Source organism: Salvelinus namaycush, chromosome 11 (assembly GCF_016432855.1).
Source record: "Salvelinus namaycush isolate Seneca chromosome 11, SaNama_1.0, whole genome shotgun sequence".
NCBI classification, from domain to species: domain Eukaryota; kingdom Metazoa; phylum Chordata; class Actinopteri; order Salmoniformes; family Salmonidae; genus Salvelinus; species Salvelinus namaycush.
Genome location: NC_052317.1, coordinates 29,414,281 through 29,558,459, shown reverse-complemented (window position 1 = coordinate 29,558,459; position 144,179 = coordinate 29,414,281). Strand labels below are relative to the sequence as shown.

The window sequence follows — 144,179 nt, the reverse complement described above, 5'->3', positions numbered from 1 at the left end:
TGAATCCACTTGAAGCTGGGATGTCCCCCCTACCATTTCATTTTCTCTTCTGACTGTCTGAACTCCTGGCTGAACCCTAGTCACAGCCACGGACAAGCACGTGCCTGCAATCATTACATCGTTGCGCAACAGGAGAGAGTGGTTTCATCACGGTAGCACATTCAGAGATCGATTTATAGCCATTCATCTAAAATAATTCATAGATTTTAAACAAAAACACTGTCATAGATGGACAACGTTACAGTTTTTCCTAATTGTTAACACACGTTTGCTGAAACTGGTACTCTGGTGCGCAAAACTCTAAGCACAAAACAGTTAGCCGATTTCCCCAAACCCTACAGACATCTTTCCAAATGAAACACAGCAATCAAAATCATGTACTCCCTGCTCAAAATGAAATTGCATACAGACACCCATCAAATGGGGCGGCAGGTTAGCCTAGTGGTTAGAGCATTGGACTAGTAACCGAAAGGTTGAAAGTTCAAATCCCTGAGCTGAAAAGGTACAAATCTGTTGTTCTACCCCTGAACAGTCACCCACTGTTCCTAGGCCGTCAGTGAAAATAAGAATTTGTTCTTATCTGACTTGCCTAGTTAAATAAAGGTTTTACATTTTTTTTTCTTTTTTTTCGTTTAACTTAGTGACAACTGACCTATTCAAAACACGACTATAAGAACCTATTTCAGTGTAAAGACTAAGATTTTGTTGTTATACTGTATAGCAAGATAGCGCCGGAGAAGAAGGCTGACGTTTTACGTGTTCCTAACCAATTGTGTTTTTTTGTTTGTTTCTTTGCGTTGTTTGTAACTTATTTTTTTACTTATTTTGTACATAATGTTGCTGCTACCGTCTCTTAAGACCGAAAATAACTTCTGGACATCAGAACTTCGATTACTCACCACGAACTGGCCGAATCCTTTTTTCCTTTAACGAGTCTGACGAGCCCGTCGTGAATGAGATACTGCTTTCCCGGGAACAGGCCCAGATCCCCGTCATTTGAAGAGAAGGCAGAGAAAAAGGGTCCAGAGGGTGGGCTGCCTTCTGAGAATTCATAGGTGATCGAATAAACCCCAACTGCCTTCCTTTCTGCTAGCAAACGTGCAATCTTTGGAAAATACAACCGATGACCTACGTGGAAGGTGAAACTACCAACGGGACATTCAAAACTGTAATATCGCATGCTTCACGGAGTCGTGGCTGAACGGCGACATTATCAACATACAGCTGGCTGGTTATACGCTGTATCGGCAGGATAGAACAGTGACGTCTGGTAAGACAAGGGGCGGCGGACTATGTATTTTGTAAATAACAGCTTGCGCACGATATCTAAGTTAGTCAAGGTTTTGCTCGCCTGAGGTAGAGTATCTCACTATAAGCTGTAGACCACACTATCCACCTAGAGAGTTTTCATCTGTATTTTTCGTAGCTGTCTACATACCACCACAGACTGATGCTGGCACTAAGACCGCACTCAATGAGCTGTATTCCGCCATAAGCAAACAGGAAAACGCTCACCCAGAGACGGCGCTCCTAGTGGCCGGGGACTTTAATGCAAGGAAACTTAAATCCGTCTTACCATATTTCGATCAACATGTTAAATGTGGAATTCTGGACCACCTTTACTCCACACACAGAGACGCATACAAAGCTATCCCTCGCCCTCCATTTGCAAATCTGACCATAATTCTATCCTCCTGATTCCTGCTTACAAGCAAAAATGTAAGCAGGAAGCACCAGTGTGGTCAAGTGTGGTCAAATGAAGCTGATGCTAAGCTACAGGACTGTTTTGCTAGCACAGACTGAAATATGTTCCAGGATTCCTCCGATGGCATTGAGGAGTACACCACATCAGTCATTGGCTTCATCAATAAGTGCATCGATTACATTTTCCCCAAAGTAACCGTACATACATACCCCAACCAGAACCGTACACACCCCAACCGTACATACATACCCCAACCGTCGATACCACCCATCTGATGTCTTGAGATGTTGCTTCAATATATCCACATAATTTTCCTTGCTCATGATGCCATCTATTTTGTGAAGTGCACCAGTCCCTCCTGCAGCAAAGCACCCCCACAACATGATGCTGCCAGCCCCATGCTTCACGGTTGGGATGGTGTTCTTCGGCTTGCAAGCCTCCCCCTTTTTCCTCCAAACATAATGATGGTCATTATGGCAAAACAGTTCTATTTTTGTTTCAACAGACCAGAGGATAGTTCTCCAAAAAGTACGATATTTGTCCCCATGTGCAGTTGCAAACCGTAGCCTGGCTTTTTATGGCGGTTTTGGAGCTGTGGCTTCTTCCTTGCTGAGCGGCCTTTCAGGTTATGTCGATATAGGACTCATTTTTCTGTGGATATAGATACTTTTGTACCTGTTTCCTCCAGCATCGTCACAATGTCCTTTGCTGTTGTTCTGGAATTGATTTGCACTTTTCGCACCAAAGTACGTTCATCTCTAGGAGACAGAACGCGTCTCCTTCCTGAGCGCTATGACAGCTGCGTGGTCCCATGGTGTTTATACTTGCGTACTATTGTTTGTACAGATGAACGTGGTACCTTCATGCATTTGGAAATTGCTCCCAAGGATGAACCAGACTTGTGAAGGTCTACCATTATTTTTCTGAGGACTTGGGGGATTTCTTTTGATTTTCCCATGATGTCAAGCAGAGGCACTGAGTTTGAAGGTAGGCCTTGAAATACATCCACAGGTACACCTCCAATTCACTCAAATTATGTCAATTAGCCCATCAGAAGCTTCTAAAGCCATGACATCCTTTTCTCGAATTTTCCTAGCTGTTTAAAGGCACAGTCAACTTAGTGTATGTAAACTTTTGACCCACTGGAATTGTGATACAGTGAATTATAAGTGAAATAATCTGTCTGTAAACAATTGTTGGAAGAATTACTTGTGTCATGCACAAAGTAGATGTCCTAACCGACATGCCAAAACTACAGTTTGTTATAACAAAAAATGTGTGTAGTGGTTGAAAAACGAGTTTTAATGACTCCAACCTAAGTATATGTTTACTTCCGACTTTAAATGTACACCTGTTGTATTCTGCGCATGCGACTAATACAATTTCATTTGATTTGATTTAATGTTTGTGTGTACTCAAACAAGAAAGGAACACAAATTCAACATGACACAAATTTCAACAAGACTCAATACATGTCAAACAACATATTGTAAGCACACATACAGTACATATTTTCCATATGCAAAGGAAGAAACATTGGCCTATTTGTACTACTGTACTGTATGTTAAATAAATAGTATGGAACAGATAAGGAAACTCTCAAAAAACAGTAAAATCTAAATCATAAGTCAAGAAACAAATACTCCATTGTGAAAACAGAATCAGTCATGTCTGTTGTAGCGGTCCGGCCACAGATTTTCATCAACACCACAGGCGATATTCTCCTTGGCCAGACAGCGGGGGAAATATCTTCTGGCATGACGCATCCACCCCTGACAGGACTCTGCTAGAATGTCACCACATGCCTCCTCTATTGCCTGGAGAATGGCCATACGTTCATGGGGTTTGCGATCATACACCTTCCACCGCCATGCTGAAAACAACTCCTCAGTGGGGTTGAGAAATGGGAAATATGGTGGGTGATAGAGAATTGTAAACCTGGGATTGTCATGGAACCAGTTGCAGACCTGAGCGGCCCGATGGAAACTCACATTGTCCCAAATTTGAACATATATTTGCTGCACAGGATCACCTGGCCTTCTCTGCTCTGGCTGATAAAGATTGTCATGTAAGGTGTTCAGGAAATTAAGGAGATGGGCAGTGTTGGATGGTCCAACGGTAGCATGGTAGTGGAGGACCCCATTGTGGCTCATAGCTGCGCATATGGTGACATTTCACCCGCGCTGGCCAGGTACCTCAATGATGGCACGTTTACCAATGTTCCTTCCTCTCCTTGTTTTTGCTAAATTGAATCCAGCCTAATCTATGAATATGAGTTGCTGGGGGATGGGACTTGCATCCAACTCCATGACTCTCTGAAATGACAGTAAATACTGTAATTGCTGTATAGTAAAGTTCACTGGCAACATCAATGAGTCTCTAATGTTTCAAGAGTGTAATACTAGTACATTACTTACTTGCACATATTCATATTTATCCTCCACTCTTTGGGAATTCCTTTCAAATGGGACTCTGTAGATTTGCTTCATCCGGAGATGGTGTTTCTTAAGGATGCTGTCTATGGTTGATAAGCTCACTCTGATGTTATGGAAGATGGCAGGGTTTCAAAAAATCTGTTGTTGGATTTCCCACAATCTTATGCCATTATTTTCAACATCCATTTGCACAATGGCAGCCTCGTATTTGTCTATAAATAGCCACGTTCTACCACCACGTGGTGGTAGTCTTTCAGTTCTACAAAAACAAAATAGCTTACAGTTCATTTAACACTACAGTAGTACAGTATACAAGATAAACATGTTACAATGTAGTATAGCTCCCAATTCCATACATAACAGTAATACATGAAACAGTTTCCCCGTACAGTATGTATTGGAATCTACAGTCTTTACTGTGCTTTATGTTGAACTACTGTCAAGTAGTAAAAGTAGTAGATAGGTACAGTATGTACTGCAGACATCGGACCTATTCTCATTTTGGAACGTCCGGATGATGGATGCTACGGTGAAGCGGCTCAGATTGGGCTGCACTCTCTGCTCAGACTCTCTCAAGGTCAAACCATGGTTGACCACAAGGTCCACCACCGTCGCCCAAATTTCATCAGAAATTACTCTCCCTGTTCTTCCACCACCTCCACCTCTACCTCTCTCTCTGCCAACTTTGCTTCCATTGTTCTCCAAACACAGGAGTACTCACCTGTGGCATTTTTATTGCAAAGTGAACATTTGCGCAATTAGTGTTTGCACATGTGAAGAGTGAAAGTGATCAGTTGGTAATTGAGTTTAGCTTGTTGAACAGGGTTGCTTTTCATTTGCACATAAGATATTTTAGTTGTGAAAGTTGTGCCAGAGGTAGAGAATTGTGTATTGTGTTTTGCCAAATGTTTGTTAAAGAATTGCAATCTGAGTGTAAAGCAAAACGTGGGAGTAGTATTGCAGATTTGGTGTATGGTTCTGCTAAATGAGTTACAGGTCTGGGTCATTGTGCCTCATGGGCCAGTTTTAGTTTGTAAACAGTTGGGAAAAACTGTAATATGAGATGAAAGGCGAGTTCCTAACGAGTTCAGAAAGCCAAGCTAGAGCTCTGTGATTTGTCCACAACGATGTGGGCAGACGTTTTGATCAAGAGAAACCTTAAGAAGATATGCACATTTTCTCTTAACGCTCAACATATTTTACAGTTATAAGAAAGGTGAAATCTTATAGTTCGTCATTTTATAATTTGATTATGCTATATTTAGAACACATATAGCCTACACCATAAAATATTTCATATTTTCATATTTGTACTTGTGCTTGTGTCCTCAAAAGTGACTACATCTCAACGACTTCTAACTATTTTTACCAGAAAGGTGAGATTTAGGCTTTTCTTGGAGTATGCAGCCTTACTAGTTATTGATAAATAATAACTTTTGGTGATTACGTAGATTACATTTAACTGGTTATGCTGTATATATTAGCGGGTCTGGCGTCATTGTACAGTAGGGTTCACATGCCTTTACTTCCTGGCACAGTCTGGAATAGTAGATGTTTCTTAATGCCCACAGTGCTTTTATCTTTCCTGTATGCATGTATGTGTCATGACTGTCCTGATCAGGTCAGGTTACAGGAGACCACAACCCTACAGATTATCTCTCAACCCCAACAGATGAGGAGAGATCTAGGGGTCTGAAGATGTGGGGGGTTTATGACCCCTCACACCCATGGTAATTCTGAGGCCACAGAAAACATTCCCTCTCACTATGGAGAACCAGCCTCAGAACTTTAAACATGCAATAAAGGGACTTTGGAACAATGGTTTCCGTCAACTACAATGGTGGTCATGACGATAGATGGAATATGAAAATGTATGTCATTTTTGTTTTATGATTAAAGGTTAATAGATGACGTTATTATGAAAACATTGTAACGTTAAGAGTTTTCCTCGTATATGCTTGATGTTTATACATTGTACGTTGTGTGGAAAATGTCCAAATCAAAGAGAATGTTTCGGTAGAGATGAAATGTGAAGTTAGTTGTCTAAAATTGGATTTGAGTAAAATCTATACCTTGCCCCTTAAACCTGGTACGCCCAGAGAATTACCCTGAAGGCGGTTACGCCCACTTCTGACCCGAGGGTATAAAACCTGTGAGTGCAGAATTAACAAATATGACTAAGTGACCCGAGCTGCAGCCAAAGGTCTAAAAGGTCAACGAATCCAAAACGCAACAAGTTGAAGACAAAGAAATCTTTTTCTACCCAAGCTACGGATGAGTAGCGTGTCTATGCGGGTGTATTCAAGCCGAACCACCTAGCCTCCACTCCCCATCGAATCGTGGTATCTACACTCTTTCATCTTTACGCTGTGAGCTCTGAGCTACAGAGCTATCTGTCCTCCGAAGACCCCTTCCAGAGCGAGGACAAAGGAACAGGCCAGTAAAGCCAAAGGACACGGACATCGTGTCGTGAACACACCTAGAGAGGTGCGCAGGAGAAGTGCGTCATTGAGCAGCTTGAACGGTCCACGCGGGAAAATCCACGGAGAACCTCCACAAGTAATTACATCATTATATTCTGACTCATAACAGCAGCAGTTTGGGGGCAAGGCTAGGGTTAGAATGAGCATAGCTGACAATTTCACCCAAATGTATATTCCTCTTGTGTACTTTCTCTCTTTCTCTCTCTTTTAAATCCCCATTTTGGGTAACACGCGCCCTAGTGTGTTGGCCCGTTATACTAAGTTCTAATCAATAGCCTAGAATGTGTTTTTGTGTATGTGTATCTTTTATCATCATTTTAGCTTTTTAGTAAATAAACATTCAACTAAGACTGGTGTGGTGCGAATTCCTTAGTGAGACCCGGGTCCGTGCAGAATCCCGGGCTATACAATGTTCAGAACGAGACTGTTAGAGGCAACTGGTTAATTAGCGGCTGTGGTAAAATCGATATTCTGATATTCTTTGAGTTAATTTGGGAAATAGAAACTCAATAAAAACTAGTTTTCCCATGGTGCCCCAGGTTAATGAGTTAATAATTGCTTGATTCAGTTAATCACGTAATTAGAAACTTGTAATCATTCGATGAGCAACAGTCGCCACATTAACTAATACAACGTCACGACATATGTAAACAGGCTTTCCTTACTTCTTTATTCTCATATAAATGTGTAAATATTCTTAAATAATTCCACTCCATAATATGTTTATTGTACCGTATCCTATGATATTTTACTATCATAGGTTTTACTCTACTAAATGAGAGCATTGTGTCACGTTCCTGACCTGTTTTCTGTTGTTTTTGTATGTGTTTAGTTGGTCAGGGCGTGAGTTGGGGTGGGCATTCTATGTTTTGTGTTTGTATGTTTAGGTCAGGTGTAATTAGCCTTATATGGTTCTCAATCAGGGACAGGTGTTTGACGTTTCCTCTGATTGAGAACCATATAAAGGTAGGCTGTTCACACTGTTTGTTTGTGGGTGATTGTCTTCTGTGTCTGTGTATGTTGCACCACACGGGACTGTTTCGGTTTGTTCGTTCGTTTGTTGTAGTCTGTACCTGTTCGTGCGTTCTTCGTCATTTTGTAAGTTCTCATAGTTCAGGTCTGTCTACGTTCGTTTGTTATTTTGTAGTTTGTTTAAGTATTTTCGTGTTTTCGTCTTTACTTTAATAAACATCATTATGTCAAACTATCACGCTGCGCTTTGGTCCAATCCCTACTCCTCCTCTTCTTCCGAAGAGGAGGAGGACAGCCGTTACACATTGCTCGAGCACTGCTAGTCAAGACCCGCTGCTAGGCAGGCACAGTGAATGTGACTGTCTGTACTGTTTTCCATTGATGCATATGTAATTCCTGCCTTGTTAATGCATGCCTCAGATATTAGCACAACAAGGTTAGGGATGAGTCAGTGTTATTAAATATTCTGTCTCATTTACAAAGATTTTGAGGTGCCTTAATATTAGGATTTAGCATTCTGACTAGCCAGTATATGAGGTTGATTTCCATACCACTTTCTCAGGGCCAGAAACTGCTCATTGTACTGTATGTATAGCAATAGTAAAAGCATGAGCACATTAGTAGGTAGTATAGTGGTTAGAAAGGTTGCTGGGGGGTAGGGCTAGCCAGTAGCCTATTTGAGGTTGATATCCATACCACTTGTAAAGCTGTAGTAAAGCATGACAGCATTTTGCTCATGGTAGTATGTATGTTAGAAAGGCTGCAGGCAAGGGGTTTGGGTTTCACCCCTAATGTCTAACTGATTGGGTCAGTGGCAAGGTGACTTGTGGCTGTTGCTTTAGTGGGCTAGTGTTGTGGATCAGGGAGTGCTTTCACTTGATCAGTGCCAGCCTCTGAGGGAGTGCTTTCACTTGTTCAGCCCCGTCCATATCTGATCTCTGACAAATCTATGGCCTGAGGAGGAGCAGCCTGACAGATATGGTGGTGGAAAGGGACTACAAAGACAGTATAGAACGGCAGGGTGTGTATCTTCTCAGTACGCTGTTTGAGGGAACTTTTGTGGTAGATATGGTGCTGTAATTTAATGACAACATTTCTAGCCTTTGAAATAAATAACTCATTCTACTCCACTACTCTGTTTAGAATGCACTGATCCATTTGCAAATTATATGCAATTATCTATCCGAATAAAAGTGCTATATTTCTCCAGAATTTGACAGCTACCCCTTTAAGAATCTCATTCATCATGTCATCACATTGAGTCTGGGTCAGAGGATGAAGTAGTCAATTCAATTTGGTCACCAAATGCTCTCATTCTGGGGACTTTTCCAAAGAGACAAATGCTGTTTGTGTGTTGCTCAGTGACCTTAGATAAAAAAAGGCCTATCATATTATATTGTGGCCTGAAAGATACTCTCTTAGTCTGTCTATGAGCCTGGGGTGTTGTAGTGGAATGGTTAGCCAGAATTGTTTGTTTTTTTGGAGTGATTTTCTTTACATACAGTATGCTGAAATCAGTGTCTACTCTATTTCAGTAGGTCTACTGTAATGAATCTACAAGAACATATAATGTTGAGAAAAAATACGACATGGAAAAAAAACTTTCATATCCAGCCTAGGTCTAATTTTGTCCTTTGGCTGTTCCTTTTTTAGAACTCACGAGTCAATGTCAGAGATACTACTGCATTAGAGCAGGTTTCACAACCTCGGTCCTGGGGCCTCCCCTGGGTGTACGTTTTGGTTTTTGCCCTATGTTACGCACGCCTCTAAAAAGAGGGAACGCAACTCCCTGCTGCAACTCAACGTGAAGCGAAAGAGGTATGGACCGTAGGTGCGAGAAAGGACGACAAAGGCAGAATTTACCGTTACTAGGATTTATTTCCTACACGGTAATATGGGGAAAAGGGGCTGGACGGAACCAAAGGAAAGAAAGTAAATATCAAAGCTCCCCCTCTCCTATCTAACCTGCCTACCCACTTAACTTACCTAACTTAGCACCACCTGGTGCCCTAACCAAAATACAGGGGGTGGTCCGCCCAGGTCTTACCTAGTGTGCCTAGACATTGAATATACTACGGGTATATGTATGCCCTCGGGCCTCTTGCCTAAGCACTCCCTAAGTGCCTTCCCCTTCCCCCCTGGGAACAAATGAAACAGAATAATTATTAACAATTTCACAAACACTTTACAACAAAACTGAGTAAACTAACTCAGGCCACTAAAGAAACTTTGACAAAGCAACAAACACAGAACATATCAAAGCTGCTACCAACAACAACTAACACATTACATACCACACTTTCTGTTAAACAACCAACACTATATCACAATCTAATTCTCCAGCAAAAAAAATCTCTCTCTCTCTCTCTCTCTAATCTTTCTCATGATCTCCCTTCTGAACAGAACACTGGCTTTTATATCTTCTGGTGGCAATGGTGATTAGAGTCAGCTGCTTGTTGACGAGGGGGCGGGGTCAGCTCCAATCATCAATTAGCCTGGGGTCGACCAATCAGCTGCTTGGGGAGTTTTCAGGAATCTATCTCCTGAAACACACACACTTAAATACAACACATAAACTGGGGAACGTAACACCCTAGCACTACACAGCTGATTCAAATAATCAAAGCGTGATGATGAGTTGATTATTTGAATCAGCTGTTTAGTGCTAGGGCAAAAAACGAAATGTGTACCCAGGGGGAGGGGGGCTGCAGTGTAATGCTTTGTGATCTGAATCAGATATTTGCCATACAGGGTCAGATTTCTCAGGGATAAGATTTAAAGTGGCCTGCCAGACAGGGATTGAAGACAACACACTATCAAGCTGTTATTTTACATACCATTTTAAAATCATATAAATTGCATTCAGCCGAGCTGTCTAAACACCCTTCGACGTAATTTCCTCTTTTCGTTGTCGAGTATTCAATATATTCAAGTGTACAGTATCTATCTGGAAACACTTTAATAATGGACAAAATGTATGATATTAGTAAACATTCCCTCTCGAAAATAATCAATTTACCCATTAGAGCAGGGGTATTCAGCTCTTACTCTACAAGGTCCAGAGTCTGCTGGTTTTCTGATCTACCTGATAATAAATTGCACCCACCTGTAGTCCCAGGTCTAAATCAGACCCTAATTAGAGGGGAACAATGAAAAAACACAGTGGAACTGACTTTGAGGTCCAGAGTTGATTTTGAGGGATTTAGAGCAGCAAAATAAATATGATTAAATATTTTTTGTAGACATGAAAATCAAAACCTTTTTTTCATTTTTCCCCTGGTAAGTGAATTAAAAAGCCTTTCCCTTGATGTTGTGTTTTTTTGTTTTACATTTAAGAATTTCATCCGAGCCATGTTAAAATGGATAGGCTGTCACTCTAAGGCTCGAAAAGGAACATCAAAGAAGCCATTGACATATTTAATTTGTGTCATTGTGTTTTGAAGCACTGCTGTTTTTCTTTTATCTGAGAATACTGTTTGACCCTCTTGACTTCTTGCCTTTTTAAATTCAGGCAAACTACGCCCTAGCCTTACTCCGTATCTGATGTCTGTGTAGAAAACACCATCACAGTGACAGATATGCCTCGATTTGTTCTGTCTTAAAAAGACATGCCTAACTCTCTTAAGCTGGGAGGTATATCTACTGTACTTTGACATGCCTCAGGTCTTTCAATTTAATTTGAAATGTCTGGAAAGCGTGACTGGCGTAACTGGCTCAGGTGGGTGACATGCATGGAATATAGAGTCAGTAATACATCCCTTTATAGGAGTTGTTTCATATGTAGAACCCTGGAAACCCATCTAAATCTAGGAGAACATACAGTATATTAATATATCAAAAACATAGGAATTATACCTTTTGATTAGATTTGATTGTGTTTTTGATTCGTTTTTTTCACCAGCATTAAAAAGTTGGTATGGAATTCTACAACCTGCTCAACCTGTACAACCAGCTGGATTCTCTTCAACCGTTGGGAAACCTCCTTCAATACTATAAACAACATACTGTACACTGAGTGTACAAAACATTAGGAACACCTTCCTAATATTGAGTTTCACCCCTTTTGCCCTCAGAATAGCCTCAATTCATCAGGGCATGGACTACAAGGTGTCAAAAGCATTCCACAGGGATGCTGGTCCATGTTGACTCCAATGCTTTCCACAGTTGTGTCACGTTGGCTGGATGTCCTTTAGGTGGTGGACCATTCTTGATACACACGGGAAACTGTTGAGGGTGAAAAACCCGGCAGCATTGCAGTTCTTTACACACTCAAACCATTGTACTTGGCACCATACCCTGTTCAAAGGCACTTAAATCTTTTGTCTTGCCCATTCACCCTCTGAATGGCACACATACACAATCCATGTCTCAATTGCCTCAAGGCTTAATTTTTATTTGTTTTACCTGTCTCCTCCCCTTCATCTACACTAATTTAAGTGGATTTAACAGATTACATCAATAAGGAATCTTAGCTTTCACCTGGATTCACCTGGTCAGTATATGCCATGGAAAGATGTTTTGTACACTCAGTGTATACTGTACACAGAAACCTCAGTTTCTCCTTATCCAAGTCCAAAGTAAGAGTTGAAACTGACTCTAGAGTGCCATAGTTATGGAAAGAGAAACAAATATATGAATAAAGTGGCTTCATCATGCGTTATGTACAGATGGTTAGTCAGAAACCTGTACTCCTCTCAACCTGCTCCCCAGACCTAAATTCTTGACTGAAAGAGTGTTCTTCACAAAGAAAGGATGATATTAACACAGAGAAAATTAAGTATCTGGGAAAATCCTCTTCGTCTTAGAAGTGTAGAACTGGGGGTGTTTGAGCTACCGTATAAGACTTTGCCTGCAGACAGGCACTATTGGTGTGAAAGTATCTGAGTATTCTCGGAATACCACCAATTTCTTTGGATTTACTTTGTCAACTCTGGAGTGTCTGAGTACAGAGGAGGATGAATCTTTAGGGAGTCAGAGGTACAATCCAGTTCTCTAAATACCCTAAAAATACACTCAAAATGTATTTAGTACATCTCTCATCTGTGAAACAAGGCATTTGTTGTCCAGTTCAGCACTGCCTCTGCCATTGGATCAATGCACATGTCCAGTTAGTTTTGTTGAACAGGGTCAAATGAACAGACTCAATGTATTTGGTTGGGTAATGTCATTGATTGTTTTGCCTTGTCTCATGGGACTCATGCTGCCTGTTTGTTCCAAGTGATTTAACTGAAGGTGTACGCTGCATCCAATTCAACTGTATAGATTCTTCATGGTTAAATATCCATCCAGTGCAAATTAAAAACATTGATTATGAGCAGAGGTCTTACTGTTGATTAGGAAATACCATTGAACTCAGAACAATGAGATTTGACTCACGCTTAACTGATAGCGTGATACCTCATTATGCACACATGTTAGCTTTATTCATAATCAGGTGTTGTCCTTTGTCTTGTGTCTCAGTAAATCCTCATGTGTTGAAAGGTAATAAACCAGATTGCATGGCCAGATCTGATCGTCTTTATTCATCCCCACTGCCACCCCGTCCACTAACTCAGCACACCCTGCTCCTCCAATCAATCATCAAGCCAATATTTAGCTAAAAAAGGTCAGTGAATATGCCGCAATGTTAATTGTATACACCATGATTTTGTATATCTCATTATACAAAAGAGAGACAATCATACAGGATCAAAATGTTGAAAAGAAAATAGTGTGAGGCATTGGAAAGGACTGATTCATTTGAAATTATCTGATTCTCTTTCATGAAATGGACATAACATAATACACAACATGAAGAGGATTAAAAATAAGTTTGAAGTGGTCTTCAAGAAGGAGATTAAAAAAGTATACTGAAATGTAGAAAATGGGGATATTAAAATTTTTAAAAATCTGTTCAAAGTTGAATACAATAAGAGGTTTTAAAAGATATGCAAATATATTAACTGGAGGACAGAGGCTTTGCAAATCCCCTTTCATAAATTACATTTTTATTTCTAAAGTGTCTAGAGTGGCAGAAAAAAGATTAAACCGGTAAACTTTGAACCGAGGGGCAAAGTAACACTCTTGTCTCGACTCACAGGAGAGAGCTAAGTGAAAGACTGTTGTGTCACTACTATGGACTTAATAACTGCTACTGTAAGTTAAAGATTGAAAGTGTTACTGATTGTTGTGTAACTATTATTGACTTAATCCTTCACATGAATGATTCTGTAACTATTATCGATTTATTATCTACTAGGCCTACTACAAGTGAATGATTGAAAGTGTTATTAATATTTCTGTTACTATTATCGACTTAATCTTACACATGAAGGATTGTGTAACTATTATTGACTTGCTACTATACGTTGCTATGTAATGATTATCAACAAAATAAATTAAGGATTATTTAAGCAATAAGGCCCTTGAACCCAGGGATTATTGTGTGATAACTCCCAACTAAGGACTTAGGCCCGAGGTGAAGCCGATTCTAATCATTCTACTCATTTGACTATGCTATGCTAAACAAATCATTGGCATGTAGCTATCTAGCAGAGATTCAATGATGATGAGAGATAAGAAATTAATAATTATTTAATCAATATCCAATTTTTGCATTCTGAAGTTGCTATGCAAGCGGGCTGGACCTTAGTTATTTTTTCATGTTTTGACCCAGTCGTTAATGGTAATCATTCTATTCATTCAACGTTGCTACGCTAAACAAATCATTGGCATGTAGCTAGCTAGCAGAGATTCAATGATGAGGAGAGACAATAACTTCAACAAATAATGATTTAATAAATATCCAACAGGCCTACATACAGAGAGCTCGCATTTGTAAAATGATATGTTGTTGCACAGGTTGTAGAGGCAGACAGGTATGTTTATACAACCCCCAACTATTTCAAACCAAATAGTAGCATGGTGTAACGTGTGAGCTGAGCTTTCGTTCAGTCATTAAATGTATTCACTCCCTGAAGCAAGTTCAGGGAGTGAATACATTTAATGACTGAACGAAACATAATACAATACAATACAACACAACACAAGACAACATAACACAACACAATACAACACAATACAATACAATACAAGAAACACGAACAACGCACAGACATGAAACAGAAACAATAACGCCTGGGGAAGGAACCAAAGGGAGTGACATATAGGGCAGGTAATCTAGGAGGTAATGGAGTCCAGGCGAGTGTCATTATGCGCTGATGCGCGTAACGGGGGTGACAGGTGTGCGCCATAACGAGCAGCCTGGTGACCTAGAGGCCGGAGAGGGAGCACACGTGACAGGACCCCCTCCCCGATGCGCGGCTCCAGCCGCATGACACAGACCAAAATGACGATCCTGGGGATCAAGAGCGGACCGGTCACCTCTGCTGAGGCACAGGAACCTGTCGATCCGGCTGAGGCGTGGGAGCATGGCGACCTAGAGCGCCGGAGAGAGAGCATACCTGACACATGGAAAAATAATGTGTAAATGCTTTTTCCCCGAAGGAGATGAAGTTTATGAATTTCCTGCCTGGGCTGTGGGGCAGTGGAATTATGACATTAATACGTCATGGTATTTTGTAGGAGTTGTTGTCCCACAACTCCTGCATATCAACCAATCATCATCCAGGATCCAAACAACCTGTTTTATAATGTTGTTTAACTATCATTGACTTAATTCTACACATGAATGACTGTGTAACTATTATTGAGTTGACTACACTGAACAAATTTATAAACGCAACATTCAAGAATTTCAAAGATTTTACTGAGTGAGTTACAGTTCATCCAAGGAAATCAGTCAGTTCAATTAAATTCATTAGGCTCTATGGATTTCACATGGCTCGGAATACAGATATGCATCTGTTGGTCACGTATAATGTTTTCTGATGTCAACATTGTGAACAGAGTGCCCCATGGTGGAGGTGGGTTATGGTATGGGCAGGCATAAGCTACGGACGACGAACACAATTGCATTTTATCGATGGCAATTTGAATGCACAGAGATACCATGACGAGATCCTGAGGCATATTGTCGTGTTATTCAACCGCCTCCATCACCTCATGTTTCAGCATGATAATGCACGGCCCCATGTCGCAAGGGTCTGTACATAGTTCCTGAAAGCTGAAAATGGCTCAGTTCTTCCATGGCCTGCATACTCACCAGACATGTCACCCATTGAGGATGTTTGTGATGCTCTGGATCGACATGTATGACAGCAATATCCAGAAACTTTGCACAGCCATTGAATAGGAGTGGGACAACATTCCACAGGCCACAATCAACAGCTTGATCAACTGTATGAGAACGAGATGTGTGAGGCATGCAGTGCGACAAATATTTTTTGAACCTTTTTTTTAAAAGGTATCTGTGGCCTAATCGATTTTTTTTTGTTTAGTTTATTAATTTGATCATATAAAAAAACAAGCACACATAAAACTTGAAAAATCCATACATGCACATGAATACAATAATTGAGGATAACACACAGTAAAGTTTGGGACTTATTTCCATTATGGTCCTCTTAATTTATTTCAATTGACTGATTTCTTTATATGAACTGTAACTCAGTAAAGTCTTTGAAATTGTTACATGTTGCGTTTATATATTTGTTCAGTATATTATCGACTTACTTCATAACTGTTACTACAAATGAATGATTGTTGTTTTACTATTATCTACTTATCTTAAGTACAGCACATTAATATGTATTGTGTAATATTGAACTCAACACAGATGGCAAGAATAAATTCATACATTTGATATTTGGCCAATAGGAGCAACCAGCTATGAGTACACATCTTAATTTGAACACTCTTTTGTTACTGAGAATTTTCCTGCACCACAGGAAATGCAGATGAGCTTTGCGATTTACATAAATTCACTGAAAATCCACACTAACACACAGTTATATTAACAGTATTGCACTTTTCATGTAGACTACTTTTAGCCAGCTGATAGCCTAACCACTGATCAAGCAATATTATGGAGTAAACGTTCAAATTCTGTGGCTGAAGGATTATTTTTCTGTGACAGTATAGTTCAAATTAAGATCCTACATCTGTATATTTCTGTTCATTCTATTGAATGTACCTGTACTTGAATTATAGCCCATAAGTAATGTGACCATACTTTTACAATCCTCTCACTCCTCTTTTCGCAGGGAGTGCTTACAGAGAATGCATGGATAATGGAACGTGGGCTCTGAAGAGCAACTACTCCAGTTGTGAACCCATTTTGGAGGAGAAGGTTGGTATAACTATTGGTTACATAGATCAAACCCTGTGCCTTCTCCTTTATTATGCTTATTGCAAGTAACCTGTTAGAGACAACGTTAACAACCAGAACCACACACACTACATAACCAAAAGTATGTGAACACCTGCTCATCGAACATCTCATTAATGCGTTAATATAGAGTTGGTCACGCCTTTGCTGCTATGACAGCCTCCACTCTTCTGAGAAGGCTTTCCACTAGATGTTGGAACATTGCTGCGGGGACTTGCTTCCATTCAGCCACAAGAGCATTGTGAGGTCGAGCACTGATGTTGGGCACTTAGGCCTGGCTCGCCGTCAGCTATCCAATTCATCCCAAAGGTGTTCCATGGGGTTGAAGTCAGGGCTCTGTGCTGGCCAGTCAAGTTCTTCCACACCGATCTCAACAAATCATTTCTGTAAAGACCTCGCTTTGTGCACGGGGGCATTGTCATACTGAAACAGGAAAGGACCTTCCCAAACTTTTACCACAAAGTTGGAAGCACAGAATTGTCTAGAATGTCATTGTATGCTGTGGTGTTAATATTTCTCTTCACTGGAACTAAGGGGCCTAGCCCGAACCGTGGAAAAACAGCCCCAGACCATTATTCTTCCTCCACCAAACTTTAAAGTTGGTACTATGCATTAGGGCAGGTAGTGTTCTCCTGGCATCCGCCAAACCCAGATTCATCCGTCAGACTGCCAGATGGTGATGCGTGATTCATCACTCCAGAGAACGTGTTTTCACTGCTCCGGAGTCCAATGTTGGCGAGCTTTACGCCACTCCAGCTGATGCTTGGCATTGAGCATGGTGATCTCAGGCTTGTGTGTGGCTGTTTAGCCATGGAAACCCATTTCATGAAGCTCCTGACTAACAGTTCTTGTGCTGACGTTTCTTACAGAAGCAGCTCTAGCAGGGCAGAAATTTGATGAACTGACTTGTTGGAAAGGTGCCATCCTATGACGGTGCCACATTTAAAGTCACTGAGCTCTCCAGTAAAGCCATTCTACTGCCAATGTTTGTATATGGACAATGCATGGCTGTGTGCTCGATTTTACATACCTGTCAACAACGGGTGTGGCTGAAATAACCAAATCCACTCATTTGAAGGGGTGTCCACATACTTTTGTGTATATAGTGTAATCAGATCAACCTGTTAGACACGATGATGTACAATATGTCCTAGATAACAACAATTCAAATTATATCTTTGGAATGATTGTGTAACATGATTAGCGGATTATTTTCATTTATACTGTAGGACATTCAAAATTATGATATTTATGTTTGCTGCTTTACTGATGTCACAAATACGGAAAGATTTTCACATATAGTGCAGAATTAGTTGTGGCATAATTACCTTACTTGTCTGATTAGGGCATATTTATGGCACATTTACGATATAATAACAGTTTATTTATTCTTACTAATCCAGTCAGCTAAAGTATGTAATTTATCATCAGAATGTTTCACATTTCCATTTGTATGTATTATCGATATCTTTTGAAGGTGAATTGTGCATTGCAAATGTATGTCTCTGTCAATGTGTATATAACCCCTTTATTTTTTATTTAACATTTTGTGTCTATCGAGATTTTGAAGTAGATCTTGTGATATTCTCCCCACAGAGGAAATATCCAATGCACTATAAGATTGCTCTGATCATCAACTACCTAGGCCACTGTATTTCTGTGGGAGCTCTTGTCATAGCCTTCATTCTCTTCTTATGCTTAAGGCAAGTACAGAAATAGTACCCTTCTAAATGTATCTGCAGTACATGTGACCTCTTACAAAATAATGAGTGAAATTTATGTGAACTGCAGGACTGCCCTCCTATTAGGCTAACTCGCTTAATGTCTTTTAAGTGTCTATGTAAAGTATACACTGTGTTATGATGCTTGTTAATATAACACTTTAAAAAATATATATATATATCTTTGATCAAGTAAATTGCATCCAAGAATAAAATGTGGTCAAATGTATACTTGTGGCCTACTATAGGAATATGTTTTTGACTGGAATATTTTAACTTTAGGTATGTAGACTAAAACATGGTTTTCTTTATTTCCGTCTCTAGGAGCATAAGATGCCTTCGAAACATAATCCACTGGAACTTGATAACAACCTTCATTTTGAGGAATGTTATGTGGTTCCTACTTCAGTTGATTGATCACAATATACATGAGAGCAATGAGGTAACTGTTGTTACATATGATCATTTACAATTCACATGACTGTTAGGCTTTTTATTGCACTAATAACTAACTATGTTTGTTTTCCTATCTTTCTACAGTCTTGGTGTCGTCTTATAACGACTATATATAACTATTTTGTGGTGACCAATTTTTTCTGGATGTTTGTTGAAGGATGCTACCTTCACACAGCCATTGTGATGACTTATTCAACGGACAAGCTAAAGAAATGGGTCTTCTTGTTCATTGGCTGGTGTAAGTGCATTCTAATTAATAATGTTCAGCATCAGCAAGTGTTTGAGTACCAATTTACTACGTCAGACTATGACAAGTGTTTGAGTACCAATTTACTACGTCAGACTATGACAAGTGACTGGCTTCTATCATAAAACTGCATAAGGCACAATTGACGCCGCCTAAATATGAAACATGAAATGGCAGTTATGATGTTTACCCTCTTTTCAAAAATCATATTGTCACCTCCATGAGCCATTGTGACAGTCTGGTTAAAAACAACTGTTTCTAGAAATAGGAATATAATTTTACTGTAGCTGTAAGAGGTAAATCCCCACATATTACATAGAACAGACCAGTGATTTTATGAATGCTACAGAATGCCTGAGTATACCTATGTAGACAATGTAGCTAAATATCGCTGATTAGCAAAACAAAACTCCATTCCATTTCCCTCAAAGCACCTTGAGAGATGAAACTAAAAGCATGTATTTTCAAGAAAAGACCATATGCTATCGGATTGTGGGGGAATCAGCGGTGGTTGTGCATCATTTCAGGCCTGTGATTGAGCGAGTACTTGACGGGACGGGCAGCAGATGCATCCAGTCATCACCACATAAATGACCCAGGCTCACCTAGAGCTGAAGTGTTAGTGAAAGCACATTGCAGTCAGGAGAGACTAGCACTTATGTTAGAAGCTGACTCACACCATGGAGAGGCACCTGAAATGACACGAGTAGGCTTGAGTCATTCGGCTGAGCTCAGCTCACTGCTGAGCCATCTTGTCGTTTTCTTTATGTAACATGTACAGTAGTGTAGGACTTTATGTGCACTGGGAAAAAAAACATTGATCTGAATGGATATGTATATAGCTCACATTTAAGTGAATCATCCCAAATAGCTCTTTGTACGTATTGTAGGCTAGGGTAAAGGCCTGGGTATAGTAAATACATCCAGTATAGTTATTAGAAATCTCATCTTGGCCCCAAAATGTAATTAACTAAAGTTTGTTCACTCAATTCAGTTACGTGTAGTGGAGGTGTTGTGGAGTTGTTTCATTCCATTGGTTTCAGCAGTGGGATGTGTTGGTGTCAGGAGTGGGATGATGGTCAGAATTAATTTTATACATTTACATTTAACAAAATGTTTAAATTGATCTAGCAGTCTGTCTGAACAGTTCGGTCTTTGCTATGCACATTTATTCTGTAAGAAGTGAAAAACTTGCACAGTAGTGGATCATTTGTCTATATATGTTATAAGTTAAGATTGTAATCAGGTTTTATGTTGGTTTTATTGGGATGTCTTTGAGCAAACCCTTCAGTAATTTACTCAGTCTGCCACAGTTCCACTGATGATCAAGTGGTTTTGCGCAGGCCTCAGCGTTGAAGTGGAATCTTACAGTATTTGCAACATTGAATTATGATCTCTCATTTCAGGCATTACCGTGACAACACTTGGTTCTTACTCTTGTGAATCATAATTTCTAATCAGTATGTCTGGCATGTGGGTTAATTTAACATAGACTTTCTTCTCATTTTCTAGATTAGAACAACTATGCGTTGTCTAGGTATTATAAGGGCACAGGGCGAGACCCAGATGCAGACACGGGAGGCAGATGGTTCAAGATATTCAAGATATTTATTATAATCCAAGGGGCAGGCAAGAGAATGGCCGTGGACAGGCAAAAGATCATAAACAAGGTCAGAGTCCAGGAGGTACAGAGTGGCAGGCAGGCTTGAGGTCAGGGCAGGCAGTATGGTCAGGCAGGCGGTTTCAGAGTCAAGGCAGGCAAGGGTCAAAATCGGGAGGACTAGCAAAAGAGAGATAAGAAAAAGCAGGAGCACAGAAAAACACACTGGTTGACTTGACAAGACAAGACAAACTGGCAACAGACAAACAGGGAACACTGGAATAAATACCCAGGGACTAATGGGGAAAACGGGTGACACGTGGAGGTGGGTGGAGACAATCACAAAGACAGGTGAAACAGATCAGGGCATGACAGGTATTTGTATTTATTGTGGATCCCCATTAGCTACTCTTCCTGGGGTCCAGACACATTAAGGCACATGACAAAATAAATCGCGATTAATTAGGGGGTGGGAGGCCCAGAGGTGGCAGAACGGAGTACTCTGGTTGGGGTGTAGGGTTTGAGCATAGTCTGAAGGTAGAAAGGGGCAGTTCCTCTTGCTGCTTCGTAGGCAAGTACCATGGTCTTGTAGTGGAAGCGAGATTTGACTAGAAGCCAGTGGAGTATGTGGAGGAATGGGTGAAATGGGAGAATTTATTACGGATAGACTTCTCCCCATCTTAGCTACCATTGCGTCAATATGTTTTGACTATGACAGTTTACAATCATGGGTTATAAAACTCGTCAACTTGCTCAATTTCCACATTATTCATTACAAGATTTTGTTGAGGTAAAGGGCTTAGTGAATGGTTTATTACAAATGCAATGCTTTTAGTAAAAAAAATGGCACTAGCTTATTACTTGCCACACATTCTAAAACTGACTGCAGCACTTTGCTATCACTTACTGTGATAGCTGATGTGTATACGTAGACACACTGGCTTTATTCAGTGCCAGTGACAGGTCATTAGTAAAGATTGAAAAAGCAAGGGGCCTAGACAACTGCCCTGGGGAATACCTGACTCTACCTGGATTCTGTTGGAGGCTTCCTTAAAGAACACCTGCTGTGTTCTGTTAGACAGGTAACTCCCAATCCACAATATAACAGGGGATGTAAAGTCATAACACATACGTTTTTCCAGCAGCAGATTATTATTGATCATGTCAAAAGCTGCACTGAAGTCAAACAAAACAGCTCCCACAAGCTTCTTATTGTCATTTCTTTCAACCAATCATGAGTCATTTGTGGAAGTGATGTACATGTTTAGTGCCCCTCCTTATAAGCAAGCTGAAAGTCGGTTGTTAATTTATTTACTGTGAAATAGTATTGTATCTGGTCAAACACAATGTTCTCCACAAGTTTACAAAGGGTTGGTAGCAGGCTGATTGGTTGGCTGTCTGAGCCAGTAAAGGTTGCTTTGCTATTCTTGGGTAGCGGAATTACTTTTGCTTCCCTCCAAGCCTGAGGGCACACACTTTACTGTAGGCTAGATTGAAGAGATGGCAAATAAGAGTGGCAATATAGTCCGCTATCATCCTCAGAACGGAGTACTCTGGTTGGGGTGTAGGGTTTGAGCATAGTCTGATTTTTGTGTGAATAATAATTAAGAATTATTTATATATACATATTTATATTAAAGTAATAAGCATTAATAATAAGAACAACAATCAGGATGTTGTGTCCAATGGGGTAAATGCAGATTGACAAACCCCATGCTTCAGCCTATGTATATTTTATAGCCCCTATGCTGCAGCAGTTGGGCTATAAGACATAATGCTTATTGCTAATAACACATCTGATAATATAGACCATGCATAGGCTACAAATAATTTTTACATACATTTTACCATATGTTATTGGGCCCATTTCTGGAGGTGGAAATTCTATTTTAGATGGTGTCAGCATACTTTTTAAAAATCATGAGTTTAGAGTAGAATGTCCTTTTAAAAAGTCACCAGAACTGAGCTTCTCAGTCCTACATATAAATTATCCCAGGGAAGACCCCGGACCCCCTAAGCAACGGGTCTGGAACGGGTCTGGAACTCACAGTTTAATACATAAACAAAATAATCCTCAATCCCTAAAAGCATGATGGCCATGACTTTCTTACATGAAAGGGGAGGTTAACTTGGCCCCAGACAATCAATCTGAGATCAACTTAAGTTTCATTTCTGGGATCTTTTTTTATTTTTCTTTAACCCCTGAATGTAAAAAGTGGAATAGCTTTAACTTTATCTGTCCAACACTAGAGACCAAGAAGATAAGAAGTTCTTAAGCCAGATCAAAGTAGAACTGGACGGATCCAACTGGCCTCAATGGATTCCCTTAATTTAATCTATGTAATAGCTGCTAAACACAGCAGCCTGATTCTAATTTAGAGCATGTCCCTACTCCCTAATGATATTAACACTATCACTCAGATGTTGTAGTCTTCAATACTTTTAGATGTGATGTTTATTGGCAATACGTTTTTTTTTTTTTTTTTTATCTTTCTTTCAGGCATTCCATGTCCTATAATTGTTGCATGGGCCATTGGGAAGCTTTACAATGAAAATGAACAGTAAGTGCACATTTCTAATTAACAACAACAGTGGAATCTCAAGCATTTTATAGTAAGTAGTTTGTGTTGTAGACATTTTGCTGTATTTGATGACCTTTGATGGAGTGCATAGAAACCTATACGTATCACGTTTCAGGTAAGACACAAATGCAGACTGTGTTGAAGTAACAATGTTTATTACAGCAACAGGGGCAGGCAAACAACAGGTCAAGGCAGGCAGGGGTCGATAATCCAGAGTGGTGGAGCAAAGGTACAGGACGGCAGGCAGGCTCAGGGTCAGGTCAGGCAGAGGTCGGTAATCCAGAGTAGAGGCAAAGGTGCAGGACGGCAGACAGGCTCAGGGTCAGCGGCAGGCAGAGTGGTCAGGCAGGCAGGCTCAGAGTAAGGACAGGCAAGGGTCAAAACCAGGAGGGCGAGAAAAAGAGAGAATGGGGAAAAGCAGGAGCTGAGACAAAACGCTGGTTGAATTGACAAACAAGACGAACTGGCAACAGACAAACAGAGAACAGACGTATAAGTACCCAGGGGATAATGGGGAAGATGCAGGAAGACGCCCATCTTCCCCATTATCCCATTACGCCCATCTTCCCCATATATACGTGTGTTCTCTGCTTGTCTGTTGCCAGTTCGTCTTGTTTGTCAATTCAACCAGCGTTTTGTCTCAGCTCCTGCTTTCCCCATTCTCTCTTTTTCTCGCCCTCCTGGTTTGGTGGAGACAAGCACAAGGACAGGTGAAACAGATCAGGGCGTGACAATACGTGTATGTCCTGGTAAATGTGTTAGTCACAGATAAACCTTGAATGATGTCTTATATCCTTTGTGGTACAGTGTAGTAATTACGCCTTTCTGGCGCAGGCGTTCCGCTAGCGACCCACCTCGACAACATCCGGTGAAATTGCAGAGCGCCAAATTCAAAATACAATAAATGCAATATTAAATATTCATGATAATACAAGTGTCATACATGATTATTTAGCTTAGAATCTTGTCAATCTAACCGCATTGTCGGATTTCAAAAAGGCTTTACGGCGAAAGCACATCATTCGATTATCTGAGGTCAGCACCCCACAACAGCATATTATCCTAACAATCACAGGCGTCACAAAATCCCAAGTAGCGACAAAATAAGTCACTTACCTTTGAAGATCTTCCTCTGATCGCAATCACAAGAGTCCCCGGAACACAATGAATGGTCGGTTTGTTCAATAAATTCCTTCTTTATATCCCAAATAGTCCGTTTAGTAGGCGTCATTGAGTTCAGTAATCCACCCGTTCAGAATGCAGACATAGGAGTTCCAAAAGTTACCGGTAAAGTTTCTCCAAACAAATCAAATGACATCTCTAATTCATTATTAGGTGCTCTAATATCTAAATAAACGCTAATATTTCATACGGAGCTAACTATTTTCAATCGGAAAGGAAAAGAACGCAGCTCGTTCCCTCGGTCACGCGTGCAATGAGACTAGTTTTGCCTTAGGACTTCCTGAGGATAAACAACTATTCCTTGTTGATTTTTCAGAATACAAGCCTGAAACCATGTATAAAGACTGTTGGCATCTAGTGGAAGCCATAGGAACTGCAATTTGGGAGGCGGAAGTCTTTGTTTTCAATAGCTTAACCTTTGAATTGGCTGACAGGTCAACAGAAAAAAAATGTGTCCTCTGGTTTTTGCCTGCCAAATCAGTTCTGTTATACTCACAGACATAATTTTAACAGTTTTAGAAACTTTAGAGTGTTTTCTATCCAATACTACCATGCATATGCATATTCTAGCTTCTGGGCCTGAGTAGCAGGTAGTTTACTTTGGGCACCTCAGTCATCCAAACTTCCGAATACTGCCTGCTATCCCTAACAAGATTTATTTAAATCCTTTTAGTATTGTGGAGAAACTACCAATACTGATTCAAGATGATTCAGCAATTTACTGTATTGTAGGTGTCACAGAGGCATTCGCTGTAGCATTTACAAGAGTATAATTCATGTTATCTAAAGGTATTTGATAGATAAGGGTATTTGAAATTGTTATTTCTGTCCTTTTTAATACAAGAAAGTCAGACGTCAGTTCATTAGTTAGAGGTTGTGTTTTATAGTTTTGACTTTGAGGTCTATGCTGCTATTATAAAGGTACTTCTCGGAAAATTAAGAGTCAACATTCACCCTCCAATACATTCAGATCTAATTTCATTTCATTCATAGTAGCATTTTCTGACTTGGGTTCTCTGGAACAGAGGTGTCATGGCCATAGGGGGCACAGGGGCACGTCATTTTTATCCAAGCCAAACTTGGTGCAAAACCATGCCCACGAGTAACCTAGCAACATTCAAAGCCGCGCTGATTGGTCAGAGTTCAGATGTTCCATGTGACAAAGTAAATGTGCGTGAGAGAGAGGAAGAATGCTTTTATATATAAATATATAAAATAATGTTTCTGTAATACTACAAGCCACCTAGCAATTTTATGAAGTTGGCTTTAGCTAGCCTAGATAGGTTTCCAATCTCCCAACCTCATAACTAGCTACCAAGAAGCCATTTGAGGTTATCAATCAAGTTAGATAGCTAGCTTGTCTAACTATCGTAGCCTGCTGGCAAGGTTAGTAGACTTTAGAAAAGCAAGCAATTACTATATGTACTGAATAAGACTCACATTCCTTTCAATCTTTTACCCAGATTTTAGCACCAGTCAGGATGATACAGACAGCTCAAGAGTTATGCTTAGATATGCAGAATTGAGCATAATGATTATGGCTCTAGATTGTGTAGATGAAGGGGAGGAGACAGGTTAAATAAGGATATTTAAGCCTTGAGACAATTGAGACATGGATTGTGTATGTGTGCCATTCAGAGGGTGAATGGACAAGACAAAATATGTAAGTGTCTTTGAACAGGGTATTGTAGTAGGTGTCAGGCACACCGGTTTGAGTGTCTCAAGAACTTCAACGCTGCTGGGTTTTTCACTGTCAACAGTTTCCAGTGTGTATCAAGAATGGTCCACCACCCAAAAGGCATCCAGCCAATTTGGCACAACTGTGGGAGGCATTGGAGTCAACATGGGCCAGCAGCTTTGTGGAACGCTTTTGACACCTTGTCGAGTCAATGCCTCAACGAATTGGGGGCAAAGGGTGGTGCAACTCAATATTAGGAAGGTGTTCCTAATGTTTTGTACACTCAGGGTAGATTGATACAAATGGTTAATATGCTACATTTTGAAAGCAAAGCCATTCGTTTAATGTTTGTCAACAGATGCTGGTTTGGGAAAGAACCTGGAAAGTATATTGACTACATTTATCAAGGGCCGGTCATCCTTGTTCTTTTGGTAAGTAACAAGATGGTCATTTATCACTGTTTACTCCTGAGTGACACAGCGGTCTAAGTCACTGCATCTCAGTGCAAGAGGTGTCACTGCAGTCCCTGGTTCAAATCCAGGCTGCATCACATCTGGCTGTGATTGGGAGTCCCATAGGGCGGCGCACAATTGGCCCAGGTTTGAACGGTATAGGCCGTCATTGTAAATATGAATTTGTTCTTAACTGACTTGCCTAGTTAAATAAAGGTTAAATTAAAGAACATTTTAAAATAAGCTGCTCTAATGCAACAACACATGTCAGTTCCTCAGTTGTTGTTTTTTCATTACTAAAACATTATGTTCTACATAATGAACTCATAATTAAAGTTTTCCATCTGTATTCTCTGCTAGATAAACTTCGTTTTCCTCTTCAACATAGTAAGAATTCTCATGACCAAGCTGAGAGCTTCTACCACATCAGAAACCATACAGTACAGGTGAGTCGCTTCTCCTGTGGGGTTGTTATTTGGAATATTGCATGCCATATTATGCCACCTTTACTTGACCCCCATTTCATATCTTTGATAAACATTTTAGATGAGATTCTGCATACTTAAATAAAAGTAAAGATACCTTAATGGAAAAGTAAAAGTGAAAGTCACCCAGTAAAATACTACTTGAGTAAAAGTCTAAAAGTATTTGGTGTTAAATATACTTAAGTATCAAAAGTAAATGTAATTGCAAAAACATACTTAAGTATCAAAAGCAAAAGTATAAATTATTTCAAATTGCTTATATTTAGCAAACCAGACTGCACAATTTTCTTTTATTTTTTATTTTTTACAGATAGCCAGGGCTACACAACAACGCACAAACATAGTTTACAAGCGTTTATGTTTAGTGAGTCCGCCAGTTCAGAGGGAGTAGGGATGTCAATGGGACGAACTGAAAGCACGTATATTCTACCAACGGGACATTAAAACTGTAATATCTTATGTTTCACCGAGTCGTGGCTCAACAGCGATATTAAGAACATACAGCTGGTGGGTTATACACTCTATCGGCAGGATAGAACAGCAGCCTCTGGTAAGACACGGGGCGGGGGCCTATGCATATATGTAAACAACAGCTGGTTCACAATATCTAACTCTTGAGGTTTTGCTCGATGAGCTTATCATGAGTATCTCATGATAAGCTGTAGACCACACTATCTACCTAGAGAGTTTTCATCTGTAATTTTCGTAGCTGTCTACAGACTACCACAGACCGATGCTGGCACTAAAACCGTACTCAATGAGCTGTATACCGGCATAAGCAAACAGGAAAACGCTCATCCACAGGCGCCGCTCCTAGTGGCCGGGGACTTTAATGCAGGTAAACTTAAATCAGTTTTCCTAATTTCTATCAGCATGTGAAATGTGCAACCAGAGGGGGAAAAATCTACACCACCTTTACTCCACACACAGAGACTCATACAAAGCTCTCCCTCGCCCTCCATTTCGCAAATCTGAACATAATTCTATATTCCTGAGTCCTGCTTACAAGCAAAAATTAAAGCAGGAAGCGCCAGTGACTCGGTCTATAAAAAAGTGGTCAGATGAAGCAGATGCTAAACTACAGGACTGTTTTGCTAGCACAGACTGGAATATGTTCCGGGATTCTTCCGATGGCATTGAGGAGTACACCACATAAGTCACTGGATTTATCAATAAGGGCATTGAGGATGTCGTCTCCACAGTGACTGTACATACATACCCCAACCAGAAGCCATGGATTACAGGCAACATTAGCACTGAGCTAAAGGGTAGAGCTGCCGCTTTCAAGGAGCGAGACTCTAACCCGGAAGCTTATAAGAAATCCCGCTATGCTCTCCGACGAACCATCAAAAAGGCAAAGCGTCACTATAGGACTAAGATCGAATCATACTACACCGGCTCCGACGCTTGTCGGACGCAGCTCTTTAATTATTTGTTATTCTTATCTCTTACTTATTTTCTAAAAACTGCATTGTTGATTAAGGGCTTGTAAGTAAGCATTTCACTGTAAGGTAACCTGTTTTATTCGGTGCATTTGACAAATCAAATTTGATTTGCTTTGATTTGATGATCAGGGATGTTCTCTTGATAAGTGCGTGAATTGGACCATTTTCCTGTCCTGCTAAGCATTCAAAATGTAACTAGTACTTTTGGGTGTCAGGGAAAATGTATGGAGTAAACAGTACATTTCTTTTGGAATGTAGTGAAGTGAAAGTAAAAGCTGGCAAAAAAATATAAATAGTTAAGTAATGTACAGATACCCCAAACACTTACTTAAGTAGTACTTAAGTAATTTACACCACTGCAAATTTCAAGCCATCCAGAAGTGAAATTTTGCTAAAAGGAACAGTAATTTCCTATAATTTTGACAGACATGATATGTGACTGAATGGTAGAGAGTGGACTGGTCTTTCCAAGAATGTTATCACCACAGAACCTACTTGTCTAGGTTCCATTTTGTCTGGGGGGGATAAAAATACAACTTAATCCAATCACTTACAGGAAGTACACTACATGACCAAAAGTCTGCTCGTCAAACATCTCATTCCAAAATCATGGGCATTAATATGGAGTTGGTCCCCCCTTTGCTGCTACAACAGCCTCGACTCTTCTGGGAAGGCTTTCCACTATATGTTGGAACGTTGCTGTAGGGACTTGCTTCCATTCAGCCACAAGAGCATTAGTGAGGTCAGGCACTGATGTTGGGCGTTTAGGCCTGGCTTGCAGTCGACATTCCAATTCATCCCAAAGGTGTTCGATGGGGCTGAGGTCAGGGCTCGGTGCAGGCCAGTCAAGTTCTTCCACACCGATTTCGACAAACCATTTCTGTATGGATCTCGCTTTGTGCACAGGGGGATTGCCATTCTGAAATAGGAAAGGGCCTTCCCTAAACTGTTGCCACAAAGTTGGAACCACAGAATCGTCTAGAATGTCATTGTATGCTGTAGCGTTAAGATTTCCCTTCACTGGAAATAAGGGTCCTAGCCCGAACCATGAAAAACAGCCCTAGACCATTATTCTTCCTCCACCAAACTTGGCACTATGCATTGGGGCAGGTAGCATTCTTCTGGCATCCGCCAAACCCAGATCCGTCTGCCAGCTGCCAGTTGGTGAAGCGTGATTCGTCTCTCCAGAGAATGAATTTCCACTGCTCCAGAGTCCAATGGTGATGAGCTTTACACCACTCCAGCCGATGCTTGGCATTGTGCATTGGTAATCTTAGGCTTGTGTGCAGCTGCTCGGTCATGGAAACCCGTTTCATGAACCTTCCGACGAACAGTTCTTGTGCTGACATTGCTTCTAGAGGCAGTTTGGAACTCAGTTTTCACTGTAAAGTCTACACCTGTTGTATTCGGCGCACATAACAAATAAACTGATTTGATTTGATTTAGTGAGTGTTGCAACCGAGGACAGACAACTTTTACGCACTACACTCGGCGGTCTCGTTCTGTGAGCTTGTGTGGCCTACCACTTCGTGGCTCCTAGATGTTTCCACTTCACAATAACAGCACTTACAGTTGACTGGGCCAGGTCTAGCAGGGCAGAAATGTGACGAACTGACTTGTTGGAAAGGTGGCATCCTATGACAGTGCCACATTGAAAGTTACTGAGCTCTTCAGTAAGTCCATTCTACTGCCAATGTTTGTCTATGGAGATTGCATGGCTGTGTGCTCGATTTTACACACCTGTCAGCAACGGACACAAATTTGAAGTGGTGTCCACATAATTTTGTAAATATATTGTACCAATGGCTACTCTAATTCATAGTTAACATTGGAATGTCCACTCACTGTTTGTTTGCTCTATAGGTGGTCTGTAAAAAAAGCTTTTAATAAAGGTGATACAATAACATTTCGACCGACATGTTCTTTATCCTAATGTGGTCTTCCTCCTTACTCGTAATACATTGTATATATTGTGATGCGAGACTGCCAACCCAATTTATTGCAGTCATTACAACCTCCACTCAACATTCACATTTTATGGAGAAATTGATGGAGCATTTAAATCTGTTTAACAACTCCCTTCTAACTCAACAAAGTGATGAAACGGTCATCTGCTTTATTATGGATGAATCCCTTCAATATGTACTTAACTTGCACGCACCATTACATAACATTCCTATGAATATATGGCCACACACACACACTTACACACACTTACACACACACACACACACACACACACACACACAGACAACATTTTCCATTATGATCATTTCTGTTTGAAACAATTTCCCCTCTTTTTCATTAGAAATGAAGTGTTGATGTTGCACAGTGTCTAATAACCTTGTATATCATATTCATAGAACAACTTGCATCGTCCTCAAATTCACATTTAAGCTCTTTTTCATGGTGGATTATTTGAGAGCACAAAGGGGGAAATCTCAAATCCCAGCAACGTCTGCAGACCTCTGTCCTATAGAAAATATCTTATTTTACTCCTATGCTGACATTGCTGTCATTGGGTTCCCAGTGGATTTATATCCTTAGATACGATATGTAATGTGCTATTTGAGGTGTAACCTGGGCCATCAACTGCTTCACAGTTTAGGTAGATTAGCTGAAATCCCATCATATTTGGATAAAATTAAGAATGCCATTTGCAACCAGATACTCAAATGGGCCGCTTATAATGTTCGACTTTTGTTCTGGCATCAAGTTGTTGATACCACGGCTTTTCACTTTTAAATGTATTTCTTCTCAATGCGGTTCTTTTATCTAGAATGGTAGAACAATCCTTGCATAATTTAATTCAGCTTTATTTTGATAAGTGCTTTTTGTTATGTAATATCTACCGCAAAACCCGAAGGAATAAGCTCCATTCCCTCCTCAACCTGCTGGAGGCAAGCCTTGGGCAACATTGTCAACAATAACAAAAACTCCCTCTTATTTGAGTCAGTAGTCTTGTGGGATGGGGTTCTAATCATACTTACTCAGAATGTGTATCTCTGACATTCATTATTTGGGGTCTTTTGTAAACAGATTGTGGTAATGATTAAAAGCAAGCAATCTACAAAAATAGAAAGAAAGGAAACCTTTTGGGTCTTTCAATGCTTTTTTGTATTGACGTACATTGAAACAAGCAACCACTTTCCCCAGTTACTTTTGTAACTACTGTACTGTAAATGGGAGTACTGATGTTTTTCTGTTATTTCCTTCACAGAAAAGCGGTCAAAGCGACGTTAGTGTTACTGCCTCTGCTGGGGATCACCTACATGCTATTTTTTGTTAATCCCGGAGAGGACGACATCTCGCAAATAGTTTTTATTTATTTCAATTCATTTCTACAATCATTTCAGGTAAGATCATGGAGTCTGTTCTTTACCAAGTTGTGCCCCTCTTTTCCCAAGAACACAAAATCCCTGAACCTTTATAAATCTGTGTCATTATCTTTGTAGCTTTAATATACTGTTAATGGAAGGTGTTATAGGTTTTATAGCCTGTGGAAGAAGGACTATTTGTAGGCTACTATTGTAAGGCTTTGTGAACCTGGCCCTGGCTGCTTTATTGTCAAGTGTTCTGAGCTGTCAGGAGAATGTTTGTAGAGACATGTATGTGGGCGTGAGTTATGCACAGTGGGTATTCTCAGTGTAAATCTTCCCTCCACAATGCAAGGCTGAGGGGGTGGGGAGAAGGTGCTGTGTTAGTGATGCTGAGTGAAGGGATGTGTAGAGGATAGGATACGGGTCCATTTTATAACAGTTTTAGACTATTCTTATACAAATGTTATGAGAGGTTGTTCCATCCTGATTTAATACTCCTATTATTGCTCTGTATACTGTATAATTGAAATGGGAAATGTATTTATGAATCATTCAATTGCTTTGTAGTTATTTCTATGCACTTTGTAACATTAACTCAATTGGGAAGAAAATGTAATCTTCCACTTCTTAGAAAGCGGCATTTTGTTTACATTAATCACATTTTAATTCTGAAACAAATGCCTATTGCTAGCATACCTTGAGTGGAAGTCAGATTATCTGGACTCGGTCAGAAATATCTGACCAATAGCTGATATTGTCCAATACTGTGCATCCCTATTTTAGTTAATTGATGAAGATAGCTCAATGAAAACAGATTGTACATACATTCTGTACTATACATTCTAACAGTGTCCTGTCTTGCTTTCCAGGGGTTCTTTGTTTCAGTATTCTACTGCTTTCTAAATGGCGAAGTGAGTCAACAATGATCTTTTCATGTGTGGGCATTGCTGTGTGTCAGATCGCTATGTAAAGGTCTGAGAGGCAGTAGACTTCTAGTCCTGAGACCCTTATTTCACCTCTATCATGGAACGCCATCCTTACCCTGCAGGCTATTTTTGAACATACATTACTGTAGATGCTCTTTATTTTTCTAGACCTATTTCCCCCTTACTTTAGTGAAGCATCATTGTTGAAAGTCATTAAGTGCCATAAAAAGGGTCATGAGTCATTCTGTAATTGGGAAAAATGTGACTCCCTCCTGCTGCTGCTGTTACTGTTGTTCTCCACTTCCTTTAAGAAGCTGTTATTGGTATACACACAAAACAAATACAAATTGTTAGAAGTCTACAGTGGCTACCTTGGAAACTATTTGATGTGAATCCTCATGTATCTGAAATGTATTGTTCTGTACTGTTTTGTAAAGATTTTTTCTTGGCAGTTATTCAAATGTCAATTTAAGTTAAAGTGATTTCCTGTGTCCTACATATTGTGTGTCCTAGATGCTTTGTGTGGGGATAGATGTAGTATACTGTAGGAGGTACAAAGAAACATTGGCTGCCCACCACTAATACAGTATTTCATTGTAATCTTCCAGGTGCGCTCAGCCGCCAGGAAAAGATGGCATCGTTGGCAGGACAACCATGCCCTGAGAGTGCGTGTGGCACGTGCCATGTCCATCCCCACCTCACCCACCAGGATCAGCTTCCACAGTATAAAACAGACCACAGCTGTTTGACCTGGATCCCCAATTTCAAAGGTCACCTTTGGAAACGTCCCTTTTCTAGGGAAGACACTTGTCTTAAGGCATCTCTCCATAAATGTTGTCCATTTGCTTTATTTATTTTCCCCTCTGCATAAAGACAGAGACAGAGCACTTTGAGAAAGAGACCATTAGGATTTACCGTAACATGACGTCCTAGGACGTCACACAGAAGTCAGGACCATTCAAAACAGATGGGCAAGGTTGCCTCTCCAAATGAACATTGTGAAGTAATTGCAGAGTCTAAGTTGTACTGCCATTGCATCAAGAGCTGTTATCATACTATTGTACACCAGATTATATTTTAATAGGTCAGGAAGGTTGACCTTTCAAGGCCCCGTGCTGAATGCTGATGAGGCAAAACAAAAGCAGTGTTAGTGTCAAAAGAGACTCTAATCACTCCCAGTACTGTACTGTACTAGTGGTATTTATATCCATAACCCTTCGTTATTTCATATCTATGAGAGGGCAGAGATAATTTAATCAGGGTTGTGCTTTAACAGTGCAGGCATGGGATGCAATTGCATTCTGTGTCTTGCACACCAAGTTTGAGATGAGATTAGAGAGATGTAATTATACTGTTAAATAAGGAAGTGATACTGTTTGGTTTGTCATCAGCACCACTTTTATGAGCTGTCAAAATGTCACCCTAAGAGCTTTTCATTTGTATAAATGTTTTAAGGCTAATTTATTTTCAGATTGTTCCCTGCCAATCACTCTCAAACACTTTTGAACAGCATAACGTCAATGATGTGTTTTTCTCACTTCTGTATAAAAAACCCTAAGGCTACTCTAAATAAATCAAAGCTATCTTGCACTGGGTTCGAGTTCAGATTATATCCATTATCTAATGCAAATAATGGAGATGGGACTGTGATTCAGAAACATTTATACTATTTTAGTGTCACAGACCCTTATTTCAGTCCGCATAATGCCACAGCTGTCCCAAGTCAATATACATTTTAAGGTACAGTACATTAAATCCTTTTAATGTATTAAAATTATTTAATTATTTTCTCGCTTTCAAATCCCAATGTGCTGCACTTAATCATTGTCAATGCTAAGCTGTTGTGTCCAGGAGCCAGAGAGAGATAGAGCCTGATGAGTTAGAGTTCCATTTGACTTCCTTAATGCTTTGCCCTGCTCAGGTCAACATGCCAAGTCCTGCCCCGGTAGTGACTGACCTACCATCTGACCTGCATGGGTGTTATCCTCCTCTCCCCCCAGGCCCATTGCAGTGTCATACAAGTTCCAGGCACTTAGACAAGCCTGGTTATTCAGGCTTCAGTAAGCAGTTCTGGGAAATAGAACAGTAGAACCCATGCACCCATGGAATTAACTTGGGATTTGGAATTGTAGAAATTGTGTAAATAGATGGCATGTTGGGGACAAACTCACTAATCTGGTGTGGAGGTATTTCTCTGATTTGGATTCAAAAGCAAACTTCTTTGGTATCAATGATACATGCTTGTTACCTGACTAGTTGCCATGAAGATAATGATTATGGCAACAATCTTTCTCATTATTTTTGTTACTTTTGGAGTAGTAAGGAAGACTGCTCCAATAAAACAATTTCACATCTGTTGAGGTTTGCTGTTGTGAAAGGGGCTTAGATATGGCTCAGTGACTACATCAGAAGTAATTATTGCTTTACACATTCTCCTGCAATTGAAATTGTACTCTAAACACATTTATGTTGTACAAAAGTTAATTAAAATTACTTGACAAATGGTCTAAAATTGCTTGTAGGGAAAGGTATGGTTTGATAATTGCTGTGAACATGATTGCCCTGTCATGACCATTAGAGTTTACATCCCTTGATTGCTCTAGGTCAAATTTTCTGGAACAGCTGTCTATGTAGCAGTTCTCTGTGATATTTTCATACAAAATGTATATTTTCATAATTGTGACTGAATCCATATGCACAATAAATCTCTTGAATCAAAGTATTCAAGCAAACAGTCCCAAGATCTATATAAATCATGAATGTACTACGTAAATAACGGTCAATATTTAGCTATTTTCTGGTCCTAAATCACTAAACACTGTTGGTTGAACATCATTTTGTTATTTATGTTTGGGAGGTGCCTCCAAGTTGAGTGTTTATTTTGGAGAAGTTTTACTCAGATTTAGGGGTTCTAGTTTGAGAAGGTCTAAAAAGAAGAATATATCTTCAGAGTGCGATAAAACATGTATAACCAAAATGTTTCGTTGTAATGTACATAAACTCTTTTAAAGTTTGTTGTATATTGTAATTAGTATTTGTATAAATGTTATGACGTAAATATGTTTTTTTCTATTATACTGTTGGAGTGAAAGTGATTCATTAAGAACATGCAGAGCATTCAGGTTACATGAATACCTAGGACCATCCAAAGCAATCATAGAAAGGTATGAATATTTTAATAACATTTTACTTCATCATCTCACAATCTCTTCTTGTGCAGCTTAAATTGTACTTTCCATTATGTTTTTAGTCTATTGAATTCATTACAATTCTGCACATACAGTACTTACTACAGTACTCCTATGAAAGTTAAAACTCACCAAGCGAAATCCCCCCCAACATTTTTCTTTGATTGAAACATGAAAATTGAGATTTAGTTGTTGCAATTTTTATATTATTTTATGAATATATAATGAATAGTTCATTCAAAATGACAAATTCACCAAAGATAACAGACACGTTTACCTGAATATGTTTACTTGTTGTCAGTGCACTTTCTCTGACCAAATCATTTATTTTTCATATTTTGTACAGCTTCACCATTCTCTGATTTATTCTCAGTTTAATAACTTATTAATGTACAGGAAGGCATTTTGGCTGTATGTTGAAACACCAACGTTGCCTTTTAGAATAACAGAAAAGTGTGTTTTTGTGGAAAGAAGAAAAACTGTGTTTCTACAGTAAATGTTGTACTGTGTATGATCGATATACATTTATAAAAGTACATGTGGTAAAATCAACCTTCAGATTTGAAATAAATATTCTATTCAACTCTCTCTGGTTTGTAATATCTGCTACCTGCAATCTTGTCCAGAATCTCCAGACATATCCATACTTATTCAATAAACAGTATTCACTGAGGAGACAATGAGGAGAAGGGATTGCATGTTGTGCATTGTATTCATTCTATTTCATTATACCAATACTTGATTTGGATTAGGATATTTTGGATCCAATAAACGTTTGATAAAGGCTTGCCATCTAACCGCAGACTGCCATTAAAATGACTGAATAGAATAAATATTTGAATGATGAAGGATGCTGGCTTCACCGCCAGTGTGGCATGCTAGCCTTACATGCAGATGTTAGACCCATTGGTATTATCTTAAAATGGCCTAAGGAAGTGGAAGGTTATATAATATGATTGTGGATTGGATTTTATATTATATTATTCTGACTGTGGTTGGACTGAGTGAAGTGGAGCAGAATAGGCTGTCTATGCCCAGACCCCTCAAAACTCTACTTTGTGAGTTATACATCCCTAACAATTAGCTGTATCTCTTATTCAAGCCAATAAAGACTTGTTTTGAAAATGACTGCTCCTGTTGCTTGACAGGCGTATCAAAGGTGGATTGTGGATCTGATGTGCCCCCCAGGCTATAGCTCCAGATGCTACTGGGTCCTCCTCCATCAACTTGTAATGATTCCCTCAAGAGCACTGTGACTATTTTCAGTTGCATTTCACCAGTCATAAATGTAGCTAATGGTACATGTCATAACTGCATGTAGAGTAGCTAGGAGCAAAGGGGCCTCAACTACGTGTCTCCATCAAAAACTAACATGATAATTCCGGCTACAATGTATAAATGTATAAATATATATACAGTACCAGTCAAAAGTTTGGACACACCTACTCATTCAAGGGTTTTTCTTTATTTTTACTATTTTCTACATTGTAGAATGATAGTGAAGACATCAAAATGATGAAATAACACATACGGAATCATGTAGTACTCAAAAAAGTGTTAAACAAATAAAAATATAATTTACATTTGAGATTCTTCAAAGTAGCCACCCTTTGTCTTGATGACAGCTTTGCACACTCTTGGCATTCCTCAACCAGATTCATGAGGAATGCTTTTCCATCAGTCTTGAAGGACTTCCCACATATGCTGAGCACTTGTTGGCTGCTTTTCCTTCACTCTGCGTTCCAACTCATCCCAAACCATCTCAATTGGGTTGAGGTTGGGTGTTAGTGGAGGCCAGGTCATCTGATGCAGCACTCCATCACTATCCTTGGTCAAATAGCCCTTACACAGCCTGAAGGTGTGTTTTGGGTCATTGACCTGTTGAAAAACAAATTATAGTCCCACTGAGCGCAAACCAGATGGGATGGCTACCGCATGGCAAGCGGTACCGGAGCGCCAAGTCTAGGTCCAAGAGGCTTCTAAACAGCTTCTACCCCCAAGCCATAAGACTCCTGAACACCTAATCAAATGGCTACCCAGACTATTTGTTTTGCCCCCCCCCCCCCCCCCCCTCTCTTTTACACCGCTGCTACTCTCTGTTGTTATAATCTATGCATAGTCACTTTAATAACTCTACCCACATGTACATATGACCTCAACTAACCGCTGGTCCCGCACATTGACTCTGTACCGGTACCCCCCTGTATATAGTCTCGCTATTGTTATTTTACTGCTGCTATTTAATTACTTGTTACTTTTATTTCTTATACGGATTTTTATTTTTTTTAACTGCATTGTTGGTTAGGGGCTCATAAGTAAGCATTTTACTGTAAGGTCTACATCTGTTGTATTCGCCGCATGTGACTAATAAACATTTATTTGATGGCATACTCATCAGACCAAAGTGTAACGCTCGTCTTCCTCCTCTTCTGAGGAGGAGTAGTAGGAAGAATCGGAGGACCAATGCACAGCGTGGTAAGTGTCCATATTTTAACAAAGAAATAGAACACTGAACAAAACAACAAAGTGAAACGAACGAAAACGAAACAGTCCCGTATGGTTAGACACAGACACAGGAACAATCACCCACAACCCACAATGACAAACAGGCTACCTAAATATGGCTCCCAATCAGAGACAACGACTGACACCTGCCTCTGATTGAGAACCATATCAGGCCAAACACATAGAAACAGACAAACTAGACATACAACATAGAATGCCCACACATCACACCCTGACCAAACAAAACATAGAAACATACATAGCAAACTATGGTCAGGGCGTGACACAAGGGACAGATTTCCACCAGTCTAATGTCCATTGTTCGGGTTACTAGGCACAAGCAAGTCTCTTCTTCTTATTGGTGTCCTTTAGTAATGGTTTATTTGCAGCAATTCGACCATGAAGGCCTGATTCACACAGTCTCTGAACAGTTGATGTTGAGATGTGTCTGTTACTTGAACTCTGTGAACCATTTACTTGGGCTGCAATTTCTGATGTGCAGTTAACTCTAATGAGCTTGTCCTCTGCAGCAGAGGTAACTCTGGGTCTTCCTTTCCTGTGGCGGTCCTCATGAGAGCCAGTTTCATCATAGTGCTTGATTCTTTTTGTGACTGCACTTGAAGAAACTTTAATTTCTGGATTTACTGACCTTCATATCTTAATGAAGGTCATTTGTCTTTACTTATTTGAGCTGTTCTTGCTATAATATGGCCTTGGTCTTTTACCAAATAGGGCTATCTTCTGTATACAACCCCTACCTTGTCACAACACAACTTTTAATTGAAATGCATTCCATGTAGAAAATTCTAAAAAATAAAGAAAAACCCTTGAAAGAGTAGGTGTGTCCAAACTTTTGACTGGTACTGTACATATCAAACAACTAATTACCAATGAAAATTAAGTTAACCTCCCTGCGATTTCATAGATTCATTTAAAGAGATTGGCATGTCATGATTGCACATGGATTTTCTGCTCCAAATAACATCCACATAAATGTGACCATTCAGACCATCCAAACGCTGTAGACACGCACAGCCACATGCATGCATTAACATACACACACATGCCTTCAAACTATAGTAGTTTATGATCATTGTTCTGTGGTAGTGGAAGGAGAGTTGATAGTGGCAATTGTAAAAGTAGAAGAGGTTGTGATGATGATAGTATTTTAGCAGTACTATTGTAGTTATAGCTGTAAAAGTACAGTAGTACACTATACTTGCTATAGCGGTATTTGTCATAGCACATTTCTTACAGAGGATGCATTCCAAAGTGCTTAAATAAAATTAAGAGACAAAATTAAGAGACAAATTAAGATAGTAAAACAACAGTAAAATAACAATGCACATGAGAGACATGCTATATTGCAGTATTTGTCTCAGTGTGCCTCCAGAGAACGACTGACGGGAGCAGGTTTGTTTATCAAGTCATTCAGGCTTATTGACCCTCAGTGTCAGTTAGTACAGCAAGCAGCATGTAGGGTTCTCCCTGGGGTTGAGCCACAGGGTCTAGGGCTAAAACAACATGATTTGCTTACTGCTACAGCACCACTGTTCACTCGATTCTTCATAGAAGTCAGATATTCAACTTGGCAAACAATTTGATATACATGAAAGGTAAATAAGTTGCAGTCATGATGAAGCCGATATACTGAAATGGAAATATTTAAAAAGAAAAAAGGACAACATATGGACACTGGTGACTGATGTATACCTACTGATCTGTAAATATCGAATCATCTTAAATCAGATTTGTAATACCATGTGATTATTGGGTATTATCCTGCTGAAAACAATGAATCAAACAAACCAAACAGCCACTAAATGGTCTCTGGTTTTCCGACCGCTGGCTCCATCTATTGGTTGGAGGTGAGAGGCCAATGAACCTACTGCATACTGTAGGCCTATACATTACCCACTACAGTAATGTATGGGATCTTTAAAAACAAAACAAAATTCTTCTTATAAAATGGCATGATTTTTTTGTTTAAAAATAATAATAAATTCCGCTTTTGTATTCAATGATTGATTAGGTCTGCAACATGTTTTTCGGACAGTTATTTATCATTACCTGATGCAGGTCTGCCCTCTTGTGTCTGCAATCAGCCAAACAAGTGGCATCATTCAGGTGCCACAATAGGTCGTGTGGTTTGATAAACCACAGAAGAGAAAAATGAAGACATAAAAAGGGGACCTTGTTCTACAGTATGTGTACACTGACAATAATTACCTCAGACATTTGCGATAACTTTAAGCAGAGTTATTCCTTTCAAGTGAAATTGTCTTATTACAGTTTTTTCCAACTGCTTACACACGTTTTCAAAACTGTCTCCTTTTTTCAAAACTCTACACACAATTCCCAAAACTGCACACACAAAATGCAAAATGCCTCACATCTCCTTCAAAATGTAACACTGCATTCAAAATGCCATAAACACATGTCAGAATGAAGCATTTGCATCAAATGGCAAACACTGCTTTCATAATAGTACATTTTTGGATATACCATGTAAACACTGTTGTTCTAAATCTAAAGCTCTTTGGTCTTTCATAGGCTTATATCTACATTTCAATACAATGTTCTACAGTGAACGTAATCTGCTGAGAGGGGTAACAAGTACACTGTAAACACCAATGCAATGTAGAAACAGAAAATATTTATTAGGCCAAACATTACTGTTGTATACAGTAGCATACAACAAAACCATAAACATATGTAAACCAAAAGTATATTCTTTAGAATACAGTAAAGAACACAATTGTGTGTGTGGGGGGCAGTCCAGGAATTGGTAGGGGGGGGGGGGGGGGGGGGGGGGGGCAGTCACCAGTGCTAAGCTACGCTTCATCTCTTCTCCGGCCTGGGTCTGGCCACAATACTTCGTCCACATCACAAGATACGTTTTCTCTTGCCAAACATCGAGGGAAGTATCTCCTAGCATGGCGTATCCAACCTTGGACAGAGGCAACCTCTATGTCCCCACATGTCCTCCATTGCCTGGAGAAGCGGCATGCGGGCATAGGGTTGGCGATCATACACTTTCCAGTGCCAGGCTGAGAAGAATTCCTCTATGGGATTTAGAAAAGGTGAATATGGGGGTAGGTACAAAACTACAAATTGTGGATGGGTGGCAAACCAGTTTTGGACCAGAACAGCCCGGTGAAAACTAACATTGTCCCATAAAACCACAAATCTAGCAGGCTCCTGATCTGGATCAGGGACAAGCATTGTGTAAATTGCATCCAGAAAAGTGAGCATATGGCCGGTGTTGTACGGACCCAGTGTGGCATTGTGATGGAGGACCCCGTTTTGAGTGATGGCAGCACACATAGTTATATTACCCCCACGCTGTCCAGGGACATTGGTAATTGCCCTCTGTCCTGTTACATTTCTTCCGCGGCGCCTGGATTTGGTGAGGTTGAGGCCAACCTCATCCACATAAATAAATTCATGGCGAATTACATGGGCATCCAGCTCCAATACTCTCTGTAACAGACAAAATGATATACAGATGAGTAAATATGGTATGTCTGAAGTACTGGAAGTAGTGTTGCATACATACCTCTACAAAGTCATGTTGCATATTCTTGACTCTGTCAGAGTTTCTCTCAAATGGCACCTTGTAAAGTTGTTTCATCGTCACTCGGTGCCGTTGGAGGATGCGTTGTATGGTCGACAGGCTTACAGTATTGATGTTGTTAAATATGGTGTCATTATTCAAGATATGCTCTCTTATCTCTCGAATCCTAATTGCATTGTTGGCCAAAACCATATTTATAATTGCAGTACATCTGTAAACAAGCGTCCTCGTCCTCCATGATGTCTTTGCCTTTCCACTCTGTACAGAATTCAAACACAGTATGTGTTCAGCATAAACAATGTACAAAAGAATGTAGTACAGCATGATAACCAACCTCATTCATTCAATGCAGTGCAGTAAATGGATGGCTTAGAGTTACAAATGTTTATGCAATACTATGCAGTCATACGTATTTTACAGTACATTACTGTAATGCTAAAATAGTCATTAGATAGTTGCATACCCATTCTCATTTCTGAAGGTTCGAATTATGGACGTCACGGTAAATCGACTCAAGTTGGGCTGGACTCTCAGTCCAGCCCCTCTCACGGTCAAACCGTGGTTGATCACATGATCAACAAGTGTTGCCCTAATCTCATCAGAGATGGCTCTCCTTCCTTCTCTTCTTTGCCCTCGTCCTCTTCTTCCTCTTCCTCCTACTCCTCTTGCTCTCTGTCCATTGTTGGCATCCATTGTTCAAAACATGTAATCTGACCTTTGACCTATTTATAGGCCTATACTACAGTAAAGCAGTGATTGGTTAGTGATCAGTTAAGCTATTAGTGTTTGCACATGTGAGGAGTGTGTGTGTGACCTGGTGAATAAGTGTAGCATTTTGATTGGTTGTGTTTGGAAAAGGAAAGCAAGTCACTTCCTGTTAGATTTTTGTGTTTTAGGTAGAGAATTGTGTAGTGTTTTGAAAAAAGTGTTTTATGCAATTGACAACTGAGTCAAAGGCTGAGAAATAGCTTATGGTTTTGGATATTTGGTGTGTAGTGTTGCACTTTGAGTGAGAGGTTTCAAAAATCGTGTGACATGAAAAGATTTTGTGTGTAAGCAGTTGGAAAAAACTGTAAGTAAAGCAAAGACAGACGAGACAGTGGAAGAACAGATACTTTGTGACCACATCCTTCATTACACATAGTGTGTGCCTAGACTGAGAATGTATGTGATAGAAATACTACATATAGTACCTTACAGAAGACACATGTCAAAAAAGGAGTCCATCTCCTTTCTCCGTAAAAACATAATTTGTATATGTCTTCATCTCATGCTAAAGATTGTTCATAAACTTACCTTGATGCAGTGAGGAGAATTGTCATTTTTGATATATAAAGATGAAGGACCTCAGTATGGAGTTTGCCTGTTCCATTTAAGTTGTATTTTTGGCAGTTTCTTTGAATTTATCACTGTGAAGTGCTTGTTTGGTAAAGTATGTTAGTTAGACCAATAGCACCCTCTTTTGGTTGTAGGCTACATGAGGAAGCATTGACCATAGACCCCAATACAGGACATGTCACATGGCAAGAGAAATATGACAGTTGAAAATCAGTTACAATAGGTCAAATGAAAATTAGGAAGTAAAGTTGCATAATACCATAATAATGAATCATTCTGTTTAATTACACGTTTTGATCCACAAACCAACAGTGGGGATGTACAATAACATTTGTTATTTGAGTCAACATGAAGGGGAACGATAAAAAACAATGAACAGTTTATTGAACGGTCCTGTCACGTGATGGAATAGCAATCCAACTGGGCACATAGGGATGAACACATGAGATGAGAGGCATGGTGTGGACTTTACATAAACATATGAACAATCATCTGTCTTCAACTATCAGGTGTCTCAGCGGTGGCAGCCTTTTTAAGATGCCATGACGTGTTTTACAAAAGCTGTGAAGAAAAATAGCCAAGGGAATTAGGTACGGAAATATTGATTGATTTTAAAGGTATGTTTTGGAATGTTTGGTCAAAGAGAGCAAGAAGAGGGTATAATTTCTTACCTTCGTAGTTTACACAGCCATTGGCATCCTCCTGGTTTGTCATGAGCTGCTCAACCTCATCCTCCTTCATCTTTTCACCTATAACCAATAAAACATAATGTTCAATTCCCTATTTAGTTAAATACCATTTAAATTGAGTCTGCCCTAAAATCTTTATAGTCTACATTAGCTGTGTCCCATCCTGTATGTCATATAGCCAACTATTCTACCGTTGTCAATGGTCTGACAATAAAGAGTTGGCTACTTCCCATATAGGATGGGACCAGGCAAGGTCAAACTATTTTAGACTGTATTATTGTATGCTATGTTAAAGATGTCTAAGGCCTTGGACTCACCCAGTGATGCCAGGACGTGCCTGAGCTCAGCGCCCATGACTGTGCCATCGCCCAGTTTGTCGAACACCCTCAGACCCTCAACAAAGTCCTCATATGTGCCGCGGTCCTTGGCTTTGCAAATGTGTTGGTGGATTGGCAGGAAGCTGTCGAAGTCCAGCATCTTTGTCGTCATTTCTGTGTATGAAACAACAAAATCAAATGTCATTGAAACCATCCACACTACCACCAATACAGGAGCTAGAAATGTAGAACATTCACTTAGATTGTATTAAAATAATACATATTCCATATATGATTAACCAAATTAGATTTAAAATATAAAAAGTTAATAATAGGTACATTTTAAAAGATTATTGATAAAACATCAAAGAAAGCCAACTGATCAACATATTGTTTTTTTATTGGTTTTAGAAACTCCCCAAAATAAACCGATCATGGAATGTTGCATGGACTTACCCTCAGGCTTGGGCTTTCCAAGAACGTACATGATTTCTGCGTTGGTGGGGTTCTGCCCCAGTGCCCTGATCACATCACCACACTGTCCGTACGTGATCTTCATCTCATTGAGTGGTGTCCTGTCGAACAGCTGGAAAGCATCCTTGAAATCTGTGGAGAGAGCAACACAAAAGTGGCGTTGTGTTTCTAGATTATTTTCCGCTTGTCTGTCAGGACCCTAAAAGCAGGCTGGTCTCACAGCATGCAAATCTCAATTTGAGTAGAGGATGGACATTTTCAAAAGACAATGATTTACTGTTTCTTTCTCTCAACACATCTCTTTCACTTTCATGTACTTCTGTCACATTCAGTGGTGGAAAAAGTACCCAACTGTCATACTTCAATAAAAGTAAAGATACCTTAATAGAAAACGACTCAAGTAAAAGTAAAAGTCACCCAGTAAAATTCTACTTGAGTAAAAGTTTTAAAGTATTTGGTTTAAAATATACTTAAGTATCAAAAGTAAAAGTATAAATAATTTCAAATTCCTTATATTAAGCAAAACAGATGGCACCATGTGTTTAGTGAGTCCGCCAGATCAGAGGCAGTAGGGATGACCAGGGATGTTTGGTTGATAACTGCGTGAATTGGACTCTTTTCCTGTCTTGCTAAGCATTCAAAATGTAACAAGTACTTTTGGGTGTCAAGGAAATTGTATGGAGTAAAAAGTACAATATTTTCTTAAGGAATATAGTGAAGTAAAAGTAAAAGTAGTCCAAATATAAATAGTAAAGTACAGATACCCCCAAAAATGTACTTAAGTAGTACTTAAAGTATTTGTACTTAAGTACTTTACACCACTGGCCACGTTCATGTACTTCTGTCACATTACACTTTCATGTACTTCTGTCACACTACACGCTCATGTACCAGACTCGTTATACAAGTACTCATTGTGAAAATACAGTCAGCAAACTGTAACAACAATAATCTCAATCTTACCTTCAATTTGCTCGAGGGTGAATTCAAGCTGAAAGGAAAAGCAAAATCATTAAACACTATTTGGTGCAGGATGTGAATGTGAAGGGAAGTTTTAAAATGACCAACAATATAGACGTCAAAGTGAACTGCATGTTGTGAGCAACAGTGAAAATGACTTTGAAAAACTGAGGTCAAACACATAAAGCCTTGATAGTAGTTGTATCACCCCACTCCCCGTTATGACGCCCCCACTGTAGGTGTCCAAACAATATAGAGATTCCTCAGGCTCCAGTTACACTCCACTTATTCTAGTTATTTAAAGCCAGGGCTTGGTCAGTGTCAATTTATGGCTGACCTTCAGACAGACACAGTCCTCACACATGCCTCCTGCTGACAGTTTTGATTGTGCACATGCCTTTGACCGACTGCTTTTCCTGTCTACGTTTTACACCAGGTCTGTTGTCTTAACGCAAGATGATGTGTAAGATGGAGGTTACAAGTGTCATGCAAATGATTAAGTGACACTTCACCAGCATAGAGACAAAGTGCCCCATTAAAAGGGTAAGCATTTCACAGCTGATGAAGGAGGTCAGGGTTGAGTCACTTGAGTCCCTCTGGATGAACCTGAATGTAAAGTGAATGTGACATGGAGGAGAAAAGGAGGAGAAGGACACTAAAATGTAATTGTGCTTCTCCCACATTTCTAACCGAAAGCAAAGGTCTAACCGAAAGCTGTATTAAAATCCAATTTCTATTAATTTGATATCCTTCATGTAAAGAGGATCGCACCCTTCTTGGCGATTTTCCTATTGTGTGTGTTGGATTTGTTTCAGATAGTCATAAATTACTGTCAGATCTGAGGATATTTAGAGATCCCAGCCAACAGTGGAGCTATGCGAAAATATTTGAAAAACATATTTTTGCATGTTTTTAAATAAATGGCCTTGGTAAGATATATATGTATTTATCTTTGCACTTTTTTCCCCTTTCTTTTTTGCACAAAGCCAGTCAGCCTTTCGATTTGGGTGGTCTGCTATGCATGGACATAAATTAAAATCACATTGTGTGGCTTTAACCTCAATACATTGTAATACAGCTGCTCCCTCAACCATGGAAAAATGTTACCCACATAGAAGAGCAACATAAATGTTACCCACATAGAAGAGCAACATAAATGTTACCCACATAGAAGAGCAACACAAATGTTACCCACATAGAAGAGCAACATAAATGTTACCCGCATAGAAGAGCAACATAAATGTTACCCACATAGAAGAGCAACATAAATGTTACCCACATAGAAGGGGCAGAAAGAGCAGGAAACAAACGTTGTCTCGTGTAAGCTAATATATACCAACTCAAACCTCCATCAAGTTCAAGCTACTTTGGCTTATGTACAAAACAATGTGACTTACAATGGTAAATAATAGTATAAAGAAAGCTCAAGGCCTGTATTTGCATATCATGTAAATGATCATTGTTGCTCTTCAATCTGTCATGCTACTGGTGTTGTCTTATCAATGTGGAAACGGCTGAACAGTACGATTCCTATTTGAATGCACTGCACTGTTCACGTCACATGGTGTCTCTGATGTTCTTGAAAAACACAGATGACTATCGATGGAAGACCAAACTCTTAGTGCCATCTCCTTGAAAGGTCAGTTTTGCCCTCAAGTGGATAGATGGCTTGATGTTGAGATTAAGGGTATTACATTTTTCTTATCAATTTTATGAATGTGAAAAGAATGGAACCTTACCCATATGATAGTAAAATTATGTCCTGTCTGATAGCCCAGTATCGATTGTAGCATCTAATAAACATATGATAAACAGCCTTTTTCAATCTTGAATAAATCTCTAATAATTTTAAACACATTTGAAGATAACGAATAATTGAAAAACATGTTTATGTTAATGTTTCCCCTATCATCTAGACCACCATCCAACATTGACATCCAAAGCTCATCACATTTTCCTTATTCCCATCGTCATGCAAACCAAAGTGAAAATATGAGTTTTTCTGTACCACAACTTCTGCAGGGTTAAACTCCGGGATCTTGACGGGCTCAGGCTCTGGGGCCTTGGGTTTGGGTGCTTCTTTGGGCTCTTCCTTCTTCTTGGGCGCCATTGTGAGAACAGAGATGCACAACTAAGCACAGGAGCCACAGGAGGAACAACACTGCAGAGGGTAACACTTTGGGTAGGGGCTGGGGCCCTTTATTCTGTCAGTCCAGGTGTCATCCTCACCCCCTCCCTGGCCCACAGAGCTGCCAACAATAGTGAGTGTACTATAAAAGGCCATGCTTTGTGCTTCTATTTAAGACAGACTACAGGCTGCGGATGCACATCATCAAGATGCCTACTAATTTGATTCGAAATCCCCTGCCTGGGTCCTCATCCTTGAATCCAGCTATTTCTATCTAGTCCATTTATGTGTTCAGGTGTGCATGCTAACTGTTCCTGTAGATGGTAGTTAGCATTGGCTCGCAAAACTACCTTTAACTTCCTTCATACTAAACACAAATAAATAAGAATGGTATCCACAAGTTCATCTGACTCTGGGGAAGTAGATAAACTGAACTTTCCCTTTAAGGGAAAATGATAGTGTTTTAACCGAAACACTTTGTTCTACGAGTTACTGAGCTAAGGTGTTGGGGGGGGGGGGGGGGACATGTGATCATCTGAGAGGTAGACGGTGAATGCGACACACATTTTCCTGCCATAATAATATTGATAATACCCTGCAATTACTCTCCACTCAGATTGAATATTGCATAATGGCTAATAAATTTGTATTATCTGCCACGGATAGGACCAGAGGACATGTGTGTGGGCAAGCATGGTGGGTCTGTGAGATTATTATGTATTTATGGGACAGATGTTCCTATCTGCAGGGATTTGCAGAGCATTAGTGACAGTGTGGAGAGATATTTGAATAGTCTCTCTGCTGGCAGTAGACCCAAAGGCATATTCATTGCTCTTGGGCTGGACTTTTCAGATGTTAGCTTATGGACCTGCTAATAAAAAATGGCTTGCTTGATCCATGACAAGACGCCGTTGTCTCTTTCTGAACAGCTTGCCCCAGAGAAATCCACAGCACCGTGTATTTTCCCCTTCAGTTAACATGCAGGATTAATCTGATGGAATTATTGGTTAGTTTCACACTGACTGCTCAGCTTGCCTTGCACAAAAAGACAAGGAAGGAAACTGTTTCATTATAAGAGGATATTGAAATTCTGTGTTTAGTGATGCATACTGCTGACTATGCATAGAAAAATGGAGAGAAGAATAAGGAAATAAGATCAGTGTCAGAGAAACAAAGCATAAACACAGCACACACTCCTCCAAATAATGACTGTGTCTAATATAATCAATGAACTGTCAAGAACCTGCCAAGTAATGGTATCTTTATTTAATCCGAAGAAAGTGGTCTCCCATCCAATGTCTATATTAGTCCACATTGCATTGTTTGTTTCTGACAATGCTTGTGTCCTCTTGTCTGTCTGCTACTGTACAAGGACTCTGGCAGCTGCTTTGTGGTTGTATTTCAAGACCCTGTGACTGATACAGTACTGTATGCCCATGTCATGTGAAAATTTGACAATATGTTTGATTCATTAAATAAAGTTTATGGTGTGACCGATATAATCTAAATGAACTGGTCTTCCTTATGTACTTTTGTTTCCTAGAATATCACACAGGCATGTGACCAACTTTGGATTGGTTCAACACCATCTCCTGAGCTTCCCAGTTTGCCACTTTTAACTTCCGATTGCTTCCTACTTCCAGATTGTCTTTGAATTGTTTCAACATTTGGCAAGTAAATACTGAATGAGCCTAGAGATTTCCTGTTTGTAATGATGAGTGAGTATACTGCTCAAAGAGGGAATATAAATACTAAATGAGATGAGAGATTTCCTTTTCCTCCATTAAATGGTCACACAGGCGGCTAAAAGCTTTACTCTGACAACAGGGTTATATGATCATTGAGAGCTTGGTTCTATCGGCATTTTAGTCAAAATGGAGTTATTGACATAGCCTTGTTCTGTTGAATGTTCTCTACCGATATAGTGCTCTAAATACCCCAATTCATGTTGTTAAGTTCAAAAGAATACAATGTAAACATTTCTGACACCGTTCAAACTAATGAGAATTTAGAACTTTAAAGCCAATCATCTCAGAATCATCTTTTTGCAGATAAAACTTTATAGTCCCAAACTCTCAATGTGTCAATCTGGGCTGAATGAAGTTAATCCATACAGGGGTTATACAAGGCTACATCTCACTTTACCTGGAGAGCCTACCAATCAAAGGCAAAATAAAAGCTTATCAGCTAATAACTCTACAAAGCCCTGTGTGAAAGAGGCAAGGTAGGCGTAAGGCCAGCAGTGCAGATGTCATTATCACAGGCCGTGATAACCCACAATACTGTGAATATAATGTGATTATTGTGTCAAACATCATACACTGGCTACTGATGAAATCTGTTAGTGTTACGGAATTGATCACCTCCAGTATTCAGAAATCATCCTGCTCAATGTCATTTGCATCAGTTATCATACCAAAGTGAAATGTTCTACCAGCCATGAAATGACTGATAATTGCATAAATATGTCAGTAAAATTACTCTCCGAACAGACAGTACTGCAGCTTTTCATTATAATGTTGTAGTGCCTATCCAACTCATTGCTGGCTTGCACTTGCACTTGAACAGAACCCCGGCCAGTCAATGAGTGTCAACCTACATAGAGACACAGATGGAAACTCAGTGTGTCAGTTAGGGTATAAATGGATCAAGCCCTTCATAGCTCTAACTGCCACCCCACGAACATTATATCAGATGATTGACATTGAAGAGGGCTATTGCAGTCATCCCAAAATGACCACCCCATGGGGAAGCTCGTAAAACATGCATGATCTGTCCAGTTTGCTATTTTGGTGCTGCCTGTTGTTCTCTCTGGTACGTACCTTGGAAAGGGTCCAGACGATTTACAATGTCAATTGTTATTTGGCCCCCAAACAAAGTGAAGCGACCTTCAGTGCAGCTGTACTGTAGCAGAGGCCGCTTAGCAAACTAAAGTCCTAAGTAAGTATAGACACACTTAGTTTGGACTTTACTGTTTGGATTCAATGAAACACAGTAACTTCCCTTAATCCAGAAGGGACGAACAGAGAAGGGTACTAACTAAAATTAATTAATTTATAAGCTGGACACTGTCGAATAACAGCCGTAGAGCACAATTATCCAGGAAATTCAACTGGCAATGTCACAAATTATGGTTCTGCCCTGCCGCGTGGCAGGTTATAATTCCGTCTAAGTTCAGGAGGACGTGGATAGCCCTATTCTCAGGGAGGAAGAGAGTTGATGATTAGAAGGAGAAACACCTATCAAGGTCCCCGATAACTAGTGTGGATCCCTTTGCATAATAGTTCAATGGCCTGGACTCCCGCATGAGACTGGGTTGTTAGAGCTTCCATTCACCAGAAGTTCCCATTTATTGAATAACTATTTAAGGGTCAAGTGCTGTCAAACACGTTATTTCCTGTGTTTTATATATATTTCCACACTATGAGGTTGGAATAATACTGTAAAATTGTGTAAAGGATGATAATGCCCGTTATTGTCACGTTCCTGACCTGTTTTCTGTTGTTTTGTATGTGTTTAGTTGGTCAGGGCGTGAGTTGGGGTGGGTATTCTATGTTGTGTGTCTAGTTCGTCTGTTTCTGTGTTCAGCCTAATATGGTTCTCAATCAGAGACAGCTGTCAATCGTTGTCCCTGATTGAGAATCATATATAGGTGGCTTGTTTTGTGTTGGGGATTGTGGGTGGTTGTTTCCTGTCTCTGTGTTTGTGGTCTGCACCAGATAGGACTGTCTCGGCTTTCACGTTTGTTATTTTGTTAATGTTCATCGTTTATTGTTTAATTAAACATGTTGAACACTAACTGCGCTGCATTTTGGTCCTCTCCTTCATCCCAGGAAGAAAGCCGTTACAGTTATGTTTAAGAGTGTAAGAGCTGTTTGAAAAGACCGCCTGAAATTTCAGCCTGTTTTGGTTGGATGGAGTTTGACCTGCCTGCTGACATCACCAAGTGGTAAATTACTTAATTGACCAATACAAAAGAGAGTTCCAAATCTCTCTGCCAATAATAGCTAGTTTTCAGTTTCCCCCTCCCCACTCAGACCACTCCCAGACAGTCCTAGCAAATTTCTTGCTTGAGAAATTGCACTTTGCTAAGAAGCTGTTTTTGTTTCTTTTTGACCATTTTAATTGAAAACAATCAGAGTAAGGTACTTTATAGTTTCCTAGAAATTATTTGATATTGAGATAAAAATGGCTGCATTGGACCTTTAAATGAACTGCATTCAACTCATTCTACTAATGTGAAACTACATTTCTTTATTTTTGTATATTGAGAGTCACAAGGGTTAATTGTGAAGACACAAACTTTTTAGGACAATTTACCTTGTTGTAGCATTGTGTAGGCATTAATTATTGAATACTGTTGAACCAAGTCTGCAATCAGATAGTCAACTTTAAGAAATGATTGTACAAGCATAGTTTGGAGTACATTGTCGGCGGCATCTATAATCGAAGTGTAGGCTTCATACTGTGCCATCATACTGTTGCTATTGAATGGCAATAGTTAAGTTCGATCTTTTGTGAACTTTTTGTAACCGTCATACGTACAACTGCATCATGTCCGGGATTAGCTTTATGTTGATGACAATGAATGTTCTTATGTGATTGACATTTACCTCTGGAAAATGTATTCCTCCAAATGGGTCTTTCAGTGATCATACAAACAGCTGACTCTGCTGTGTATTGTCCATGCTGAAATAGAATCAAATAAAGTAAAGAAGCACATCATTCTAAAAAAAGAGGATGACACGAAAAGTAATTTAGATTAACCCAACAAGCTTAACATACACTGCTCAAAAAAATAAAGGGAACACTTAAACAACACAATGTAACTCCAAGTCAATCACACTTCTGTGAAATCAAACTGTCCACTTAGGAAGCAACACTGATTGACAATAAATTTCACATGCTGTTGTGCAAATGGAATAGACAACAGGTGGAAATTATAGGCAATTAGCAAGACACCCCCAATAAAGGAGTGGTTCTGCAGGTGGTGACCACAGACCACTTCTCAGTTCCTATGCTTCCTGGCTGATGTTTTGGTCACTTTTGAATGCCGGCGGTGCTTTCACTCTAGTGGTAGCATGAGACGGAGTCTACAACCCATACAAGTGGCTCAGGTAGTGCAGCTCATCCAGGATGGCACATCAATGCGAGCTGTGGCAAGAAGGTTTGCTGTGTCTGTCAGCGTAGTGTCCAGAGCATGGAGGCGCTACCAGGAGACAGGCCAGTACATCAGGAGACGTGGAGGAGGCCGTAGGAGGGCAACAACCCAGCAGCAGGACCGCTACCTCCGCCTTTGTGCAAGGAGGAGCAGGAGGAGCACTGCCAGAGCCCTGCAAAATGACCTCCAGCAGGCCACAAATGTGCATGTGTCTGCTCAAACGGTCAGAAACAGACTCCATGAGGGTGGTATGAGGGCCCGACGTCCACAGGTGAGGGTTGTGCTTACAGCCCAACACCGTGCAGGATGTTTGGCATTTGCCAGAGAACACCAAGATTGGCAAATTCGCCACTGGCGCCCTGTGCTCTTCACAGATGAAAGCAGGTTCACACTGAGCACGTGACAGACGTGACAGAGTCTGGAGACGCCGTGGAGAACGTTCTGCTGCCTGCAACATCCTCCAGCATGACCGGTTTGGCGGTGGGTCAGTCATGGTGTGGGGTGGCATTTCTTTGGGGGGTCGCACAGCCCTCCATGTGCTCGCCAGAGGTAGCCTGACTGCCATTAGGTACCGAGATGAGATCCTCAGACCCCTTGTGAGACCATATGCTGGTGCGGTTGGCCCTGGGTTCCTCCTAATGCAAGACAATGCTAGACCTCATGTGACTGGAGTGTGTCAGCAGTTCCTGCAAGAGGAAGGCATTGATGCTATGGACTGGCCCGCCCATTCCCCAGACCTGAATCCAATTGAGCACATCTGGGACATCATGTCTCGCTCCATCCACCAATGCCACGTTGCACCACAGACTGTCCAGGAGTTGGCGGATGCTTTAGTCCAGGTCTGGGAGGAGATCCCTCAGGAGACCATCTGACACCTCATCAGGAGCATGCACAGGCGTTGTAGGGAGGTCATACAGGCACGTGGAGGCCACACACACTACTGAGCCTCATTTTGACTTGTTTTAAGGACATTACATCAAAGTTGGATCAGCCTGTAGTGTGGTTTTCCACTTTAATTTTGAGTGTGACTCCAAATCTAGACCTCCATGGGTTGATAAATTTGATTTCCATTGATAATTTTTGTGTGATTTTGTTGTCAGCACATTCAACTATGTAAAGAAAAAAGTATTTAATAAGAATATTTCATTCATTCAGATCTAGGATGTGTTATTTTAGTGTTCCCTTTATTTTTTTGAGCAGTGTTGTTTTTCAACTTTGTTGTACATTTATTTGTCAATGGGGTCTTTTGGGGGGAGTTTCATTACTTGTTTCTGATTGGAGAAATTACAGTGTTCCAATTGCAACGTACCAATTGCCCTCAGTCTCCCTTATAGGACCGTTATGATGGAACATACAATTTATACTGATTTACTGTTGCAACAGAGCATGGATGAATGTATATGATATACAATTTGTATTTGCTGAAGATCTCCAGTGTCGAAATCAATTTTGTCACTCAAAGAACATCAAACTATTATGGGCCAGCACAATGGCCTAACACTAACGATTGGCTGAATAGAGAGACAGAATGACCTAATACAAGATCACTTTACAGTTTCCTAAAAGGCATTGTCTTTCAATAGTGTGCTGTAATATCTGAAAATAGCAAATGTGCTTGTCATGCAACTGTAACTTTAGTAAAAAATGATTTACTTTTATTAAGTACTTTTTGATGTCCTTTTATTAAGAAATTATTGAGTTTAGTTGAGTTTATTTTATTGTTACAGGGACAGTGCACATTAATCAACGTTTCAGTAAAAGTGCCGGTTTTAGCCAGCCGGCTAATGTTCAACCGCAGTCCCTGGGCAGGTTGACTCCATGTCACTCCATGTCACATATTATGGTCACATTTGGGATCTGGAAACCAGTAACAGACACTGTCTGGGTAGCTTTTTGTTGATCCTTATGAATCTTACTTTAACACAGTAAGGGTTGAAAGGTAAGTCACGTAGGGCTTTCTAAAACATGTTTCTACAGAATTCAGCCATTCGGATTTGTACCTCATCTTCTTTCAGAAAATGTGTCTCACAATTCATCTGAGCTGATGATTGTCTCCAGTTCACATCCCAAAGGCGATCAGATATTTGGGAGTATGTTGCTATCGGGAATATGTTCTCTACAGGAACTCTACTCAGATCTGATGGTCTCTTTGTTCTCCTCTGTTCTTCTCTGACCATTGAAGTCCATGTATGTAAAATATTGAGGTATTATCTATTCAGTGATAGGACTAGACCTCAGTACTCACTGATTAGATTTAACATATGAAAAAGACATAATATTTATAAAAACATTTGCCTATTTTAAACTCCCAGGAACCACTTAGTTAAACATTGCATGATATTTGTGAGTATTTCAAATCATACAACATGGAGCAGCACTGAATAGAAAAACCTTCACTAAACTTGAACCTGTTACCATGAGGCTAGTCTGTGAGGCTATGAGGCTAGTCTGTCAAACTGTCACCAGGCATAGACTGGGACACAGTGCCCTCCTTTGGCTAAAAGGTTAAATATGTGGAGTCAACAACACCCACTTACTTTCTGTGTGACAGACGAGGAACAAGCTGTACAATTTTATATGAATGAAAGCTGTTGAATGAATGAAAGCATGAAATCATGGTTTTTGATGACCCCATCACTATAATTCCTGTAGAATGTACAGTATTTCAAGAAAACTTTACAAGAGCTCTGTTCGATCGAACACACCCACTTGAACAAATTTCAATCTACATTAAAATTTAAAATATTTGTTTTCTTAAATTTCATTCAAAGAACATCCAACTATTATTGGCCAGCTCAAATGCCTAACACTAACTGTTGGCAAATAGAGAGACAAAGTTACCTAATACCAAAGTTGTGGACACGAGTCACATAACTTGCATTCGAGTCTGACTCCAGTCACAATTTTAATGACTTGATACTCAACTTGATGGAAATAAAATAACTTGAAACTTGACTTCGGGACTCTACTTGAACTTGACTTGAGACTGATGACTTGAAATGGTCTGGCCAGGTTTTGTAATGTTTTGTCACTCATTTTGTGGCACAGAGTCTACCTGGATTACTCTCCATGCACCCAGAGGCAGTAGCTGCAGCATCTCCCTTGCAAAGAAAACTGCAACAGATTGGCTAGTGAAACGCACACGCAGCACTCTGATTGGACCAGCAAACTGTCAATCAACACAGGTCGGGTGAGATAGCAGATTGGATCGGGTGCAGCACAGATGCCAAATTATAGGAAGAGAGGATTGTCATAATAAATAAATATGCAGCTCCAAAAATTGTTTGGTGATCAAGAATATGAACGTTTACTTTGCAAGCTCATCAGGAATGGGGCATCAATTAGTAACATAGGTCTACTGGTATTTTGGTATGTAGCAGTTGCTTGAAATGTCTAATTTACTCATGAATCTTGCATTTAGAATTAGTTTAAAATGAATTATTACTGTGGCGAAGACGCACCATAGGCGCGGCTCTTCACTTGAGCTCTCAAAACTCCCGCCAGTGGAATGCTTTTTTTCTCCTGTTGAAATGTTTGCTGCTGCTTTCACATGTTTAGCCAATATCCAAATTGCACCTGGGCAGGAAAAATACATTATGCCCTTTCTCTTGCATTTCAAAGAAAATTCCAATAACTCAATTTAGCGGAGTATCTACAGAATGAGCATTTTATTTTACCCATTGATCAAAAGATTGGACACCCGACTTTAATGCACATTTATTGGGCATGTATCAGACCTCAGTATAAGACCCAGATGCAGACAGTTCGAAATAACAAATGTTTATTTACGAAACAGGGGGCAGTAATCCAGGGCAGAGTTCGTAAGGTACAGAACTGCAGGCAGGATTATGGAAACAGGAGACCAAGGGCTATGAGACATAGGTTTAATCCTAGACACATGAAAGTGAGATGTATACGGAGGGTACGGGGCAACAGAGGACAATTAGCAGAGGGGCTAAGAATCTTGGAGTTGGGGAAAGGGCTGATAAAATGGGGGGAAAGTTTGCGGGACTCCACTCGGAGGGGCAGATCCCGAGTGGACAGCCATACCCTCTGCCCGAGACGATACCGGGGAGCTGGGGTCCGGTGGCGGTCCACCTATTGTCGATACCTGGAGGTGGTCTTGAGAAGAGCCGACCGAGTTTTCTTCCAGGTCCGGCGACAGTGGCAGACAAACTCCTGGGCAGAGAGTATGCCGACCTCTTCCTCTTGCTCCGGGAAGAGTGGGGGCTGATATCCGAGGGAACGCTCAAAAGAAGAGAGACCAGTGGCAGAGCAGGGGAGGGTGTTGTAGACGTACTCAACCCACAGGAGTTGCTAGCTCCAGGTGGTGGGGTTGGCGGAGACAAGGCAGCGAAGAGTTGTCTCCAGTAGAGACAGCCATACCCTTAAGTCGCTGGAACTAAGAGAATCCCAATACCATGGGATCCTGAGGAGACTTAATAAGCATGAATTGGATAGCCTCTCTGTGATTCCCTGACACTTGGAGGATGATGGGAGTGGTATTGTGGGTGACCCTGCCTATAGAGCTCGCATCCAGCGCCCTAACGTCCATGGGAATGGAGAGGGGCTGAGTGGGGATGTCCAGTTCAGATGCCAGGGTGGCGTCTATAAAACTCTCATCGGCCCCAGCCTGCTTAAACTTTCAGCTGGAGACAACCTAGCTCTGCCTAGTTACATAGGCTCGTGAAGAGGCGAATCGCCAGACTTCGCAGACTCTCGGGGGAACTCGGGTAGCCTCGGATTTTCTCAGAAACGGAGATGTCGGGGATTTCCGAGGTGGAATCAGACCTCCTCTCCTTCCTACGTTCCCGTAGCCGCCCATCGATCCGGATGGTCAAGGCGATGAGCGAGTTGAGATCTGTCGATAGTTCCCGGGCTGCTAGCTCGTCGTTAACTTCCTCCGATAATCTGTGCAGGATGAGGTGAACTATCTTTGAGAGGTTCGAGGGGAAGGAGGAGGGCTGCAGCTCGAAGGTTAGGGAACACTGAGCAAGAAACTCCCCCGACAGGTTCCCGACTCTCCAGCGAAGCGTTCAGGAGAAGGTAAGCGGGGTTCTCGGGAAGCCAGGGGGGCTGGGAGAGACGCACTGCTGACAGCCAGGTTACTGAGGTGCTGGGAGCTTACCGTCTTATTAGGCTGCCTAACAGACAACCCGCGGAATTGCTCCAGCAATGTATCCAACGCGCAGTCATGGCGTTCGGCCAAGGTCTGGAAACATTCCATAAGACCACGAAACAACTCCTTGTGCCTTCCAATGGTGGCTCCTTGGGAGGAGATGGCGTTGCAGAGCTGGTCCGAGTCTGCTGGGTCATTAATGGCCAGTTCGTACTATCAGACCTCAGGATAAGACCCAGATGCAGACAGTTCGAAATAACAAATGTTTATTTACGAAACAAGGTGCAGGCAAACGACAGGTCAAGGGCAGGCAAAGGTCAGTAATCCAGGGCAGAGTCCGTAAGGGACAGAACGGCAGGCAGGCTCAGGGCAGGCAGGGATCAGTAATCCAGGGCAGGGTCAAGAGGTACAGAACGGCAAGCAGGCTCAGGGTCAGGACAGGCAGAATGGTCAAAAACCGGGAGAACTAGAAAACAAGAACAATCAAGAAACAGGAGTACGGGGAAAAACGCTGGCAGTCTTGACGAGACAGGACGAACTGGCAACAGACAAACAGAGCACACAGGAATAAATACACCGGGATAATGGGGAAGATGGGCGACACCTGGAAGGGGGTGGAGACAAGCACAAAGACAGGAGAAAGAGATCAGGGTGTGACAGTACAACTCCACATGCAATCCATGTATCCATTTAGACCAGTGGTACTCATTGCGAGGCCCTTAATTTGCGACTCGCTGTGATTTTCCTATTTTCCATTCATAATACATAACAATGATACAATTTCAATTCAATGTGTTTAATGCAGGCCTGCATCACTTAATTTAATATATCTAATGTTCTCTGGACGGCAAATAGATGCCAGTATATCGCAGCTGTTGAACATAAAGGCTGAAATAGAAAGTTTGCCGAAATAGAAAGCAACTGTTCAGCTACAGCGACCGACACATATCAGTTTGCTACTAGCTAATTTTGCAGTCTGGTAGACATGGTTGGATTTATTGTAAAAAATAAACATAAATCTATTGACAATGAAAATGAGGGGGAAGAGCTGGAGAACAACGTGACAACTACGAACGAGCAACCACCGAGGAACCAGGAAAATCAGGAAGATTGGGGCAGGGAAATGCAGCTAGCTAACGTAGCTAATGTGACTAACGTGGCTCCTGTGGCTAAGAGAAGGATACGGTCGATTCAAGAAGAGAAATGTACAGACAAGTATTTTTTTGTACTGCATAATGCCACTAGCTCACGTTGTCTTATTTGCCAGAAGGCAGTCAATTGTTTTAAACAAGCAAATAAAGAGCGACATTTCCAGTCACACCATGCCCACCTGAAAAACATATACACCACAAAGCAACCTTAGAAACAATAAAATAGTGCAACTCAAAGGACAGCTCAAAGGACAACAAGATATGATGGACAGATCTAGCACTGTTGCAGAGAAAACAATATGAGATTGCTTGGATACTCACAAGAAACAAGAAGGCCTTCACAGGCACAGAGATTGTCAAATAATGTTTTTTGGCCTCAGCCGAATATTGCATGCTGATTTCACAAACAAGGAAGCTATTTTAAAGCAAATCAAGGGACTGCAACTCTCAAACTCGACCATAACAAGACGCATAGAAGACATCGGCGAGGACATCGGTAAGCAACTGATTACTGACATATCTGTGGCACCATGTTTTAGTATTGCGCTTGACGAAAGCACTTATCCTCTACAGGATTGCTGGGTCCCCCTCGGGACGGTTGAGCTAACGTAGGTTAATGCGAATAGCAAGAACATTTCCCAGGACATAGAAATATCTAATATTGGCAGAAAGCTTAAATTCTTGTTATTCTAACTGCACTGTCCAATTTACAGTAGCTATTACACTGAAATAGTACCGTGCTATTGTTTGAGGAGAGTGCACGGTTATGAACTTGAAAAGTTATTAATAAACCAATTAGGCACATCAAATAAAATAAAATACAATTTTATTGGTCACATACTCATGGTTAACAGATGTTAATGCGAGTGTAGCGAAATAATTGTGCTTCTAGTTCCGACAGTGCAGTAATATCTAACAAGTAATCTAACAAATTCACAACGACTACCTTATACACACAAATGTAAAGGGATGAATAAGAATATGTACATATAAATATATGGATGAGCGATGGTCGTGCGGCATAGGCAAGATGCAGTAGATGGTATAGAATACAGTATATACATATGAGATGAGTAATGTAGGATATGTAGACATTATTAAAGTGGCGTTATTTAAAGTGACTAGTGATACCTTTATTAGATCAATTTATTAAATGTATTAATAAGTGACATTGCCCAATTATGTGTTTGGCTTCGCTTCCCTCAAAACGAGTCGTTCAGAGAGGAACTTTTATGTTTACTGCCCCTTCAGGGACAAACACGAGGAGAGGATATTCTGAAAGCCCTTGTTACATTTTTTGCTGATAATAATATTGACTGGTGAAATCTGGCATCTGTGTGCCCTGACGGCGCCCCAAAAGTGCGAGGGAAGGAGAAGGGACTCAACAATGAACATTATGAAACAAAAACAGAGAAACAGACTGACCTGGATTGCCTCACAAGGATAGCAACAACAGACTATACATCTATAATTAATTCAGTCAAGGAGCAGAAGGGAAATTTTTGCTCATCCAACTACTGAGGTAACCCTTAATATGTGTCTTATACATGTGATGTAGCCTATTTGATGTGTGTATGTATATATTTGTGATGTGCTGTACATCAAATCAATTGCAAGTGCTCTATTGCTCTGAATTTGCTTTCAATTGATAATTGATAATTTTGGAAGAAAAAGTACAACAAATTAAAGATCTGTGCGGCCCTCTGAATGATTATCTCAACTCAAAGTGTCCCCCTTGCAAAAAATATTAACACTGATTTAGACCTACACCATAATAATATGAAACATTTAAATCAACACTAGGCCTGCTGCTGCTCAAATACACTCGCTCCCAAATGCAAGCCCCGCTCTCCTTGTGCGCTCTTGAATTAGGCTAACTTTGACTTGCCCCAAGTCCACAACCTTTCTATAAATGTGTATCTTGTAAATGCTACCCTACCCTTATTGCTAGCAAGTGCCTTAGTTATCTACGTAATTCGAGTGAAGTTATTTTCCTTCAATTTGAACATTTATTTCAGGTGCTTACCTTGTGTCTGTCTTGTTTCTGTTCCCGGCCTCTTGTTGGTACACTCTTTCCACGCCACTTCGATACAAAGGGATTTTGGTAGCAGGTTAGCAGAGCATTTTTGCTAACCCTAACCTTTTCCTAACCTTATCCTCAGTCTCCTAACCTGCGACGTTATTTCTCCTAACCTGCTGTGTAAGTTATCCTAACATGCTGCGAAAAAGTCACTGGTATTGACGTGGCATGAAAAGAGTGCTTCCCGCCGCCTCTTGGAGCTCTGCTCATGTAGCACCATTTCTCACACGTGTTCTGTCATTTTCTAATGTATTAATTTGTTTAATGAGATCTCTCATATTGAAAATGTATACTGGTTGGATAGAGAAGAGCCTGTAAATGTTATGTGATGCTATGATTAAGTCTGCTTCTATACGTTTGTATAGCCTTCAGCTTAAATTATATAATTGGCCAGTTATAATTGGCACCACTGCTTGATGAGGCAATGGTTTTTCCCAGGTTGTAGCCTATGCAGAGTCGCCAGAAAACACTAACATCCGGTTTTCAACCTAACTTACGTTTCCCCTGAAAAACTGAAGTGGGAACTCCGCTCAGGAGTCTTTCTACCCCTGCTACGTTATATTACCCAGCTAGTGGCACAAGGTAGGCCCTATTTCTAACTGGCTTTACCAGTGTTCTGTGCTCTGATGGGGAGCGTATACGTGTTTGTAGGCTGTACATTTGTCTGACATTATACCGTTTCCTAGACCAGGAAATATCCTGGATTGAGTTCAGTTTGATTTGGATTTCTTTGGGGCCATTTGTTTTTTCATAGTTTCTTTGATTTTTAAAGTCCTTTTTGACCTATTTTGCCGACATTATTATATATCCTAACCACTGCGCCATCACTATCCTTATTTTGTGAAAGAAACCACAGTTTTAGCACATTTTTGCATCCTTTCCCTCCTGCCTGCTGCATCATGTCCTTTAGCCAATATCAAATCTAATTACTATCATCATTAGGTAATTCATTTAATTGGTTTGTGATAGCTGTTGATAGACGTACGATGCTCCTGTTCAGCTGTATCATTTTCAACCAAACTTTACTTGGTTGAAAAGACCTTTTAAAAACCTCACTAGGGTATGTGGGACGGTAGCGTCCCACCTCGTCAACAGCCAGTGAAACTGCAGGGCGCCAAATTCAAAACAACAGAAATCCCATAATTTAAATTCCTCAAACATACAAGTATTTTACACCATTTTAAAGATACACTTGTTGTAAATGTGTCCGATTTCAAAAATGTTTTACTACAAAAGCACACCAAATGATTATGTTAGGTTAGAGCTATAAAACTATAAAAATTACTATAAAAATTAAACTTTCATTAAATCACACATGAAAGATACCAAATTAAAGCTACACTGGTTGTGAATCCACCCAACATGTCAGAATTCAAATAGGCTTTTCGGCGAAAGCAAACGATGCTATTATCTGAGTTAGCACCATTGTAAACAAAGAGAGAGAAGCATATTTCAACCCTGCAGGCGTGACACAAAACGCAGAAATAAAAATATAAATCATGCCTTACCTTTGACGAGCTTCTGTTGTTGGCACTCCAATATGTCCCATAAACATCACAAATGATCCTTTTGTTCGATTAATTCCGTCGATATATATCCAAAATGTCCATTTATTTGGCGCGTTTGATCCAGAAAAACACCGGTTCCAAATTGTGAAACGTGACTACAAAATATCTCAAAGGTTACCTGTAAACTTTGCCAAAAAATGTCAAACTACTTTTGTAATACAACTTTAGGTATTTTTTTACGTAAATAATCGATCAAATTGAAGACGGGATGATCTGTGTTCAATACAGGATTAAAACCAACTGTAGCTAGCTTTCTGGTCATGCGCTTCTAACAAACAGGACACTTCGAGTGACCCTCTTTAGAAATTGGTTGAGGTTATTATTTTGTGTAATGAAGAAGTACGGCCAAGATGGCCGTACTTCTTCATTACACAAAAGAATAACCTCAACCAGTTTCTAAAGACTGTTGACATCCAGTGGAAGCGGTAGGAACTGCAAGAAGGTCCCTTAGAAATCTGGTTTCCCAATGAAAGCTCATTGAAAAGAGAGTGACCTCAAAAAAAAAAACCTGAATGGTTTGTCCTCGGGGTTTCGCCTGCTAAATAAGTTCTGTTATACTCACAGACATGTTTCAAAGAGTTTTAGAAAATTCAGAGTGTTTTCTATCCAAATCTACTAATAATATGCATATCTTATCTTCTGGGGATGAGTAGCTGGCAGTTTAATTTGGGCATGCTTTTCATCCAAAATTCCGAATGCTGCCCCCTACCCAAGAGAACCTCCCATGGCTAGTTGCAGGTAGAACGTTGGAATTGAGAAAATGCTTATGAAACTAAATACATTTTTGCTCCATGAAGTAATCCAACAATGTATACTCCCCCATCCTGTTGTTCGGCGCTTCCTCTTTCGCCTGGCAGTCACCAGGAGTGTGTGTGTGTTTGTGTGTGTTTGCATGTGTGTGCATATTTAGCTGTTGCCTGAGAGACTAAGCTTTAACACATCTGTCTCGATGTCTGTTGGGCAGGATATGATAAATGACCTGATGTCTCATTACTGAATACCACTTAAATATTCACTCTCTAGTAGACAGCTTGCTGGTTCCGTAAGCAATAAGCATTATGCCTCCAAATGAAATTAACGGGAAAAAAATACAATTAAATGATTTCAGTTGAGGCTGAGGTGCCACTTGCATATTGTAGGGTAATGTGGGGTAACCAGCCCCCCCCCCCCCCCTGTAATTCTCACATAAAAAACACTTTCTGTCACACATTTCTTTCCCAACACTTTCTCTGGCTGCCACTCAGTAGCGATGGTGCCGTTTAAGATGAGGGAGCACGATATTTCTATTATAGCATATTGGCTGACTGTAATTCATATTCCATTCACCCAGCTCAATGTAAAATCAATAGGTTTAGGCTACTTCATCATAGTCAATATTTTCCCTATACCCATCATGAGGTTGCTACAATGAATCTAAGGGAGTGCCAGATAAAGGGGAGGTAATGAGAGAGGTAATGGAGTCCAGGTGTGCCTCATGATGATGCACAGGTGCGCATAATCATAATGATTGATGCCAGGTGTGCGTAATGTTGGTTGCCTGGACCGGTGGTTAGTAAACCGGTGACGTTGAACGCCGGATAGGTGGAGCAGGAGTAGACGTGACAGATCCTTTGATTGGGTCGACAACATGTCAATTTATATTGCAAGAGCTCTGATAGGTTAGAGGATGTCCTCCGGAAGTTGTCATAATTACTGTGTAAGTCTATGGAAGGGGTTGAGAACCATGAGGCTCCTAACTTTTGCATTGAAGTCAATGTACCCAGAGGAGGACGGAAACTAGCTGTCCTCTGGCTACGCCATGGTGCTACTCCAAAGAGTGCTGTTGGGGCTACTGTAGATCATCATTGCTAAACAGTGTTTAAATACATTATTTGGTGAAGTGAATATATTTAGTATAGTTTTATCTAAAAAGGATAACTTTTTTTTTGTTTCACTATTATAAATTTTGCTGAAATTCAATGAGTAGGATGGTCCTCCCCTTCCTCCTCTGAGGAACCTACACAGCTACCACTACTCTTGCTCAACTAAAAAGGTTATCGATCTCATCAACATTTTTTAAGTCAATCTAAAAATAACGATTCTGAGCTAAATTGATCTAATATTTCGTCATTTACAAAAAGTTGTATATAGATAATCTAAGGTAGATCTATAAACCCTTTACATTAACCGTTAGGGGAGCCCAAAGATACTTTGGAAAAACAACCTTTTTCTAAAACCAACATTTCATTAAATAACAAAAAAGTGTAATCTGAGGCCACTTATTTCTCTTCATAGTTTGTTTGCTTCCATTATCCACATGCCTAATTTTTACCAAACTTTGCTTTTTTTGTGTCAGCAATTGGATATTGTTCTTAGGGGGGCTAGTTACCCCAAATTAACATATTAATGCTTCTCCCTAGCCATATTAACACTGCTGCATATACAGTATTTGGATATAGTCAAGTGTGGTTATAGTGAAAGGATCATTGGCTACAGTTGTCCTCTTTAAGCCTGTGAGGAAAATGGTTGTTGGGTGAAAATCCATTATTGATACGTTAAGAACAACAGAATATGCTACCAAAATCAATTTGTGATGTAATCAGTTTGTTTGAAACACATATTGTTTTTCCATCTTGGGAGAAGATTGTGAGATTCCTTACCCGGCTTGGATCTTATTTCCTGTTTCTCAGTTTCTCGTTGGGAGATCTGAGTGGTGAGCTGTCAAGGCAATAAGAATTGCTGTCATATTAGATTGAGATGGGGGAGGGCGGCAGTAAACTATTGTTCTGTTGCGTTCAGAGAGAGTGTTTCCCCGCCTTGTTTGTTGTCCTGGAACAATAATTTAACCATAATTAGAGAGATAAGCCAAAGCCAAAGTATTATACTGTAATTAAGTGTTTATTACCATCGATTACCTCATATTTCTTTCGCAGAGATAGAGTGGATGAGGGATGCAAGCAAACTGGAGGACCATGAGCTTTTACTATAACTTCTACATAATGTATATTGAACAAAGATATAAATGCAAAATGTAAAGGGTTGGTCCCATGTTTCATGAAAAGTGTTGATCCCAGAAATGTCCCAAAAGCTTATTTCTCTCAAATGTTGTGCACAAATTGGTTTACATTGCTGTTAGTGAGCATTGCTACTTTGCCTGACAGGTGACAGGCGTGGTATATCAAGAAGCTGATTTAACAGCATGATCATTACACAGGTGCACCTTATGCTGGGGACAATAAAAGGCCATTTTAAAATGTGCAGTTTTATGTGTAGAGTGATGCCACAGATGTTTCAAGTTGCATGCAATTGGCATGCTTACTGCAGGAATGTCCACCAGAGCTGTTGCCAGAGAATGTAATGTTATTTTCTCTACCATAAGCTGCATCCAACATAGTTTTAGAGAATTTGGCTGTACATCCAACCGGCCTCACAACCGCAGACCACGTGTAACCACGCCAACCCAGGACCTCCACATCCGGCTTCTTCACCTGCGGGATCGTCTGAGACCAGCCACCCAGACAGCTGATGAAACTGAGGAGTATTTCTGTATGTAATAAAGCCCTTTTGTGGGGAAAAACTCATTCAGATTGGCTGGACATGTCTCCCCAGGCAGGGGCGCAGCCATGGGTGGGCCTGGGAGTGCATAGACCCACTCACTTGGGAGCCAGGCCCACCCATGGCTGAGCCTAATATATTTTTTTCAATTGACTGATTTCCTTATATGAACTGTAACGCAATAAAATATTAGAAATTGTTGCATGTTGCGTTTATATTTTTGTTCAGTATATATTGTTTGGGAAACATGTACGTCATCTACATGTTGTAGATTTTGTAGTAAGCATTTTGTAGTTTGTGAAAATCAAGCCTGAGGATTGGATCAGAAGGTAATGTTTAGAAGGTAAAAAAACAATAGTGGAGGTCGTATTTTGAAGAAACTAAAGAATCAAGTGAAAATGTTGGAACGCAACATTTTAAAATCACTTGATTGTGATTACATCCTTCTCCACAAGACAACAAAAGTGATCAATTTATCAAACATATCTATATTCTTGATATATATATATATATATATATATATATATATATATATATATATATATATAGACTCTTCAATGATGATGAGAAGTTAAAGTGAAAAGGCTACGAGTCTGTCTGTCAAGCTAATAAACTGTGCCTTGTGTCACATTGTGCAGCTAGGGGCATTAACCTGGGTCCCACTCTCTCTCTCTTTCTCTCTGAGTTTCCACATCATTGATAATTTCCCCTTCACTTCAGGCATACCATAAGGCATAGCCTACATAGGAGTGAATGTTGTGCTCTCACCAAGCAGATGACATCTATACAACTGATTAAGCAAAGCAAGATGCTCAGGAGGAGATGCACCATGCTATTTCTTATTCTATCTACAATGCCCATTCTACCCAACTGTGTTCCCAGATTGAGTCTGTATTTTACACTGTCTTTCGGGGCCGCTGACTCATGATTGCCATCACTAAGGTGTCCCAACAAAAAAAGTTACTTTTACTAACAATATTGCAAAAAAACTGGCAAAACATTTGGTATAATCTAGATTAGGTTTAAGGGTGCTTCCCAGCCACCATACATTTTTCAAAGATACAGCCAACTCAATGATTTTGGTTGAGAGTTGGTATAAGATACATGTGAATGTAATGGGTTGTGTTTGGACATTGCAGTCCAACAGAGAGTTGAACTTTTGACCCAATGTATCCAGACTAGCTAGGTCCATCAACTAATTGAGTTCAATCAATGGAGTGTGCCCTTGTCTAAATTCTTTCCACTCGCAACCACATCCCTAAAACCCAACCACACAATGGCATTTCATGACTTTGGGTTTTAATTTGTCCAAAGAGGCCTAACAAACCAAAAAAAGAGACGCATACATAAAATAAAAACTATATTTTTGTCAAAGAAAACAATAACTTGTTGGAGACCAATTCAGGGGCGTGCTGAAATACGTGCAGTGTTTAGCTGGAAGCTTGTTCTCCAGTCTTCCCTTTGTGTTGCACAGCAAATGAGAAACTACAGTCTGGCTTGCTAGATTAGATCTGCTGCTTTTAATCACTGAATGTAGATGTAAAAATGCTGTTCTTGGGGTCATCTGGTATTGAAGCATCAAATTCTAGTGACAAGTTGAGTTCATTAGATAGTTGTTGTGCTTTTTGAACTCCTCTTGACCTATTCAATACTTTCCTGCAGTCAAATGACCGAGTGGCTTCATGAGTGGAACGTTATTAATATTTTTCATTTTTCATGATTTTGTTGTCTTTCAGTCTTCTGTGATGTATATAAAGTGTAATATTGGGAGGCAAATACATTTCGAACTTCATATCTGACATGGTACGGGTGTCATCTGTTTTATTTCCATAGCCATCCATGCGTGTGAAGTGTATACTTTTGTTTCAAAGTAGATTTGTTTTTGCTCCATGAAGTTAATCCTTTCCCCTGATGGTCACCAGGAGTGAGTGTGTGTGTGTGTCTGCCTTTCTGTTTGTGTCTGTGTTTGAATGTCTGAGTGAGTCTGTGTGTGTGTTGGGGGGGTGGGGGTTGCTTGTACAGGCTTGAACCATTTTACAAGTGCTTTAAACATGCTAAAAACACATGATTGCATTGCTTAAATATGAAGTCCATAGAATGTTCTACTTTGAAATGCAACCATTGCCATTTCACTCTGCACTATTTTGCATAATAGTAGCCTTATTTCATTTATATGCTTATATTATTATCATATTAATTGTTATCATTATCTGTTATGCACAAAGTTCTTACTGTAGCACACATGTATATGTTATTTAAAATATCTTGAGTTCTTTCTGCTCGTATCAGCATGTGATAATAATGCATACTTTATCATGCATATTTGTTCCTTCTATCTGTCCAATGTTGAGCTATATAAACTGTCAGTTAGAATGACATCAACTACAATAATTCACTTCATTTTCCTTTATATTTTCTTTGTAGAGTACATAGTCTATTATACAGTTCAAGTATTTCACAACAGTATTGTGATTCAACTGGGTGAGACTATCAATGGAGGCTGCTGAGGGAGGACGGCTCATAATAATGGCTAGAACAGAGTCAATGGTGTGGTATCAACCATATGGAAACGACGTCTTTTATGTGTTTGATACCGTTCCCTTGACTCCATTCCAGACATTATTATGAGCCGTCCTCCCCTCAGCAGCCTCCACTGCTCTCTAGAGCAGTTTGCCCTATGCATACACAATACATACACAAGGCCAGTATTTGTCAGATGTCACCAGCTAAAAACAACCTGCTGTTCCAATGTCCTAGTCTGTAACCAAAGTATGGCTCTTTATCATCCAAATTAGCCTGCATGCCACCCTGTTTCATCCAGCCAGTGGGACACCATCAACGGTAAGGTTAGAGGGAGTAAGGCATAGCACACAAAACATAAGCATCTCATTATTGAGTATGTTGCAATTTAATGTTTAATTATCTGCTTATTCATGCATATAAATGACGATTTAAATGAATGTTTAACTCCTGCAGGAGGGCTGCAAGATAGATAAAATGTAAAACATAAGACTACATATTGTAGACTGTATAAAATGCGATATCTCATAAGCATAGCGTATGCACATAGGAGTGGCGAGATACTCTTAGATGCAAAATCTATGCTGTGTGACAATCTCTCTCAGTGTGATATACGGTTGAGCATTTCTGTGGCACGGAAGCATCATTCTCTCCCATGTATAATGGATATGGATTAGATGGCGCCTTAATCCAAATCAATCTACTCACCACACACGTCACATTGTCGCTATGTGTGTGGTAGGCAACATGTAAGCTACTATAAAAAGACACTTTGATGACTAATTTCCAGACTCTTTACTTTGAGAACTATATTTATCATTTTCTTATAAATTGATAGGTATTTGTCTATCTGTTCTAATGAGTAAGCAGTAAGATGAATGGTTGTGTCAGTACATGCAGTAGGGTGATTTATCTACTGAACTTGACCAATTTTTCTTCTTGAGTGCATTACCTTTAAGGCTTCTGTACACATTGGTGGTTGATAGTCTTGTTTATTCATGGTTTTGAAAGAAGAAAAAAAACACAGTAGGCACATTTTTTGAATTTGTCACCTGAATGTGTTGACATTCTAACAGTGCAAGAGTACTGCAATAGATACAAATGTTCCTCTAACTAAACCAATCAATTAACCAATATTGTTCGACATTGCGCTTATTGGCGTCATTAAGTCTACGTGCTGACTCACAAATCTATACAGAATCTATATAAATGATATGGTTGTTCCTCATGTAGAAATATGCCAAAAAATGAGTACAAGTATGGTTTTACAAACACCATGTCGTTATTGTAGAAAATAATGTGTTTTCAATGACTTACCTGCTTAAATAAAGGCAATAAACACCATGTAGTATATGTAGAACAGCCATTTACACTGAGTATACAAAACATTAAGAACAACTGCTCTTTCCATGACAGACTGGCCAGGTAAATCCAGGTGAAAGCTATGATCCCGTATTGATGTCACTTGTTAAATCCACTTCAATCAGTGTAGATGAAGGGGAGAAGACAGGTTAAAGAAGGATTTGTAAGCCTTGAGACAATTGAGACATGGATTGTGTATGTGTGCCATTCAGAGGGTGAATGGGCAAGACAAAAGATTTAAGTGGCTTTGAACCGGGTATGGTAGTAGGTGCCAGGCGCACCGGTTTGTGTCAAGAACTGCAACGCTGCTGTGGTTTTCACACTCAACAGTTTCCCGCGTGTATCAAGAATGATCCACCACCCAAAGGACATCCAGCCAACTTGACACAGCTGTGGGAAGCATTGGAGTAATTTTTTATAGATTTTACCTTTATTTTACCAGGTAAGTTGACTGAAAACACATTCTCATTTACAGCAATGACCTGGGGAATAGTTACATGAGGATTAATGAACCAATTGGAAGCTGGGGATGATTAGGTGGCCATAATGGTATGAAGGCCAAATTGGTAATTTAGCCAGGACACCTGGGTTAACAACCGTACTCTTACAATAAGTGCCATGGGATATTTAGTTACCACAAAGAGTCAACCGTTTAATGTCCCATCCTAAAGACAACACTGTACACTGGGAAATGTCCCCAATCACTGCCCTGGGGCATTGGGATATTGTTTTAGACCAGATAAAAGAGTTCCTCCTACTGGCCATCCAGCACCACTTCCAGCAACATCTGGTCTCCCATCCAGGGACCCACCAGGACCAACTCTGTTTAGCTCCAGAGGAAAGCCAGCAGTGGGATGCAGGGTGGTATGCTGCTGTCTGAACATTGGTCAACTTGGGCCAGCATCCCTGTGGAACGCTTTCGACACCTTATAGATTCCATGCCCCGACGAATTGAGGCTCAATATTAGGAAAGTTTTCCTAATGTTTGGTACACTCAGTTTAGAATATATAGAATAGCCATATACAGTGCCTTTGGAAAGTAGTCAGACTCCTTGACTTTATCAACATTTTATTAGGTTACAGCCTTATTCTAAAATGTATTAAATCGTTTTTTCCCTCATCAATCTACACACAATACCCCATAATGACAAAGCAAAAACAGGATTTTAGATTTTTTTGCTAATTTATTAAAAATAAATTCAAAAATGTTACATTTACGTAAGTATTCAGACCCTTTACTTAGTGCTTTGTTGAATCACCTTTGGCAGCAATTTTTAGCCTTGAGTCTTCTTGGATATGACGCTACAAGCTTGGCCCACATCTATTTGGGGAGTTTCTCCCATTCTTCTCTGCAGATCCTCTCAAGCTCTGTCAGGTTGGATGGGGAGCGTCGCTGCACAGCTATTTTCAGGTCTCTCCAGAGAAGTTTGATCAGGTTCAAGTCCGGGCTCTGGCTGGGCCACTCAAGGACATTCAGAGAGGACATTCAGAGACCACTACTGCGTTTTCTTGGCTGTGTGCTTAGGGTCGTTGTCCTGTTGGAAGGAGAACCTTCGCTGCAATCTGAGGTCCTGAGCACTCTGGAGCAGGTTTTCATCAAGGATCTCTCTGTACTTTGCTCCGTTCATTTTGCCTCAATCCGGACTAGTCTCCCAGTCCCTGCTGCTGAAAAACACCCCCACAGCATGATGCTGCCACCACCATGCTTCACCGTAGGGATGGTGCCAGGTTTCCTCCAGACGTGACACTTGGCATTCAGGCCAAAGAGTTCAATCTTGGTTTCATCAGACCAGATAATCTTGTTTATCATGATCTAAGAGTATTTAGGTGCCTTTTGGCAAACTCCAAGCGGGCTGTCATGTGCTTCCAGTCTCTGTCTGGCCACTCTACCATAAAGGCCTGATTGGTGGAGTGCTGTAGAGATGGTTGTCCCTCTGGAATGTTCTCCCATCTCCACAGTGGAACTCTAGAGCTCTGTCAGAGTGACAATTGGGTTCTTGGTCACCTCCCTGACCAAGGCCCTTCTCCCCCGATTGCTCATTGGTGTTTCCAAACTTCTTCCATTTAAGAATAATGGAGGCCACTGTGTTCTTGGGGACCTTCAATGCTGCATATTTTTTTTTACCCATCCCCAGATCTGGTCCTAGACACAATCCTGTCTGGGAGCTCTACGGACAATTCCTTCAACCTCATGGCTTGGTTTTTGCTCTGACATGCACTGTCATCTGTGGTACCTTATATATACAGATATGTGCCTTTCCAAATCATGTCCAATCAATTGTATTGACCACAGGTGAACTCCAATGAAGTTGTAGAAACATCGCAAGATGATCAATGGAAACAGGATGCACCTAAGCTCATTTTTGAGTCTCATAGCAAAGGGTCTGAATACTTATTTCGATTTTTAATTTGTAATAAATTTAGAAAAATGTATAAAACCTGTTTTCGCTTTGTCATTACGGGGTATTGTGTGTAGATTGCTGAGGATTTTTATTTATTTAATCCATTTTAGAATGGATTAAGATAACAAAATTAGGAAAAAGTCAAGGGGTCTGAATACTTTCCGAAGGCACTGTATATTCTTGTAATTTATAGTGTATTAAATTTCAGATTTACATACGAGTAGTAGTTTCTTAAACGATAGGACTCATGAGTTTTTACTCGCCAATGTAACAACACATTGTGGTCAAAGACATAGTAACTTAGTTATAGTCACGATTTGGTTTCCTATAAGTAAAAACACAGTTAAGTTTTTGGGTATTACATATTTATTAACTTATTTCCGGATATCTTCTACACTATCCACAATACCTAATTTCTGAACATCATATGGAGGATTTCCTCTGTGCTAACGTGTTCGTATGCTAGCTCGGTAGCTAGCTCAAGCTGGCTAACGTGAGCCACTAGCCATGCTAGCATGTATTTACATTCCAGACCAAGTGTTGACGGTGGTGAGCTACAATCCACCAATCACAGGAAATGGAATCTATCTATTTGGGATTTCCCTGACTCTCCATTGGCCGGTGAAACACCCGCCTCCCCATGGTAGCTAACTCAGTTAGCTAAGTTTTTATTTGATGGGCCCAGCCATCATGTCTCTGCTCTCTCTTTGCTTTGATCTGTGGTTATGTTTTAGTTGTGTTGTGTTAGTTGTATTCTAGCTGGTCTCCAGTAGTTGGGCTCTAGGTTGCCGACCATAACCGTGGTGGTTGGCTAGGCTAGTTAGGCTAATAGCTAGTTGGTTAAATAGCTAACGTTCGCTGGCTGGCTAGCTTTCTGGTTAAGATAATTGCATTTAGTTAACATTCTTTGATAAATGGTTAGATGGCATTATTAATTTCCAAAACTTTAATGTAGCTGTAAACTAGGTGTTGATAGCAACTGACTGACTCATGTAGTGCTAACATAACGTTAGCAGGCTGGTAGGGCTAACGTTAGAATGCTAATTGGTTAGCAACCTTGCATGTTGATTTGTAACAGTAAATGTAGCACTTGTAGTGCTTGAAATTTGGCTGAAAATTAAATTGAAACTAGTAGTCATGAGTGCAAACAATTAGGCTTAATTTTAAGTTATACATTGGAAGTTATTTCTTTTGGAATTTACTTTATAGGGAATAAACTGGCTTGTCAGTTCCTCCATATTACATCACCCCCCGGATTTTTTTTTTTACTATATGGCTTCGGCATTCTTCGGAATTCTAAACGGTTTTATGTAATAACTTGTAACTTCGCATTGTGATTTTTGATGTGTATACTAATGCAAATCAAGATGTTACATGTGGTTAAGTTTATGCTACCTACCCTTCAGCTTTAGTGTAGCTTAAAACTTCTTCCATTATGAAGTAATTGGTAGCTCAACACTGCTGAAGATACAATAGTTGGCAATTTGAAAGATTGTAAATTGTAAATTCATGAAGGGTCACTTGAATTTGGAAATGTATGTAATAATACAGTAACAATAACAATATGTATGTCTTTTTTTATGTATCATTCAGTCACAAAATGTGTTCACAAGTCTGGCGATAACAATTATATTATGGCAAAGTGGACATATCATGTTAGAGGATATGCACAGTATGGCTAGGATACTAGTGGAAAATAACAGTGTAGGCTAAATTTGCCTGGAACATTTTACATCTCCTCCCATACATTATCTGTTGATAGCAAATACAATAAAATATGCAAAATGTTAGCATAGTTTGCTGTAATAAACTGGCAACACTCAGAAATATGTTGAATGTGGAGATTGTGTGGAAAGGGGTGAGAAAATACTGTATGTCATTTTAGAGACGTGGTTTAATCTAACGCAAGAGAGCGCGGACCAATGAGAACCTTTCACGCGCTTCTCTAATACCTGCCTCTTTCATTCGCCTTCATACTCTCACAATTGGTGTCGAGCAACTGCCGTTCACATCTGGCGCCGCGGTGAATATTAGGGATAACTCTTTAACGTTCTGATTTATTTTGAAAGGAGGCTGCCTTTTTAGATTTAGGTGGTTCTGAAAAAGCTGAAATGCATCAGAGTTTGGTTTGTCACAAATAGCGTAAGTGTGATCTTTATAGCCTGGTTTGCGATTTCCTTGGACTGTCTACACCACCATGCGTAAACAGAGCATGGTTACGTTTGTAGATTTGATACATCCACATAGAATGAATATAAGTATGAAGTTACACGTTTTATAGTTCGATACAATGTCTAGAATAGTTGGTCATTCGTATGCATGGTCCATCATCTATTCAGTTTAGAAATGAATGTCTGGTGGGACAGTCTACACGATAAGATGTTTCGTCATAGCACGAATTTTATTAGAAAAAGTTGCTAATTCTATGACTAACATGACGCTGTGCCTTGAGATGCACTTTTCATGTTAACACGACTTCCCGAGAAAAGATTATGTAATTCAATTGTCTATAGTTCTTCACTGTGATAGATGACATGATGAACCATGCGTTTGTGCACTATATGTGAATTATTTTAGGTCATATAATAAGTGACATTTTCATATGATTTTGTCCACTTAACAATTAACATTTGGACGGGGTTCTTGGGAAGGAAATTTGGGATATGGCATAAAGGCGCACAGCTCCATACTGAAGTGTATAAGTTAGTCTGAAGGGAAATTTAAAAGACCTAAAAATACAGCGCTGGTTTCTTCTCCACAAAGAATCATTTGAACTTCCCACCGCAGAACGAGAGCGACAGAAATAGTTCTGACATGTGGATGCAATTTCAGAAGAAGTAAAAATACAACAAAAAAAAACAGACATGCAGATAAATAAAGTGAGTGGGCTCAGTTTGAACGTATTACAGATTTAAAAAAGAGGGAGGGAAAGCGAAGAGATTATAGTTATGATTTTACAAGCCACTATCAAGACCATAATGAGAGGACAGATAGAGTGAAAGATGACTTGCACTTTTGAAGACAGTTTAAAGTAAATTAAGTCATTTTAACTGAAGCATCAACTCAACCTTGCTTTCTGAAACGACTATTGGAGGTTCGGCATGGTTGTCTCAGGGATGGGCCCCACTCTAGTGTTCCACAGTGTGGGCTTTCTTTTCTTCAGCTTGGTCCTCAGTCACGTCTGTCTGGTAAGTTATTAATTTCATTATAGAACATGTTCTGCATGTCATTCTTGTATTTTACCACATGTGTAGGCAGCTAACCTTACAGCCTATTCAGTTGTAATAGGTTGAAGCTAGGCTATATATTTTTTAATAATTGTGACCTTCATTGAACATCCCAGCCTATTGAAGCTGGAATTATGTTGACAGATGATCCACGACATGAATAAACTGTCTATAAAAATGTTTCTTCATAATGTAACAAATTAAACAGACACATTCCTTAACATCTCTTCCCATAGCACTTGTAGAGCAAGGATGTTTTGTTAGACATTGTACCTACAAAATTATATTCTGACATATTCCACTGCCCTGCTCAGAGCATACTGTGGATACATATACTTTTAGAAAAAAGGGTTCCAAAAGGGTTCTTCGGCTGTCCCCATTGAAGAACCCTTTTTGGTTCCAGGTAGAACCATTTTTGATTCAAAGTAGAACTATTTTGGGTTTCATGTAGAACCCTCTCGGGAAAGGGTTCTACCTGGAACCAAAAGGGTTCTACCTAGAACCAAAAAGGGTTCTCCTATGGGTACAGGCGAAAAATTATTTTAGGTTCTAGATACCACCTTTTTTTTCCTAAGAGTGTACCCACCCACTCAGTGTATTGCATTCACTCAGGTACATAATGCTATGCAGTGCAATTTCCATGAATTAATGCTATTAAAGCACCTCATAAAATGTAGGCATTTACTTAATTATATGGGAAATTGTTTTACTACAGTAGACTATAATGTGTGTCATTTCAATTATGCATGAATCCTACTGAAGCCCCATCACACTGAGAGATAGAGTGCATGTGTTAAATCACTTTGCCAAGCCTAATCGATAGTAATGTTGACATCTTTGTTGAACTATGATGGATACAGTAACTGCATGTACATCATCAGGGGAGAGAGAGAGAGAGTCTAAATACAAAAGTAGGTTTTAACCATTCTTTGTATCCGGCATGGGTATTATTTTAATGAAAACATGTATTCACATGTCATTTCAGTGTGGTGTTTTCCAAAGGAGAATGCTATTGTACATGCACCGCATGGGGGCAAATGCTCATTAACATTTCATGTCTGTGTAATGTCATGCTCATGTAGGTTTTCTCATGTTGATAGGTGATGTTAACTTATTAGTAAAGCCACAAGGTTGATGATGCTATTTTCAAAAGTCAGTATAACAGTAGCTCTACTCTGTAGACTACACAGTGGCTTTGCCGACAGCAGTACAGGCAACTGCAAGTAGCACTGCTTGTCCTGGTTGTTCTGTGTTTTTTGGCTGAGTGTGTTGAGCGTTCAACAGGCAGTTTGCTGGGGCTGTGAGGTACAGGGCCTTTCCCTGGTGATGTGGTGCATCACTGTGTCGCAGCACTGCTGGCATCATTGGTTTAGGTGGCAGGGGAAAACAATTCTAACATAGCTAACTGCATTTATAGCTGATTCAACATTTGGTCGTTAAAGGCTGTGTCTGTACATTTTGTTTACCCTTTCAGTTTTGATGTTTTGTTTGTGTTATTTTTCTCTAAAAAGTTATATTTAAAAGTTGTGTTTTTTATAGTATATGTCCAATGATGATATCCAGGTAACTGCCAAAATGATGGAAAGACTTGAGTAAGTGAGGGGTACACAGTATATTGAAAGCAGGTGCTTCCACACAGGTGTGGTTCTTCAGTTAATTAAGCAATCATGCTTAGGGTCATGTATAAAAATGCTGGGCAGGCCATTATTTTGGCTACCATAGGATGACAATGCCCCCATCCGCAGGGCATGAGTGGTCACTGAATGGTTTGATGAGCATGAAAACGATGTAAACCATATGCCATGGCCGTCTCAGTTACCAGATCTCAACCCAATTGAACTCTTATGGGAGATTCTGGAGCGGCACCTGAGGCAGCATTTTCCACCAACATGAACAAAATACCAAATTATGGAATTTCTCTTGGAAGAATGGTGTCACATCCCTCCAATAGAGTTCCAGACACTTGTGGAATCTATGCCAATGTCATTGAAGCTGTTCTGGCTTGTGGTGGCCCAACACCCTATTAAGACGCTTTATGTTGGTGTTTCCTTTATTTTGGCAGTTACCTGTAGATTTCCCCCAGCTTACGAAGGCTGAGTAATGAAGCACTAACAACATCTATAACTATATTAAGAAAGTCTAAGTCCTATGTCAGTTAGTATGTATCCTTCCATTAAGCTATACTTTGTCATTTGAAATACTTAAAAAAAGAAAATGTACGTTGATATAAACTGATGGTGCTTGCTGTACAGATGAAGGATCTTAATTTGTGACCTGTTTCAGGAAGCTAGGGGTATGTCGCACATCACTACTTCACAGGAGAGGCATTTTAATATATTTTTTGTTGTTGTTGATCAAAATGCGTTTTTTGGTAGAAATGCCTTCTGGAACTTGTGAACTTTCATGTGCCTTAATAACGAACTTGTATTCCATCTGTAAATACGAATAAAATTGTTAAATTAGGAGCCTAGTTGGTTTAGCCACGGAAAAAGACAGGAACCTTACCACTAGCCATGATTAGCTGAGGTAATGGATGGGCTGGACATGCCGGGAGATGAGTTTGGATTGGTCTTCTATGTAGCATGCTTCTGTCTATAACGTGAGCTACTCAGTATATGTTGATAGTCCTTTCTAACATGGTGTTTTTTGAAAGATTTAATGTTAGCCATCGAGAACCATAATAGTTTTGCGTCTTTTCTCAACAACATTGATGCCCTGATGGGCTACTTTCTGCACACACCACGGTCAGTGTGAACCAGAGTGACTTGACATAACGCTGGCCAAACAAGATGTAGCTACAAACAAAACAGAGTTAAATGGTTCCAGTCTGCTGTGAAGCATTCATCCATGTATACGGGTAAGAGTCTAGCTACATTTTCAGATTTTATACGTTTCTAATTGTGTCAGAAAGTCATATTCATTGCAAGTTAAAGTGTACTGTTAGCTAGCACGTGTATGATCTGTGTCGTAATATTATTCTAATCAGAACTCCATTTGGATTGCTAGTTATAGCCTAATGTAAGCTAGCTAACATTGAACCTAGTTGGTTAGCTTTAGCTACCTGCAGATTCATACTACAGCTATGACAATGTTTGTATTGGTAGTAGTATGAGTTGGGATTATGCCGCTTCATTGTTTAGCTAGCTAGCTACATGTCTAAATGGCCTCACATGTGAATCCTTAAAGAGATGGGTGGGGCTAAGGCTTAAGAGGGTGTGAACGATGCTGAATGGGTGTAGACAAAGAATAACTCCCCAGTAGGTGTACCAAAACATTCAAGGGCAATTCTCTCAAAAGTGGGGTTACAAGTTTATCAACTTTCAAAGCATAATTATTTTCCCATTGTTCCTCAACTGTTGTGCAAATATATTTAGTTGTCTAGCTCTGAGTCTCTACTTTTTTCCAATGTTAAAAACACAATTTCAAATTACATAGGACCGAATCCAGGTGGTAGGTCATATTTGATTAGTATTGTCGTAGCAAAAGAATCCTGCAGCAAGAGGATTTGAGCGTTTAGTCCATAATATTGCTTGATCGGTGTTTAGGCTATTAGCGGGACAAAAATAGGCTACAAGAAAAGTGCAATACTGTTAATAAAACCATGTGTTAACATTCTCATCAACAAAAATGTTATCAAATTAAGATCCTACATTGTCATTCTCTGCTTTTTATTAACCTTGACACTCATAGTTTAGTGGCAACTCATAGACATGGCCAACACACTGCTGCCTGCCTGGTAGGATTGTCTGTTATCAGACTGAGTGACTCAGACTCACTGGGTTATTGAATTTATTAAGAGGAAATGCTTCTTTCAGTAACCGCGGTCGCTGTGCATCGCCATCTAATTCCTACCTCATGACTGTGTTTTGGCTGTCTGATGATTTGCAAGTGTCATGTCTTCCTCTCAGAGTGAGAGTTAAACACATAAAGTATCTGTGAAACACAAGGTAGCCATGTGGGATATGTGATTCAGTCAAGATGTTTATCCAAAAAGCAAATGCATTGTAAGCACTAGTGACAGGGAAAAAAACACTGTTACATGTCGGGATATTATCTTTGACAATATATCGTATATTATCATTTTGACAATATCGCAATATTATTTTGGGGCTAGTTGGCTCTACCTCTTTTTAAACAGGGAGCCAATTTGTTTTCAGCACTTTTATTTCCATGACTAATCAAAACTTGTTTTCTCATGAGTCTCTCTTGTCGCTCTGCAGCAGACATATCGTGAGCAATATGTTTGGAACATTGAATCGCAATAAAATCACAGTATCGAATCGTAATACATATAGAATCGTGAGAATCGCAATACAGATTGTATCGGCACCTAAGTGTTTGTGATAATATCGCATCGTGATGGCAATTCCCAGCCCTGGTAAACACGTTTATATAGACTTGTACATAGACATTTGAACTGGTCAATGCTCATCCTATCACACTGCCAGTTGCAATGGAGGAGACATCAGTTAGTGTCTGTTGGAGAACACTTTGAATGTGTCTCAAGTTAACCCTTTTTGCCGTTTCAATATAGATATCTACTTATTTTTACAACATGGTGTTTATACCGTGTTTATTTCACAAAATAACACATAAGGCACTCAATTCTTTCCCATGAAGGAAAAAGAACAGCTGTGAGTTAACAATAGGGGTTTGTTCCCCCTGGCTAAGTGTACCACAGGAGGTTGGTGGCACTTTAATTGGGGAGGAACGGTTCGTGCTAACGGCTGGAGCGGAATTAGTGGAATGGTATTAAATACATCACACACAGGGTTTCCATGTGTTTGATGCCATTCCATTCCCTCTGTTCCAGCCATTATTATGAGTTGTCCTCCCCTCAGCAGCCTCCCCTGAAGTGTAAAGTAATTGAATGGTGATAACACTGATAGGATACGAAAGTACCATTATCTACTTACCACCTGTATTTAGTCAAAACAATTAACACCTGGCTTGTACCTGCTAACACACTGTCCATTTAGTCAAACCAATTAGCAACTGGCTTGTACATGCTAATATGCTGTTTGGACCACATTACTGTAAGTATTATTAAGCCCCTAAGCTCTTAAGTAAAGACCCATTTTCTCTGCTTGGAATATTGTTCCAATATGTTAGCTTGTGTGTCTTTCGATTCTACACTGAACAAAAACATAAACGCAACATGTAAAATGTTCGTTCCATGTTTCATGAGCTGAAATAAAAGATTCCAGACATTTTCCATACACACAAAAAGCTTATTTTTCTCTAATTTTGTGCACAAATGTGTTTACATCCCTGTTAGTGAGCATTTCTCCTTTGCCAAGATAATCCATCCACCTGAGAGTTGTGGCATATCAAGAAACTGATTAAACAGCATGATCATTACACAGGTGCCCCTTATGCTGGGGACAATTAAAGGCCACTTTAAAATGTGCAGTTTTGTCACACAACACAATGTCACAGATACATTGACTGATTTCCTAATATGAACTGTAACTCCGTAAAATCTTTGAAATTGTTGCATGATGCGTTGATGTTTTTGTTCAGTATAGTCTAATAATCAACAAGGCAACAGTGAATGATGCAGCCCCCCCCCCCCCCCCCCCCCCCCCCCCCCTTGGGTCATGACTAACACATTTCAATGAATTACTATAGCTCCCACCTTGGGCCAATCAGTGTCATTTTATAAAAGTTATGGATCTCTATGGCAAGATGCATCATTCACACAAGTTTGCTGTCTGAGATATCGCGTGTGAATAACGGACGGACGGATGGAGATAGATCCACAGTCCCTTCCCCGATTTCATCGTGGGGGACAGCAATATCTGAGATCGATAGAGTGGAATGTTATCGCTAACCATGTTGTTATTATTGTTTTAGAGCCCTAGGCATGTCATATCCCTAGATGCTTTGGGTGAATATTAATACACAAGCTGTGTTAAAAGTTGTTGCCAGCATTTAACCGTTTCGGAATAATTTACACAATACACTTGTGTGCTTGAGTGCTGAAATGGGATTCACTGTGCAGCGGATGTATGATGGACAAACTGTGTTCCACAGTATTATCTGGTACTGGATTGGTTGTTGTCCTTTCAACTGAAGTAGGAAGGTAATGCAGTATCATCAGATGTGCACCAGACAGACATCATTGTCTCATAGCTGTTTCACTCTGTATCATTATGTGTATACTGTAGGTCAGCTTTTAAAGTGCATGTAAAGTGTAGTTTTGGAAATTATTTTAAATGGGTCAGAAGATTTCTCCCAGACAAAGAAACACAAATGGAGATCTCAAGTGCCTTGAAAATAGCTTCCTCAGAGAGGAGAGAGCTTAATACATGTAATGATCATGCATCACTGATCATCCTTCGACCAGCACCAGTACAGGTACACAGATTGATTCCTACTGGAATTGCTGTAGTAAGACTTCCTGGTTGTTCTCTCTCTATTCTTCTAGAGGTCACAGAGGATGGCGATGTTAGGACAGTACTAGGTAATCATCTATCGCACCATGTTTCTATGGATGCTACTGATAATAGCATCACTGTCTGCACATTCACAAAAAGAATAGCCAGGCTTTTCTGTATGCATTTGTATATTGTCATCAGACAGTCACCGTGGACAGTTTAGAACCTGGGTGAGAATTATTCTTGCTTGATTGGCGGTTCCATTTTGTGCATCCATTTCAAAGTAATGATGATTGCGATCAGACTTTTAAATTGATAGCTGGTAAACTTGCTGGCACTTGAGCATTTCTGAGGGAGCCTGTTGGATAACCCTAAATTGACAATGGATGTCACTGAGACAGAGGAGACCATTTTTGGTTCCAGGTAGATCCCTCCGTGGAAAGGTTTCTTCAATGGGTTCTCTACAGAGCAAGTGCTTTGTGCTTTTCTTTAGTTCTCTGTCATCATACAGGCTTATTTTTTATCTTTATTTAACTAAGCAAGTCAGTTAAGAACAAATTCTTATTTACAATGACGACCTAGGAACAGTGGGTTCATTGCCTTGTTCAGGGGTAGAACGACAGATTTTTACCTTGTCAGCTCGGGGATTCGATCTAGCAACTGGCCTAACGCTCTAACCACTAGGCTACCTGCCACCCCATTATTATGTTGTGAATTATAGAAAAAACATGTTCCTGAATGTAAGATTATATAATAAGTGTACTAGAGAATTCCCTGGCTGGCACACAAATGTGTTTCAGTCTAAGTTAATGGCAGACAAATTGATTTACTGTTTCCTTTCATTCCCTTGAGAAGTCTCCCTTTATCCCTGTCAGTTTGACAGGAGGAGCAATACGTGTGTGTGTGTGTGTGTGTGTGTGTGTGTGTGTGTGTGTGTGTGTGTGTGTGTGTGTGTGTGTGTGTGTGTGTGTGTGTGTGTGTGTGTGTGTGTGTGTGTGTGTGTGTGTGTGTGTGTGCGCGTGCTGACAAAGTGAAGAGGACAGGAGGTAACGAAGTAGTCTTCAATCTGTATCTGTATAGCACTTTGTGACAATTTTACTGATGTAAAAATGGCTTGACAAAATACATTTGATTGATTGATTTAGAGGTTGACCGATTAATCGGCATGGCCGATTAATTAGGTCCGATTTCAAGTTTTCATAACAATCGGTAATCTGCATTTTTGGACGCCGATTATGGCCAATTACATTGCAATCCACGAGAAGACTGCGTGGCAGGCTGACCACCAGTTTACTTGAGTGCAGCATCAAAAGGACCTGGTTGCTGCAAGGAGCCAAGGTAAGTTGCTAGCTAGGATTAAACTTATCTCATAAAAAACAATCAATCTTAACATAATCACTAGTTAACTACACATGGTTGATGATATTCCTAGTTTAACTAGCTTGTCCTGTGTTGCATATAGTCAATGCAGAGCCTGTTAATTTATCATCGAATCACAGCCTACTTCAACTTCGCAAAACGGGTGATGATTTAACAAAAGCACATTCGCGAAAAGCACAATCGTTGCACCAATGTACCTAACCATAAACATCAATGCCTTTCATAAAATTAATACACAAGTATATATTTTTTTACACTTGCATATTTCGTTAAAAGAAATTAATGTTAGGAGGCAATATTAACTAGGGAAATTGTGCCACTTATCTTGCTTTCAGTGCAAGCAGAGTCAGGGTATATGCCGCAGTTTGGGCCGCCTGGCTCGTTGCGAACTCTGTGAAGACCATTTCTTCCTAACAAGGACCGTAATTAATTTGCCAGAATTCTACATAATTATGACACAACATTGAAGGTTGTGCAATGTAACAGCAATATTTAGACTTATGGTTGCCACCCGTTCGATAAAATGCGTAACGGTTCCGTATTTCACTAAAAGTTAAACGTTTTGTTTTCGAAATGATAGTTTCCAGATTATACCATATTAATGACCTAAGGCTCGTATTTCTGTGTGTTTATTATATTAAAATGAAGTCTATGATTTGATATTTGATTGAGCGGTGGTAGGTAGCAGCTCGCTCGTAAGCATTCATTCAAACAGCACTTTCCTGCGTTTGCCAGCAGCTCTTAGCAATGCTTGAAGCACAGCGCTGTTTATGACTTCAAGCCTAACTCCTGAGATTAGGCTGGCAATACTATAGTGCCTATAAGAACATCCAATAATCAAAGGTATATGAAATACAAATGGTATAGAGAGAAATAGTCCTATAATATCTACAACCTAAAACTTCTTAACTGGGAATATTGAAGACTCATGTTAAAAGGAACCACCAGTTTTCATATGTTCTCAATGGAACTTAAACGTTAGCTTTTTTTAGATGGCACATATTGCACTTTTACTTTCTTCTCCAACACTGTGTTTTTGAATTATTTTAACCAAATTGAACATGTTTCATTATTTATTTGAGACTAAATTGATTGTATTTCTGTATTATATTAAGTTAAAATAAAAGTGTACATTGTTCATTCAGTATTGTTGTAATTGTCATTATTACAAATATATATTTAAAAAATCGTCCGATTAATCGGTATCGGCTTTTTTTGGTCCTCCATTAATCTGTATTGGTAGATTGATTGATTGATTTAATGGATGTGACACTAAACACTTAATTCACAACCACACAGCCTAACATATTATGTATTTAATGGTGCAATAGAAGCAATAAAGGTGGAGAAATGTAACCACTCTCAAATTCATAAACAGAGCTGTGGATGCAAGTACTGACCATCCATTATAGGTTCGGCCCTTATTTATGTGTTCTCTGTCACCTGGAGCTGCATTGAAAATGATTCAGGAACAAAAGGACAATGCCCAACGACTAGTCAGCCCTTCCCCCTCTGAGGTGCCAAAATGTATCACTCTGTTACAGTATCCAGAGGACTGACTGTTGTGACAGAATAATGCTATAGTATCCATGTTTGATATCTATCTGAAACTTGTTCACTGAGGATAACTCTGATGCTATCTTTAAGGATGTATGATCTCTGTGGTTACTTGTATCTATACAGGGTGATCTCTCAATTACTCTATTATGCAAAAAGCTTTTATGGTCCTCTCAGGAATTCTGTCTTATGTACACTGGTCTCATTCCCACACAAGCACCTAGATGCTGTAACATCCTGTAAAAAGTTTACAGGTTACACTGTAAACTTGGTATCGTTTGATTGGTCAATTGTGGTTGGTTTTTGGTTAAACGGTTACACCTTCAGATGTTATAAATGGAATGAAATGCCTTTGTTCTTTCTCTTATCCTGTATCCAGTTCATGGAGGAAGGTTGTATGATCAATTCTCATTTCCTAGGCTTCTAGGCCTTTGGCCTAATAGGCATTTCTTTGTTCATGCTTCGTCCTGTAAATTAACCGTAGGATCTATATTAGTGCTGCACCGATATGGCATTTTTGGCCGATACCGATATCCGATATTTTCCTTGCCAAAAAAACCTGATACCGATATTTCAAATTTTCACGGCCTTTTAAGCATTCTAGTACAGTTAAATAGTTAACACACACACATGGACACAGCGGTCTAAGGCACTGCATCTCAGTGCAAGAGGCATCACTACAGTCCCTGGTTTGAATCCAGGCTGTATCACATCCGGCCGTGATTGGGAGTCCCATAGGGCAGCGCACAATTGGCCCAGCGTCGTCCAGGGTAGGCAGTCGTTGTAAATAAGAACTTGTTCTTAACTGACTTGCCTAGTTAAATAAAGGTTACACACACACACCACACTGACCAAAAATATATTTTGATGGCATTTACACTACCGTTCAAAAGTTTTGGGGTCACTTAGAAATGTCCTTGTTTTTGAAAGAAAACCAAATTTTTGGTCCATTAAAATAACATAAAATTGATCAGAAATACAGTGTAGACATTGTTAATGTTGTAAATGACTATTGTAGCTGGAAACAGCAGATTTTTTATGGAATATCTACATAGGCGTACAGAGCCCCATTATCAGCAACCATCACTCCTGTGGCACGTCGTGTTTCTTTCAAATAGGTACTTTTATTTTGAAGGCAAACCGCAAATTCCACTATTGTGCCTAATCCTTATTATGGTTAGCTTCACAACACAACACATAACCACAGTCAGGTCGAGCCTCACTAGCCAGATGAAGCTAGCTGACTGCTTATAACGTTAGCTTTTTATTTTCATGAACTGAAGTTCAATTGGCAAGCAACAAGTGGCTACCTAGCCAATACTTTTTATTGTATTACCTTTATTTAACTAGGCAAGTCAGATAAGAACAAATTCTTATTTTCAATGACGGCCTAGGAACAGTGGCAGAACGACAGCCACTGTCAGCTCGGGGATTTGAACTTGCAACCCTTCGGTTACTATTCCAACGCTCTAACCACTAGGCTACCCTGCCGCCCCGGGGCGGTAAACACTGTTAAATAACAATAATGTGAAAACAATATTTTTTTGTGAACAAATGTATAATTATGTTGTGATAACAAGATTGGTAGAAACTTGAAATGTTTTTGTGAAATCTGTTGCAGCTCAAGTCTACTACAAACCCCCAAATGCAATGGTCCCATGTGGCTCAGTTGGTAGAGCATGGCGATTGCAACAGCAGGGTTGTGGATTTGATTCCCACGGGGGACTTGTCATGAAAATGTATGCTCTCACTACTGCAAGTTGTTCTGGATAAGAGCCTCTGTTAAATGACTAAAACGTAAATGCAATGTTCTCTATTTCGGCTAGCTAGAAAACATAGCTGCATACAATAATCCCAAAGTCAATATTAGCATGTGAAGGAACTAGCTGGCTGGCTAGCTAGCTGTAAAATCGCTAAACAAACTGCGCTATCAATTTAAGAGTCTTGCAGTTTTTCTCTGCCACTGGGCTATAAACGGCGTCTCTGCCGAGAGCAGCGTTATGTTGCTTTCCCACAGAGACAGTTTTGAGGACATGTGAACTCCATTTGAATCGGATTGTATGATGATTAGCTTAGCAACCGCATGATGCAAGCATGACAACATGAATGCGATTGGTCGACAGTCAGTTGGGTGGGGCGTTTCTCCATTCATTGCGCAATGAGATTTCTCCTATCTCCTGTAATAGCTCTGTTTCCTACAGACACGGCAAATTGCGACATGGTACTTGAAGGAGGAACAGAGGTTAATAATTTGGGACACTGTTTAAATTGAGCACATCTAAGGGAAGTCTATGCTTTGTAATGACGATAAAAACTGATGGGTGTGTTCCAAACATGTATGGCCATCCATATTGGCTGATTTGACAATCTGGAATAAACAAAATATTGAACAACAATTTGTGTGGGCTGTAGGCAACATTTACTTTTAAATTGTTCAATAGACAATTAAAGCGTTATGCAATGTGATAGTGTGTAATCCCCTCTCTCCAGTTTCAAGATTTTCACAGGCGGACCACTTAGAAGTTAAATCATGGGGATTTTTTTTTTACCCACAGATAGAACATAGGCTTTCACCAAATTGACAGGAGTTTCATGATTTTTATTTCTGTGGGTGGATTATCCCTTTAATGCTTGTAATTTAATCTTCATGCCTTGTATGTGAATCCATTCATTCTTACAAAGTAATTAAATAGGCTTGTACTTACGATTCCACTCTCAGACATTTCTTGATTGCCTATTACTGTAACTCAACTACACTGTTTCTGCATATTGCTGATTATATTTATGGAGTCAGATAAACATCTTAATAGGCGAATTGCTTAGTCTTAGTACGAGTCACATGTGAAGTTGTCACGTTCGTCATAAAGATCGGACCAAGGTGCAGCGTGGTATGCGTACATTCTTCTTTTATTAAAGAAAGAACACTGAACAAACAAACCAACAAAACGAACGAAACGTGAAGCTATATGAATAGTGCAGACAGGCAACTAAACATAGAATAAGAACCCACAAACACCAAAGGGGAAATGGCTACCTAAATATGATCCCCAATCAGAGACAACGATAAACAGCTGCCTCTGATTGGGAACTATATCAGGCCACCATAAACATACAAATACCTAGACCTACAAAACCCTAGACATACAAAAACCCTAGACAATACAAAACCCCTAGACAATACAAAAACTAGCATAATCCACCCTAGTCACACCCTGACCTAACCAAAATATAAAGAAAACAAAGATATCACAGGTCAGGGCGTGACAGTACCCCCCCCAAAGGTGCGGACTCCCGGCCGCAAATCTGAACCTATAGGGGAGGGTCTGAGTGGGCATCTACCCTTGGTGGCGGCTCTGGTTCTGGACGCCGCCTCCCCTCTTTACGCTGATCCCTCCGCCTTTGTAGAACCGGACCGTGGATCATCGCCGGAGGCTCCGGACTGGGGATCATCGCCGGAGGCCCCGTACTGGGGATCGTCGCCGGAAGCCCCGTACTGGGGATCGTCGCCGGAGGCTCCGGACTGGGGATCGTCGCCGGAGGCTCCGGACTGGGGATCGCCGCCGGAGGCTCCGGACTGTGGCCCGTCGTTGGAGGTTCCGGACTGTGAAACGTCGCCGGAAGCTCTGGACTGGGTACTGTCACCGGAAGCTCTGGACTGGGTACTGTCGCCAGAAGCTCTGGACTGGGTACTGTCACCGGAAGCTCTGGACTGGGTACTGTCGCCGGAAGCTATGGACTGTGGAAGCGCACTGGAAGCCTGATGCGTGGTGCCGAAACTGGTGGTACCGGGCTGAGGACACGCACCTCAGGGCGAGTGCGGGGAAGAGGCACAGGCCGTACTGGACTGTGGAAGCGCACTGGAGGCCTGATGCGTAGTGCCAGAACTGGAGGTACTGGGCTGAGGACACGCACCTCAGGGCGAGTGCGGTGAGGAGGCACAGGATGTACTGGACTGTGGAGGCGCACTGGAGGCCTGATGCGTGGTGCCGGAACTGGTGGTACCGGGCTGAGGACACACACCTCAGGGCAAGTGCGGGGAGGAGGCACAGGACGTACTGGACTGTGGAGGCGCACTGGAGACCTGATGCGTTGGACCGGTACAGGTGGTACCGGGCTGATGACACGCACCTCAGGGCGAGTGCGGAGAGGAGGCACAGGACGTATTGGACTGTGGAGGCGCACTGGAGACCTGATGTGTGGGACCGGTACAGGTGGCACCGGGCTGATGACACGCACCTCAGGACGAGTGCGGAGAGGAAACACCACCCTTCCTGACTGGATGCTCACTCCAGCCCGGCAAGTGCGGGAAGCTAGCACAGGACGCACTGGGCTATGAATGCGCACTGGAGACCTGATGCGTGGGAACGGTACAGGTGACACCGGGCTGATGACACGCACCTCAGCACGCCCGTTCTGCAGCGTTCTCAATGCTAGCACCTCTCTCCGGAATCTTGCGTCGAACTCCTCATTCGACTCCCTGACTGGCTCTGGTTCGCTCCTCGGCTCCGCAGACTGCTCCATGTGCCCCCCCCCAAAAAAATTCTGTGGCCTACCTCGTTGGTATAACTCCTCGTAATATCGCCGTTCCGCTTTCGCTGCCTCTATTTCTTCGGAAGGCGATACTCCCCAGCCTGCGTCCAGGGTCCTGCTCCATCCAAAATCTCCTCCCAGGTCCATTCCTCCTGAACACGCTGCTTGGTCCATTTTTGGTGGGTTCTTCTGTCACGTTCGCCATAAAGATCGGACCAAGGTGCAGCGTGGTATACGTACATTCTTCTTTTATGAAAGAAAGAACACTGAACAAACTAACAAAACGAACGAAACGTGAAGCTATATGAATAGTGCAGACAGGCAACTAAACATAGAATAAGAACCCACAAACACCAAAGGGGAAATGGATACCTAAATATGATCCCCAATCAGAGACAACGATAAACAGCTGCCTCTGATTGGGAACCATATCAGGCCACCATAAACATACAAATACCTAGACCTACAAAACCCTAGACATACAAAAACCCTAGACAATACAAAACCCCTAGACAATACAAAAACTAGCGTAATCCACCCTAGTCACACCCTGACCTAACCAGAATATAAAGAAAACAGATATCTCAGGTCAGGGCGTGACAGAAGTAGATATACTGTATATACACATATCAAATATTATTACTGTACACTACACCATGATATAAAAATTATAGTTTTAACCATGTTTTGAGGCTGTATTGTTTTCGTTTATATTTTATTTGTTTACAAATGTTGTAGTAAAACAAGCTTATATTTGGGGTTCTGATAGGGTACGACAGTTGAACAAAGCTTATCAGGCATTTATAAGTTATATTATTCAAGAATCAATGGGCACATATTATTATTTATTAGTCCAAAAATGTATGTAGTAACTGCTGATTGCCCCTTTAAGGGTCAATGTTAATTATTAGTCAACATAAAGTTTATAAATAATTAATAAACATTTATAGCTGAAATTGTGTGATCATCATTGGGTGCTTGCCTAAAAGTGATTGTATGTATTGACAGAGTAGAAGCATACAGTATTTATGAAGATCTTACTGTAAGATTGAAGGCCCATTCTTGGGTTGGAGAGGAGGACATTTCTTATAGGTGTGAGAAAGTCACCCACAGTCGTCATTCCCTGGTCTTTTCGAAAGCGTGTTTGTGTGAATCCTGGGAATAACTTTAGATTCCTCACATTTCTTATAATGTAGGTGTGAGAAAGTCACCCACAGTCGTCATTGCCTGGTCTCTTGGAAAAGCGAGTTTATGTGATTCCTGGGATGAACTTTAGATTCCTCACACACAAGTACACTTTTATGGTGTCAAACACTCCTTAGACATGATTATACAAAACATCTTAGATAACAATTTTTTTTTATTTTTTTTTACTGTTCATTCCTTTTCTTAAAGGAAAATTCGGGGCTCAAAAACTATCTCTTGGTGTTTGTTTCATTACTCCACTGTTGATTCAGTCCCGAATTGATTTCAGTCAGCTATCAAGTTTTCAAGATATATAATTAGCAAAATACAGAAAGTGTCACAGCATGATGCGTTTTGCAAATGAGTTGTATTTTCCTTTAATATTTGTAATTCTTTATTAAGAAATGTATCCTCAGCTCTCACACAATTGTTGTTTTTCATGTTGACTCACACATAGCAGGGCTTTTGAGAAGGCCCGTGACTCAATCTCATAACAGACCTGTTAATAGTCAAGTCTTCAGTTTCCTTGGCATGGTAAGGTTATACCATGGCTGTGTTTGACTCAGGAAAGAGCTTGTTTTCTTGACTTCCCTTGACCTTCTCTTTTTTTCTCAACTTTTCCATTTAAAGAATGAAGGAGTGTGAGTAACTCAATGCCACTTTTACACCCCACTGAAAAAGTTACACCACTAACACAGATATTTTAATGATGTCTCTCTCTTTGCCGTAGTACTTTTGGAGGGTCTCTCTAATGCTCTTTCTAGCAAAGATAAACCTGTTATTTGGGGTTTTGAAGGGACCATTTCTACAGTATATTTATTGACATTTCTTGACAGGATTACTCAATACCATATTTTGGGTAACTGACTAAATTCAGATATTTTATTACAGTATACAGTACATTTTAGAGAGATGTTGTTGTTGAAACCAGTACAGCAAGAATAGTGCTGATGGTGTTTACCTACCAGAAAGTAATGTCACAAAACTACTCACTCAATGTGCTCCCGTATTGTCTTGTATTTCCACCACCACTGACTGCACTGCACATAATTATGTTAAATCATCCCTGTTCTAATATTCAACATTCCCATAATCATAGCACACTGCATAGGGGCATTTTAAGAAGTTAATACCCAAATCATAGTTTGAACATCATGAATTTAAAGCCCAGGAATGGCCACCGTCTTGAATAATACCTGTATGAAGCCCAAGAGTATGTGAACAGGTATATAGTGAATATGACTGGACTGCTCTTATGTACAGACAACCTATTGGAGGTATAGAAATAAATAGGTCAAGAAATTAAAAGAGTGGTTTTGTCACATGGGCAGTTGCTGTGTTTCAAAAGAATATCAAGAGACAAAATGTAAATGTGGGGCTGGTTATCTCTGAAGCTGTAAAGGTGTGTGTCAAGGGTTTAACTAACTTGTAGGAATTATCACTCTTTTAGTGTGAACATTTGAGTCATTTAGCAGACATTCTTATCCGGGGTGACTTACAGGAGCAATTAGGGTTAAGCGCCTTGCTCAAGGGCACATCAACCAAATTTTCACCTAATCGGCTTTGGTATTCGAACCAGTAGGGCCAGTAACCGAATCCGATGCCACCCAACATTAGATAAGATATCCTGTCTTCATGATCCAGGATTAATTGATCTTAAATTGTTCCCAAGATACCTATGAACAGTGTTATTTTGTTTTTCAACATGAAACAAAATAATATTACATTTTGTATTTGACCATGAAATAAACCATTTTTGATGAGTTGTTAATAATCACTAAGCTAATGTCTTGTCCTGTGGGGCTCTTCTTCCCTCTACCTAATTACTGGATGAAAATGCTGCGATAGACTTCTAGAATTCCATGTGGTGTGCATTCCATAACTCCCAGGGTACCTCAATTGCTTGTTCTTAGCCATGTTGCTGCCTTCCACATTGACATAAAGTCCTGCAACGCCCTCCCCCACCGGCAGCGCAAGGGATAACATTTCAAACACATAGGAGAACCCATGACATATTATGACATAGCCTCCCACCCCCAGCCCCCGTCACAACATCAAATGGGCTTTCACAGAATCCATTTCTCAGATCAATGCAGCACCTGAGATCTGTGGTTACTGGGAATTCTCCTCAGTTCTGATCCAGTTGTTGTTGATGTGATTTGAAGGCAGCTCTAGTTTTGGGCAGGTCTAACCCACTTTCCTTGGCTGGCACATGGCTTATATGCAGAGAGGAGGGAGCATTTCTTAAAAGGACCTTTATTAGTTTCATTGCGAACCTCTGGGGTTTATGGGTTAGTAAGTATGCAGTTCACAGCTCCCAGATTTTCCAGCAAAGAGTAAGAACAGCACATTACAGATCCAAGCCAATTCAAATGAAGATAACAGTGAGAGGCCTTGCCTGGATTGCTGCAGTAGCGCAATTGCATTTAGCACATGATCCAATGTGAAAAGAAAATACACAAGCTGTTGCTAAGCTCACAGTCTGATGATCCATGTTTTTGTCTAGGGAATATATTGTAATTTCTTGAGTAAAATGGTACTTACATAGCATTGTGTTCACAATATGAATGATGTGGATGGTGCATTGCATCAGTGTTAATTTTGGAAGCTATTTTTGTTTTCGTCTTAGTTTTAATTTTCAAATGCAATTTAGTCTTAGTCACATTTGAGTGATTTCATCCTCTGTTAGTTTTAGTTATTATCAGTTGACTAAAACTCTGGACAATTTTTGTCTAGTTTTAGTCACAGCCATTTTAGTCACATACTGTTGAATAATAAATATTCAGGCTACCTCTACCTCTAACTACTATCCCATCATATACCTTAACTGGCAACATTGATATTGTGGCAGATTGTAACCAATGACAGCCATAATTAACCATATAGGCTATAAAGCCTTAATCCCCATCATAGCTGTCAAGGGGGGGGGGGGGGGGGTGGGGGGGGGTAAATAACAGTGGTTTCATTGAAAAGGGGAGAATTTGAGCTTTGCAAAAATGCCAGAAGTATGAAATATTCTGCATGCATGCTTAAGATTGGACAAAACAGATGAAAAGGAGCTTCACGTCAAATTAACTGTCCATTGGACTCACATGGAATTCTCGTCTCGTCACATTTTCACAGTCTAAAAAAAAGTAATTTGTAATAGTTTTTCCAGGGAATCTCATCTCATTATCGTCATAGTTTAAGTCAGGAAAAGTAGGTTGTTGATGAGTATTTTTCATGACAAAATGAACACTGCATTGCATGAAAAAAGGTCAAAACAGAACTTGAAGTACTCCTTCTCTTTGTGGAAGACACATTAACCCTGTGACAATGAACAAGTCCTTGAATCGAAGAGAGCAACCACTTGTGAAGCACATAGTTTTGAAAAGAGATGTGGAGATATTCAATGCATTCGAGAAAGTATTCAGACCCCTTGACTTTTTCCACATTTTGTTACGTTACAGCCTTATTCTAAAGTGGATTAAATTTTTGTTTTTTCCTCATAAATCTACACACAACACCATATAATGACAAAGTGAAAACATAAATACCTTATTTAAATAAGTATTCAGACCCTTTACTATGAGACTCAAAATTGAGCTCAGGTGCATCCTGTTTCCATTGATTATCCTTGAGATGTTTCTAGAACTTGATTGAAGTCCACCTGTGGTAACTTCAATTGATTGGACATGATTTGGAAAGGCACACACCTGTCTATATAAGGTCCCTAGGTTGACAGTGCATGTCAGAGAAAAAACAGGAAGGAATTGTCCGTAGAGCTCCGAGACAGGATTGTGTTGAGACACAGATCTGGGGAAGTGTACCAAAACATTTCTGCAGCATTGAAGGTCCCCAAAAACACAGTGGCCTCCATGATTCTTAAATTGAAGAAGTTTAGAACCACCAAGACTCTTCCCAGAGCTGGACGCCCGGTCAAACTGAGCAATCGGGGGAGAAAGGACTTGGACAGGGAGGTGACCAAGAACCCAATTGTCACTCTGACAGAGCTCCAGAGTTCTTCTGTGGTGATGGGAGAACCTTCCAGAAAGACAACCATCTCTGCAGCACTCCACCAATCAGGCCTTTATGGTAGAGTGGGCAGACGGAAGCCACTCCTCAGTAAAAGGCACATGACAGCCCACTTGGAGTTTGCCAAAAGGCACCTAAAGGACTCTCAGACCATGAGAAACAAGACTCACTGGTCTGATGAAACCAAGATGGAACTCTTTGGCCTGAATGCCAAGTGTCACGTCTGGAGAAAACCTGGCACCATCCCTACGGTGATGCATGGTGGTGGCAACATCATGCTGTGGGGATGTTTTTCAGCTGCAGGGACTGGATCACTAGTCATTTTAAACAATGCCACTTTAAATAATGCCACTTTAATAATGTTTACATATCTTACATTACTCATATCATATGTATATACTGTATTTCAAGTCCGAGCCAGAGCCCGGACTTGAACCCGATCAAACATCTCTGGAGAGAACTGAAAATAGCTGTGCTCTAGCTCTCCCCATCCAACCTGACAGAGCTTGAGAGGATCTGCAGAGAAGAATAGGAGAAACTCCCCAAATACAGGTGTGCCAAACTTGTAGCGTCATACCCAAGAATACTTGAGGCTGTAATCACTGCCAAAGGTGCTTCAACAAAATCTGAATAAAGGATCTGAATATTTATCTAAATGGGATATTTCCGTTTTCATTTTTAATAAATACATTTTTGCTTTGTCATTATGGGCTATTGTGGGTAGATTGTTGAGGAAAAAACAAACATTTAATCAATTTTAGAATACGGCTTTAACCTAACAAAATGTGGAAAAGGTCAAGGGGTCTGAATAATTTCCGAATGCACTGTAAATGTAATGGTTGGGAGCAACTCACTGAAAAACATAATTTCAGTGATGTTGTAGGAAAACACTGGGTCTCATTTATCCCAGGCAGTGGGAGGCTTCATATGTTTCAATGACTGGCTGCAATGCTGTGTGATTGTCACTTGAAAATAAAGTATTGCAATCAAGCCAAAACATGACAGGCATTGCACTCAGTTTTCTGAACTTCGAGAAGAAATTCTCCCATGAAGATTTATGGAAGTCTTCAAATTGTTTGAGCATTACTGTTTGATTGAAGCTGGTATGTCTGAAATTGTCTTTTTTTAGACTTTTCTTTTTCTCTCATGCTTGAAAAGTAAAATCTACTTTATAGGGGCAGAGCAGTCAAAAACTTGATTTTCCAGTTTTTCTTCTTCTGATACTTCCACAATATGAGGTCAAAATAACACTGAAATTATGACATTTATGTTGATGCCCTTTTATTCAAAAACAATTTGTGGAATTTCAGCTTGCTCAGGTGGGATGGAGTTTTTGGCCCACAGCATGACATCATAATCTGATCTGATTATTCTGACCATTGACCAATCATCTTTTATTTGCATATGTATTCTCCTACTTTGAAGGGATAGGCAGGGTAGGCTCTAGAGTTTAGAAAATCCTATCTTCCAATCAGGGCTGTGTATGTAAATATATTTACATTTGTATTAACACCCCAGACTGAGAATTTAAATTGCATAAGGAGGCTCAGGGCAATAAATGATCAAAAATATATTTATTTTTCATGAAATAAACACAGACAGCAATTTATTAGGCATACAGTGATGATTTAAAACATTTGATTTAAAAGACTGCATGGGGGCTTTAAAGAGTAACATTTATGAAAATAACAAAATGAATCGAAAACCAAATATTTTAGGCTTAGTTATAATGATACATGTCAATTCTGGTCTTCATTTTGACAGTCCTTTGCAAAGGTGATACATTTTGGTATTTTAATTGAAATCTAGCTCTTTTTGCCCCTAGCGGTTCAACTCTACCATTGAAATTGTGATGTAACTGTACCCCTCTCAGTGGAGGGGTTCGGTATGAAATACACTACCTTCTAGATGTGCTGGGTGGTACCACCTCAAGGCTTACTATAAAAGCAGGTGACAGCGCGCCTTATTTGGCAATGGTCTTGGTGAGTGGAGGGCGTCAATATATTTTGCATGATGCTTCCTTGACTAGACTACTGACGTTACACAAAATATAAAAGGAAGTAAGGCACATTTCCACATATGACCAAATTCAACGTTTTTGCTTACTGTTTCATATACATACAGTATATGTGCTTTTACAAATAAAAAAACAGGTAGGCTATGAGGATTATACATTTATACTCATAGCTACATCCATTACAACAAGAACTAGATGAGAATGGTGGTCATGTCAAGTTGGTATATTTTTTTCCAAGCTTTTTTTCTTCAAATCCTGCTGAGCTTTCTACCCAAGCGCTCTTTCTTAATTTGAGCTTTCACATAAATAAACCATCTTTGATTTGACTCCTCAGTTTTAGTGGATAAAGAGCTCCTGTGTAAGCACTCCAGGCTGCGTTTGACCTTCCCATCAAGGTTCACTTGCAAAATACCCTTTAACAAGCTAATCAAAGGGGCGGGATGTTTGGGGAACAAGAGACACCTCGGATAATTAAGCAGACGCTGATTATACTCCAATTTGGGAAGCTGTCGCTTATTAGCGAGGCAAGCAGTCATAATTAGGGGCCTTACACAAATGTCTGGCCCTGCTCGGCTCCTCTGCTCTGCAGGAGTTTGTGCCCTTGGATGACAGTGAAAAATGTGTATTTAAGTAGACTTTTCTCTGCTCAATTCCCCATTTTTCATCCAACAGTTGGGGGTTGGGGCGTTAAACAGTTCCAAGGGATTGTTCCATACGCTTGGCCCATTCAGAGAAAGAGATGGTGATGGTAAAGATGCCGACAAAACATCTTGATTGATAAAGCGGTGTCATGTGAGGATTGTGGAGGTTTAAGATGGTTCAAATAATACATTTTCTCTATTATGGGCATGTTGGCATTGCACCGTTGCGTTTTATGGGTTATCGCTTATCAAATATTCCAAACAGACATTTGCTAATGTGCTTAGCACAAATTCCATTATGGGGGAAAAAACTGAGATCACCAACAACATTTTGTATGTGCAAAAATCTGACTATTCTATTACAATTTTGGGTGCCATTTTAGTACTAGCTCAGTTATGGTGGCACTGCCAATATATTTACATTTTTCCATTCCTGAATTATACTCTTGAACATGTGGAATCCATGTAATTCTGAAAAGCATGAACAAAGATAACATCTCACACGTTCTGAGGAATTTTCAGAAACATATGAACTTAAAAAGCATGCTTGAATTAAATCAACCTTAATGTACTGTAAGGGGTGTGTTCATTCATCTGAAATCTTCTCTGGAGCATGACCTATTGCTCTCTGGTGAAAAATAGCTTAATATTTCATAATGTCCCATAGTGTTCTTCCTCTGATTAAAACTACCTGACCACACATGGTATCTGAACAATCTATACTGAACAAAAATTTAAATGCAACATGTAAAGTGTTTCCATACAAAATGCTTATTTCTCTCAAATTTGTTTACATCCCTGTTAGTGAGCATTGCTCCTTTGCCAAGATAATCCATCCACTTGACAGGTTTGGAATATTAAGAAGCTGATTAAACAGCATGATTATTACTCAGTTTTGTCACACAACACAATGCCACAGATGTCTCAAGTTGACTGCAGGAATGTCCAGAGCTTTTGCCAGGGAATTGAATGTTCATTTCTCTACCGTAAGCCACCTCCAATATCGTTTTAGAGAATTTGGCAGTACTTCCAACCGGCCTCACAACTGCAGACCACATCTAACCACGCCAGCCGAGGACCTCCACATCCAGTTTATTCATCTGAGAGATCGTCTGAGACCAGCTGATTAAACTGAGGAGTATTTCTGTCTGTAATAATGCCCTTTTCTGGGGAAAAACTCATTCTGATTGGCTGGGCCTGGCTCCCCGGTGGGTGGCCCTGGCTCCCAAGTAGCTGGGCCTATGCCCTCCCAGGCCCACCCATGGCTGCGCCCCTGCCCAGTCATGTGAAATCCATAGATTAGGGCCTAATGAATTTATTTAATTTGATTTCCTTAAATGAACTGTGACACAGTAAAATCATTGAAAATGTTGCATGTGCGTTTATATTTTTGTTCAGTATATTATTGTCACGCCCTGACCATAGTAAGCTGTTTATTCTCTGTGTTGGTTTGGGCGTGATAGTGACTTGGGTGAGTCATATAGGTGTTTTGTATTTCTATGGTGGCCTGATATGGTTCCCAATCAGAGGCAGCTGTTTATCGTTGTCTCTGATTGGGGATCATATTTAGGTAGCCATTTCCCCATGGTTATTCATGGGATCTTGTCTATGTTTAGTTGCCTGTCAGCGCTAGTTGTATATCTTCACGTTTCGTTGATTTTGTTGTTTTTGTCCGGTGTTCATTTATTAAAAGGAATATGTACACCTACCACGCTGCACAATGGTCCATTCCTTACGACGAACGTGACAATTATAAACACTTACTACTCTGAGTGCCCCAAAGAAAACCTTTTAGTTACACTTTAACAGTGTGTTACGAACCGGCTCGTAGCTCGTAACAAAGAGGAAGACAACGTGGAGATAGAGAAATAACAAACATATTTATTAAATTAAGTAAACTACATCCATGTGACAATGGTGTGTAGTCAGTAGTGTGAGTGAGTGGATGCGTGCATAGATGGTGATAATGAGGGGTGTTGAAAGGTGCCAAAACAAATGAACACCAAACAACAGTGTCTCTGCGTGGAGAGAGTCTCCTCGATGTGTGGGGGAAAGGTGTATTTATCCCCGGGACACACCCGAGCCCACGTGTATCCCATTTCGCTGACGACCCTCCCAGCTCCGCCCCCCAACATCCTATTAAGGAAAAGAAGAGCAGAGAGAAAGGATTCGGCAGACAGAGTGGGATGGTCGTCACACATGTAAACTTATTACAGTTACGTTACAAGCAAAAAATATTGTAATAAGATTACAGATACTTTTGAAAAACTAGATGAGTCGGTTTCTTTGTAATTATGTTTTTGAAAAAGTACATTATGACACCTTTCTATTTTTTTAATGATATTCAATTCAGCATTGAATAAAAGTTGAAGTCTGTTCCACCTGAGTGAGTCTGACCTCAAGTCAGAGACCACTATGATGACACACCAAAATGCATTTGATGGATCCTTTTTGTCTTCTAATGCCTTTTTTCTAATGCCTTTTAAGGGTTAAGTAATCTGAAAGTAATCACATTACATTACTGAGTTTGGGTAATCCAAAAGTTACGTTGCTGATTACAGTTTTGGACCGGTAACTAGTAACGGTAACTAATTCGATTTAGAAAGTAACATACCCAACCCTGCACTTTAACACTTAACACTTTACTTTACACTGACAGGTCAGGTATAATGCATTATTACTAGTTATACACATTTATGACTCTTTATAATGTCTCCTTATGGGACTAATTATACTGTATGTTATGTCTCTATGTAGAAAATTCATTATAATTGTTGGCTTTTACACTTGAAAGTGTTACTATGTTTTTCAAAACATGCATCCTAGAAATGTGTAAAATCCCTGTTTAATATGACAAGTGTGAGAAAGCAGTATGATACCGCTCAGCTGCAATGGGGTGGCAGGTAGCCTAGTGGTTAGAGTGTTGGACTAGTAACCGAACGGTTGCAAGATTGAATCCCTGAGCTGACAAGATAAAAATCTGTTGTTCTGCCCCTGAACAAGGCAGTTAACCCACTGTTAAAAAATTAAATGGCCGTTGGAGGCCTTTTCATACAGTTAATGGCCTGTGGAAATACCTGTTTTTTAACAATGTGGACAACCCTTCAGAGTCACATGAAATGCGGAAGTGCATCAAACTACTTTATGTCCGTTTAAAAGTGTGAACTGTTGCAATTTTGGCCATGTCGCAGTTGTAAATGAGAACTTGTTCTCAACTGGCCTACCTGGTTAAATAAAGGTGAAATAAAAATAAAAATAACATTTCAGTCCAAGCAGCAACCTGTCAATCCATTGGGTTGTAGACAGACCAACTAAAGCTGCGCTTACACAGGCAGCCTAATTCTTATATTTTTTCCACTAATTGGTCTTTTGACCAATCACATCACATATTTTCACATCAGATCTTTTTCAGAGCGGATCTGATTGGTCAAAAGACCAATTTGTGAAAAAAATATCAGAATTGGGTTGTGTGAACGCATCCTTAGAGACTAACCTGGAACGCTAATGGACTGGTAATGTGTTTTTGTCCTAAGTACACACACAAGATACCACAATACTTATTGAATTAGACTGAGCCAGCAGCAGAATGTTGATTGGTTATATTGTGGTCTTGGATTGTCAGTAGTGGGAAAATCTGATGAAATGAAAAAGGAAGTGAAAGACATTGATCTCAAACGATGACAATGCTGTCGATGTAAATGGTGAAAACTAGTCATGATGAAACTTGAACCATTTGGGGATATTCTAAATTGAATTGCCGTTAACCTTTGAGTTACACACAGAAGGGCCTCCCGGGTGGCGCAGTGGTCTAGGGCACTGCATCGCAGCGCTAGCTGCGCCACCAGAGACTCTGGGTTCACCCCCAGGCTCTGTCGCAGCCGGCCGCGACCGGGAGGTCCGTTTGGATACCACGAAAATTGGGGAGAAAAGGGGGTAAAATTTAAATAGAATTTAAAAAAAGAAATTACACACAGAGATGTATGATCTGAAAATAAATCTAGAAGGTAATGGACTGAGGTGGTAATGTTGCGTTACAGTGTCGCAGTATCAAGAGTGAAAAGACCAGGATTTGTTGCAGTATCTTAAAATAGAAAGCTTTTAGGAATATAAATAAATAAATATATATTTAATCCATAATCTAGATAATCTGTCAAGTGTATGTCAAAAGGATCACTCCCCTTAACAACATACTTTGCAGATACTCCATTCCCCAGATGTATGTAAATATAACCTATTGTCATGCTGGCCACCCCCACCCTCCGTCCATCCTTCCCTCTGTGATTTATTGAAATATTTCTGAAACGTCCATTAGGATATTATGAAATGTCTGGTGTCTTTGATTGTTATATAACCATTAGTAGTTTTTAAGCTTTTGATGAAAATTAAAATGTGGTCATTCTGGCTGGCATTGCTTTAGTGACAGAGAGACAAAGAACTCATGCATGCTCTCTGTATTAAAGGCAAAGCGCTTATATAACTTAAAAAATTATATAAGTGCTCAATTTCCAATAAAAGGGAACCACACAGACAGAAAGACCTTCTGGCCCCATGGCCCCATGATATGTAGGGCTCTGATGGTTTCCCAAAAGCACACATAATGTTTCCATCAGGGACCCAAGTGCTGTTCTTCAGGCATATCTGGCCAGGGTATAATTAGGAGCTGAATGCTGCTTTAAGTCAGAATGTGGTTTGCAGAGCATTTCCAAAGGACAACTAGTCTAGTGGTCTGTGGTTTTTTATCATCAAATGCAAATTGCACGTTTAAGGAGGAGTAGCACTGACTCATAGAGTTTATAATATCCAGGAACTTGCGTCCACTAAAACATTCATGTGGTGCAATATGTCATAAGTAAAATATTCATGTTTTTTTCCAGATAGTGGACAGGCCATTAAAAACAAGATTCAGTGGAGCTATAATTGACAAGATCCCACTATTATTTATTTATTTTAAAAAGGCGTGGAAATAAGCCAACAATAAGGAAGGACATGTTATACAGTGTAAACAAATTGATAGCCATAATACAGGCGCTTTATGGGCGCAACAGGGTAAATATGATCTGTATATTATTTATCTATGTGACGAAGTGTGATCTGAGCCGAGACACACGCAAATTCAGAAAAACAGCTCCCCTCTGTCTCAGTATGTGTAGCCCATGTATCTGATGCTGTCTAGACAAAAAGAGTATGCCATGTTTATTTGACCAGGTAGGCCAGTTGAGAACAAGTTCTCATTTACAACTGTGACCTGGCCAAGATAAAGCAAAGCAGTGCAACACAAACAACAACACAGAGTTACACATGGAATAAACAAACATACAGTCAATAACACAATAGAAAAGTCTATATACAGTGTGTGCAAATGAGGTAAGATAAGGGAGGTAAGGCAATAAATATGCCATAGTGGTGAAATAATTACAATTTAGCAATTCAACACTGGAGTGATAGATGTGCAGAAGATGAATGTGCAAGTAGAAATACTGGGGTGCAAAGGAGCAACAAACAAAAGAATAACAGTATGGGGATGAGGTAGTTGGATGGGCTATTTACAGATGGGCTATGTACAGGTCCAGTGATCTGTGAGCTGCTCTGACAGCTGGTGCTTAAAGTTAGAGAGGGAGATATGAGTCTCCAGCCTCAGTGATTTTTTAAATTCGTTCCAGTCATTGGCAGCAGAGAACTGGAAGGAAAGGCAGCCAAAGAAGGAATTGGCTTTGGGGGTGACCAGTGAGATATACCTGCTGGAGTGCATGCTACGGGTGGGTGCTGCTATGGTGACCAGTGAGCTGAGATAAGGCAGGGCTTTACCTAGCAAAGACTTATGGATGACCTGGAGCCAGTGGGTTTGACGACGAATATGAAGCAAGGGCCAGCCAACGAGAGCATACAGGTCACAGTGGTGGGTAGTATATGGGGCTTTGGTGACAAAACAGATGGCACTGTGATAGACTGCATCCAATTTGCTGAGTCTATAGCAGTTTATAGATACGTGTAGGCGGTTTCTTCCCTGACTTCTCTCTCTAGCGGTGGCACGAATGATGAAGAACTGTAGGCGTGTGTGCAGAGGCCCGTCGGTCAGATGCTTGACTACTCCGAGCGTGTCAAACCCGACGTAACAAGAACAGCCACAGACAGAAAACTCTACCAGGGCAGTGGAGGCTGCTGAGGGGAAGACATCTCATAATAATGTCTGGAATGGAATTAAACCATGTGTTTGATTTATTTATCTAGGCAAGTCAGTTAAGAACAAATTCTTATTTACAATGACAGCCTAGGAACAGTGTGTTAACTGCCTTGTTCAGGGGAAGAATGACAGATCTTTACCTTGTCAGCTCAGGGATTTGATCTAACAACCTTTCGGTTACTGGCCAAATACTCTAACCACTAGGCTACCTGCCGCCGATGTGTTTGATACCATTCCACTTATTCCACTCCAGCCATTACCACGAGCCTGTCTTCCCCAATTCAGATGCCATCAACCTCCTGTGTATCAGGGGTTGCTAAAACGGGTGTCCTCAAAACAATTTGTTATGGACTTGGAGCTCATGTACGACGCACTTGAACTCGCCCAACTGTCCGAGTGCTTAGCTTACAGAAACGTACCACCTCTATTGTGTATGCAGACAAACTGATCCCCCGCATGAACCTTATCATCACACCAACGAGATCTAGGATCCAAATTCACAGTGTGTCTGCATGGCTGTTCATAAAAGTCCATGGACACCTCTTACGCAGTGGAACCCAGAACGATATGTGACCACTTGGTTATGGTGCTGTCCTTTCAGCACCATGAATAGAAGGGCGCTCAAAATAACCCTCATCAAGTTCTGTTGTCTATGACTAATAGTCCTACTCATCACTTATTATTATTATTATTACAAATAGAAGATTTTTACTTCTGACAATGGTGTTTAGTAAAGTTAGATCAAAGCAAGATCACATAATGATTCATTAGTATTTCACTTAACAACCTAATATAATTGTTACGGCTCTCGTTTGTGGAATGACCGGACCAAGGTGCAGCGTGGTAGGCGTACATTGTTCTATTTTATTGATGTCACCAAAAGCAAAATAACAACGACAAAAACGAAAGCTCACAGTTCTGTAAGGCAAAATAAACTATACAGAAAACAAGATCCCACAAAACCCAAAAGAAAAATGACAATTTATATATAATCCCCAATCAGAGACAACGATAGACAGCTGCCTCTGATTGGGAACCATACTCAGCCAAAACCACAAAGAAATAGAAAACCTAGATTTTCCCACCCGAGTCACACCCTAACCTAACCAAACATAGAGAATAATAAGGATCTCTAAGGTCAAGGCGTGACAATAATAGCATACACTTTACCATAGAAGGCCTATAAAATGTTACACCAATAACACATCCTCAGTCATTTCTTATCTGAAGCTGAATAGTCGATTAAAGTCCTCGTGGCCAAAACTCAACAGAGCGAGCCACTAGGCAGGATATATGCTTTCATTAAAACAAAATATGCATACAAGAAAGGCTCATAGTTTGTTAACACAGTCTGCTTTAACTGGCTCACGAAACAGAACTTCAAGAAGATCTTAATGCGCATTCCCATGAAACTGATTGAGATCAAATGATTGGCATGCAGACGCAGTTTGGACATTTCACTGTTAAAACGTGAAGAATTATCATTCACACTTGACAGTGATGATGGCTGAATTTTGAAATAAGGTATGCCTAACTTGGTGTATGAGTCTAATATTCTTAGGGCTATTCTACAATGATATTCAATAGGCTATCAGACAGTCTGTCGGTACAAACTTTGACTGATAAATTATGACAATGTTTCTAAAAGAAATGTTGCGCTACCTCACCAAAATAAGATAGACTACACCAATGGAATTGAAAGAAAGTTGGCGGGTGCACAGATACTGGAATTATTTTGGACGAACATGCGAAGATAACCTACTTTTGGAAGTGATTTGTTTGACAATCAGATGAAAACATCATGACTGCTTGTATTCATGCCACATTAAAAGGTAATACATTTGTAAAGTTAAATTACATATCTTTATTATAAAACCCATTAAAAAAATGTTTGTACATGCAAGCGCACGCACACATTGGAGGTCCCATGAAAAAACGGAAATGGAATGGAAATCAAGTGCCTGTCCAACACACCTAGTGGCATATTGGTCTGCAGTAGGCTATTGTATCTCTCACTTTCATCTTTCTTAATCTTAACCATCCCATATTAGGTTTAGTTCCTCTTTGTTCTGTATGGTCCCCAATCCCCATTGTAGTATGCATGTATTTTTTATTTGTGCAATAATATGATTTCAGTAACAACTTACTTATCTGCTGTTGCATTTTATATAACATAATGTTAATTTAATCTGCTTTAATTTAATCTGCTTTAATCTGGAACACATAAAGACATTGCAGTTATGTTTTTGGATGGGAGTCGATTTATTCCACTTTCAGCATTTGAGTCACAAATACACAGAGTAGACCATTTCAGGAAATGCTTTGGTTTACCACAAGTTTCTAAAGAAATGTCCTGCCATTGTATAAGGCGGTCTATAATCAAGACTGTGGGTAATGCAGCTGAACCCACTGTCTCCACTCCACTCGTTCTTCTTGTCTTGTCACTCTCGTCTTCAACGACTTCCTATCACATGTATTTAATTTGCAACAAAAGCAAAATCTTTACTTTCTGCAGCATTTTTGTAGAAACCAAATCTATTCTCTCCTGTTACTCAAACAGCATTGACTGACAACCCTGAGTGAGCTGTAAAAGGGTGCAGTATGGCCACAGTTTAAAGCTTTATTCATTCTATAAACTTAATAAAGCAAGACTAGCTATAATTGGCTGTTTCAATGGTGTTGTCCCTTCAGCCTATATGCAGCAAACTCAATATTGGTCTACACATTTCCTTGAAAGGAAAGATTTTCTATCATTAATTAACCTGGAGTCTGAAGACAAACAGAAACGAGTGGTTTATTCAAGTAATGTTTTTATTTAGAGGACTAATGATGAAAACGCATGTTTACTGTATGTGGCGTGTATTAAAAAAATTAAATTAAATGGGCATGCTGTCAAAGGTATTTTACAAAAAGAATACTGTATTTTTGAATGGAATGCTGGTAAATAAGAATGTGCAAAGCTTCTCAATGTGAGAGTTATGTTTGCTTTGGTGGTTTGGAGCCCGGCCAGTGGAGAAGGAATATAGTTTTCAAAAATAATCAAGAGGCACAGGCTTATTAACCATGATCCTCCTCTAGGGGATGGCTCTAATCCGAAATTTTACATCATGATATCTCGGCATAAAGAGGGGTTACACTGTATCTTCCTTACCAAGACGTGTGCAAGCTGCACTGTCTGCTAGTAAAATATTGAGGGGCCTCTTATTCTCTTTTACCTATTTCTGATTTAATACACTTAAAGTACCAATGCAGCTGTTTTTTTCTCAATATCAAATAATTTCATAGTAGTGATGCACTGATATTATATTTTTGGCCGATACCGATTTCTGATATTTTCCTTACAACCCCCCCCCCCCCCCCCCCCCCCCCCGATACCGATAACCGATATTTAACATTTTAACAGCCTTTTAAGCATTCTAGTACAGTTAAATAGTTAACACAAACACATGGACGCACCAGTCTAAGGCACTGCATCTCAGTGCAAGAGGCGTAACTACAGTCCCTGGTTCGAATGTATCACATCCAGCCGTGATTGGGAGTCCCATAGGGTGGCGCACAATTGGCCCAACGTCGTACGGGTTTGGCCAGGGTAGGCCGTCATTGTAAGTAAGAATTTGTTATTTTAACTGACTTGCCTAGTTAAGTCAAGGTTACACGCACACAAACACACACACTGACCAAAAAGTAATTTTTGGGGCATTTACGTATGTCCCCATTACCAGTAAAACATAATCAAACCTATTTCTTTCACTTACTTGCTGTGCTGTTTTGTTGTTCATTTGTTCAGTCGCTTCATTCTCAACCAGGATTTCATCATACATGTCAAGCAGTGAAGTTTCAGCTCTGTCTGTCCGTGGCCTCTCTTCCTCGGTGCGCACTGTCACTGTGTCTGTTTCCATCTTGTCCAGCAGTGTATGTAAGATTTCAAGTAAACACTGTTTCTTGTCTGCATCGAAGTAGCGGTTCTTGTACATAGCATCGAGCATGGTGGTGACACAGTAGAGAGAATGCCACCGAGTCGCTTGTTCACAGCCTGTCTGCAGTTTTGTTGAGAAGGCGTTTCAATGCCATGACAGAGGGTATCACGTCTGCTGCAGGTGCAGTTGATGAGCTTATTTCTCGAGTCAGTTGTTCGAATGGAGCTAGCTAGTGTGTTCAAGTTTCAAACATGTTGTCAAATGCCATTGAAATGGCAGCAATGGTATGACAACCAGCACATTCATGAGCATGCAATACGACTTTTCTCAGTTAGAAATACTCAACGACCCACTGTTCTGTCAGACTCAGAATGCTCATGGGGCTGACATCGCTGGTCCAAATGTCAGTCGTGAAGCTTATAGCAGTGACGCAATGTTTTATTTATTTTATTTTTTATGTATATTTCTTTCAATTACTGTGTAACTCCGGTAGGGCAACATCTGAACAATAGCGCACTTGGTAAAGTTAGTGTGTACTGGGGCTCGACCAGTCGCGAAAGCCAACATCACCCACGACAGAGAACGGTTGATTGTCAAGGGCAATGAATTCCATTATCTTGGCGTTTTAATGGATTTTGCATTCGAGTTGTCTAGCTGAAATTTTCTTACTCTTTCAAATGACTGCTGGACTTGTTGACTGCTCGATCCACACAGCAGACATTGTGGGCTAGGTTAGGAATGCTGTGTTGCACGTGTAGCGCAACATTTTACGTGGCGTCATTACGTCATGTACCTACGTTATATAGGTATGCACGTCAGCTTTGACATCGGTTTTGCACATCGGCGTTAAACTAGACAACAGGTCGATGCCGATGTTGGCATTTTTAGCTAATATCGTCCGATTCCGATAAGTTCACCGATATATTGTGCATCCTTAATTTCTGGGTAACAATTCAGTAGCTTACTTGTATTTTTTTTAAGCATCCATTAAAAAACCACATTTTCTTCCAGGCAGCCCTAAAAACACATTGCAAGAAATTTCAGGTAAAAAATTGCGCTCTCTATACCTTGTAGTTATGTCTAAGATCTTCTTTCTCCTTCAACATCTTTGTGCATAGTTTGTTAAAACCTCGGATAGTTACTTAAAACCTCTCTGAACCACCCATCCCGGATCCGGGATCATTGTCATCAGAAACGCTGACTAGCATAGCCTAGCATAGCGCCACAGGTAAATAATATAATATAATATCATGAAATCACAAGTCCAATACAGCAAATGAAAGATAAACATCTTGTGAATCCAGCCAACATGTTCGATGTTTTACAGCGAAAACACAACATACTGTATATTTATGTTAGCTCACCACCATATCCAAAAAAACACAGCCATTTTTTCACAGCAAAGATAGCTTTCACAAAACCCACAAATAGAGATAAAATTAATCACTAACCTTTGAACATCTTCATCAGATGACACTCATATGACATCATGTTATACAATACATTTATGTTTTGTTCGATAATGTGCTTATTTATAGCCACAAATCGTGGTTTTACATTGGCGCCATGTTCAGAAATGCATCCAAAATAGCCAGAATAATTACAGAGAGCAACGTGAAATACAGAAATACTCATCATAAAACTTTGATGAAAGATACATGTTGTACATATAATTAAAGATAAACATCTTGTGAATCCAGCCAACATGTCAGATTTTTAAAATGTTTTACAGCGAAAACACAACATATATTTATGTTAGCTCACCACCATATCCAAAAAAACACAGCCATTTTTTCACAGCAAAGATAGCTTTCACAAAACCCACAAATAGAGATAAAATTAATCAGTAACCTTTGAACATCTTCATCAGATGACACTCATATGACATCATGTTATACAATACATTTATGTTTTGTTCGATAATGTGCATATTTATAGCCACAAATTGTGGTTTTACATTGTTCAGAAATGCATCCAAAATAGCCAGAGTAATTACAGAGAGCTACGTGAAATACAGAAATACTCATCATAAACTTTGATGAAAGATACATGTTTAACATATAATTAAAGATACACTGGTTCTTAATGCAACCGCTGTGTTAGATTTAAAAAATAACTTTAGTAAAAAGCACACCATGCAATAATCTGAGACGGCGCTCAGCCATTCTCCGCCATGTTGGAGTCAACAGAAATACGAAATTACATCATAAATATTCCCTTACCTTTGATGATCTTTCATCAGAATGCAGTGCCAGGAATCCTAGTTCCACAATAAATCGTTGTTTTGTTTTATAATGTCCATTACTTCTGTCGAATTAGCAACTTTGGCTAGCATGTGTAGTACACGTGTCCATACACATTAGCGCAATGAACGAAAACGTCAAAAAGTGATATTAAAAGTCGAATAAACTGGTCAAACTCAGTTGAGAATCAATCTTCAGGATGTTTTTCTCATATATATCCAAAATAACGTCCCAAACGGAGCATTTCTTCATGTCTATATGACTCATGGCAAACAAGGACATCACATGCCGAGAGTGCGTGGCCAGGAACTGGCAATCTGCCTGACCACGCACTCCAATAGCTCTCATCCGGCCCCACATCATGCTAGACGCTTCATTCCACGTTCTACTGCCTGTTGACATCTAGTGGAAGGCGTATGAAGTGCATACAGATCCATAAATATAGGAGATTTGAATAGGCGTTGACTTTCAGATCGACCCATTTCAGATTTTTCACTTCCTATTTGGAAGTTTGCCTGCCATATGAGTTCTGTTTTACTCACAGATATAATTCAAACAGTTTTAGAAACTTGAGAGTGTTTTCTATCCAATAGTTATAATAATATGCATATATTATGATCTAGGCCAGAGTAGGAGGCCGTTCAATTTGGGCACCAATTCATCCAAAAGTGAAAATGTCGCCCCCTATCCTAGAGAAGTTAACCTCTCTTGCGCACGTGAGACGGTAGCGTCCCACCTCTTCAACAGCCAGTGAAACTGGTGGGCGCCAAATTCATATACAGAAATACTCATTATAAAAATTCAGAAAACAAAACATATTTTACATAGGTTTAAAGATTAACTGCTTGTGAATCCAACCACGGTGTCAGATTTTTTAAATGCTTTACGGCGAAAGCATACATTACGATTATGAGAACATAGCCCACTAAACAAATCATTACAAACAGTAGCCAGCCAGCTAGAACAGTTACACAATTTAGAAATAGAGATAAAATTAATCCCTTACCGTTGATGATCTACATATGGTTGCAATCAGCAGACATTCATTTACTCAATAAATGTTCTTTTTGTTCGATAAATTATCTTTATACCCAAAAACCTCCGTTTTGTTCGCGCGTTTTCTTCAGTAATCCACAGGCTAAAACGCAGTAAAAACAGGAAGACAAAAAAATCCAAATTGTATCCGTAAAGTTCATAGAAACATGTCAAACGATGTTTATATTCAAACCTCAGGTCGTTTTTAGCCTAAATAATCAATAATATTTCAACCGGACAATAACGTCGTCAATATAAAATGTAAACAAGAAACACACTCTCTTGGTCTTGCGCAGGAAAAGGCTCTGTGACACGGCAGGGTCCACTCATTCAGACTGCTCTTACTTCTTCATTTTTCAGAATACAAGCCTGAAACATTTTCTGAAGACTGTTGACGTCTAGTGGAAGGCATAGAAACTGCATTTTGAGTCCTAAGTCAATGGATACTGTATTGGCATTGAATAGAAAACTACAAAACCAAGAGACACTATTTTAACAGTTTTGGAAACTTTAGAGTGTTTTCTATCCAAATCTACCAGTTATATGCATATCATATATTCTGGGCCCGAGATGCAGGCAGTTTAATTTGGGCATGCATTTCATCCAAAATTCCGAATGCTGCCCCCTACCCTAGAGAAGTTAATGTCAAAGTAAATTATTTGCTGAATATGCCGTCTTTAGATTGGGATGAAGACACCTGTCTAAGATGATGAAGACACCTGTCTATTCAAGGGCTGACGTCATCAAGTCCAGTTTTCATGTTTTTCTGCCCTGTCACTAACATTACCCCTGCGTAAAGTAACAGAAGTCAGCAGCGATTTAGATGTGAACACTATCTTTGCTTCTCTGGAATAGACCTGTGGAATATTCTATATTGGCATAGCAAGTACAGTAAACAGGTTGTATCGATCCTTGTTCGCTGTGTTGTGAAATGTTGTTCCATCTGTGGTTGTTTACCATCCTAGGCCATACATTTCTCTTTTCCTCTGTAACCCCATTCAGCTCTCAAAATGGACATCCTTATTTCAACCCTTAAACTTGTGAAAATATTGATGGATCAAGCATTATGGTGTCAAGTGTTGCAGTGCAGCCCTGTGTATGGCTGTGGGCCTGGTATTTGCCATTTTAATATTATATCCCCTCCCTGAAAGGCCTGGCTATCTTATTTCCCAAATGATTAAAAGTCAATTTATTTAAGTCATGCACAATATGGTGTTTAACTATACAGACAACAAGAGTAGACATAGACTGTCATAAAAAATATATAAAAATAAGAGTCAAGTTGATTTACGAAGGTACCTCTGAGAGTAGGCCTGCATAAAATATACAGTATATTAGTCCATGTAATTTACTGTTAAACCAAACGTCTCTTTCGGGTCAAAGTGGTGGCACATTGGATCATACAAGTGTCTCCTTTAATGGTGTTCGAATCCATATCTGTGTAAAACATATGCTGACACCTGCAGGGTGTGACTTAACTGAGCTTGTACTGTACCACATGCTTAGATTCTCACAGTGGCTGAGGGATTAAAGTTATATCAATTCTTTAGTCACTGTGGGAGGATAGATTCTAGGAAGTGGTCACCAACCTTTTCTGAGTCAAGATCACTTTAGCAGTCAATAGGCAAGCCGATATCTACCGCTCGGATAACAAAAAAAAACATGCAATATTAGGCCTATGCAATATTAACCTAATAAAAACAGTTCTGTAGGAATGATGTTTGTGCAGTAGGCCTAATACATTATTACATCATATTGGCTATATGCCTGGCCTGCCAATATTGTTCTTCTCTGACCATATTATATTTCAAAGTCTGAGCTTTGAAATCAAAATAGATCAGTTGGTGTAACACTTGCGAGGCACAACTGAGCATAAATTTAACTGGACTGATGGTACCTGCATCTGATGATCAGTCTCAGCGGAGGAAGGGAGGGAGAGAGCATAAGAGGGTCTGCCTCTCACGGTCCCTGTTCTCTCCTTTCCTCCAGTGAGACTGACCAGAGAGAGGGGACACTGTCTTCCTCCTGATGATGAAACTCGAGTCGCACCGCATCTGCCTCATGCACAAATTCATGTTGTTCCTGTGGCCAGAGAAAGTGAAATGTTCCTTGATATTAAAATAGACAGGAAGTGCTAATAATAATAAAAACGCAGGCCTATTGATACATTTGGCTACTCATTGATTGCAGCTGAAATGCTAATGGAAGTAGGGAGAAGTGCGTTTTGTTTTGTAAAAGTGTTGACAGTTGATTTAGCCACAGCTCTCCCGGTCTGCTGGGTAGGCTACATTTTTTCCTTCAGTCAAATGAGATGGTTCAAAATGGGAACACTTTGCCTACTCGGCGCACAGGGCTTCTGAATCGATTGCACCTACCACCAACAGCGCAAGGCAAATAAAAAAACAGAACAAGGCTTTATCCTTGGCTTTTCTACAGAAATGTTTGGTGATCGAATAGGAATGCCTTGAAGATTGATCGCGATCGACCGGTTGGTGGCCACTGGTCTAGGGTGAACCTTTTTATAACCTTTGACATTATCACGTCACTTTGGCTCAGTTAGACTGTTCTTCCGGCACGTACAGTAAAACTTTTTATGAATGAAATACTTTACAATGATTAGAAATGTAGTTTTGTGAGTTAGGTGCCACTCGTTTAAGTTTACAAGATATGCAAACATGAGTTTGCAAGAACAGTTTGAAAATGGGTCTGCTGGTAAATGTTTTTGTCACGAATGCCAAAGACGACACAAAGTCAAGAGAAAGCTCCAGCCAAAGGTACCTATTAGGAGGGGGAAAGTTTCCTAGAATAGAAAACCACACCTGGATATTATGGCTCTCTCTCCAGCGCTGTGTTTGAAAGCTGAGCAAATGTTGTGAGGTGTAAGAGGAAACCGTTTGGTATAAAATGTATTTTCCCCTTTTCTGTGTCATATCTGATTAGTGCTTCATGGTACACAAGCCACGGAGTGGCTAAAATCACAGGAATACCAGCTGGGTCTATAAACAAAGAGCGAAACTGATACTGTTTAGACAAGAAACAGAAACCGCAAGGTCTTTTATAACCCTTTGCCTTCATGGGCAGTTAAGACAGAAATAAAAATATGTAATCGACTTTACGTTTACACAACTCATTGTGACTTACAGTTGGCCAAATGCCTTTATTTTGGTTAATCTCAAATGTATTATAGAAGAAAACACTGTCTTATGTTTGAGGAAATTGTGAGACTGAGACAATGAGTGACAGGGTTTTGATAATTGGGTTACATTGCATGCATGCACACATTACACACACTACCACCTACTGCTGTTCTCTAGGCTAGTTGTTTATATACAGTGTGTGTGTGTGTGTGTGTGTGTGTGTGTGTGTGTGTGTGTGTGTGTGTGTGTGTGTGTGTGTGTGTGTGTGTGTGTGTGTGTGTGTGTGTGTGTGTGTGTGTGTGTGTGTGTGTGTGTGTGTGTGTGTGTGTGTGTGTGTGTGTTTGGGGGGGAGCAGCTGTGTTTGTTGAGAAACTCATAAAAGTGGATAATATTGTCCATTTGATGTATTTCACGAAGCTGTCAACCTCACATAAAATGCTTATTGATATGGGAAATGATATGTGGTTTCACAACAATGCATTGCTGCTCCGCTATCTGATGTTTGTTACAATTCAAGTTTCATGTTGTTTTAGATGCTTCACTTTTCCATTGTGTTGATGGAAGAATGGTTGCTCCTTGCTCCACTAACTCAGTGGCATTGTCCTTTCTATGCAGGTGGAGGCAGATGATGTGCTCACCAAAGAGGAACAGATCGGTCTACTGTTTAAAGCCAAACGCAAGTGTGAGGTGGCCATCAGTAACAAACACAAGCCTGGTGGTGAGTAAAAAACAAATCTCAGATAAAAGGTATGTAAACCTGACGTGTCAACCTACCTGACGTTGTGTTTTGTTTTTTTCATTGACATGAAAACAGTCCTATCACATTGGTAATGGATAAATGACGTCTGTGGCTTCCTGCACAGTTAATCTGTTGGTTCACTGCCTGCTCTGTTAACCATGCACACGTCTAGTTCTGTCACATTGGCACCTGAGGACACACCAGGAACATAAGCATTATTTTGTCTACTACGTTGTCCAAGCAGAAAAATAACTCTGTTTGAACTGACATCACTATAACAGTGTTGACACAGAGCAGAGGAAGCAGTGGATTTAGAGGCTGAGATGTACAGATTATTGAGTGGGTCAGCACTAATATGCATCAGACATGGAAACAGGACAAGGTTTCTGTAGGAATAATAACTCGGCTCTGACAGAAAACCAGAAAATGTAAATGTGTTTTTAGAGCCTGTCACAAGATGAATGATCTCATGTGGAGAAAATGGTTTCCTTCCTTTGTCACCATTGACTCACATTATTCCAATTAGTGTGACTGCTGCTGGCATTGATCCAATATCAGATTGTAGCTTTAATATGAGGCATTCATACTGGACAAATACAGATACCATGGCTGACTGTAGTCTGAAATTAAGAGGGGGAAATGTATTATATTTCTTCCTGTATGGTTAGGAGGTTACGATGGTCAGGGGGCTTTTTGAGAGAATCCGGTCCATATTTGTTTACTTGTGGTTATGTGAAGACTGTCACATTCAGCCAGACCCCAGAATCCCCCTGTCTCTGTGGTCACTGTCGTTTTTTCTGGTTGATTATTCTAAAGAGGTTTTGAGTTCCATATCCAGCCAGTCATATTATTTTCTCTTTAACCCTGGTTCATTGTGGTCTTCTTGGGTTCTTTCCGTGTTGGGTTCTCAGGCTTTCTAAACAAAACTTCTCTGTAAATGAAACACAGCATTGCAAACCTTTATTTTAAAATTAAGAAAGCAAAAGGTTTTGTTGATGGATCCCCAGTAGTTATATTATCTCTCACCACATTCCCCAAATGTGCACATATTCTGCAAATGTTCACAGTTTTAGGTATAACTCGAAATAGAACTTAAAATAACACATTATATGGTAATCTATTATCAACAGTCATCAAAACACTTGTTTGAAGGTGATGGTTTCAGTGTTTAAGAGAGAAAGTGTAAAGCCTGCATGTCTTTCCTCGAAGTGTATTGATCAGAATGATCCTAGACACTTGACACTAAGCAGGGCTCTTATAGCCACATTAGAGTGTTCTAAGATGACAGGCACCTTGCCTCCTCTGACCACCGTCACCCGTAATGCAGCCTGACATTTGTTGCGTGTCACTGTTGTATGAGGCGTTACTCTTTTTCCAAGTATCTGGGGTACATTTCCAGGGTTCATTTCAGCCTTCAACAGTTTCCTTAGACTAGAAAGTTATCCTTCGTCATTTGGGAGAGTATTTTAAATGAAATTGTCTTGAGTAAGCATAATACTTTATAAACATGGAGAATACACATCTTACCTCCAGTTTTGGTCAGTTTCTTTTTAAATGAGTCAATTTGTGAAATGAACAGAAATGCATATCACAAATTTAAATAATTGTCTTTAAAGTGGTGGGAAACTTTCAATTATTCCAAAGACCAATTAAAACGTTTTAATTATTCTCTTGATCAGTGGAGGTTGCTGAGGGGAGGATGGCTCATAATAATGTCTGGAACGGAGCAAATGGAATGGCATCAAACCATGTGTTTCATGTACTGTATTTGATGCCATTCCATTCATTCCGCCATTACCACAAGCCTGTCCTCCCCAATTAATGTGCCACCAACCTCCTGAGCTCTTGATGGTTACTTTTGCTGATACGTTCACATATGCAGTATTTTACTTTTTATCACCTGGGAGAATAGAACTGTTACCTTCAGTTTGGGTCCGTGTATATTTAAATTAGTAATTTTGTGTAATGAATAGAAAGTCAGAAACTGACAAATGTGGGCCATTTAATAATTTATTCAATGACCAATTAAAACTCATGTTTCAATGATTTCTCTTGATGGTCTACCTTTTCTAATATGTTCTCAGGTACATTCATGTTACTTTTTAGATACACCTCTTTAGAGATCTACTTTGGATAGGATTTCTATACAAAGCTGTTGATGGAGGGACAATTTTCAGGCAAACGGTAGATGCGTCAGAGATGACCACTACTTGACCTGTATACATGATGACGCTGTCAAAGAGTAGTAGACTCGACATAGCCTTTATCTGGTGGCTTCCCTTTTGGAAGGTTGCACAGGTCTTTCGAATCATAGCTCAGTTGATGCTGAAATTAGGGTAAACATATGACCTACCTCTCAAAGAGAAGGAAAAATAATTCAAGACCTCATTTTGTGCGCTTGAGTTTTTTTTTCTTTATTATTTAACTCTTAGCGTTTTCATTTGAACTTCATTTCAACCTAATGTGCACATCTGTTGATCTGTTTATTGTTATTTATTTTATGTCGATATTCAATCAACATTTTTTATTTAGATGCCTATTACAAATATAATTGATTATGGTAGAATGGCAATATATTATATTAGGTGGCAAAGACTTCCACATCATTATGTTCTGGAATGTTACAGCATAGTCTTTGGTGTAGTGAGTCTAATGATGACCCTGTAGAAATGACGATGGAAACTGTTGCTGTTAACAGGCAATTATGTTTTATGAATCGTTTTTATTTTTGTAATGTTACATTGGCCAAGAAAAGAGTTCCCTTTTTTTTAATAGGCTACTGCTAATTGTGGTCTCCTCTATTGTGGAAAAACCATGAAACCTGCATTCTGACTCAAACTCAAAGAATAACAACTGAATGCAATTCTGAGGACTTTTCTTCCAGATTTGTCTTGCCTATATTGTGTGTCTGTAAACTCTTGGTTAGCCTAACTATTATTACTGTGGAAGGGAGACTTTTTTGCAAATAGTAATGAATTGATCTTGCTATTCTAGCTATTTTGAAAGTGGTGGCTGGTAGGGTGGTCGGCCAACCTCAGCCCAAGGAGAGGGTCTTGCTTAGTGTTGCGGTGTTTCACTGTGAAGCCCATCTATTTGTTATTTTTTTCATTTGTGCCTTAAATACTTGAGTTCTCCATTACTTCCTTGACACAATGTTTTCATTGAGGGAGACACTGAGGTTTGCCTGGTTAGGACAGTAGAAGGATGTGGGTTCAAGGCCCTAGACCTTGCAGTTTGTGAAAATAGCTCAGCATTCAAACCTGTGGTCTCAGTGTAAAATAACATCAGCAATCATCATAACAGCTTGTACATATCAAAACTCTACTGCGATATATGTTTTGACATCTGCAAGGCCTGAATCAAGTGATTGCAGGGAAAAGAAAATGTTATTTAAAACCTCTAATAGATCACCAATACCAAAGTCCCCCACAGTCACATTTATATTTAAATCATGGTCATGGAATTTATAGGAAATGATATATGTGTGTGTTCTGTGTTTAATTTGAGTCTGTTGGTAGGTGGTCCAATGAGTATTAAAAGTACAGCCAAAAAAACTCAAACCTAAGACCGATTTCATTCTCACTTCACTCCCAGGACCATGTGGTCATTGTGATTTTGAAAAACGTGAAGCTTCTTAGGCTACTTTTTCAACCCTGTCATCTCTCACAATCCAAAATCAGTCTAATTCATACAAAGTCTACACTCTAATTGAGAGCCGGGTGACAGGCCATTTTGAAGGCACATAAAAAGCATTTTGTCATTGCCTCTGATGTTTCTTTGTAACTTTGATTACAGGAATGAGACAATAATAGATGTAAAGCAAAGAGAAAACAGTTTTAGTTTTATCCTCAACTAGTTATTAGTGGTGAGTGTGGGGCAGATGTTTTCAATAATAGAAACTAAAAGCGTAGCCAGAAAGCGGCGTCTGCCAGGGATCTGTGGGGAGAGGGGACTACACTCCCACTATTGCAGGGCTAGGGTTAATAATAATGTTCTAAAATGCTACTGCTGCCCGTATTAACGAACGTGAGGCTGCTGATCCCAGAAAAGTAAGGCTTCTGCCTTCAGCTCACAACAATTCATTGTGAGATAAAGGCATTTTCGCAAACTTGTACAAATAGCAACTTCACTGCACAGTACACACACTCAGGGGACAAGGAAGAAACATTTTACAAGAGGGTGGATTTGAGAGCGGTTAGCAGAACAACATTTCTGCTTGACTCTGCTCTTCCACTGTGGTAGACTAGACTCGGTGTTCAGTGTTGCGTCATAGTATCTTTGTTTCTTCCCAGGGAGCCAGAACGCTGCAGCCTTGTCACTGTTGTTTTCTTCATTTTGCATGGAATCTCCACAAATAAGATCCATATTAAAACCACTTTAACAAAACCGATGCACTACAGCATGTGAGTGCTGCGGTGAGATCATAAGCTTTCAATAAATAGCCCATGTAGGCCTATGGATCATTAGAAACCTGCCTGCTTAGACCTACTCAGTTATTTAATGATTACAACATTGCAAGTGTCCATTTCAGGCAGAGGAAGCAACGTAGACTAGCAAACATGTCTTTCTTGTGGGGTGGACATAAACAGCCTACCGTGACTGATTTGATATATCGGATGGGATTGAAGCGGATTCATGCCACAACAAATTAAAATAAAAACATTGTAATTGACACACATTTAATTGCAAATGTAGACATTTCAGAGGTGTTTTGGGAATTCAATGCTGGTTTGTTGAGCCTTAATTGTAAAGACCAAACATATCCAGCAGACAGAACACAACACTGCTCTGGATGACTGGTGTTGTGAACATTCAGCATCACAAAGGACATTGCATCTGTTTCCTGCATACCCACCAATTAACAGGCCGCTAGGGCCGTCTTTCTCTACATGCTATTTATGATCATAACATTAGGCTAAAGTTCATTTGTGTATCGTCTTTAGAGGACAACACAATAAAAAAAACAGCTACTCGCTGGTGCTCTGGAATATAACAAAGAAGCCTCCAGCAGTGTAATATTGGAGCCAAGGCAGTGAACACTCAAACTCACTACACTTAAATGTCACCATTGCTTTGTCTCTACTCCTGCAGATGGTTACTGCTCGCCAGAGTGGGATGGCATTGTATGTTGGCCTGAGGGGTCTCCTGGGAAGCTGGTGTCCACTGCCTGTCCAGAGTACATCTATGACTTCAACCATAAAGGTAACACTGGCCCCTTGATAGCCTGCAGTTCAACAGTTCTCTTGCACAAAGCTCATTTTCAATTTTAGGTCATGGTGCTCAATGCCCACATTAATAAGATAGCCAATAGGCCGCTGAGATAGTGGATCATCTTTTATCTACTTTAATCTGTAACACAGCATGGGGCATTTCTTTTCAATATATTTCTATAGCTATGGCATTGCAACAAGATATTGTATTTTTTATGTAAGTTCTTCGTCTTATAAGACTGTTGTGAAGTTGTTGAAATGCCCATGATTTCCGATGTGATTAGACAACGGCAATATGCACTTACAGGTGAAAAGAAACGACATGTGCATTGTGTCATTCTGTTGTTTTCTGTAATTGTGTTGTATTCTACAGGACTAGCCTATCGTCGCTGTGACAGCAATGGGACGTGGGAGCTGACCACCACCAACAACAAGACATGGGCCAACTACAGCGAATGTGCAAAATTCCTCTCGCACTATAACCAAAACAATGAGAAGGTGAGAGTCATGTCCATCCCAGCATGCATTTCTCCGCACCATTAAACAATGCCAACTTTGTCAGAGACGTGACACAATAGTAGTAGACAGGGACAGTGGCCATTGTGTGTCATTTCTGAAATAAAGTGTGACATTTAAATCTATTCTATTCTTTGGGGGCTGTTGTGGCATTAGCATACATAATCAATGTGGAGGTATTAGAATGTTAATGATATTGGATTTGTGATTTGATTGGTCAGAACAAAGGTCCTTTTCACTACATCAGTATGCAGTGGGATTCTTTTCATTTCTGTCACACATCAGATGGTCCTGGAGGGGGCTTTGTGTCTAAGCATACTGGAGCAACTACCTAGCTCACACTCTCTGAGTGTTCAATCATTCTCTAACCTTGTCTGTAACTTAATGAGCATCTACAGTGTTCATTGTCTGTCTGTCATCCCCATTGTTAGACTAGTTTACCTTCTGATTTTTCTGATGTTTCTACTAATTTGTAAGAAACCTAACAATAACAATATATATTTAGAAGATGAACATAAAAACCCTGTTTATCATTTAGATGAAGTGTTGCGTAATGGAACAAAAGACATGTCCCCTCAGAATTGTTGGACTATTTGAAATGAAAACCAGACATGACAATTGACTAATTTCCCCCATGGAGATTATGTGAACAACACAACAGTAGGCAGGTAGCCAAGCAGTTAAGCGCATTGTGCCACTAACCCAACGATTGCTGGTTTGAATCCCTGAGCTGACTAGGTGAAAAATCTGTGGATGTGCCCTTGAGCAAGGCACTTAGCCCTAATCCTGTAAATTGCTCTGGATAAGAGCATCTGCTAAATTAAAATACTTGTGTTTGGAAGTGACTTACAGGAGCAATGTTTTACCTAGTTAAACTTGTAGTGTATTTGAGCTTTATAAAGGCTTATGAAGTTTGTAATATCCACTTTGAAATTCCAGACTGGATTTTCCCTTATGAAAAATTGATCGTCCCCTACAAAAATGTCCATTAATTATAATCCACATAATAATTGATGAAGCTGTTTTTTTGTTTCTTACGACTCAACTACCATACACTCACGTGGTAGTCGGAACTAGAAATATATAACTACAATCAGTTTGCAGGTCGGAAATTTCAGAGTTTCCTTGTTCCAACTAGCACGTGAACGCGGCATGAGCTACCGTACAGCGAAAGATTGGACTTGTGTTTCGAAGGCAGAGGAGGAGTCTGAGTCGTATTTAGTTTTACACAAATAATTGTACATTTTCAGTAATAAAACGGAGAATTATTTATTTTGGATTAAAAGTACTGAAGATGGGTGTACAGTTGCTTTGTATGCGTGTGCTTACTGTCACCCTGATATTGGCTACTAGGTAGCTACTTCCCCAGCCTTTGCTGGACAGAAGTGGATTTGGTCCCGTGTGGCTCAGTTGGTAGAGCATGGCGCTTGCAACGCCAGGGTTGTGGGTTCAATTCCCACGGGGGGACCAGGGTTCAATTCCCACGGGGGGACCAGGATGAATATGTATGAACTTTCCAATTTGTAAGTCGCTCTGGATAAGAGCGTCTGCTAAATGACTTAAATGTAAATGTAAGTGCTTGTCAAGCTGAGCGAAAGGCACTGTGTCCCGGTGATGTTGCCGTTCATGCCCTCCCCATTGAGTAGTAGACTGTATGTACGTATGTATCAAGGTGATATCTATATGGTTATCCATGTTAGTTATTTATTGTGTAGGCTGCTATCCTACTTGAAATAAATTGATGGGAGGTGAATCAATTGCCATGTTAGCTACCGCCGGTGACACGACCGTGTTACCCAATAGGAAGCATCTCAGGTCGGCAGGCACGTCAATACAACACTGGTTCACTGGTCGCTGGCTTATCGACTCGTCGTGCACCCCAATCGGCCACACAAAATGGTGTTGAGTGGCAACAAATCTGCCCAATTAGTTTATTCGCCTTCCACACACCTACTCCTTTCGACACACCCAGTCACCCATACTCCGGTCTCCATGGGCTGCAGCGACCCATACTTGCATTCAAGGGCTGATTACCTACCGCCTCCTTATCAAGGCCCAGTGACAGAGCAGACAAACTAACCCATGGCAGCCCACTGTCCACTGGCATAGAACTGAGTGTTAAGGAAATCCATTCGATCATTGAAATGAACACCTCTAATAATGGTTGTTGAGGGCCAAGGGGTTTAACCCGTTACAATCGTGGGAATTGGCCTATATGGATAGGGCCAAATAGAAATGTTTCTAACATAAGAAATATGAGAAGCATATCCATAACCATGATTACAATTTAAAGGGGACATTTTGGAGATTATTGGGAAATTACTGGACCAAAATTGAGGACGCAACAGTTCACCTGACACGAGACTGAATCCACACATTACGCTGCACTTTTCGCAGCATTTGACAATTATGAAATCTGAAATTACTCTGGACATATTCAATAACATTATAAGAATATTCATGGCAAATGTGTGGTAGGTGCAACATGACAAAGAAATTACAAGGGAATGAGTGAGGCCTAATTGGTGTGCACAGGTAACTTCAATGCAATTTTATGACTCAAAGAACAGTCTTAATTTACTTCTTTTTTTTTTTAGCTCTCCTAGCTATGTATGTCCTTGAGGAACTGAAGCAGGCACACTTTTGTTTGTAACATAGCCCTGCATTGCTACCAATTACTGTTGTTGTTCACGCAATCTAAAAACGGTCCATTATAAATCACAATCTGGGTCAGGTGGGCATAATTTGAAAGCGCTTAGACTCATTCTGTTCAGAACAACCCAGGGTATAATGCCATGTTATCCTTGGAACTGCACATCAAACAAAGTGATCAGAAATGTTGATACTGTAAATTACATGAGTTTTTATCATATTGAAATATGAATTGCACATTTGGACACACAGGTGTATGGTTTGCTTGTATGACATCAAGCGGTATTTATTATAATGTTCAACGTCTGATATTTCAGAACACATCAAATGCTCTTAATTTACAGCATTCCTCTCGCTCAGACAACAAAATATATTTTTTAAATCCCAATTAGCAGGAGGGATGGGAACATCTTCTATTTCTGCATAATGCTAACAATTAGAACGCAGTTCAAATCTTATACAGCTCTGTATAGCAGAGACCCTAAGCTTTATCATACACTGCGTTTACAAAACATTAGGAACACCTGCTCTTTACATGACATAGACTGTCCAGATCAAAGCTATGATCCCTTATTGGTGTCACCTGTTAAATCCACTTCAATCAGTATAGATGAAAGAGACAGGTTAAATAATGATTTTTAAGCCTTGAGACAATTGAGGCATGGATTGTGTGTGTGTTCCATTCAAGAAGGTGAATGAGGGTATCAGGTAGCCTAGTGGTTAGAGCATTGAGCCAGTAACCGAAAGGTTGCTGGATTGAATCCATGAGCTGACAAGGTAGAAATCTGTCATCCTGCCGCTAAACAAGGCAGTTAACCCACTGTTGGCCATCATTGTAAATAATAATTTGTTCTTAACTGACTTGCCTAGTTAAATAAAGGTTAAAAAAATGGGCAAGACAAAATATGTAAGTGCCTTTCAACCGGGTAAGGTAGTAGGTGTCAGGCGCACCAGTTTGAGTGTGTCAAGAAGTGCAATGCTGCTGCAATGCTCAACAGTTTCCTGTGTGTACCAAGAATGGTCCTTCAGCCAACTTTTTTATGTATTTATTTTTTATTTCACCTTTATTTAACCAGGTAGGCAAGTTGAGAACAAGTTCTCATTTACAATTGCGGCCTGGCACAGCTTGACACAGCTGTGGGAAGCATTGGAGTCAACATGGGCCAGCATCCCTGTGGAATGATTTCGACACCTTGTCGAGTCCATGCTCCAACGAATTGAGGCTGTTCTGAGGGCAAAAGGGGGTACAACTCAATATTAGGAAGGTGTTCCTAATGTTTTGTACACTCAGTGTATTTTTTTTAAATATACATTTTACTAATAACAACAGATTAAACATCCTTGGAATAAGTTTAGAGGGTGTAATACTATACAATACAATGTAATATTATTAATCTACCATTTCTGTTCTTAACCCTGGGCAACATGAGCCTGGTAGGCTCACAGGGATATTGGTATCCACAATACTCCACCAATTATACAAATTTCAACTTAATACTTCTTGCATTCCCTCAAAAAGTTTTTGGGAACATGAATGCACTGTAATTTAAAACTGCAACATTTGTAGAATTGCAGGATATTAGCTTTAAAGCTACAACAACAAAACATCTCTCTGCCCCATGACAAAATGTGTAGAATTTTTGTGAAATTAGCTTGAAAACTGCAAAATTTTCTCTACATTGCCAAGAGCCGGGATTTTAAAATGTTATTTTCCAGGGCCCGAGAGTTGGTTCATACTGCCATGCACTGCCGAAGTCTTTGTCCGGGTCCCCGGATCCAAAAAGTGTTGAGAACCCCTGATGTATAGCATGTTACTGTACAGCCACTGTGTTCCAATTTAGGCGCTTATCAGTGACCAAATCTGCCAGTTTCATACCGAGTGAGTGAGTGTAAAGGACTACTGAATGGAATGTAATGAAATTGGAATGACCTCTGTGATAACAGCAGAATAAAGCAAAGGAACTATATATCAGTATCAGTCATCTTTCTATGATTAAAGCTGCTTTGAAAAAAATCAGTGTTGAAAAAAATCTATTTCCACATGTTGAATATTTCCCTCGAAATCCTGGCTACAGGACTTTGTATTATTTTGGGAGAGAGGTGCCAGTCATGTACCCTATTTTCTGACAATCCATTCCATCTCCATTCCATTTAAGTCAGGGGAAGAGGCCTACAGGAATCATATCAGATTGTAAGAATCCGTTGAATGAAGGTAAAGCTAGGGTGACAGGTAGCCTAGTGGTTAAGTGCGTTGAGCCAGTAACTGAAAAGTTGCTGGTTTGAATCCCTGAGTTGACTACTAACTTCAGAAGCCTTTTTAAACCTCAAATACACTACACGTTTGCAGGAAAGTTCTACTGCAACAGGGTGATAAAATGAAGATCCTAGGTTGGATAGTGACGAGATCTGCTCAGCTGACAAAGACAGGGCCAGAGAGCATAGGAGAAGTGGGCCATCAGATAAAACAAAGAGCAGACATTCAGCGTTTGTGATTTTTACTGTCCAATGTTTTTTCTTCCCAATAGGATCTGTTTTCTCTTCAGTGCTGCTCAATGCAGCTTTTTCTCCTGTTAACCCCAACATTTCTCTGGTCTCTCCCCACCTGCATTCTTCTCTCCTTCTTTTAAATGTGGCTCTCAACATTAAGGTTTTGGGTGGAGGAGATTGTGGGTATCCATCCACATTTTGATGAGGCCCCCTAATTTTCCTCCTTTTTCGACTTTGAATGTTTATGCCAATGGTCTCCCGGTTCCAGGATTCATAGCAGCAGCAATGAAACCTTTCAGCCACGCACCACAACTTAGGAACCCTTTGGTTTGGCGCTGGGTCTCCATCCCTAAATGATAACAGCAGTGGAGGAGGCTCTGGTTACAGCAGGCCCCAGAGTAGCCCCTCCACTAGGCTGTGTTGATACAGGGACCACGGGTAGCTAGCTGGAGGCCAGACCTAGATTCAAACAGTATTAGTTTTCTTGCAAATACTTTGAGGGTTGATTGAGCCTACCTGGAGAGCCAGATGGGCAAAGTGTATTATTTTGGAACTATGCTGTTGGTTCCATTAAGCCAGGCTAGCTAAATCAAGTGCAGCTAAAGTATTTGAAAGAAAACAAGTCCTATTTGAACCCTGGTGTGCTAGCTTCTCGCCTCTCCAGCAGTATGTCCTCTGGCTGCTTGCTCTGTGCTGTAGTCTCCTGCTGGAAGCCCCAGCACTCTCCGCACCTCACCCAGGCTTTTGTGAGCGCGGCACATCTCTCAAGCCAAATGTTCAGTTTATTAGAAACCTGGAGTCATCTCAGTCAGTCTCTTGGTGGGCAGCCTTATTGTCTGGTGGGCTTTAGTCGTCTGGGGGGCAGCTCGCTGTCAGAAGCAATGCACCCCATTTCATTTAGAAACTAATTAGAGGCCTGGAACAGTCGCACACCATGGCATGACCTTTGACCTTGGAATGGTTGCACACATTGACATAAGCTTCTCTGACCTTTGGTATGCATGCTGTTTAGTTTTCGGTCCACAGCAGTTTTCTATGTTGCAATGTGTAGCCTGCAACTGTATTGGTATTTGGTATTTATTAGGATCCCCATTAGCCGCTGCAAAAGAAGCAGCTTCTATTCCTGGGATCCACATGAAACATGACATAATACATAGTACAGAACATTATTCGTCAAGGACTGAACTACATATAGTTAAAATGTCACACAGCCTACATGTCAGTACATACACACAATATCTAAGTCTAATACATAGTACATTGCAAATTAGAATACAAGATATATAAAATGACTGTGAGTCGTTTGTCAAGAGTAACATTATCCTCAGTGCTTCTGGAAAGCATGAAATGTGTAACTTATTTATCACAGATTTATCGGGACAATATTGTGTCATTGGAATGGTAGGTTGTATATATTGTAAATTATAAATGTAGCACACAAGGCACAGAGGCCCATGATAGCTTGACATTATCAATAAATGTATGGGGACAATATTGTGTAATTGGAAAGTCATCGGTCAATGACTGTATAGCCATGTTTTATGTATTGTAAAATGATCAATCTAGCACACCAGGCACATACTAGTCATGGATTTATCAAACATCTATCACTTCTATCACTTCCTCAACCAAACTACTGTAAGTAGGCTGACACCTCCGAGTACACAGTACATGATATGACAAACAACATGTATCCTTCATATGTCCTTGTCTCTCTTGTCCCAACAGGAGGTGTTTGACTGACTGTACCTTATCTAGACAGCTGGGTCCTCCATCTCTCTAATGTTTCTCCTTCATATGTCCTTGTCTCTCTCAACAGGAAGTGTTTGACCGTCTGTACCTCATCTATACAGTAGGATACTCCATCTCTCTGGGATCACTTATGGTGGCTGTGGTCATCCTAGGTTATTTCCGGTGAGTGATCTACTTGTTGCCATTGGGAAAATTCCTTTCTCAGTTAATATTTTATCTTCCACCAAATCCCACCTGGGCTTGAGGGCTGGGTGAATAAACGGTCCGAGTGGGACAGAGATTAGGGTTAGTGTCACAGTAATGATATTGGTACCTTCCATTAAAATCAGGACAACTGTGGTTTGATATTTGATGGGGTGCTGCTGAGCATACATATTTAAACAATGCCGTTGGGAAATAGTAAAAGCACTGTGAATATGAGACAACAAAGAGTAAGGAAAAATGAAGAAATATATCGTCAAAGATGATTTTGATGGCAGTGAGTGACTTTCTTAATGGGAAAAACAGTCAATAGCCCTGGTGGTATCTTGCTACTGCCCTAGTCTGTTTAAAAAAAAAAATCTTTATTTAACTAGGCAAGTCAGTTAAAAACAAATTATTATTTACAATGACAGCCTAGGAACAGTGGGTTAACTGCCTTGTTCAGGGGTAGAACAACAGATTTTTACCTTGTTGGCACAGGAATTTGATCTAGCAACCTTTCAGTAACTGGCCCAACACTCTAACCACTAGGCTACCTGCTGCCCCAGGTAGCCTAGTGTTTTGTGTGGTGAAACAAAGAAACAAAACGTGCAAAATGTGTATGTAAACTCAGCAAAAAAAGAAACATCCCTTTTTCAGGACCCTGTCTTTCAAAGATAATTTGTAAAAATCCAAGTAACTTCACAGATCTTCATTGTAAAAGGTTTAAACACTGTTTCCCAAGGAACCATAAACAATTAATGAACATGCACCGTGGAACGGTCGTTAAGACACTAACAGCTTACAGACGGTAGGCAATTAAGGTCACAGTTATGAAAACTTAGGACACTAAAGAGGCCTTTATACTGACTCTGAAAAACACCAAAAGAAAGATGCCCAGATTCCCTGCTCATCTGCGTGAACGTGCCTTAGGCATGCTGCAAGGAGGCATGAGGACTGCAGATGTGGCCAGGGCAATAAATTGCAATGTCCGTACTGTGAGACGCCTAAGACAGCGCTACAGGGAGACAGGACGGACAGCTGATCATCCTCACAGTGGCAGAGAACGTGTAACACCTGCACAGGATCGGTACATCTAAACATCACACCTGCGGGACAGGTACAGGATGGCAACAACAACTGCCTGAGGTACACCAGGAATGCACAATCCCTCCATCAGTGCTCAGACTGTCCGCAATAGGCTGAGAGAGGCTGGACTGAGGGCTTGTAGGCCTGTTGTAAGGCAGGTCCTCACCAGACATCACCGGCAACTGTGTTGCCTATGGGCAAAAACCCACCGTCGCTGGACCAGACAGGACTGGCAAAAAGTGCTCTTCACTGACGAGTCGCGGTTTTATTTCACCAGGGGTGATGGTCGGATTCTAATTTATCGTCGAAGGAATGAGCGTTACACTGAGGTCTGTACTCTGGAGCGGGATCGATTTGGAGGTGGAGGGTCCGTCATGGTCTGGGGTGGTGTGTCACAGTGTCATCGGACTGAGCTTGTTGTCATTGCAGTTAATCTCAACGCTGTGCGTTACAAGGAAGACATCCTCCTCCCTCATGTGGTACCCTTCCTGCTGGCTCATCCTGACATGACCCTCCAGCATGACAATGCCACCAGCCATACTGCTCGTTCTGTGCGTGATTTCCTGCAAGACAGGAATGTCAGTGTTCTGCCATGGCCAGCGAAGAGCCCGGATCTCAATCCCATTGAGCATGTCTGGGACCTGTTGGATCGGAGGGTGAGGGCCAGGGCTATTCCCCCCAGAAATGTCAGGGAACTTGCAAGTGCCTTGGTGGAAGAGTGGGGTAAAATCTCACAGTAAGAACTGGCAAATCTGGTGCAGTCCATGAGGAGGATATGCACTGCAGTACTTAATGCAGCTGGTGGCCACACCAGATACTGACTGTTACTTTTGATTTTGACACCCCTTTGTTCAGGGACACATTATTCCATTTCTGTTAGTCACATGTCTGTGGAACTTGTTCAGTTTATGTCTCAGTTGTTGAATCTTTTTATGGCATACAAATATTTACACATGTTAAGTTTGCTGAAAATAAATGCAGTTGACAGTGAGAGGACATTTCTTTTTTTGCTGAGTTTATCATGTTTTACCTTTGCCTTTTCCATGAGCGTTTGACTTTCAAAAGGATTAGAGATAGCTGCATTTGAGGTTGTTGCCTTAGGGCCAGTGTGTGATTGTGGTACGTGCCTCATCTTGCTGACATTTATATTCTTTGTTATTTTCATACTTATTGATCTCAGGCCATAGAGATCTATAGGAAAGCTGTGGTTAGTGTTTGTTGTTATTCTGTCTACTTAGTGGGATGTTTATATGAAGATATCGTTAATATATTGGTGTGCAGTTTCAGCCTCATCAAAATACTGTCGTCTACAGGCTGAAACCTTTAAGGTGGGCTGAAAGGGCAAATTCATTCTGACAGTCAATTTTATATGTAGTGAATTGACTGGTTGGATTTTCTAGAGAGAGTTACTTTGTTCTTATCATTGCCATAGAACAACGTATGACTCATATTCAACAGCATAAACGCTAATCCTTGAATTAATTTGACATTTTACAGTGAATCAGGTCCAGGAATTGGTGTAAAGTCGTGTTTACAAACGTTCCGCTCTGCGTGACTTAGGGAGTAACCCAATGTGTTAAGAGAGAAAGCCCCTAAACTGGCACCAGGAAATCTACGGGCCAAATGAGTTTAATAAGGCGTCTCAGGGGTCCGTGGATGTCTGGGCTGACGATCCAGCAGCATGTCCAGGAGCACTCCAGCCACGGCTCCCTCTTCCATTTAACGTCAGGCTTTTAAAACCCTCGGACACGAGAGAGGCAGGTTCATAAACGTTTTCTGGGGCGAGACCAAGTGATACATACTGCACATTAGCAGTAGTGTTCCTCCCCTTCACCCAATGCACTGGGGGACTGTTCTCCTCACAGGAGGCTGGTGGCATCTGAATTGGGGAGCACGGGCTCTTGGTAATGGCTGGAGCGGAATCAGTGGAATGGTATCAGATTCCATTCCGTTCACTCCGTTCCAGCCATTATTATGAGCTGTCCTCCCCTCAGCAGCCTCCACGGGTTCACATACAATATGATTTTCCCTCACAACTTCATAAATCAATATTCCCCAAAGCAGAGCTTGTCTAATAGCCAGGTTACCTATTCGTTTGACTACAGAGGTTAGTCACAAGCAAATAATGAGCGAATAATGATTCATGAGTTTTCTGCTGTCACTTATTATATAGCTCCCTATGATTTAAAGATGTTGACAAGGGATATTTTGAGGATAATGTGACAGATAAACTTGCTTGTCTGGGAGGAAATTCACATGCTCTTTGATCTTCTCAATACATCAGGGCTTGACATGAACTTTTTTAGCCACCTGTCCTTCGGACAAGTAGAACTGATCTTTTACTTGTCCGAAAGCTTAAATCACTTGTATGGTCTGTCACACCATGGGCCAAAAAGGTGACTGAACATTGCGTTTTTGATGCAAGAAACCACTTCACAAAATACAGTACATTCATTATGATCACTGGTGTTGACAATGGAACGCTGCTGGTCTCTGAACCCATGTATTGTATCTCCTGCCGTTGTGGCCTTGAGCAAGGCACTTAACCCCCCACAAAGTATAATGCTGCACTAATAGGCTACTGTATAAAACACATGTGGTCCGTCAACCGTCCATCTGGAGAGCTACTGGCTGTGAAGAATCTTCACCCAACCCTGCTCAAAGACACCAGTCATCTTAGTCATCTTATCAAGGTCCTGTTGAGCAGCTGATTTTTTATAATGTGGGGTTTTCGAGCAGGGCTGGAGCAAACGCCTGCACGCACAGTAGCTATTCTGGAATCTCCAGGAGGATGTTGGCCACCCTGCAACATTACAATTACCACCAAATACTTTTTATGTCTTTATAAAATAATTCCCTCACTCAATGAACCAGGGACCAAATGGCTACGGTGGGCGAGGTTCATTCAATATTTGTGCTTTTCAATCCCCTAAATCAGTAGTTTTATTATAGTCAGCGAGGAATTGAGCTGGCTCTAATTATGATGATCAGCACTACCTGGCATGATGACTCCTTGCTGTCCCCAGTCCAACTGGCCGTGCTACTGCTCCAGTTTCAACTGTTCTGCCTGCGGCTATGGAACCCTGACCTGTTCACCGGACGTGCTACCTGTCCCAGACCTGCTGTTTTCAACTCTCTAGAGACAGCAGGAGTGGTAGAGATACTCTCAATGATTGGCTATGAAAAACCAACTGACATTTACTCCTGAGGTGCTGACTTGTTGCACCCTCGAAAACTACTGTGATTATTATTATTTGACCATGCTGGTCATTTATGAACATTTGAACATCTTGGCCATGTTCTGTTATAATCTCCACCCTGCACAGCCAGAAGAGGACTGGCCACCCCTCATAGCCTGATTCCTCTCTAGGTTTCTTCCTAGGTTTTGGCCTTTCTAGGGAGTTTTTCCCAGCCATCGTGCTTCTACACCTGCATTGCTTGCTGTTTGGGGTTTTAGGCTGGGTTTCTGTACAACACTTTGATACATCAGCTGATGTAAGAAGGGCTTTATAAATACATTTGATTTTGATTTGATACTCTTCTGAAGAGTGTGAAAACACACACCCACATTCACACACACATACTGTTCACACGCACACTCACTGTGGAAAACCTTCACCCCTCCACACACTTACCACCTTGATAACATTTCAACATGGGTACCTAGTGTAGTAATGGCTTAGTAGCAACACATTCTCTGATGTTTTGCACAAGGATTTATGTATTTTTCAATGATTGTCTTTGGTATGAAGAAGCCAACAGTATAACTTACAATTACCCCAACATGATGATTGCATATCACGGTGCAGATTATATCATCATTTATATGATCTTTTTCTCCTCTCCTCTCTGCCAGGCGGTTGCATTGTACCAGGAACTACATCCACATGCACCTGTTTGTGTCCTTCATGCTCCGAGGCATCAGCATCTTCGTAAAGGATGTGGTGCTATACTCTGGCTCTGCCCTAGAAGATATGGAGAGAGTCAGTGTGGAAGATCTCAAGTCCATCACTGAGGCTCCTCCAGCTAACAAAACCCAGTTTGTAAGTGCCTAATCTTTTCTCCCCAGACTATAGGAAGTTTGGTGCGCGAGAATAGTAGGTAGCAGGCTAATGTAGTTAAGTCACTGACCAAACGCAACTGTGAATTATTTCCATAGAAAACAAATTCTGGAATACTTGTTGTTTACAAATTCTAGAACTTTGTTATTTTGAGAGGTCCATTGTAAATTGGTTGGATCGTTGTAAAAGGCCTTCCTCTAAGGATATAGTGATCAGTGTAATCCAGGGACTATTGGATATGACTTACTAAAGTCGTTCCAGCATTCAGTATTATGAGTCATCGGTCTTTTCATTATAATTATTATTTTTTCATTACTGTCTCTCGCAGCATTTCTAAATTAGAAAAAAAGCAAATGCTACTGGGAAAGACTTGCCTAATGATTATAAAACAAGAAGAGAGAGAGAGAGAGAGAGAAAGGAGGAGAAAAGGCTAAGTCTCTCTTGGCTCGCGTGTAATATCCCTAGCTAGAGTGAGCATGCAAGGCTGAAGGAATCAGCTATGGACTTCAAAGTACTCTGGTAGAATAGACAGGCATAGAGGTGGGCTTCTCTCGTGGCATACACAGGCTGAACCTCCAGGGATTCCCTGTTGTTTACAGTTGATTAGCATCTACAGATTGGAACAACACACAGTATTCATTAGGATTAGAATACATCTTTAATTGTTCAAACCGTGATTGGAACCTAGAGGTTAAGGTTTCATCCTGGACAGGCTTGAATGTTGGTTTACTCACTACAAAGTGATTTCACATTTGTCAATGTACACACTACCCTTAGAGTTTCTGTATGTCACACCAACCCAGCAGAATAACTATATAACAGTGCGAAGCAAGAGTAGATTATAAGGATTCAAAATGGCTTCAGGTCACACTATAAGAAGATCCAAGGCATTCTGAATTGGTTCTGCGATTGACAGGTCGTGACCATGAGACTATAGTGCCTCGATCACAACGACAGCGTCATTGCATTTTGGTTCACCAGAACTACGTTCACTTCCAATGGAACGGTGCGTTTGCCTTGCAGCATGTCGCTGCAGAGGCAGTTGCAGTGCGTTCTGTGTGGTGCATACGTTGGATTTATCGAACGTATGCGTCAAAATGTATGCTTAGACGGCTCGACAGAAATGGTAACAGAAGGTGAATGTTAAACTTCTGTTTCACACATATCCAGATGGTGCTGCGTACCATTTTGCGCAATGATGCTGTAGGTGTGATTAAGGCACAAGGTTCTATCTGCCCAAAGCATAGTTCTGAGATATTGAGCATAAAAGTTTTCACATGCCAGATCTCAGAACTGTTTTGTAGTGAGTTCTTCTTTTGTTACCCATTAAGGTCCTCACCTTAAAGGTACCTAAAGTGCAGAGTATCAAAATCCTGAGACATTTGTAAATCCGTTTCTTTAGTGCAATTGCGGATATAACCTTATGGCTCTGAAATGTCAATCTGGGTTCAGCCATAAGGTTCGAACTGACACTTCTGAATTAGACATGTTCAGTTTTTAAGAAGATTTTAGCTATTTGAATAGCATAAATGATAGAATAACACTATTGCATCAAGATAGAGTCAGAACACATCATCAAATACATTAAGACATGTATTATGATCCTCAGATGAATTACTGTCATCACTGAACAACGATGTGATATAATTTACTGTAAGATTTCTGACAGTGTTGTTTTTTTGCTTGCGTGCCATTATTGCTGGCTAGACTAGGCTAGATCATACTTAGAGGGAGATGGAGACATGCGTTCTGATTAGTTTTGTATTTGTTCAGGTTTGTGATTGGTTTGCAGGTAGAACCTTATATCACAAAGTTCAAATTGGTTCATGCAAATATATATATTTTTCACTTAAAATGTTCTTTTTCAAAATGTTTACTTCACAGAGATATGAAAAACCATCTAAAGATCAGATAGAACCTTATAGTGCCTAGGTCTCAAGGTGTTGGAAGTCATTAGTCATTCATCTACAAGTGCTTGTGACCATGAAATAGGCTGCTGTATTTAAGGATGCTTAGTAAGTTCAGTATATTTGATGTATTTGTCTGTTGTTTCCTTTAGATTGGCTGTAAGGTGGCAGTGACCCTGTTCCTATATTTCCTGGCTACCAACTACTATTGGATCCTAGTAGAGGGACTGTACCTCCACAGCCTCATCTTCATGACCTTCTTCTCAGACAGGAAGTACCTCTGGGGATTCACTCTAATTGGATGGGGTGAGTGGTCACAGAATTCTTTGGAGGTTTTACTGCAGATTCACTGCTATGAAGTCAAAAAATAAGCTAAACGAACTATCCCAGACAGATGTATTAATCAATCAATTTCAAAAGCCATTCCAATGTTATAATGTTTCGAGGAAGGTTTAGAAGAAAGCTGATAATATTGTTGATTCCACAATTATCTACAATTCATTGGTTTCACACATACTGTGTGAGTACTACTATAATCAGAACTCAAGAAGAGTTCAGAAAACTCGGCTGTACGGCTCCTGCATTGTACACACTGTGTGTATCTGTTATGTAAGCACAGCGCATACAATGTGGATGTTGTGTCACCCAATTGCCTCGCTGCAAGAATCCGAAAAACGACATTATATTAGCAGTATATTACAAGGGTAATTTTGACTTGAATCCACAATGATAATTGGAAGAAAATGACTGTATTTTGTTTTTGAATCATTGTTTGTGTGATTGCAAATAATTATGCTCTGTTCTGCAGGGGTCTCAGCTGTTTAGTTGTTTTGAGATCTTTTTTATGTTTGTTGTTGTTGATTTACAGGGGTCCCAGCTATGTTTGTGACAGTGTGGGCGAGTGTGAGAGCCACCTTGGCAGACACAGAGTAAGTACTGCGCTAAAATCCCAATTCGTCATTGATGATGTCAGCTCTAAACACATAGTACTGTACATTTGCCAGAATCTTTCATGGGAATGTGAAACAGGACCTTAGAACGTGTTCCAGAATCCTCTTAGATTCTTAGAATATTTAAGGGTGTGAGTGTACATCCTCAATTTCATAGAAACACGCATTGCAGTATTTACACAGTAGTACCTCTCACAGGTAGATTCTGACAGTTTTCAGGATAGGAAATGTGTGTACGGAGGAAGTAGTTTGTGTACAAGGACCATGTGTAAACATTGCCATGGCTGGTTGGATAGAATTCCAGCCTAGGACTTAGAGCCTAGGAACAGACTGTAAGCACTGCCAACTTCCCCATGTGTTGTTGCTACACTAGGATAAACCGAAACAGATCAGATCCTGAAAGCGATTAGATAAACAATTATACCTACCTGTATTAGTTTTTCATGTGTCCTGTTTATCACTTGCAGGTGCTGGGATCTAAGTGCAGGCAATCTGAAGTGGATCGTACAAGTTCCCATTCTAACAGCAATAGTGGTAAGTAAACATGTCAATTGAAAATCTTAATTGGCGTAATGGCATTTAACGTTTTCGATTGACACGTTTACTTACCACAATTACTTACCACTATGACCACCATTTGCTTTTTGAGAGATTTGGCCTTGGTGTTCTACATTGTGTAATTTTCTGTTTTTAAAGGTGAATTTTATGCTGTTCCTGAATATAATACGAGTTCTGGCCACTAAACTTCGAGAGACAAATGCTGGCAGATGTGACACAAGACAGCAGTACAGGTAAGAAGCATTACTCTGACTGACTGCTCCTCCTTCCCTGACTGTTTCATCATGACATTTTGTATTCCTTATATACATTTGTATTCTGTTTTATCTCCAGCATGCTGATAGAAATATAGAATCTTTATCACACCGAAACATGCCACCAGTAATGTCAGTGATACATAGTATGTATGAAAATGCATAATGCAGTGAATGACCATGATAACATCAAACTTAATCTCCTCATTACAATAAATGTCACGCACAGTAAATCTAAAAATAAATGTTAAAAGTATAATAATAATAATCACATTGAAATCTGTACAGCACTGTAGATTAAAGGTACAGTAGATTATATTTGTAGCTGGCAAAAAAATGTTTTATGAACAATGGGGCAAAATGCCAATAAATACACAGAGTGTACAAAACATGACAATCTGTCTTTCCATGACATAGACTGACCAGGTGAAAGATATGATCCCTTATTGATGTCACCTGTTCAAATCCACTTCAATCAGTGTAGATGAATGGGGGGAGACAGGTTACAGAAGCCTTTAGACAAGACATGGATTGTGTATGTGTACCATTCAGAGGGTGAATGGGCAAGAAAAAATATTTAAGCTCAACCGTTTCCTGTGTGTATCAAGAATGGTCCCCCACCCAAAGGACATCCAGCCAACTTGACACAGCTGTGGGAAGCATTGGAGTCAACATAGGCCAGCATCCCTGTGGAATGCTTTTGACACCTTGTAGAGTCCATGGCTGCACAAATTGAGGCTGTTATGAGGGCAAAAGGGGGTACAACTCAATATTAGGAAGGTGTTCTGTTTTGTACACTCAGTGTAGATTGTAATAAAAAATTATCTTATGAACATTTTCTTGTATTTATTCAGGAAACTGTTGAAGTCTACATTGGTCCTGATGCCACTGTTTGGTGTCCACTACATAGTGTTCATGGCCATGCCTTATACTGAAGTGACTGAAGTCCCATGGCAGATACAGATGCACTATGAGATGCTTTTCAATTCATTCCAGGTACCGACTTATGTTGTACAGCATAGATGGATGGATGGATGGATGAACGAATGAATGAACAAACGAATGAACAAACTAACTAATGAATGAATGAACAAACGAACGAAAGAATGAATGAATATACTACTGCATATGGGTTTAGTCACAGGCAGCCAGCAATAGATCCGAAACGATGGGCTACTACAGTACTTTAAAAAGATCCAATAAGGGGCACTGCATCTGTTCTAGTGGTGTGCTACACATAATTAGCTATTGAGTTGTGATTAAACTGTGATGAGTTAAGATTTTGAGAGAGCACAGCTCAGTGTTTTCAGAGTAAGCAGCTGGTATCAATGACGTGAAGAAGTCACTTTAGATTGCATGGCATTCTTCCAGAGTGCTCTGGATAGATGCACAGGTCAACCTGTGAACTTTGAGGCTTAAGCAAAAATGTAATAATGTTTTTTATCCTTTTCAGGGATTCTTTGTTGCAATTATATATTGTTTCTGCAATGGGGAGGTAAGGACTACTTTGAACAACTTTGTTAATATATTTCTGTGAAAATGTCCGCAATGACTCATTATAGTATTTTATTTAAGACAAAATATGTAATCCTGAAAGATAATATAATGTTCAAGATGAATTGCAGTCACAGCATGCACACACCTGAGACTCAATTATTGTATGTCACAGTAGATTAGATCTATTTAGTTACAATCTAATTTCTTTCCATCTTTAGGTTCAAGCGGAAATTAAGAAATCGTGGAGCAGGAGGACACTAGCGCTGGACTTTAAACGTAAAGCCCGTAGTGGCAGTAACACATATAGTTATGGACCTATGGTGTCTCACACCAGTGTAACCAACGTCACTGCCCGGGGGCCCCTGGCACTGCACCTCACCACGCGCCTTGGGGGCCCCGTCACCGTCAACGGGCACCGGAATCTCCCGGGGTATGTGAAGAATGGTTCCATCTCCGAGCACTCCATCCCTTCCTCAGGACAGGAGTTACATGTTCCCGAGGAGGAGCAGCCATCCAGTAACGTGCCACCGCATTCTGTTGAGGAGGAGAAACCCTCGCCTGTAGTGGAGGAGGAGCGGGAGACCGTCATGTGACAATCATGTGACCTCTTGCGAGAGATGGTCATGTCATGTGACCTTCAGGCAGCCAATAGCGCCTCCACTGTGAGGACAATTTCTGTAGGAATGAGTCATGGGAAAGATCTCAATTACATACTCCTTGTATCCTCTCTCCTCGTCTCCAGAGGGACCTCTGGCTTTCTCATCCAATGAGTTTTGAAAAGGAGAAGAGGAGAGAGGACGCGAGGAGTATGCAATTGAGATCTTCCCATGAAACATAGCACCACATAGACCAGTCAAGCTTCTCAGTTGATTTTATTTCACTGCCTTCAATGTGTTGCAGCAAGTACTTTATAATGGATGAATCCCAACCATGGTCTGTGGATGAACAGTAGGCTAATGTGTCTGACTGAAACAGACAGCATTGATTGTCCACAGGTCCTGTGGCTGAAGGTGTCAACCGTATACTATAGGTCCTCATTCTGGCAGGAGCATGTTAGCTTATGTTAGTGTAGCAGATGGCTAAGTTAGCATACAGCTCACTAGCTCACATCTGCTACATTAGGCACTCCTAGTGATATGAGAATATGCCTGGCTGCAGTTGATTCTGCCTGCGTGGTTGGGGAGATCTCACTACGTTTCAATGTGTTTGAAAATGTGGATGTAAATTGACCCAACCCACTTTGATGTAGCTAAAAGGGAATAAAACTCAGGTCCTCTAAACCCTCCATTCTAGTGCATCAGTTGGAGCTAGTCTGTAGTTTCAGAGGTGTGCTGGCTTCTTGAGTTGATTTATATGGAGAAAGGCCCAATGGATTACTTTTCCCCATGAGTATCAACTTTTTGTACAGTTTGTATTTTTGCTATTTAAAAGAGACTATCCTAATATTCAATGGCTATGGAAGTTTATGCTTTTTCCATGATGTGTTGATTACATTCTTCAATAATAATATTATATTTCACAATATATAATGCCACAAAAGTAACCGAAACTTGGAGCCCATTGGAGTCTAAACGTGTTTTTCCTGTGTTTTATATATACACTGCTCAAAAAAATAAAGGGAACACTTAAACAACACAATGTAACTCCAAGTCAATCACACTTCTGTGAAATCAAACTGTCCACTTAGGAAGCAACACTGATTGACAATAAATTTCACATGCTGTTGTGCAAATGGAATAGACAAAAGGTGGAAATTATAGGCAATTAGCAAGACACCCCCAATAAAGGAGTGGTTCTGCAGGTGGTGACCACAGACCACTTCTCAGTTCCTATGCTTCCTGGCTGATGTTTTGGTCACTTTTGAATGCTGGCGGTGCTTTCACTCTAGTGGTAGCATGAGACGGAGTCTACAACCCACACAAGTGGCTCAGGTAGTGCAGCTCATCCAGGATGGCACATCAATGCGAGCTGTGGCAAGAAGGTTTGCTGTGTCTGTCAGCGTAGTGTCCAGAGCATGGAGGCGCTACCAGGAGACAGGCCAGTACATCAGGAGACGTGGAGGAGGCCGTAGGAGGGCAACAACCCAGCAGCAGGACCACTACCTCCGCCTTTGTGCAAGGAGGAGCACTGCCAGAGCCCTGCAAAATGACCTCCAGCAGGCCACAAATGTGCATAATACCAAGTCCATATAATGCTAAGAACAGCTCAAATAAGCAAAGAGAAAAGACAGTTCATCATTACTTTAAGACATCAAGGTCAGTCAATCTGGAAAATTTCAAGAACTTTTAAGGTTTCTTAAAGTGCAGTCGCAAAAATTATCAAGCGCTATGATGAAACTGGCTCTCAAGAGGACCGTCACAGGAAAGGAAGACCAATAGTTACCTCTGCCGCAGAGGACAAGTTCATAAGAGTTACCAGCCTGAGAAATCGGCAATTAACTGCACCTCAGATTGCAGCCCAAATAAACACTTCATAGAGTTCAAGTAACAGACACATCTCAACATCAGCTGTTTAGAGGAAATTACGTGAATCAGGCCTTCATGGTCGAATTGCTGCAAAGAAACCACTACTAAAGGACACGAATAAGAAGAGACTTGCTTGGGCCAAGAAACACGAGCAATGGACATTAGACCGATGGAAATCTGTCCTTTGGTCTGATGAGTCCAAATTTGAGATGCTTGGCTCCAACCGCCGTGTCTTTGTGAGACGCAGAGTAGGTGAACGGATGATCTCTGCATGTGTGGTTCCCACTTTGAAGCATGGAGGCGAAGGTGTGATGGTGTGGGGGTGTTTTGCTGGTGACACTGTCTGTGATTTATTTAGAATTCAGGGCACACTTAACCAGCATGGCTACCACAGCATTCTGCAGCAATACGCCATCCCATTTGGTTTGCACTTAGTGAGACTATCATTTCTTTTTCAACAGGACATGGACCCAAAACACACCTCCAGGCTCTGTAAGGGCTATTTGACCAAGAATGAGAGTGATGGAGTGCTGCATCAGATGACCTGGCCTCCACAATCACCCAACCGCAACCCAATTGAGATGGTTTGGAATGAGTTTGACTGCAGAGTGAAGGAAAAGCAGCCAACAAGTGCTCAGCATATGTGGGAACTCCTTCAAGACTGTTTGAAAAGCATTCCAGGAGACTACCTCGTGAAGTTGGTTGAGAGAACGCCAAGAGTGTGCAAAGCTGTCAACAAGGCAACGGGTGGCTGCTTTGAAAAATCTAAAATATATTATGATTTATTTAACACTTTTTTAGTTACTACATGATTCCATATGTTTAATTTCACAGTTTTTATGTCTTCACTATTATTCTACAATGTAGAAAATAGTAAAAAGAAAGAAAAACCCTTGAGTGAGTAGGTGTGTCCAAACTTTTGACTGGTACTGTATATACAGTTGAAGTCGTAAGTATACATACACTTAGGTTGGAGTCATTAAAACTCGTTTTTCAACCACTCCACAAATTTCTTGATAACAAACTATGGTTTTGGCAAGTCGGTTAGAACATCCTCTTTGTGCATGACACAAGTAATTTTTCCAAAAATTGTTTACAGAGAGATTATTTCACTTATAATTCACTGTATCACAATTCCAGTGGGTCAGAAGTTTACATACACTAAGTTGACTGTGCCTTTAAACAGCTTGGAAAATTCCAGAAAATGATGTCATGGCTTTAGAAGCTTCTGATAGGCTAATTGACACAATTTGAGTCAATTGGAGGTGTACCTGTGGATGTATTTCAAGGCCTACCTTCAAACTCAGTGCCTCTTTGCTTGACATCATGGGAAAATCAAAAGAAATCCCCCAAGTCCTCAGAAAAATAATTGTAGACCTTCACAAGTCTGGTTCATCCTTGGGAGCAATTTCCAAATGTATGAAGGTACCACGTTCATCTGTACAAGCAATAGTACGCAAGTATAAACACCATGGGACCACGCAGCTGTCATACCACTCAGGAAGGAGACGCGTTCTGTCTCCTATAGATGAACGTACTTTGGAGTGAAAAGTGCAAATCAATCCCAGAAAAACAGCAAAGGACCCTGTGAAGATGCTGGAGGAAACAGGTACAAAAGTATCTATATCCACAGTAAAACGAGTCCTATATCAACATAACCTGAAAGGCCGCTCAGCAAGGAAGAAGCCACTGCTCCAAAACCGCCATAAAAAAGCTGGACTATGGTTTGCAACTGCACATGGGGACAAAGAACGTACTTTTTGGAGAAATGTCCTCTGATCTGATGAAACAAAAATATAACTTTTTGGCCACAATGACCTTCGTTATGTTTGGAGGAAAGAGGGGGAGGCTTGCAAGCCCGAAGAACACCATCCCAACCGTGAAGCACGGGAGTGGCAGCATCATGTTGTGGGGGTGCTTTGCTGCAGGAGGGACTGGTGCACTTCACAAAATAGATGGCATCATGAGGGAGGAAAATTATGTGGATATATTGAAGCAACATCTCAAGACATCAGTCAGGAAGTTAAAGCTTGGTCGCGAATGGGTCTTCCAAATGGACAATGACCCCAAGTATACTTCTAAAGTTGTGACAAAACGGCTTAAGGACAACAAAGTCAAGGTATTGGAGTGGCCATCAAAAAACCCTGACCTCAATCCTATAGAAAATGTGTGGGCAGAACTGAAAAGGCGTGTACGAGCAAGGAGGCCTACAAACCTGACTCAGTTACACCAGCTCCAGCAATGGGCCAAAATTCACCCAATTTATTGTGGGATGCTTGTGGAAGGCTACCCAAAACGTTTGACCCAAGTTAAACAATTTAAAGGCAATGCCAACAAATACTAATTGAGTATGTAAACTTCTGACCCCTGGGAATGTGATGAAATAAATAAAAGCTGAAATAAATCATTCTCTCTGCTATTATTCTGACATTTCACATTCTTACAATATAGTGGTGATCCCAACTGACCTATAACAGGGAATTTTTGCTTGGATTAAATGTCAGGAATTGTGAAAAACTGAGTTTAAATGTATTTGGCTAAGGTATATGTAAACTTCAACTGTATATGGTTGTCTAGCAAGGATCAACAACCAATTTGGCAGAGCTTGAGGATTTTTTTTATAATAATGGGAAACTATTGTACAATCCAGGTGTGCAAGGCTCTTAGAGACTAACCCAGAATGACTCACAGCTGTAATCACTGCCAAAGGTGATTCTAACATGTACATTTCTGTATTTCATTCTCAATAAATTTGCAAAAATGTATTGAAACATGTTTTCACTTTGTCATGTTTTTTTTGTGTAGATGGGAAAGAAAAACAATCTATTGAATTCATTTTTAATTCAACTGTAACGCAACAAAATGTGTACTAAGTAAAGGGGTATGAATACTTTGAAGGCAATGTAGATGGTTATATCCCTTCCTTGATCCAGCATATCCATTGACATGTATTTATTCATTGTTTTATATGTATTTATTCATTGTTTCCAAAGTCAAATGGCATTTTGAGATAGAGGAAAGATTGAAAGTATTGAAACTATTTAGATGAAGACTAAGCTGTTTATATGCCATCTGTTACAACTAAACATGTGAATCAGCATGAAGACAGACACAGTGTGCATGTCTTACAACGTCCCCTCCATGCATGAGAGGATTTCTGTAATGAAAAATTCAACAGCTCCCACAATCTAGAGCTGTGAAGATTGCAAGGATTGCCTCGCGAATGCCCCCTCCCTCTATAACAGCCATGGTAGCACCCCGGGTGTGCTAGTTCCTGCTCTAGGGGAAACCACTGCTGAGAGGGAGAGGATACTGCTGCTTCTTACTACACCTTCTTAAAGCAATTGAGCGGGACCTTAAGCGCAACAAATGCATAAAATACTGTATG

General features: G+C 40.3%; 3 protein-coding genes across 3 annotated transcripts in view; 2 read left to right on the top strand and 1 right to left on the bottom strand.

Annotated features, from left to right (window-relative positions):
• Positions 1 to 33,706, top strand: part of LOC120055597 (corticotropin-releasing factor receptor 2-like) — a 64,156-nt gene extending 30,450 nt beyond the window's left edge. Inside the window, exons 3-12 of the mRNA XM_039003478.1 lie at positions 16,739 to 16,824; positions 18,460 to 18,566; positions 18,909 to 19,026; positions 19,125 to 19,278; positions 23,388 to 23,448; positions 26,688 to 26,760; positions 27,142 to 27,227; positions 31,932 to 32,067; positions 32,901 to 32,942; positions 33,566 to 33,706. Of these exons, the coding sequence (XP_038859406.1) occupies positions 16,739 to 16,824; positions 18,460 to 18,566; positions 18,909 to 19,026; positions 19,125 to 19,278; positions 23,388 to 23,448; positions 26,688 to 26,760; positions 27,142 to 27,227; positions 31,932 to 32,067; positions 32,901 to 32,942; positions 33,566 to 33,706 (1,004 nt within the window). The remainder of the gene's footprint in view (positions 1 to 16,738; positions 16,825 to 18,459; positions 18,567 to 18,908; positions 19,027 to 19,124; positions 19,279 to 23,387; positions 23,449 to 26,687; positions 26,761 to 27,141; positions 27,228 to 31,931; positions 32,068 to 32,900; positions 32,943 to 33,565) is intronic.
• A 10,123-nt stretch (positions 33,707 to 43,829) lies between these two features.
• LOC120055331 (myosin light chain 1, cardiac muscle-like) lies at positions 43,830 to 48,115 on the bottom strand. The gene is made up of 6 exons (XM_039003205.1): positions 48,014 to 48,115; positions 46,009 to 46,036; positions 45,028 to 45,177; positions 44,572 to 44,745; positions 44,237 to 44,314; positions 43,830 to 44,126 (listed from the first exon to the last, which is right to left on the bottom strand). Exons 1-6 carry the CDS (start codon positions 48,113 to 48,115, stop codon positions 44,098 to 44,100), a joined length of 561 nt encoding a protein of 186 aa, XP_038859133.1. The 3' UTR covers positions 43,830 to 44,097.
• A 10,373-nt stretch (positions 48,116 to 58,488) lies between these two features.
• LOC120055330 (parathyroid hormone/parathyroid hormone-related peptide receptor-like) lies at positions 58,489 to 138,919 on the top strand. Its single transcript, XM_039003204.1, has 14 exons — positions 58,489 to 58,504; positions 109,145 to 109,176; positions 115,090 to 115,192; positions 120,305 to 120,415; positions 120,797 to 120,921; positions 127,898 to 127,992; positions 132,956 to 133,142; positions 135,220 to 135,373; positions 135,936 to 135,996; positions 136,485 to 136,551; positions 136,714 to 136,808; positions 137,684 to 137,825; positions 138,283 to 138,324; positions 138,545 to 138,919. The coding sequence occupies exons 1-14, from the start codon at positions 58,489 to 58,491 to the stop codon at positions 138,917 to 138,919; spliced, it is 1,605 nt and encodes a 534-aa protein (XP_038859132.1).
• Positions 138,920 to 144,179: the final 5,260 nt, after the last annotated feature.

Coding starts and splice junctions, on each gene's coding strand:
- LOC120055331 (XM_039003205.1), bottom strand. CDS start 48,115: ATGGCGCCCAAGAAGAAGGAAGAGCCCAAAGAAGCACCCAAACCCAAG. Junction 45,178..46,008: donor CACCCTCGAGCAAATTGAAG/GTAAGATTGAGA, acceptor CTCTCTCCACAG/ATTTCAAGGATGCTTTCCAG. Junction 44,127..44,236: donor TGGCTGTGTAAACTACGAAG/GTAAGAAATTAT, acceptor TTTTCTTCACAG/CTTTTGTAAAACACGTCATG.
- LOC120055330 (XM_039003204.1), top strand. Junction 133,143..135,219: donor CAGCTAACAAAACCCAGTTT/GTAAGTGCCTAA, acceptor TGTTTCCTTTAG/ATTGGCTGTAAGGTGGCAGT. Junction 136,552..136,713: donor CCATTCTAACAGCAATAGTG/GTAAGTAAACAT, acceptor CTGTTTTTAAAG/GTGAATTTTATGCTGTTCCT.